Genomic DNA, 122,772 nt, shown 5'->3' with positions numbered 1-122,772 from the left:
TGCCCCTCATGAAGTGCCTCTGCCGGGTATAAAGCCAACAGGGTGAAATAAATATCCAGCAGCATTAAATGCTGACCTGGGGCAGCAGCTCCACCCCGAGCAGGAGCTCCAGAGCTTTTGATTTCAGACAAAAAAACCCCCAGGCAGGCGGAATTTGGTTCCAAAGGCAGGTGTGTGTGTGATTTCCAGGGCTGGATGTCTCAGTGCTGAACCTCCCCGTGCCCCTCCAGCCCTGGGACGTGCAGGGGTGACAAGTGCTGCCCTCAGAATCCGTGTCCCCGCTGCTTCCCCGGGATAACCAGGGGTTCTCCTGATGGATGATCCAACCCCTGCTCTCCTCCAGCCTCAGCCCATCCCAGCCACAGCAGCACAACCCTCCTGGCACTGGCTGTGCTCTGCTGCCTTCCCACGTCATTCCCGAGCTTCGGCTGGATCCAGGTGGGACAGGGACACTTTGGTGTCCCCCAGCTGTGGGATTTGTCTCCCTGCCAGTTACCCAGGAGAGCTGGGGCTGCTCCATCCCCCCCCTGAGCCAGCCTTGCTCTCCTCCCCACCACACCTGGCTGGGGGAGCCGGTGCTTCAGGAATCTGGGACTGTGCTGGGAAGAGCTCAGCTGTGTCCCGGGAAGGGTCCTTCTGCCCCGCCCTGAGACACCGACACAAAACATCCCAAGGGCAGCTTGGACTGCAGAGAATTCCAAGTGTTGGAAATCTCTGTGACCGTGGAAAACGGGGCTGGAGTGACCTGAGGGGCTCATCCATTCCCTTCCCTGCTCCCAGACAACCTCAGCTCTGCTTCCATCTCTGAAGGGACGGAGCTGACCCACTCCCCAGAGTTTTCTGGAAAGGGAATGCCGTGACCTTCCCCAGAGGTTCCAGAGTTCAGCTCTCACATCCCTCCTCCAATGGCACCTCTCTCCCATTCCCAGTGGATGTGCTGGGCAGGATTTTCCCTTTCCCTCTGGAACAGAGAGAGCTCTTCAGCTGCTGCTTTCCCTGGCACTGCTGGGGGCACCTCAGCTCTGCCCGGGAGCTTTGGGCTGATCCAACATTCCCGTTGTATCCAGCCCCTCCAGTCCCAGGGAGAGAGAAAGGAGGGAATTTTAAGCTTTTCTCCCTGGAATCACAGAGACTGGAGTATCATTCCAGCTCCTGATCCAGCACTGATTCCGTTCTGATCTTTGCTGCTGTCGGAGCTCAGGGGCTCCAAGCTTTCCCTGGGAGCTCTTCCCTCTCCCTAAAATCCCAGGACCGTCTCACAGAGGAGGAAACTCGTCATGTTTTGTTCTCACTTTCCCTGTTACACCTTTCCAGAGCAGAAATCCCAAACATGAGGTTGTTTCCCTCAGACCCTGATCCCACAGCCCGTGCCCAGCTCTCCCCTCCCTTCCCAGGGCTCCGTCGGGGCTCCCGTGTGGAATCTTGTGGCTCTCACACGGCAAAGGGAAGGGAATGATCCCGAGTGCCAGGACTCTGCCAGGGAAAAGCAACACAGAGAGAGCAGCTCTGGCTCCAGTTGAAGGCAGGGAGGGTTTGCCCAGCTCCTCATCCCATTCCCTGTGCTCATCCCATTCCCTGTGCTCATCCCAGCCCAGTATTCCCACTGAGCTGCGCTGGGGACACAAGTGATGCCCGGAGGGATTTCCAGGGATCTTTGGAGCTCCAGGCAGCACTTCCACCACTTCATCCTCCCTCCTGGGTTCAGACCTGCTTCCCCCTCCGGTGCTGGTGGGAATGGAACAGGTTTTTTCCCGATGGCAACACCCCAGACATGTTTTTAAATGCCAGTCCATCCTTTTTAACTCCAAACAATCCCGAGGGCCTTTTAAAGCTCCAGTGGTTGTTCTCCAGGAATTCAGCTCACTGGGGTGGATGTCTCGGAGCCTTCCTGGTTTCCAGTCCTTTGGGGAGGAAAAAAAAACCCCACAACAACTAAAAATGGGAACCAGAAAACATTGGGAATATGAAATTCCCCTCGCTGCACACTCTGCTTGTTTGGTTTTCCCCAAATCTTTGTTGTTCCCCCGGGATCAGGGACCTGCAGGAACAGAAACACACACCCGGTGCCCACCTGCCTTTGGAGCTGAATTCCACCCCTCTGGGGCTTTTTGTTTGAAACATCCACAGGGGGAAGGTTTATTTGGACCATGGGGCTGCGTCCAAAGGTCCCACAACCACAACTTCCAGCTCTGCTGTCGCTGCTTCCAGAGGCTGGAGAGACGATCCAGGTTTGCTCCAGCACTAAAACCACCTGTGCTCTGCGGGCTTCACCTCGTGGCAGCTGTTTGAGTGGGGGAAAACATCCTTTCTTGTGCCTGGGAGCAGAGGCAGAGGCAGAGCCGAGCAGCTGGAGGGGCAGGAGCTGCAGGGAACAATCAGCTCCTGCTCCATCCCGAGCTGCAGCAGCCCAAGTGGCTGGGTCAGTAACCTGGAATTATTTCCATCTCGTGCCCTTTCTGCTCTCCAACGTCCCTTTTCTGGCAGCACCAGGGGTTTGGGTCAAGGTTGGCATTGTGAAGTGACCTACGTGTTTTTTAAGGTGACCCACAACAGAAAGTGCTGCTGTGGAGTTTCCCACCCCCCCCCCGGGACACACTTGTTTTGGGTAGGGAGAATTAGGGAGAAAGGCAGTGGAAGGAGTGGCTGAGCTTTCCCTCACCTCCTGCTCTGGGGAGCTGGAGAAGTGGAGGGATGGAAGCAGAACCCGCCGCTCTCGGGGGGATTTAAGCTCGGGATTGTAGGGCCCCCAAATTCCTCCTTGGTGAGCACAGACCTGAGATAAACCCATTTATTCCCAGCTGAAGGGACTCTGGTAAAAACACCCCCATCAGCTGGGAGGAAAACGTTTAATCTGGGCTCTGGAAGTGCTGCAAATGTTTGGAGGGGGGTTCAAAGGAGCGGCTCCGACTGGAAACAAGGTCAGGGGGAGTTCAGCAACGGCAGGATCCATCCCCCACGAGGCTTCCCCAGCTCTGCTGCTTCAGTTTATCGTCCCACCAAGACCAAACCTTTCCCCCCTCTGCCCCAGCCATCTGTAGGAGAAATGGCAGCTCCAGCTGCTCCTGGGGGGGGGGTTGAGGAGGAAAAACCAAACTGACAGGTTTGGAAAGGTCCTTCCTGAGCAGCAGTGGCATCTTCATCTGAGGGGGAAATTCAGAATGGGAGGGATTATCTCAACAACAACTTTTCAGGGCTCCTCCTGATAAGGAATTTCCTTTCCTCACGTTCAGACTTTACCACTCACACAAAGAAAACCACTGGAAAACCACTGGAAAACAACCCCCACCCTCCCCATTTCCATTGTGTGCGGAGGGGGGGGGGGGGGAATAAACGTGTTCCAAGCAGCTTTGTTTGGTTGCAGTTTGAACATTTCTCTGCGTGTTCCCAACCCCCCCACCGGGGAATTGGTGCTCCAGGAGGTCTGGGAGCAGGTCTGGGAGCAGGTCTGGGAGCAGGTCTGGGAGGCAGCCCCAGCCCCGGAGCTGGGGGGGCTCAGCTCCCTGCCCTGCCCTGCCCTGGTGGGACCCAGAGCGGAAAAGCAGCGGCTGGAGAGGAGAAGCCAAGGGTGGCTGGGCTGTGGTTTTCTGTTGGGTTTGCCTGGAAGGGGTTCCAGGTTTTTGGGGGCAGCAGTGGGGGGTTTCTGGGGTGGGAGCTGGCTGTGGAGGCAGAGCTGAGGGCAGTGTTTGCTTTGTTTTCCAGCGGAGCACTGAAATGTTTGGGGAAGGGGCAGCTCCTGAGCCAGTTCCAGGTTTAACCATTTCCACCTTCCCTCCTCCTGCTCGACTTCCCAGCCCTCGGGGAGCCAAAGGGCTCTTCCCGTGGCTCAGCCCCTTCCCCGGGGCTGGGGATGCTCCAGAGCTCCAGCAGGACAGCATTCCAGCGCCAGGGGGATGTTCCAGAGCCAGGGAGAACCAGGAGACTCCCAAGGATCCACCTCGAGCCCTAATTTTGTTTTAAAGCAAACCCAGGTGAGTTTTGCCCCTTGACAGATTTATCAACTCGGGGTTTGACAAACTGGATCTCGGATCTGAGCTGCTTTTTCCAGTCAGGAATATTTTCCACGTCGTAAAAACCGAACAAAAGGTGGTTTAAACTGGGATTCCACTTAAGGAAAGGGAAATATTTCCCAACTGTGACCCTGACTCTTTTTACCCTGTTGAGTTCTCACCTGTGTTTTTAAGGACAGCTTTGCTGCATATTCAGATTATTTCTGCTTGTTGAGGTTTGATTGAAACAGGTTCTGTGCGAAGAAAATCCTTATTTTTGTTTTCCCTTGTGACCTGGGTATTTTACTGAAAACTTTCAGCCCTTATTTATTGGGAAACAATTAATAAATATTTTCAAATTTCCAGAAATGAAGATTTTTTTACCCCAAAGTTTCTGAGGTTTCTGAGTGCATCTTTAATATTGTCCAAATTAAAACCTGGGGGTATCACCAGAGAGTAAAAAATAATCACCTCCTCCCCCTCAAAAAAAATCAAATTAAAGAAAGATTTAAGTGATGACTGGGAGAAAAATAAGAGAATATAATCTGTTCTTGTTTGCAGCTAATCTGTCATAAAAAAATAGTTTCTGTCTTAGATATATTTTTAGATAAATTCTGCCTCAACCACACTTCAGCAGCCTGCAGGGATTACAGATTTTTGTATCAAATCCCCATTTTGGGGAAATCTCAGCTTCACTTTTCACCACCCAGTTTCAACCTTCCCCCTCAAGAAATTCCCCCCAACTCCCAAGTGGCAACAAACCCCTCTCTGAACCTGCAGATAAATTGTGAGAACCCATCAGGACCATTTCTGGCTGACTCAGAGATTTCAACCTCTTTAAAAAAAAATAAATAAATCCCACTTTCCCCCAAATCGGTTCTGATGTGTTGAGCCGTCAGCAGCTTTGTGCTGGTGGGAGAACGGGGCACTCAAACCTCAGCACGTTTCTGAACCCACGCAAAAATCAACTTTTCCGGGGGGTTTTAACCCCTAAACCCCCCAAGCCCGCCCGGAGAAGCTGCAGGGGGAGGAAAAGGCCCCGGGGGGCTCTCCCGGTGACAGTGCCCGGGGGCAAACTTGTTGCTCAGGCTCCAGAAATCCCCCTGGAATTCTGTTGCAGTGGCTGGAAGGGTTGGGATCGGCCAGGAGGGAAGCGTTTCCTTTGGGATGGGGAGGGGGGAGCGGGGCAGGGGCACTCCGGGGGGGGGGTCGGGGGCAGCCCCCGAGCCCCAGCGCTGCCCCCTCGGCAGATCAATGATTTGGCCCCCGCCGTTTGCATTCCCTGAATGCCTCCCATCTGCAATCTGGAATGCTGGCCAGGGGCAGGGGGGGACTGATCGCCCTGCTCGGCTCTCGGCTAAATTGAAGACTTCCCTCTTTGTTTGCACTTTTTTTCCCCCCCCTTTTTTTTTTTCCCTTTTTTTTTTTTTTGTTGTTGTTTCCTTCGTTTCATCCCCGCCCGGGGTTGTGTCACATGGGGAAGGTACCGAGCAAACCAATAAAAGCAACAACAAAAGATTCCTGCTCGGGGTTAGGGATGGATCCGAAGCAGAGAGGGGATCATTTATTTCAGCTCTGGGTTTTTTTTGGGAGGGGGGGCACAGCAGGAAGGTCCCTGCTCAGGTTTTCACTCAGGGAGGGCTTGGAAAACGCACTTTTCTGAGCTGCAGGAAATTCATTTCTCCACTTTCGTCGTTCTCCTCTTTTCACCTGCGAGTTTGGAGCTTGGGTTACACCCTGGAAGCCTCGGGAACACGCCCGTGGAAGCAGCAGAGCCCCTGCAAAGGCTGAGCCGCTTTGGTACCTCCAGGACAGCCGAGCAGCTGGAAGGGATGGAAAGGATGGGAACCAAACTTTCCCTGGTGAGCAGCAGCCACGGGCTTTGAAGGCAAAAATCCCGGGATCAGAGAACGAGCCGGCTACAGGAGGGAAAGCTGAAGGCTTTTTTTCTGCTTTAAATAACCATTTCCCAGGATTTTTATCATTCCTTTTGATGAGTTTCCGAGGAGGGGGCTGGAGCACAGAGCACACACACACACACACAGCTTGGGTTTTTTTTTTTCCTCCAGGTTTTCCAACACTTCGGATCCGCGAGTCCCATCAAATTTATTTACTAACAAATTCCCCACGTGGCTCTTCCTCGAAAATAAAAAATAGATAAATAAAAAAAACCGAAACCCATGCAAATAAATAAATATTTGGCCGAGAATAAAAACAAGAAACTGCCCCAGGAACCCGGCACATCCCATCTGCGCCGCACCGAGGGAACGACCGGACCTGTGGGGTGTGCGGGGGGTCGCGGCCGCCCCCCCTTCCCCCCGAGAGCCGCCCGGATGCGGGGGGGGGCGCGGACCCGACTGGTCCCTCCGCGGGCAAAAAAAAAATTAAAAAAAAATAAAAAATTAAAAATAATCGTCTCTTTGGGAATTTTAAAAAACGTTGGACAATTTTTTCGGTGGCGGGCCGGGGGAGGGGGCGAGCGGAGCCCGCGGGCGGCTGCGAGTTTTCCTCGTTAAGAGTTAATTGCGGCGCGGAGGGGCCGCTCCTGCCTCTACTTGCAGCGCGGAGGGAGGGGAGGAGGGTGTGGGGGGAGCCGCGGCCGCCCCCGGCCCTTCCCCGGCCCTTCCCCGGCCCGTAGCATCCCGGCCCGGACCCCCGGGGACAGCGGGGACCCTCCGGACCCTCCGGACCCCCGGGGACCCTCCGGCCGCCCCGTCGGGGTGGGGGGAAGGCGGGGGGGGGCGGGCGATGGTGGCAGGGGGGGATCGCTGCTATTTTCGACCCATCGCGAGCCTAAAAATAAAAGTCTCCAGAAAAGGCAGGCGGGGAGGGAAAGAAAAAAGGGGGTGGGGTGGGGTGGGATGGAGGGAGTGGGGGGCAGCGCTGCTACGACCCCGTCGGGGAAGGAGCCGACCCTCCTCCAGCGCGGGGCCCTTTTGTCCGGGAGGAGCCCCCCGCCCCCTCCGGCCCGGGGGCTGCACACGAGGGGCTTAAAACAATGCCGGGGACGATCCCCCCTCCCCGGGCCGGGGGGGTCCCGCAGCCGCCCCGCCGGGCCGGGCCGACCCCCGGGGAAGGGAGGGGGGGCCGGGCGGGCCCTTCCCCACCCCGACCCCCCCCCCGGCTCCCCCGTCCCCGATCCCCTGGCGCCAGGGGACCTCCCGGCCCCTTTGATGCCGAAGTTTTTTACACCCAGAAAAATCCCATTGAGGCACCGGGGGAAAGGGGGTGGGGGAGGGGCGCGGTGGGGGGAGGGGCGCGGTGGGGGCGGGGGGCTGCAGCAGATGGGAAAGTGCCTCCGACGGGACGGGGCCGGGCGGGGGGGGGAAGCCCCGGGCGGGCCGGGGGGGGACGCGCCCCCCGCTCGGGGAAAGGGCAGGGAGGCGCGGGGGGGGGGGCGTGCGAGGAGGTAAATAACGTAGTATTTAAATTAAAATAAATAAATAAGTGGCGGCCGCCCCCTCCCCCCCGGCCCCTCCCCCCGGGGGCCGGGCCCTCCCGCATCACCACGTGGCTTCCTCCGGCAAACATTTTCACTCATTTTCCAGGTCGGTTTTATTTAGAGGCGGTGCCCCGGCTGCCGAGAGGCGTCCGGTGACACTCCAGTGCCACCCCGCCGACTTGGGGGCCCCCGCAGCCGGCGCCACCGCCCTGCCCGCCGCCGCCACCCGCCGGAGCCGCCCCCTCCCCTGGAACCCCCTCCTCCTTCTCCTCCTCCTCCTCCTCCTCCTCCTCCTCCTCCTCCTCCTCCTCCTCCTCCTCCTCCAGCGGCCGCCGCCCCCTCCCCAACGGCACAAAAATCCACTCCGAGGAAAAAGAGAAAAAAAAAAAAAAAGGAGGGGAAGAAAAAAAAAAAAGGAGAGAGAGAGAGAGAAAGGCGAAGCCGAGGGAGCGCGGAGGTGCTGCTGGTGCTGGTGCTGGTGGTGGTGGCGGGGGGTGAAGCGGAGCCGCCCAGCCCAGCCCCCGGCCCGGCCCGGGGCGGCAGAGCGCGGCCGGAGCCCGACGGCGCGGGCGACACGGCGGAGCCCCCCCGGCCCCGAGCCCCGGCACCGCCGCCCCCCACCCCCGGCCCGGCCGCCACCCCCTCGCCGCCACCATGAACAAGCTCTACATCGGCAACCTCAACGAGAACGTGACTCCGGCCGACTTGGAGAAAGTCTTCAACGACCACAAGATCTCCTTCAGCGGGCAGTTCCTCGTCAAGTCGGGCTATGCCTTTGTGGACTGCCCCGACGAGCAGTGGGCCATGAAAGCCATCGAAACTTTTTCGGGTGAGCCGCCTTATCTCGCCTTCCTCCCCCCGCCCTCTTCCTCCTCTCCCCCTCCCCGCAGAGCTCGCCTCTCCCCCCCCCTCCCCGCCGTGGCTCCCCCCAAAAATCGGGCGCTCCCCGGTCCCGTCGGGCCCCGCTTTTGGCCCCCTCCAAAAAAAGAGGAAATAACCCCCCAAACCCAAACCGGCGAGCAGCGTGGGGAAAAGGGGGGGGGGGGAGGAAGAGAAAGAGCGGCCCCCGACCCCACGCGCGGCCCCCCCCGCGGGTCCCCTCGCCCTCCCCGCGGGTCGCGGGGGTCCCGTCGCGGCTCGGGAGGGGGGGTCGGGACTTTGGCCATTTTGATTCCGAACTGGGTTTCCTGGGGCATGTGATGTGCGGAGGAGCGCGAAGGTCGCCATGCTGCGAGCAGGGAGAGAGAAAGCTCCCCGGGAAGCGGAGGATTTTTAAAAATATTTGAATTTCGGATATTTCCACACCCCCCCCCTCCCCTCCTTCGCCCCCCCCCGCCCAGGCTCCTCCCGCCGGGCTCTTCCCATCTCCTTCCCCCCCCTCCGAAAAAAAGATTAAAAATCGTTAGAATAACCCGGCAGCGAGGAAACCCACTCCATTTTCCAGGAGAAATCCATTCCTGCCATGGAGTTACGATTTTTGAGCCTTTTAATGGGGGGGGGGGGGCGGCGTGGGGAAGGAAATCTGCTCCGAGGACTTTCTCGTCGGGTTTAAAGAAGGGGGATTTAAACGAAAGAGAAAAATTGGGCTCAGGATGTTATTCCTCGTTTTCTTTCGCTCCGAGCAGGGCGATCTAAGGAATTAAATATTCCTAAGGAACATTGTCCAGGCTCACCACTCCCTCCCACCGCTTCCCACTTGAAGCCAGGCTTACATTTAATAAAACACACTTGTAAAGGAATCGGGAAACGTGTTTGTGCGTAGTTGGTCGTAATTTGGATTAAATTGGGAGCTTTCACGTGACTGCGTGTTATCCAAAGCTTTCTGCCCACTCCACCCAGATTTTCAAAAACAGACACATTTTGTTTTTAGGAAAAGTGGAGCTTCATGGAAAACAGCTAGAGATCGAGCACTCAGTCCCTAAAAAGCAAAGGTAATGCAGCGTTTTAATTTGTTTTTATTATCGTTTTGGGATTTCTGTCGGGGAGGGCGAAAAAAAAAATAATTCACACGATATAATGGAGGCAAAAAAAAAAAAATTATACCTAAACATGTGCATGTAAAATGAAGAGCTGCTGGTGGTGGTTTGGGTTCAGAGACGTCCCCAGCGAGGCGAGAGGCAGTTTTAGGGCTCGATGTTTAATTAATTAATTAATTTAGAAGAAAACTTCCTCTGTTAAGTTTTTTTTATTTAAAAAAAAAAAAAGGTTAAACGATTATCCCCCCCCTTCCCCTCGCTCGCCCAAGGTGATGGATGGATGGCTGGGGCGGTTTGGGTTGGGATTTTCAAACTTGTGGCACTGGAAGAATTTCCCAGCCTCTCTTGGCTCCTGTGCTGTGAAAGGGGTGAAACCTTTTTTGGTTTTTTTGAAGAAGAGAACTGTGAAATTTAAAAAAAAAAAAAAAAAAAAGAGATTTTTTTTTTTTTAATTTAAAAAAAAAAGTGAATTTTGCTGAGGTTGGTTGGGGAGGACTTAAAAGAGAAGAATGAAAACAACATGGGGCTGGGCTCGCCGCGCCGTGCTGGGCAGGGATTTAAAGCCTTGGCGGCGCGGGGAGCTGGCCTGGCTCCCGCCACTTGGGTTTTGGGGTGAGAACTGCCCCTTTTGGGGCTCCCCGTCTACCTGCGGGGCGGCCTCTCCCGGCCCAGCCCAGCCCGGCCCGGCTCTTTGGCCCTTTGTTGTTGCCGGGCGGGACTCGGGGCCCTCCCCGGCCCGGGCTGAGCCTCCGGCGGCCCCCGGGGGTCGGGATGGGGGTTTATCCCAGGAATTCCCCCCATCCCCGTTCCCAGCCCCCCGGAGCCGAGGGCTCCTCATCCCATCCCGACCCGTCCACGCTGGATCAGCCCAAACCCGCGCCACGTGACGGGGCGGCAGCTCCGGTTTGGGGCGCGGGGAGGAGGCGCAGCCCACCCCCCCTTCCCCAAATTCCTGCCCTTCCCCCGAGCCCCCCCGGCCCGAGCCGCCCCCTCCCCATCCCCACAGCCCGTTCTGGGCTCGGCCCCCTCGGCCTCTCTTCCAAACTTGGCACCCCCGCCCCTGCGAGGGGCTGATCCCAAGGGCGACCCCAAATCCGTGGGACCATCCCCGGGCCGATGTTTGATGGGTTTGAGGGTTATTATTTGTTTTTTGGGGGCGCCTCGTGGCCGGGAATCGATTCCTCGTCGCTCCCAATGAATGGGGGGTGTGTTGGGAGGCGAGTCCGCCCTGAAGAGCGACACAAAAACCCAAGGAAAACCCCATATTTTGCTTTTATCCCTCGGTGCCGCCGGAAAAGCGGGAGGTGGTGGGTGGGGGGGAGCGGATTTTTGTCCTCCCGAGAGCACGTGGGGAGAAATTCGCCGAAAACGGGAATATTTCCTCGGGTGCCTCCGGTTCAAAGACGTCCCGGGGCGGGGAAACTTTGCGAGGTTTCGGTGCAATCTTGGATTCTTTTTTTTTTATTTTTCCCTCCTGGAGCTTCCTCAGAAACGCCGTCCTTGAATTCAGCCCGAAAACCCCCTTTTTTGGGGGGTCTGGGGGTTAAAATGACCCCCCCCCCCCCCGTCGGGGGCTGCCCTTAAAGCCGCAGGAGCCGCTTTCGCCTCCCTTCGCCCCGGGGGGGTTTTTGGGGGGTCCGGGGGGGCTCAGGGGGGGGGCTCAGGGGGGTCCCCGCGTCCCTCCGGTCCCACCCTCGGGAGGGGATTTGTGTTTCCCAGCGGCCAAAACGCGACTTTTTGGCAGCTCTGGGTGAACTCGGCAGGTTGGTGGCTCCCGAGGAGTTTTTTGGGGGTAATTCGGGGGATTTTCGCCCCCTCCCGATAAAGGGTTGAGACGTTGCCTTAAAAACGCCTTTTTTGTTTTTGTTTTTTAAATCCTTCTTTTTGGTTTTTTCCTCCCCCCCTCCCCATTTCTGCTCGTTTTCCAGACTGGATTTTCCAGTTTAAAGGCACAGAGAACAGGAAATGGTTAATTAAGGGAGGACAGAATCAGATGGGGTTGGTGGGATCTAAAGCAAACAACCTCCCCCTCCCTCCCCTCCTCAAACCTGACATTAATTTTTTTTTTCCCCCCTTTAAAAATGTGGGAAAACAAGTCAGGAGCAAATGTTGCACTTCCCAGTTAATTTCTATTTAAAAAAAAGCAAACAACAAAAAAAAGTTGGGTTTTTTGTTTGTTTGTTTGTTTTTTTCTTTCTGGTTGAAGGTGTAAAGGGGGATGTGGAGAAAACCTAATTTGGGTGGGTTTAATTAATCAGTGTGTTTAGGAATTAAGTTTTCTAAGGAAATCTTTCCTTTGCCCTCTTTAAAAAAATCTCTCCTGTCCCTAAACCCAGCGTAGAAAAAATAATTAAAAAAAATACTGAACGGGTTAAAATGGCACAAAAAAAAAAAAAAAACGTGTGGCTGCAAAAAGAATAAATTGATTTAGTGGCGTTTAATTACAGTAATTCTTCAAATCACACTCAAAGCTACAGATTATGTTCATGACAAGGGGGGACCGTTTTAGCAAAATACTGTAGAAGTAAAAAAAGATATTGATAAATGCTGAGAAATGTGTGACTTGAGGAACAAACCCGGGTTTTAGGGTTAGTTTGTATCCGTTTGGGACACGCTGTTGCTGCTGGGGAGCTGTTTGTGCTCCGGGTTTGTTGTCAGAAAAACTGGGAGGAACTTTTTTTTTTGAGTTGGAAACCAAAAAGCTTCGAAATCGTTTTGTTTTGTCCTTTGAAAGGTTAAAAAAACCCCAAGAAATCAAAAAAACCAAAAAAACCCCAAAACAACAAAATAAATAAAAAAAAAAAGATTTTTGAAGGGAAAAAGATGATTTGTGGGGGGTTTTTTTGTTTTTTTTTTTTTTTTAAGTTTTGGTTTTGGGGGAGGGGGTTGGAACTGGGAATTCAAGGGGGTCAAAGGAATGAATGAAGGAGGGGAAGGGGGAGGAAGGAGGGGGGGGAAAGGAGTGAATCCATCAAGCAGACATTCCAAATATGAGGAATGTGGAAGTGAGTCGAGCAGGGAGAATGAAACCAGAATGAAACCCGGGGATTTGGGGAGGGGAAAAAAAAAAAAACCCAACAAAAAAGAAAGAATTTGGGCTGAGAAAGACCCAGAGAGTGGGAATTGCAGGGGGGGTTTGAGCAGGGATCCTCCCCCAGCAGCTCGGGGGTTAATATTAATTGTTTTAATTGTCATTAATGTCGTTTAACGCTGTTGGTGACGTTGAGGAGTTGGTGTGGTGCAGAAAAGTGATGGAGGAATTTAAAAGTGGCTTTTTTCCCCCCCCCCGGTTTTTGCTTCAAATCAGTGTTTTCCCAGCGGAAAAACCTCCTTTTTGCCCGGGCAGAACCCTGCAATTAATTGTTCTTAACGAAATACGTTCAGATTTTGGGGGAGGGGGAGGGTGATTTCTTTATTTGTCACTATTAACCCAAAAATGTGCCTTTTTCCCTCGTGGTGCTTGGATTAGCTGGGAAAAGGAACTTTAAAAAAGAAGTGGGAGAGTTCTTTTCCACAGGAGAGAAAAAGTTTTGGGTGTTGGGATAAAATTTGCTTTTAATCAGGTCTAAAAAAATCCCTGTTTTCCCCTTAAAACAAAGTTGGTTTGTGAATTATAATAAGGTTTAAAAAAATAACAACACCCCTGTTTTTAGGGCAGGGCTTGGAAATTGAAATTTTTGGTGAGCAAAAAGGGTCATAAACTCAGAATTCTGATGAGCAAAAAGGGTCATAAACTGAGAATTTTTCGTTGCTTTATTTCCCTGAGCCCCCACTTCCGAGCTGCTCCTGGTTTTACCCCTCTGAGAACTGGAATCCTTTGGAATTCCGTAGGTTTTGATGATTTCCTGTTAAAAAAGTAGAGGGGGGGGGGGAAGAAAAAAAAGTCATTCAATTAGTCATTGGTAATTTGTCAGCAAATTTCATCCACAGAGTTTAAACCTGAGATAATTAAATCGATTTTAGGATCTCTGGGAGAAAGAATAAATTTATCCCTGTACAGCCTGAAGTGAGAAAAATGCCTTTATTTCCCCTTTTTTTCCATGTGGGAAAGATGGCAAATAGGTAGAAAAAGAGCCAAATTTCGCCAAAAACTTTGTAGTTTTGAAGCCACAGGAGGAGGAATTTGATTTTTAAAGGCAGAAAAGGATAAATAATTTAATTTATCGAACCTCAGTGGCAGCTGCAAGGACTGGACCCGCTTCCCCAGTTGAATTTGTTCCGATATTTGCCTTTTTAGGTTAAAAAAAAAGCAAACAGAGACCTGGGGGGAGTTGGGGTTAAAGTTCTCCCTTTGAAAATTGAGACCTGCCAGAATTTAAATAAAAAAAAAATAAAAATAAAATAAAAAGGAGATTTCTGCCCCCTCCAGCTCAAACCCCCCAACTCTGTTAATGTTTTCCAGAGTTTTTGGGAGGGTTTTTATTTTTTTTTTTGGGGGGAGAGTTCAGGCCAAGGTTGGACGAGGGGTTTGCAGCTCCTTTTCCAGCTCTTTTTCCCTGCTGGGATCACCAGTTCCCACCTTTCTGCTGCCCCCTGGGATTGCTGGATTTGGGGACAGAAGGTGCCTCTGATGCAGCAGAAAATGGGGGTTTATTTCTGTTTCTTTTAACTGGTTTCATAGAAGGGTTTTTATGGGGAGAAATGGCAGAATTTGGCAGGTTTTACCTTAAAGCCCAAGGTGGGGGGAAACCCTTCCCAAAAACTGAGCAGGGGAGTCGGAGAAAACAAAGAATCAGGAGCTGGAACCTGGAGATTGCAGGGTTCTGTTGGGGAAAAAAAAGCCTTTTAAAGATGTTTACGGAGACTTTTCTGGTTTGGGGTTTTTTTTGGTTGATTTTTTTTTTTTTGCACCCAAGGGGAGCTTTTGGGTGCAAATCCTCTGGGATTTAGAAACTCAGATGAGGAGTGTGCTCCTAAACCACCCACTCCTGGGCAGTGCTGGCGTGGGGGGGTTTGTGGGTTCCCAGTGGGAGACAGATCCCAAAAAACTGGGGGTGTTGGGAAGGGACTGGGAGGAGAAGGAGTTCCCAAGGTCTGCCCCTTCTCCCTTCCCTGAGTCCTTGTGCACCTGGGAATTCTCATCCTGCCCACCTGGAGACGTGGAAAGGACCTGGGAGGGCTCAGCACTGAGGAGCTGCAGGAGGGGGAACACAATTCCCAGCCAAGTTCAAAAAATCTGGGAAAACGGGTGGGATGGGAGGAGAAGCCCCAGAGAGGGGAGGGGGGTTCTGTCCCGTCCTGCTGCCCCCCGGGGCGGCTTTGGGTGCTCCAGGGACAGGCACAGGGAGGATCTGGGGAGCAATCTGCTCTCCAGGAGGGTTTCTTTCCAGAGGAAAAGCTGTATTTAAGGACGGGAGAAGCCCAGTCCCCTGGGAACGTTATCCCAGCGCCCTCCCAGCCCCTCGGCTCGTTCCCAGGTGGATCCTTCAGGGAACTCAGCTCAGAAACCTTTGCTGGGGTTTGCCCCCAGTTTATCCCGGAGGTTTTGGAGCTGGGGGGCTGCAGGGGGCTTGGCTGGGAGGTTTTCCTTGTCTCTGTGGCAGCTCTGGGGGATGTCCGTGGCTCCGTCCGTGGCTCCGTCCGTGGCTCCGTCCGTGGCTCCGTCTGTGGCTCCGTCCGCGTGTCCGTCCGTCTCCTCTTCCCTGCGTGTTTCCCGGTGGAGCAGGAGATGTTCTCCCAGATCTGTGTCCCTGGGGTGGGAAGGGGCTGGGGGAGCTCTGGGGTTGGCCGGGGTGACCTCGGGAGGTCCTTCCCAGCCCAGGGCAGGTGTCGGGGGCAGAGCAGGAGGTTTCTCTTCCCTCTTCCCTGGGAAGTTCTGGGAAAGGGAATTGGAGATGTTGTTTTAAGCTGGTTTCCTTAAACCCGGTGTGTGTTCCCTGCTTTTGATGGAATGACCCACTGGAGTGGGGTGGGAACCGGTCCCACACTGTTCACATCCAGTGCTGGAGCTGCTCCAGGAGGGGCTGGAAAATCCCCGTGGGTTTGTCTGGAGGTTTATCAGGAAAATGGAGGTTTCACTGGAACCCACTTGGTTTTCTCCTCTGGGCAGTGGATGGGGCTTTCTGGGAAGGGTCTTGGGAGGGTTGGGGTCCTGCAGCCCATTGCTGGATCCTGCCAGCCCTTCCCACAGGGAGCAGTGCCTGCCTCATATCCCCATCCCACAGGGAGCAGTGCCTGTCCCATATCCCCATCCCATAGGGAGCAGTGCCTGTCCCATCTCCCATCCCACAGGAAGCAGTGCCTGCCTCATGTCCCCTTCCTTTGGGGTTTGGCTTTGTTTTGGCAGCCTCTGGAGTGAGCCAAGCTGTGTTTTGGGTGCTGGTTCCTGTTCCAAGGGGCAGCTTTGGGGTACCCGGGTGGTCTGTGTGCGTTGGGAAGTGGTTTTGGGAAACCCTTCCTCATCCCTGGGCTGAGTCCAGTCTGGCTCCAGCTGCCTTTACAGCCCCTGCTTGGGACCTTCCCTAAGGAAACCCATAAAACCTGCGGGGCTGGGAGATGAGGGGTCAGGAGCTGGGAGCTCAGTGGGGAGGGAGCAGGGAACGTCCATGGGGATGGGATGGGAGCAACAGCGGAGTGGGAGCATCCCTCCTGCATTCTCAGCTCCTGGTGTGAGAGAGCAGGAGGGCAGAGGAGCGAGCAGGGGGGCAGAGGAGCGAGCAGGGGGGCAGAGGAGCGAGCAGGAGGGCAGAGGAGCGAGCAGGGGGGCAGAGGAGCGAGCAGGAGGGCAGAGGAGCGAGCAGGGGGGCAGAGGAGCGAGCAGGGGGGCAGAGGAGCGAGCAGGGGGGCAGAGGAGCGAGCAGGGGGGCAGAGGAGCGAGCAGGGGGGCAGAGGAGCGAGCAGGGGGGCAGAGGAGCGAGCAGGGGGGCAGAGGAGCGAGCAGGGGGGCAGAGGAGCGAGCAGGGGGGCAGAGGAGCGAGCAGGGGGGCAGAGGAGCGAGCAGGAGGGCACAGGAGCGAGCAGGAGAGAGCAGGAGAGCATGGGAGTGAATAGGAGTGAGCAGGAGAGCCCAGCCTTCCTCCTGGGGAGGGAAAAAAAATAGGAGAAACTAAACAAAGAGGAAAACTCGGTGGGTCTCGGAGGAGCCCTCGATCCGTCAGGAAATGGGTCATTTATTTTATTGTAACCGACACTCTGAGCCCTGACACGGGCAGGGCTGAAATTTCACACTTTCCCGGCTACTGGAATGGTCTGGTCCGTTGGGAGTTTGGGAAAACACCCCCCAGCCCGTGGGTGTCCCGGCAGAACTCGCTCCATGCGCTGTTTTTCGGGCTGCGGCGCCAGGTGGGGTTTGGGATGCTCCGGACACGCTCCACCTGCCATCGGGCGGGAGCGGCGCCGGAGCTGGCACAGCTCCACGGGCACGGTGGGATCCATCCCGCACGGTCCGGGGGCACGGCCGTGTGTAAACAGCACTTGGGATTCCAGGGAGACGGGCTGGCACAGAAAGGGGGAAGTTTTGACTCCGACCACGAAGGTCCCGCCGCGGTTCCCTTTATTTTTTCCAAGGCTGAGGGAGATCCTGGGGGAGCAGCTTCCCGGATCGGAGCGCGGAGGAGCCGGGGGAACTGTGAGCCAGAGCCAAATCAAAGGGAGCAGCACGGAAAAAACCAACCAAAGAGGCTCCCAGGGCCAGATTTTCACCCCCAGTTGGAGCCGGTTCTTCCCGACTGGGATCGAGGTGTCCAAGCCAAGGCTCCGTTTCCCGACGCGCTGAGCGCTCCTGGAAAACTCCAACTGTCGGGATTCCTGCTGGGTCCTGGAGATTTGGATCTGGCAGCTCACACAGGGGGGTTTCAACTGGTCCTGCTGCCCCAGGGAGGGGGGATGCCAGGGGGGCACAGCCCGGGGGGTCCAGGGCAGTCACTCGTCCCCCACTTTTCCCCTTTGCTGCACCGGGAGTCGTGTTTGGAGCTTGTGACGGGTTTGTCCGACTGTTTGGGGATTTCTGGAGTGCTCAGGGTTGGGAGCTGTGGGTGAGGGGCAGAATGAGGGGCAGGTCGGTGAGGGGGGCACTCAGTGATGCCCGAAATGCTCCGTTCTCCCTTCAGGCTCCACGTTTTCTCTGGAGTTCATCACCTGCAGAGCTCTGGCTTTGCTTCAACTCCCGCACGATCCGAAGGTGTGGGCTCAGAGCTTCTGGCTGTGTTGGTGCAGGGAACTCCCTGCAGTTAAACAACACCTGTGTTGAGGTATCACAGGCTGGGGCAGCACTTACCTGCGAGGGGCTGGGGAACGGGAACGGGCTGGGATGAACTTTGTGGTTCCAGGACTGTCAGTCTCATCCCAATTATTCCGTGGTCATCACTGATCACAGCCAGGCAGACTTGATCACCTGAGTGGGTGGTCATTTGTGTGTATATATATAGATAGATAGATAGATAGATATGTATATATAGATATATATGAGTGTGTATGTTTACTCTGAAGACATTCAGGTGTGTTTTGGGATCTCCTTTTGGGCAGATAAAATCGTCTCCCAGCCGGATCAAAGCAGCACTAAATCACTGCGAGGGAGCCCTGATCCCTCCGAGGGGGAAGAGCCCGTGGCTGCTGCAGGTTCTTACAGGGTTGTTCGGGGTGTAATTTCAGGAGGAGCCAAGAATCTCCCATAAATGTTGTGCTTTCGGGCTGGGATTCCCAAGGATTCCCAAGGATTCCCAAGGATGTGCTGGCGGCACTGGGACCGTCCGTCTGGGGCGAGCGGGGCTGCCTGGCTGCTGCAGTGAGGCATGTGCTGAACTGCAGCCTAAATATACAACTTTATGTGAACTTTATATGGTCCTTGTTTGGTGCTCAGTTACAGCTGAGCCAATAATGCACCACGTCCCCCTGGCATCCTGCAGCCTCCTCTCCTCTCCCGCTCGGGGCTCCGACTTTGATGGGTGACACTTGTGGAGGGAGGGAGGGTGTTCGTGACCCTTTAAAAGCTCTGCCTGGGCTGAAGGGCTTCCCCTGTGTCACTCCTGTGTCACTCCTGTGCACCCCCAACCAGGAGTGTTTGCCTGGTGGAAGTTTCGTGTTTGGTTTCCTCCGATGCTTCGGGAGCTCCTTCGGGAGCTCCTTTCTCTGCCCTCCGTCTGTGCCAGGAAAACTTGGCACTGGGAGGGTCCAGGGAAGGCACAGGGGAGGGAGGGAGGGCACGGCTGAGGGGAATTCCCTGAGGATGGAAAAAAATCGGGATATTCGGGCAGCTTTGGGCTGGATTTCCCTAATGCCGAGCTGAGTTTATTTGGGGTGTGTTGGGGTTGGTTTTCCTGTTCCCCAGGTCAGAGCAGTGGTGGCTTTAAATGCCTTTGCTTCATCCCCACTGGTCGCTGGCAGTGGAGTAGAAAAGCCCCATTTTGGCTGTTTTGCAGCTCCTTCCCTGTCCCACCCGAGCCTCAGCCTTTTTCTTCTCTCATTCCTGCCCCCTTTGCTGAAAAGCCCGACCCCAAACTAACAAAGGGGCTTTTGGGAGACTTTGCACCTCCTTTGCTGCTGGCCCAGCTGCTGTGGGGTGAAGGGGGTTTGACCCCCTCCCAAAGCTGAGCAGAAGCTGAAGGAGGAGCTGTGGGTGTCCTTGGCCAGGCTGTCCAAGGGGGGTTCATTGGCATCTTCCCTCCTGCCCCCCAGGGGTGATTTTTGTGGGCTCAGCGGGAGAAACTTGAATTTCTCGTTTTTCCGTGAAAACGCTCAGTTGGAAGAGTTTTGGAAGAGTTTTGCTTTGCCCTCGTCTCCTCCTGGAGGGGAAATGAAGGAGAGAACAAGTTTGGCTTCCACCAGATTTGGTGGAAGAAGAACTTGGTTTTGCTGTTTAAAATCTGTGCTGGTGTCGCCTGTGACACCAAACCCGCTGCCAGTCTGTGCCCACTCCAGGGGTGGAAAGGGATTTGGGATCCTGGCTGGGATCTGGGCTGGGATTGGTGCCTGAAGCGATGGGGACAAGCATCCTGCTCCCAGCCTGAGCTGCTGGGGGGTCTGATCCCCACCCTGCCACCTCCCCAGCCCCACGGGGAGGACTGGCAGCGGCACCACGGGTTCTAACTTGAGCTTTGGGAAAAGGGTCTCCACCCTGGAATTAAGTTCAGAAGGAGCATAATCAGTGTTGTAACTTCTGGGTTCTCCCTTTATGAGTCTGCTTTTGATGCGGGAGGGTTTGTCTGCCTGTAATCACTGCACTGGTTCAACCTGATCTGGCTCAAAACAGACTTGGTGCCGCTGGTCCTTGTGCATCCCCCTCCTCCTCCTCCTCCTCCCAGCACAGACCTCCCTCAGGAGAACCCTCCAAAGCCACAACCAGTTTTGTTTCCTGTTCCTTGTGCTGGCACCTTGTGCGTGGGAAGCTGTCTGGGGACTTTATCCTGGCAGCTTCCCTTGGATTTAACGATTCCCCCTGAATTTCCCTGCTCCGAGTGCTCCAAACCCACGGGGTTTGTGAGGGACCCCACTGCCCAGGGGGCTGGAAATACAGAATAAAGAGGAGCCTCTGCCCGCTTTCTGCCTGCAGAATCACATGAAATATCTCTGAGTGACACCTGCCAGTCACCCTGATAGTGGTGGTTAATTATTGGGAAATCAGGGCGCTGTAGGACCCACCCAAAGGCGTGTGCTGACGGGGGCTGGGGCTCCACCAGCTCTCTGGGAGCTGCCTGAAGCTCCACTGGCAAAGCCTGGACTTGTCTCAAAGCCACCAGAGCTGCTGGAAACCAGTTAGAAACGTGCCCTGGGCACTGGGGGAGGGTGGAGGTGCCCCCATGGCAGAGAGAAGGGGGTTCGGGGTTCAGGGGTGGCACCTCGTCCCCCTCACCCTGAGGAAGGAGCAGGGGTCTGGGGGGTGGCTGGAGTCGTCCTCTAGGCAAGGGGAGGAGAAAGGTTGTTTGGGAGGTTTCTGGGAGGTTTCTGGGAGGTTTCTGGGAGGTTTCTGGGAGGTTTCTGTGAGATTTCTGTGAGGTTTCTGTGAGGTTTCTGTGAGGTTTCTGTGAGATTCCTGTGAGGTTTCTGGGAGATTTCTGGGAGATTTCTGTGAGATTTCTGTGAGGTTTCTGTGAGGTTTCTGGGAGAATCGTTTGAAGCACCGAGGTGTTGGCTTCTCTCGGGTTGGCACTTTGGGTGGATGTTGTGTGTGCTCCGTGCTGGCTCCATCTCCTCGGGATCAGTGGGGAAAACCAGGAATGGAAAGGGCACAGCAGTTTAAAGGAAGGAGGGAATGTGAGGCAGAACATTTTCCTGGCTTTGAGCATCAGCCTGACCCTTCCCTCTGCCCCTGGGGTGCAGCAGCTCCTCTGAAAGCAGCACTGAGTTCCCCAGGGCTTTCCAGGGGATGTTCACGGGCAAGTCCTTCTTGTGAGTCCTGCACAAACCCTCCTGAGTTCTCAGAGGTGCTGCTCAGAAATGATGCTCAGAGGTGCTGCTCAGTGTGCAGAGCAGTTCTGAGAACGAGCTAATGGGGAGAAACCAATTAGCCAGATTGATTAGCCCCTGATCAGGTTCTGGTTGCCGAGCTGATGGATGGGAAGGATCAATCAGGTCCTGCTGCTTTGCCAGGGACGCCCCAGCCCGGGGGAGCTGCTCTGTCTGAGCCCCCCAGGGATGGGGCTTCTCCAAAATCCCGTGGCCACTTCGCCCCTGTGTCCCTCCAACTGCAAGAATCCCGAGTCTTTGTTGGCTTGTTGCCCTCAGGAGGGGCCTCCTGGCTCCTTTCTCCCCAGACATGAGCCCCTTTCCCCGCTCTCCTTTCTGCTGCTGCTGCTGCTTTAATCTCATCATTACACACATTTGCATATTCTTTTCTCAGCCTCCTCTTCCCTTCCTTCCACGCCCAACCCTCTCTCCCTCTCTCCCATCAGCCACCCTGCAGCTCTGCCTTTGCTGTCACAGGGGCACTGGGACCCTCCAGACCCCCCCAGTGACCCCCCCCCACCGGTGCCGTGGCCGTGGAGCTGTTTCTTTGGGAAGCTTTGGGATACCGTGGAATTCCCGGGATGGTTTGGATCGGGAGGGACCTCAAAGCTCATCTCGTCCCACCTCACACCTTCCACCAGCCCGGGCTGCTCCAAGGCTCCTGTTTGTCCTTGGACAATCCCAGGGATGGGAGCACGGGGTGTTTCCAGCAGGTCTCTGGGGATGGAAGGAAGGAGTTTGGCAGCTCAGAGTAACCCAGGATGCTTTTCCAGGAGCTCGTGGCGCTGGTGACGTTGAGCTCTGGTGCCAAAAGGTGTTTTGGAGGCAGGAAGATGATTTTCTGGGAGACCTTTGCTCTTCCTTTATGGGAGATAAGGAAAAGTCGTGGTTTAACTGGTGTTTCCTGAGCTGGCTCCATTTTCAGGACAAGAAAAAAGGGATGATCCTCTCTTTTTTCCCGTTCCATCCCTCCCGGATCCTTCTCAACTGTGGCATATTTGGGGGCTTTTTGGTGTTTTTTTTTTTTTTTCATTTTTTTCTTGCTCCCTGGGACCTGCCCCCCATGTCACAGCCCGGTTTTTAGCCCAAATTACCTCAATCAGCAGCTTCAGGGGTGAAAACAGGGGTACCAGAGGGATGTGGGGCTGAGGTGGTCGGACTGGTGATGGGGAGCATGGCCAGGAGAAGGCAGAAAATCCAGTGCTCTTAAAATGCCCTTAATTTAGGGCTCAGCCCCTGACCTGCAGAAAATTTAAGGCCAGGTCTGCATTTTTTAACTTATGTTTAAACTGAATATTCCTGGTGCTCGTCCTTGAGGTGTTAAAGCTCGAGACAAGACAGCTCCAAACCTCAGAGCTCTGCTTTCGAGCCCTTTGCAGGCTCAGGGGAAGACTCTTCCACAGCTTCTCCCCATTCCCTCATGGAGGTTTTTCTTCCAGACCACAAAGGCTCTGGAAGTTCAGCCTGGAGCTCGTGAGGAGCTGAGCCAGGAGCTCTGGATTCAGGGGGGAAAAAAATCAGATATTTAAGTATTTCTCTCTGCTTTGGTGTGACTCAAACTTTGGTAACCAGGAGGTAATTTGAGGAGGGAATTCGGATCCTTGCTCGAGCATCGTCTGGTGGATTTGGAATGTGGAGGGTGTTTTTCCTGCCTTGATGTTGTGTGAGTGTTTCCAGCAAGGACCTTGTTGGGAATTCTGTGTGTTGGGGGGTTTAACAGCACAAAAGTGATGGCAGGGGGGGGAAGCCAAGGGATGTGTTGGCTCAGAGGGCAAGGAAAAGGTGGCAAGTCATGGATGAAGTGGCAGAGCAGATCCTGTCCGAGTGGGGATCCCGTCCTGGGATCTGGTGACATCCCAGCAGGCACCTCCTCCCTTGTGCTGTTGTTTCCTTGTCAGTGAGGGGAGTTCAGGGATAATATTCCCACCAGCAAATGGAAAGCCTATGAAATTATGAGGGAAAAGCAAGTAATTCCCTGCTACAAGTTTCCTCCGAGTCCCCCTGGCAACGTTTGTGTCTTAGCAACCGCCTTTTCCCATTTAAAAATGTTTGAAACATTAAAAAACAACAACAAAACAACAACAACAAGGCATTAAGCACAGGATTAAGTGCTTTTCCTGAATCAAAGCCTAACTAGATAAATGAAATGCTGTTAATTGAATCAGGGATGCTCTGTGTTTCCAGCCCCCCAATTTGCATCCCATTTGCATGTGATTGCAGAGCCATCCTTGATGCTCAGTGGGGGAAGGTCCCCCCCTCCCCCTGTCCCTGGTTTTGGGTTGGGGGATGAGTTTGGGGAGAGCCCAGGGCTTGGCTCTGCTTGGTCCCTCAGCACCTCGGTGCCTTTGGTCACCTCTGAAACGTGGAGAGGGTGGAGAAGGTCCAGGAGGGGTTGGATAAATGGGAAATGCCAGAGCCAACATCCCACGGGCTGTGCTGGGGGGGTGAGGCTCTGGAGCTGTTCCTGACGCCCCAGTGCAGAGCCACGGGGGGCAGAGGAGCAGCAGCTCCCCCTGGGATTCTTTCCCTGTCAGGCATTCCCTAAATCAGCTCCTGGCTGAAGAAAAATCCAGTTATCCCAGTAAAACAGGGGCTGGTGTGGGAAGAGGAAGGCAACCTGCAGGGCTACCTGCTGGGACAGCCACCCACGGGGATTGGGCTCCTGGGGTCAGTTGGGGGTTGTTGTTGCTCCCTAAATATGGGCCTTGTGGAGCCCCGTGTGTGGGGAGTGCAGGGGGGGTGGATATTCCCTGTGGATCACAGGGAATTTTGTCTGGGGCTGAAAGCTCCAAAGGCAATAGTTGGGGTGAGCTGAGCACCCCAAACCCTCCACCCTGATCCTCCTCCACCCTGGTCCTCCTCTACCCTGATCCTCCTCCCCCCTGATCCTTCTCCACCCTGATCCTCCTCCCCCCTGATCCTTCTCCACCCTGATCCTCCTCCACCCTGATCCTTCCAGCTGCCTCTGTGATGCCGGTGCTGGTGATGCTCCGGGTCAAATCCCACAGGGAAAACAACCCCAATCCCTCAGGGATCCCCTGCCTGCTCCCTGAGGTACATCCACAGGGTGTGATGGAGAGGCACAGGTTTTATCCTGACCCTGCCAGTGGCATCCAGCTCCTCTCTCCAGATTTCCAGGCTGGGCAGAGCAGCTCCTGCCTCGGCCGGGATGTGCGGCCAAAGCTTTGTTGGGAAGAGACGATGGGAATTCCCCTGGAGCTCCTCACCGGAGCCAGGGATGTGGGATGGATGAGGGTGGGTGAGGGTGGGCTCTGTCCCCACGAAGTGTCACCCCAGGAATGCCCCGTGGGGCTGGAGCAGAGGGAAGGGAACCCTCCTGTGGGTTCGGGATGTGCCGGTGCCGCTTTTCCGTCGGCTCCGGCTCCCGGCGGCCGATCCCGGCCTCCCGCTGGATCCCGGCCAGGCTCCTGCTCCTGGCGGGCTGGTGCCCCTTTCTTGGGTCCCTGCCACCACCACCGCCGTGCCAGGCCACTCCAGGGAATTACCAGCGGATTCTTAATTAAGTGGGAGGCTCCGGCCACCCTCTGGAGGGCGATCCCTGCGGATGCGCCCAGGGCCGAGGGAAGGGGGATCCCGAGGGCTGAATCCTGGCTTGGATGTCTCCCAGAGGGACTGAAAAATCAAAATCTGAACCAAAACGAGCCCCCAGACCCGATTTGGGGTGTTCCTGGTGGTTCTGCCTCCCTGGTGATCGGGGTTTCCGTGGAGGTTCCTGTTTGTTGGTCCTGATGTGAGGAGGGTGCTCAGCTCCAGGGATGAGGGCTGGGAGGGCTCTGGGAGCCTCAGGGACATTCCAGCTGCTCCAGGGCTGTCAGACACCAGCAGTGGGAATTCCCTGAACCCACAAACCTCTCCTTTGCTGTCTCTTCCCGTTGCACCTCGGTGTCTCCCTTCTGGAAAGGGGGCTCTTCCTCATCCTCCCTGGGTTTGATCCACATGGCACCAACAGGCACATCCTCGAGGGAGGGGAATCTCCGCAGTTCCCGGGATCTGCAGGATCCTTGGCTGCTCTCCTGGGTTCTCCCTGTTGCTCCAAGTCACTTCACTCTGTCTCTCTTGGCTTTCCCCACAGTGAGGTTTAACCCGGGGGTGTGTGGAGCTCTTTGAAGAGCTGGCTGGAGGGAAACCCGAGGAAAGCCTTGGATGGAGCACATCCTGCTGCTCCCAGAGCTCGGGGATAACGAGGGACTGACCCGAGGGCTCGTCCGTGTGCGGCTCCATGAATGGGAACTGTTGCAGCCTCCTGTTCTCCGGGTGCAGCGGGATGGGGGGGTTTTCCCCCTCAGAGAGCCCAGTCCAGGGCCAGGGAGGGTTTATGGAGTTCCAGGAGATTCCAAAGGTCTCATTTTGCCTCCCGGTCCTGCAGGAGATCCACTCGGGGCCGCTGGGTGTGCGGGCAGGTTTTCCAGGCTGAGGGATGGAGGCAGTGGGGTGTTGAAGGGCTGTTGAAGGGCTGTTATCCCAAACAGCACCGTCAGTGCGGAGCAGGAGGACGGTGACCCCGGGATCCATCCCCGGGACACACAGTTCCTCTCCCTGTATGTTCCTCCAGCTCTTCACCCTCCCCTTTCCTCCCCCTTTGGTGTTTTTACTCAAAGAGTCGCCGGCACGTGCAGGAACTGCCCACACTGGCAATGGGCAAACAGGCAGTTTGTGCACCCGGGTCGATCCGTCCGTTCTGGCTCATCCCGGGGATCTGGGAGGCTCCTGCCTTTGGTGTGAGGTGAGCGGCACCCAGCAGAGCAGCACCCAGCAGAGCTCCCACCTTCTCCCACGAGCTGGGGCTGCCCCGGAGCCGCTGCCCGTGGGAAGGGCTGCCCGTGGGAAGGGCTGCCCGTGGGAAGGGCTGCCCGTGGGAAGGGCACGGGCCCAGCCCTGGCTGGCAGCCGAGGTCGGGCGAGCGGAGTTCAGCGGGAGGGAGGAGCTCCCGCCGTTGGCACCTCGTGAATAGAAACCCCGGGAATAAAAACCCCGGGAATGGCCGTGGCACGGAGTTATTTACTCGGGGAGCGGCGTTCCAAGGCGGCAGGACCCGCTCCTGGCAGAGCAGAGAGCGGAGTTCATTTATTCATGACTTCCTCTGTCATTCCCACCACGGCCGCTCCGGTGGAGCCGGATCCCAGCTCCGGATCCCACCCTCTGTGGGGCAACTCCAGAGCTCCCCAAAGGGTCCTGGACGTGGCCCCGATCCCGTCCTCCCCGTGGCACGATGGGCGCCGCTGGAGCTGGGTGGGGAGCGTTGTCTCATCCCGGGATTCCGGGGGATCCTGCCCCCTCTGCTCCGCTCACCTCGCCGTGCCGACGACAGACCCGGCTCTCCCTCCGCGGGGATTTAACATCCATCAGCCACGGAGGAGGCAAAGAATCCCGGTGGAGTGGCCGTGATGGGAGGAATTCTGGTTAATTAACATATTAGTGACAGCGCCGAGGCCCCGGCGAGGCACCCCCCCCGGACCCAGGTGATGCTCTTCCCACACCCATTCCTCTCGGAAAGGGAATTCCGCCGCTTCCCTTAATTAATTTGGTTTTTCGGGGGGGGGGGGGGGGAGCTGCCACCAGCAGAACCGGGGAGGGGGGGATTGGCGAGGCCGTAAATGGCTCTTTTCTCTCCATGGCCCGTTGGATTCCGGTCACGTCCGTGCCGAGCACGTGCGCTGCCCAGGCAGATGCTCCCAGCAATCCGGAGAAGTTTCCGTGGCAGGGGTGGGCGGTGGGGAGACCTCCGGGGCTTCCTCTGTCACTTCCAATCCCTTTGACCCTCCCTGGGCTCCGACATTCCTCGCATTCTGAATTTCTTAATCTCTCTCTCTCTCTGGTGGGGTTTGGGATGGGGATTAGCCTGGAAAGGAGGGATCTGGTTTCAGAGCCTCCTATTCCCCCTTTCCTTCCTGCAGTTCCCTCCCCCCAGCCCCGGACATGCTGGGATTTGGAGGGCTGGGTTGGTTTCTTTTTCCTCATCCACCTGGTTTGCATCTGTAGCAACGACAAAATTGGTGTTTCAGAGCCTCCCCTGTGGCTGAGCTGGAAAATCTCATTTATTTTTTTTTGAGCTTTGTTTTGAATTTTAGAGGGGAGAACCCCCCCAAATCCAGCCCTTCCCTCCCTCTGGTCTGAACCTTCAGGAAATCTTCGTTGTCTTGGGGAAATGTCACTTCTGGTTTTGTTGGAAACCAACTGGCCAGGCCTTTTTTGGGGTTTTGATGTGTGAGGGGGTGCTGGAGGCAGCTGCTTTCACCTCAGAGGGTGAGGGGGATGAGGAGGAATCCTTATCCTAAATCACAGGGGTGGCTTTGGGCCGTTCCATGCTGGATGATTTCTCCTCATGGACAGGCGAGCTGAAGTTGTGTGATTAGAAAATAATGACCCAGAACCTCATTTTATCCCTTTTCTTTGGATTATTTCCCGTGTTTGTTCACCCTTTGGATTCAAAACTGGGTCTGTGTTGGGGTCTGGGGGTGTTTACCCCACATGGAGCTGCCTGCCATGGCTGTGACATTTATCTTCCTTTCCTTTAGGCATCTGAAAAACCAGGAGTTTTGGCTATTCCCCCAAAAAAGAAAAGAGGCCAGGGAGGGGTAGCAGCCACCCCTGGGGGGCTGGCACTGTTGGCAGCACAAAGCTGCACCTGTGGGCACCTAAAGGAGGGATTTTGGGGGGAATTTGGGGTGTCCAGCGGCACGGCGGGCGCGGGTGCCATGGGATGATCCCACGGGATGGTCCCACGGGATGATCCCAGGGCTGCTCTCAGCTGTCTCCAGCAGCTGCTCCGAGGAGGGTCAGGGGGGAAACGACACCCCCGGGGCAAACCTGGCACCGGGATTATAAAAAGAGTTTCTATTTTGGGAAAAGGGAGGTTGGGAAGAGCCGAAAATGTGAGTGGAGGAGCAACTCGAGCCCATCCCAGGGGAAGGAGCCGGGTTGTCCATGCCCTGGTTCCCCTCGGAGCCCATCCAGCCCCTCAGCCGGGTTTTGGGATGTGGGAGGGATGCTCCCGTTATCCCAGGGCTCATCCCTCTGCTGAGGGAAGGCACAGCTCCCTGTTTGCTTTCTAATCTTTCTGTTCAATCTGGGAACAGCCTCTGCCTTTCCAGCCACTGGGGCTCTTCCCAGTGCCAAAGGTTTGGGGGGGGATAGTTGGGAATTTTCTCCTGGGAGAACCTCCAGCACAAACCCATCCCCGGCCGGGCTGGGTGTGACCAGCCCGGAGCCACCAGAACCCCTGGGAACGCAGGGAGACACAAAGCTCGGTCAGATCCACCAGGATGGACACACTTGGGCCCCTAAACCCGCTTTTTAATCACTTCTCCTTCGTTCCAGGAGCCGGAAAATCCAAATCCGGAACATCCCCCCCCAGCTGCGATGGGAGGTAAGAGGGGCGAGCGGGCAGGACCGGATCAGATTTAGGGCCTAATTCCCCCCCTCCAGGTTTCTGTACTTGGGATTAAAGTCAGTGTTCCCTTTCCTTTGTCATTAATTGGGTCTAATTATAGAAGCCCGTTGCTTGTTTCTCTCCCATTACAGGAGTAAAACCGAGGGATAGAAGCGACGTAAGCGACACCACCAAAAATCCCCATTAATACCCGGGTTTTATGATTTATCTATTGTACAGGGAACAAAATGGATCCTTTCTTCCCGCTGCCTGCTGGGACTTTTCCCTGACTCTCTTTTCCCCCCCCGCTGGCTCCGAGGCCCCTTGGTCCAGCATCCCGGGGCAGGCAGGAGCTTCCCTCATCTAATTGCTTGTGAAATCTTAATGACCAGACAGCTGCCTCGTGGGGATGGGCTGCGTCCCCCTGATCAGCCCTGACAATCCCGGGGTAAAGCGGGTTTGTTTTCCCCCCTCTGCCCCCCGCAGGTTCTGGATGGTTTGCTGGCCCAGTACGGCACCGTGGAGAACTGCGAGCAAGGTGAGGCTGCAGCAGGAAAAGCTGAGTTTGGGGGGTTAATTTTTTACCCCGGATCTTTTTCTTTTTTTTTTGGGGGGGAGGGAGAGGATGGACACGTGGTTTTCCCTTTGTCAGCAGGCTGAGGATGTCAAGAGGTCTCAGCCTGGTGGCTGAGGCATTTTTTTGTGTGTGTGTTCCCTGTTTTCCCAAAGATGAGTCTGTGGGGTGGGTTTGGGGGCAGCACAAGTGGCTGTTCCCGCACCGGGCGCTGGGTCAGCGCCATTCCCGGCGCTCTGGGAAGGTGCCGGATGCTCTCCCGAGGCACTGGGGGCTCTCTGGCTCTTCTCAGCAGATTTTATCTCAGCCTCTGCTGCTGAGCACTCCAGGGAAGAGGTTTAATGTCGCCCCCGGGATGTTTAATGGGAATAGAGTTACCACAACCCGCTTGGAAACGGAAAGGGGGGCTCGGAGGAGCTCCTGGGATTGTCCCCAGGGCTCCAGAGAGGGCTGGGGTGGAGTTGGTTTGGTGGCTTTGCCACAGAGCACAGGGGTGGGTCAGCACCCTCTGAACAGCCAGGAGGGTCTGCAGTGCCCAGGGTGGGTCTGAGCCTCTGGATGCAACAGCCAGGAGGGTCTGCAGTGCCCAGGGTGGGTCTGAGCCTCTGGATACAACAACCAGGAGGGTCCGCAGTGCCCAGGGTGGGTCTGAGCCTCGGGATACAACAGCCAGGAGGGTCTGCGGTGCCCAGGGTGGGTCTGAGCCTCGGGATACAACAGCCAGGAGGGTCTGCGGTGCCCAGGGTGGGTCTGAGCCTCGGGATACAACAGCCAGGAGGGTCTGCGGTGCCCAGGGTGGGTCAGCATCCTCTGAACAACCAGGAGGGTCTGCAGTGCCCAGGGTGGGTCTGAGCCTCGGGATACAACAGCCAGGAGGGTCTGCGGTGCCCAGGGTGGGTCTGAGCCTCGGGATACAACAGCCAGGAGGGTCTGCGGTGCCCAGGGTGGGTCTGAGCCTCGGGATACAACAGCCAGGAGGGTCTGCGGTGCCCAGGGTGGGTCAGCATCCTCTGAACAACCAGGAGGGTCTGCAGTGCCCAGGGTGGGTCTGAGCCTCGGGATGCTCCTCTCCCCCCAGGGAAAAAACTGTTGGCAAATCCCCCCGAGGGGATTTATCCAAGCAGGGGCTCGTCTGAGGGGTCTCTGGGCTTTTTTGGGAGGGCTCTGGTCCTTGGCTTTGTGCTGCCTCTGCAGCCCCTGCCCCTCTCGCCCGCAGTGAACACGGACAGTGAGACCGCCGTGGTCAACGTCACCTACGCCAACCGGGAGCAGACCAGGCAGTGAGTGCCCCCATCCCTCGGGAATTCTGCCCTCCCTGCCACAGCTCTGCCCCCTTCCCTGCTTGCAGAAAACCGGACTTCCCGTGCTGTGAGCCAGGTTACCCCCAGAGTCCTAAATTCTGGCTGAAAATGATTTGCCATCTTAGCGGACCCCCCTGTGCTCTGGTTTATTTTCCTTCAGATGGATTTCCAAGTTTTCGGGCTTCTCTTGGAGGTCCAGAGTGTAAAACTGTAACTTTTTGCTCGAGCAAAAGCGGAGATTTCCTTGGGCTTCTGTGATTTCAGGAGTTGTGTCCCCAGAAAAGGCAGTGATGAGACCAAACATCAGATCAGAGACCTGGCAGCACACGTGTTCTCTCTGTCAAAGGGAGGCTCGCATCTCCCTTCCCTGCTTTTTCCTCCCCCAGGGATGCACGGGCTTCATCCAGTGTCTTTCCCTGGTTCCTTCATGCCCTGCAGGGAAAAATCTCAGTTCAGCAAGTTTTAGGGGTTTTTTTGTTGTTGTTGGGTTTTGGTTTTTTTTTCCGGTTAATTTGGGGTGTTTTTTGCAAGAGTTGTGAGTCCCCGACCGCGCTGTGGAGCCGGGGAGGTTTCCCGGAGTTGCGGGAGAGCCGTGACCAAACCAACCCCCGGCCTTGCTCTTGCTGCCAGCCCCATCTACCGACAGCTTTCGGCCCCTGCACCCCCGAATTCCTGCCGGGAGAGGGATGCGAGGCACCGGGCAAGACCCACAACGTGCAGGGGACGCGGGAATCGCTCCTGGCACAGCCCTGTTCTTGCCTCCTTCACCTGGGGGGGTTTCCCTCGGGATATTTGGGCTCATCCAAAGTCCCTCTGGGTGCCAGGTCCTCCCAGCACTGAGGGTATTCCCGGTGTTCCCGCACCAGGGAAGGTTTGGTTTGGGGTTGAGCTCATCCTGGGAGGGACCTGCAGCCCAGGAGGGACCCACACCCCACCCCTTCCTCCCTTGCCAGGGCCATCATGAAGCTGAACGGGCACCAGCTGGAGAACCACGCGCTCAAGGTCTCCTACATCCCGGACGAGCAGTCGGTGCCGGGGCCGGAGAACGGGCGCCGGGGGGGCTTTGGGGCCCGAGGGGCCCCCCGACAGGGCTCCCCCGTCTCCGCGGGGGCCCCGGTGAAGCAGCAGCCCGTGGACATCCCCCTGCGGCTGCTGGTGCCCACCCAGTACGTGGGGGCCATCATCGGCAAGGAAGGGGCCACCATCAGGAACATCACCAAGCAGACGCAGTCCAAGTGAGTCCCCTCTCCCACCCGTGCTGCTCTCACAGGGATTGAGATGCTGGTTTGGGTTTTTTTTTGGGGAAATGGGTTGTTCGGGGCCCAGGGCTGTGTGTCCAGGAGCCACCTCCCTGCTCCCTGCCCCAGCCAGGCTCTCTGGCTGTTCTCCCCTCGGAATCTCCCTCTGCCAGGGCTGGGATGGGGCCCAGCCAGGCTCGTTTAATGGGATTTGTTGAGCTCTCCCCCTGTGCTCGAGGGTTTGGCCCCTGAGCTCGTGTTGGCCACGGCTCTGGTCCCCCAAGGAAGGCCTTATCTGGGATGTGGGGTGATGGACAGCCCACCCCGTCCCCAGGCACGTGTCTGTTCACCCCTTAATCGCTCCTGTGGCTTGAAATAAATAGATGCTGGTGCCTTATTTGGAGTGGGGGGATTGGAGCCTCTGAGCTCTGCACCCACGGGGGATGTCGAGCCAGGATTTGCCCCTCCTGCCTTCCCTGGGTGCAGATGTAACCCCAGAGCGGGGTGTGAGCCCCGGGCTCGCAGGGGGAGCGGAGCAGCCGGTGCTCCTGGCCTCGGGAAGCCGCGGAGCCGCTTCCCAGCTCCCACCCCGCCCTCCCAGGATCGACGTGCACCGGAAAGAAAACGCGGGGGCCGCAGAGAAAGCCATCAGCATCCACTCCACCCCCGAGGGCTGCTCTGCTGCCTGCAAGATGATCCTGGAGATCATGCAGAAGGAGGCGAAGGACACCAAGACGTAAGGATTTCCCACGGGTGTCCCACCCGGGGCCCTTCCCTGGGCTCTGTGCTGCTCCCACAGGGGCAGGAGCTTTGTCCTGGGGGACTCCAGGCAGTGGGATTCCAGCTTCCCTCATCCCTCTGCACCAAACAAACCCCTCCTCCTCTGGCTGCCCTGGTCCTTCACGTTGGGTTTTCCCCCCCGTTCCTCTCCCAAGGGCTGATGAAGTGCCTCTGAAAATCCTGGCCCACAACAACTTCGTGGGGCGCCTGATCGGCAAAGAGGGGCGGAACCTGAAGAAGGTGGAGCAGGACACGGAGACCAAAATCACCATCTCATCGTAAGGCTCCTGTTCCCTTGGGGGGGGAACCAGGGTAGAACTTCCACAGCCTGGGGCAGGATGGGGAGGACGAGGAGGAGGCGGGGGATGAGTGGGCAGAGATGCTTTAGTGCCCAGAGCTCTCTGGAAAAACCTCGGTGTTATATTTTCTGTATTCCCCTCCCCATCCCTCCGGTGTCCCCTCTGGTGTCCCCTCTCCATCCCTTCAGTGTCCCCTCTGGTGTCCCCTCTGGTGTCCCCTCTCCATCCCTTCAGTGTCCCCTCTGGTGTCCCCTCTCCATCCCTTCAGTGTCCCCTCTCCATCCCTTCAGTGTCTCCTCCCACCCCTTCAGGGCTGTAGAGCTCAGCCCAGGACTGGAGTTTTACTCTTAAATCCCGTTTTTGGGGAAGGCAGAGTGGCCTTCCCAGTGCAAACGGCGATGCTGGGCCCTGCTCTGAGCGTGGCAGTGGCTCCCCCTGTCCCCAGCACCTTGGTGGGACCCCTTGGAAGGGCTGGAGGTCCTGATGGAGCAGGGTCTGGGTGCTGACACTCCTTCCCACCAGCTTGCAGGACCTGACCCTGTACAACCCCGAGAGGACCATCACGGTGAAGGGCTCCATCGAGAACTGCTGCAAGGCAGAGCAGGAGATCATGAAGAAAGTGAGGGAAGCCTACGAGAACGACGTGGCTGCCATGAGTGTGAGTGGGCTCCCTCCTCCCCCGGCCGCCAGGAGCCCTCTGGGCTGATGCCCTGACAAAAGCAACGCCCTCTTCTCTCCTCAGTTACAGTCCCACCTCATCCCCGGCCTTAACCTGGCTGCTGTCGGCCTCTTCCCTGCCTCCTCCAACGCGGTGCCTCCACCTCCCAGCAGCGTCTCGGGGGCCGCCCCGTACAGCTCCTTCATGGTAGGTGATCCCTGGGCAGCTCCAGCCGCTCCTGCTTCCAGCTCGGGGCTGGCTCCCGCATGGAGCAGAGCTGGGGGATGGCCAGCGAGCCTTCAGCACTCCCTGCTGCCGCAGCTCGGGGCTGTCTCCCACATGGAGCAGAGCCGGGGGATGGCCAGCGAGCCTTCAGCACTCCCTGCTGCCGCAGCTCCGGCGTGGGAGCGGGCTCCGGGCCCTTCATCCCTTGAGAAGGCGCTTGGCCCCCACGGGGTCTGCTGGTGGCTCAGCCAGCCCTGCACCCTTGGGAGTGCTGTGGGTGTCACTGGGGCTCAAAGGGTGACACTGAGCCCTGGGTGGTGACCCTGAGCCCCGGGTGGTGACACCGAGCCCTGGGTGGTGACACCGAGCCCCGGGTGGTGACACTGAGCCCTCCCTGCCATCCCTGCAGCCCCCGGAGCAGGAGACAGTGCACGTGTTCATCCCCGCCCAGGCGGTCGGGGCCATCATCGGCAAGAAGGGCCAGCACATCAAGCAGCTCTCCCGGTTCGCAAGTGCCTCCATCAAGGTAGGGCTGCCCTGGGGGGGACCTGCCCTCCGCCACCACCTCCCCAAGAGAGGGAGCGTTTCTCCCCGGAAACCCACCCAAAACCCCTCGGCGGGGCCGGGGCGGGCGCTGCGATGTCACCCCGTGTCTGTCCCTCCCCAGATCGCCCCTCCGGAGACGCCGGACTCCAAAGTGCGCATGGTCGTCATCACGGGCCCTCCGGAAGCCCAGTTCAAGGTTCTCCCCGTGCTGCCAACGCCCCGGGGGATCTGGGGGGTCCCTCTGTGCCGCCCCGGGCAGCTGGGAAGGGAGGAGCAGGGTGGTGACCCCGATGTCGAGCCCCCCCGGTGTGCAGCCGGGTAAACCCGGGATCAGCTCTCCCGGGGGCTGAGCTGGCTGGAAGCTCCAAGGAACTGGGATTCTGTGGGATCCCAGCCCGGGTCCCGGGGATGGAGCTCGCTGAGCTGGGGGGGACAGGCAGGGGTGGGACATTTTTGGGTGGTGCCTGACTCGGTGCTCCACCCCTTCCCCAGGCACAGGGCAGGATTTACGGGAAGCTGAAGGAGGAGAACTTCTTCGGGCCGAAGGAGGAGGTGAAGCTGGAGACGCACATCCGCGTGCCCGCCTCGGCCGCGGGAAGGGTCATCGGCAAAGGCGGCAAGACCGTGAGCTGGGCTGGGGCACGGGATTCCTGGGGGCATGGCTGGGATCTCACGGAAGGGCTCATCCCTTTTCTTTTACCCCTTCCCCGCAGGTCAACGAGCTGCAGAACCTGACGGCAGCCGAGGTGGTGGTGCCGCGGGACCAGACCCCTGACGAGAACGAGCAGGTCATCGTGAAGATCATCGGGCACTTCTACGCCAGCCAGGTACGGCCCCAGAGCCCCGGGCACGGCCCCAGAGCCCCAGAGAGGCTGAGGGAGCTGGGGGGGCTCAACCTGGAGAAGAGGAGGCTCAGGGGAGACCTCCTCACTCTCTGCAACTCCCTGACAGGAGGGGGGAGCCGGGGGGGGTTGGTCTCTTTTCCCATCAGCAAGACAAGAGGGCTGGGTCTTCAGCTGTGCCAGGGGAGGGTTAGGTTGGACATTGGGAAGAATTTCTTTGCAGAGAGGGTGCTCAGCCATTGGAATGGGCTGCCCAGGGTGGATTCTCCATCCCTGGAGGTGTTTAAGGACAGACTGGATGTGGCATCAGTGCCATGGGCTGGGAACCACGGCGGGGTTGGATCAGGGGTTGGACTGGGTGATCTGGGAGGTCCCTTCCAGCCCGGCTGACCCTGTGACTGCCACGGTTGTCGTTCCCAGATGGCCCAGCGCAAGATCCGGGACATCCTGGCGCAGGTGAAGCAGCAGCACCAGAAGGGCCAGAGCGGGCAGACGCAGGCGCGCAGGAAATAGGAGCGGCGGGAGCGGCAGGAGCGGGGCCGGGGCTGAGAGTGGCTGGAATCAGTTACCGAGCACAGACAGGACCTTTTCACTAATCGGGCAGCGCTAAAGGCAGTTGGACTGATTGATTGATTGATTGATTGATTGGCTTCCAAGGCAGAGGGGCAGGGGACGGACCAGCGGAGCCCTTTGGAGCTCCACAGCTGCTTAAATGGGTGTGAGGGGCTGAGGGGACACAGAGGGGCCGTGCTGGGGACACAGAGGGGCCAGAGGGTGGCCAGCGTGGCCACCATGTCCCCCTGTGGGCCATCGGGTCCCCTCTGGTGGGAGCAGCACTTGCCCCCTCATTTAAGTAGCCTCTGGAGGTCCTGTCCCAGCCGAGCCCTCCCTCCCTCCTTCCCCGGGGCTGGTGGGTGTTCCCAGAGCAGCAGAGACCCTTTGGAGCATTTCTTTTGGATTAGGGTTTTTTTTTTTTCCTGGCTTATTTTTTTGCCTATTTTTGGTCGTTTTCTTATTTTGGTTTTTTTTCCCCCAATTTTTTTTTTAAATTTTTATTCCCCTTTTTTAATTCCCTATTTTTTATTTTTATTCCCTATTTTTTTATTCCCTATTTTTGAAATTTTTATTCCCTATCTTTTTTATTCTCTTTTTGAATTTTTTATTTTTATTCCCTATTTTTTTATTCCCTATTTTTGAATTTTTTATTCCCTATTTTTTATTTTTATTCCCTATTTTTTATTTTTTAATTTCTATTCCCTATTTTTTATTTTTATTCTCTATTTTTTATTTTTATTTCTTATTTTTTTATTTTTAATCCCTAATTTTTTATATTTTTATTCCCTATTTTTTATTTTTATTCCCTATTTTTTATTTTTCTCTTTTTTTATTTTCCCCCTATTTCCTAATTTCCCCTACTTTTTTTTTTATTTATTTCCCCCATTTTACATTTCTCTCTTTTTTTTTTATATTTTCCCCTATTTTTATTCCCCCCCATTTTTTTATTTGCCCCCCCCATTTTTTTGTTTTCTCCCTATTTTTTTTAATCTTCTTCCCGTTTAAATTTTTTATTTCTCAAAGAGAAAAAATCCCACTGGACTTTTACCAGCCCACCCTGGTAACGAGATCCACTGTGGACAAAAGCCACCAAAAGCCCCCAAAGGACTGTGATCCCTCGGGAGCTCTGCACCATTCCAGCCTCATTCCCAGTGGGATGGCAGGATCAGTGGATTATTCCTCCACAGTGCCTTGGAAAGCCTTCCAAGCCAGGAGAACACCTCCATTTTCTGGGATTTTTGTTTTTTCCTGAATGTTTCTTTTCAGTTTAGGTTAGTCGAAAGGATTTGTATTTTTTTTTTAAATTTTTGGAGTTTTTTTGAAGCCTATGAAATAATGGCAGAAATGGGACACGGGACAATTTTCCTCCTTTTCCTCTTTTTTTTTTCCCTGTGGAGGTGAGAACCTGTCCCAGGGACGAGGCCCGGGAAGGGAAGGGCTGAGGGAATGGCTTTGGCTTTTCCCTCCTCCCTTCAGGAACAGGAAGAAACCACCACCAAAAAAAAGAAAAAAAAAAAGAAAAAAGAAAAAAAAAAGGCCAAAAAAGTCCCTTTTTGGTAGGAAACCTGGGATTAATCCTCATCTCCTGAGTAATCAGACAATGGGAACTCCATGCAGAATGGTCTGGGGGGCCAGGGGGGGCAGAATTCCCCAGGGAATGTTTAAGGAGCAACTCACCTGAACGTCCCTGGGGTTATTTATGTCTTCTGCCCCCCTCCCCTCCAAATCTCTCCAGGTGGGGTGGAAAAAAAACCCCTCTTCCTGAAATTGGGCACATTTTTTTAATGAGCTGATAAAGATATATATTTTTTCTTCACTATTTAATGATGGTAAATCCCCCCCCCACACACACACCCCTCCCTTCTGCAGGAAAAGCTGTTCTCACGAGACAAACCCAAACCCAAAAGGAATGTCGGATGGTCACTGATTCCCGCCACTCTTACCGCGGATTTCACACCTTAGGGAGGTTTTTAAGGGTCTGCTCTGGGTTGTGGAGCAGTTTGGGGAGGGTCAGGACCTGCTGCCCCCCCTCTCCCGGGCAGGGAAGGTCTCGTCTCCAGCTCCAGCTCCGGGTTTTCTGCGGCAAATCCAGCCAAAAACAGGGATTTTTCCCTCCCCCCAGATCGGAGCAGGAGGGTGGGAAAGCAAAACACAAAATATTCGGGATGATTTTGAGGGAGGGGGGACGCTGGATCCGTGGGATCAACCCCCCTGGGCAGGGGGGAGCCAACTCCAGGCTAAAAAGAGGGAATTTGGGACAAAACTGGCACTGATGCTTTCGCTGTTGGTTCAGAGGAGACCAGCCCTTCCCAGCAGATTCCCTGGGAGCATCCCTAAAAAATAACAAAATCAGGAAAGCAGGGGTGGGGAAGGAGAGGTGGCAGCAGGTCCTGTCCCGGGGGAGCTGCGGGAGGGGGGCAGAGCCAGGGATTGCTGTGCTGTGAGAGATGAGAGAGAGAGAGAGAAAAAAAAACCATAAAAAACAAAGAAAGGAAAAAAAAAACCACAAAAAAAAAGAGGAGAAAAGAAAAAAAAAAAAAGCTACCTCAAGGTATGAAGTTACCTCAGCAATTGATTATTTTTTTGTTTTTTTGTTTTGGTTTGGTTTTGTTTTTGTTTTTTATTTTTTGGTTTGTTTCGTTTTTTTTTTTTTTTTTTTCGGGGGGCTTGCTGATATTTTATATAAAAACTGATAGTCTTGAATATTTTATTTTTTTAATGAAAAGAGAAGTTAAGTTTCATAATTTCTTGTGAGCCAGGAGTTATGTGCAGGTAACCAAGTGTTATGAGCTCTCTATGGAGAACGACAGGAATTCCAGACATAGTGGAAAAGATGGCAGCAGCTTCTATATTTGGATATTTTTTGGTTTTGGCCTTTTCAAGCCAGCTGATGAATTCCACCACACCACAAGAGCTGTCAGATGTCGCGACTCTTCGAGACCTCGGGCAAATTGGAGAACCCACCAGTTGGAAAAACTTAATTTCTTTCCTTTTTTTTTTTTTTCTCATTTTTTTTTTTCCTTTTTTTCTTTTTTTTTTTTTTTTTTTTTTGGTGTAATTTAAATTGGGAGGGGTGGGAAGAGAAAAAAACAAAAAACCACAAAAAAAACCAAAACCCACCAAACCAAATCCTGCCGCTGGCTGAAAGGCTTTTCTCAAATCCATCTCCAGCGAGAAATCCACGGATTCCAGAGCTCTGGGAATCAGAAATCTTCCACTCCCGGGATGTGAGGGCAGCATTGACTATGCAAAGTGGGGTTACAGGGGTTTTGCTGGTATTTAAACCACACCAGCTCAGGCGATTTATTTTCAAGCTACTCGGAAGCCATATATATATATATGTATTTATATATATATATATATTTCTATATTTATATATATCCCAGAACCCAAACGATCCGACCTCCCGTGGTTGCCACGGGGGCGGCGTCGAACCATCTTCTCCACTATGATGCTGTGAAAATATTTTACAAAGAGATTTTTGCCTCCGTTTTACCGAGGGAAGAAAGAAAAAAAGATAAAAAAAAAAAAAACAAAAAGAAAAAAAAAAACAAAACACAAAAAGAAAAAAAAAAACACAAAAAGAAAAAAAAAAGACGATTTAAATAATTTAAAAAAAAAAAGAAAAAATCCTTTTAAAAAAAAAAAAAGAAAAAAAAAGTGAGAAGGAGAAAGAGAGAGAGAAATTAATGCATTAGTGGGAGCCAATTTTTTTTTTTATATAAACGCACATCAAGGGGAGGGAGAGAGAGAGAGAGAGAGGGCAAATCCCACCCTGAGGATCGAGGGGGATGAGCCTCTCCCTGCTCCCAAATGTTCACAGGGTGTTTTTTGGTTTTTTTTTCTGTAAAAAAATCCCATTTGCTATTTTTTTTTTCGCTGTACCTGCAGGAAAATTCGATTGCTCCAATGCTGGCGGGGGGGGAAAAGAAAAAAAAATCCAAAATTCCGTGGTGACAAAGGGAATTTGGTGCTGCTGTTCCCATCCCACCGCCCCTCAGCTCCTCCCCTCCGGAATATTTGGGATGGGAGGAGCGTGGAATCCCCCCGGGGGAAGCACCGGCCCTTTATTCCCCTCAGTTTGGGGTGAAAGGAGCGGGAATTGGGGCCTGGCAGCTCCCGCCCCTCGGGGCGGTGGGAGAGGAGCTTCCGTGGGTTTTCCTCCATTTCCTTGGATTTTTTTTTAATTTTTTTTTTTAGGAAGACTGGCATTTGTCCTAGGGAAAAAACAAACAAACAAGTGGTGTAATACTTGAACCTCTGGCTCTCTCCTCGTTCTGTTCCCAGCCTCGCTCGGGGCGGCGCCTTCGGCCAGCGGCCATTTGGGAATTCGGGGCTTTTCCCACAAAAGCAGCTTTTTTTTTGGGGACCGAGGGACAAAACACAGCGAAACAAAAGTCCCCCCAGCTCCCAGAGCGATCCCGTGGGATCTGGTCGCTGCAGGGACCCGAAATCTTTGGTTCAGGGAAACCTTTGGTGCTTTCCCCCGCCCTCGGGCCGGTCCCTGCCGCCGGAATTCGGGAGCGAGCGGCCGGTGCTGTTTGGTTTTTTTGGGGGGGGAATCCCGTTGGTTTCCCGAGGGAAGTTATTTATCTGTAAAGTGGTTTGCAGTAAGGAAGAAGCCCCCGAGCATCTCCCGTCCTTCTCTGGAGCCACAGCGAGCTGGGAAGAGCGAGAGGAGGGAGGAAGTGGGATCCCGGGTGGCAAGAGATGGGAGCGAGGTGGATCCATCCCTGGGAAAAATTCCCTAGGGAGCCCCAAAAGCAGCAGGAAGGATCCCCAGCCCTGCAGCAGCTCCTCTGTCCTCTCTCTGTGCCAACAGAAGGTAATTTAGGGGAGCCCAGAATTCCGGGATGAGCGGCGCCGCCGGCTCCTTGGTTTTCTCCCGGCAGGAATTATTCGGGTTTATTTTTTGCCTTGGAATTTTTCCCCCCCCGTGAACCAGGAGCAGCCCCAGCCCTGCCCCGTCCCGGGGGGTCTGTGGGGTGAGGAAGGACGTGGAGCTCTCAGTTTGGGGCAGGGGTTGTGAGGAGGCTCCGGGCAGGAGCGGGAACAGCGCCCGGAATTCCTACTGGGTGCTGGGAGGAGCTGGAGGCAGAGCTGGAGCTCCTGCCACGGGGCAGAAAGGAAAGCAAAGCACTTCGTGCCTCGGTTTCCCCCTTTTCTGGGAAGGACGCTGCTCTCCTAACTCCCAGGGCTGGGATGAGGATGAAGGAATTCCCACCTTGGAAGCGCTCGGTGCCGTATCCCGGGAGAGCCTTGGATTTGGGGTTCACCTCGGAGTCTCCTCGTGCCATCCAGCTGGAGAAAAAGGAAAGAAAAGGATCCCAAATCCCAGCTGACGTTTCTTCTCTTCCAAGCTCTGCCACTTCCCCGGGCCCTGAGAACATCCCTGGATTCAGCAGCGGGATCCTGCTCCCTCCCCTCCCTGGATCCCGGCCGAGAAGCGTGGAATGGTTTTCTGGAATCAAACTAGAGGGAAACCCCTTGTAAATATTGCAAAGAAAACTGCCTCCGAGTCACAGCTGGTGTTTCCTGGGCATTACTCGGGTTTGGGTTTGGGTTTATTTTTAATTTTTTTTTTTTTAGCGCTTAAAAAAACCAGAAAGGACAAAAAAAAAAAAGGCAAAAAAAAAAAAAAGAAAAGCAGTAAAAGTAGTTAATCAGTGCCAGAAAAAAACCCTCTTTTTTTTTTTTTTTTTTTTAATTTCTAGCTCCAACTTCGAGTGTTTTTGTTTTTAGACTCCAGGAGAATCCGTCAGAAACGCAGACTTGCTCTAAGACACTTGAAGACATTTCCTTAATTTAATTCCTTTCGGTCTTCCCTCCCTGTCCCTGCTGCTCCACACAACGCAGGCTTTTGGATGTTTTTGGAATTTTCTTATTTTCAGAGGAGGTTGTGGATTTGGTTGTTTTTTTTTTTCCTGGGGAGGGGGGTCTCTGATTTATTTTCTTCAGGTTTTTTTAATTCCTTTTGGTTTCTGTTTGGCTGGACTGGGTGTGATCCTGTGAAACGCGTTTCCTCCCGGGAGGGCACGGGGGGATTGGAGCATCCTCGGGCTGTGCCCTGAGCACAGCTGGGATTTTTCCCAGGATTTGGCTGTGGATTTGCTCTGGGAGCAGCGAAGGGGCAGCAGGAACGAGCGGTGCTTGAGCTTGGGAGGCTTCGGGTGTTGCTTGGTTGGAGCCGGAGCCTGGAATCGGCCTCGGAGCCTGGAATTGGCCTTGGAGCAGCCCTTGGGAATCACTGGGCGAGGCTGGAATTACCTTGGGATGACCATCAGTGGCTCCACATCAGCGTGGGGAGGAGGGATCCTCCCCCTTCGGTCCAGTCAGCCTTTCCTCACGTTCTGGTTTTAACCTTGTCCCGTGTTTCGCTCCTCGGGGACCGCGGAGGAGATTCCAGAGCGGAGCGAGACCGGCCGGAGGCTCCTAAATCCGGAATTTTCTCCTGGAGACCGCGCAGGTGCTGCCAGCTGGACACACCCCCGTGCAAAGCACAGACTACCTCAGAGCTGCCGGGGGGGATGGCCGGGGGTCCCTCCTCGCCCCCCGCTCCGCAGGGATCCTTCCCGGGCAGGGGGGAAGAATTCCGGCATCCCGGCTTTGGGAATCGCTGCCCGGTGCTGGGAGAGGAGGAGGAGGAGAGCTGAGGAAGGCTCTGCAGGATGCCAGGAGGGCAGCAGGGTGGGAGAGTGCCCGAGTTGGACCCCTGGAAAAGTCAGCGCGGGGCTGGCTCCGGGGTGTGTTTGATCCCAGCTTCCTGGGCGTGGCGGAATCCCTGCAGTTCGTTGTTGGAAGGTGGAATTCCTCGGAGGAGGAGCAGGGTGTGGCAGTGGGATCGTCCACCAGACAGTGCCGGGATGCTCTGCTGGACCATGGCAGGATGTTCTGCCAAAGTCATGGCAGTGGGATGCTTCGGTGGACCGTGGTGGTGGGATATTCCCTCAGACCGTGGTGGTGGGATATTCCCTCGGACCGTGGTGGTGGGATATTCCCTCGGACCGTGGTGGTGGGATATTCCATGGGATCATGATAATGGGATATTCCCTCAGACCATGGTGGTGGGATATTCCCTCAGACCATGGTGGTGGGATATTCCCTCAGACCATGGTGGTGGGATATTCCATTGGCTCATGGTGGTGGGATATTCCATTGGCTCATGACGATGGTGGGATGCTGTGCCCTCCTCTGCCAGACTGGCGGGCTGTTCTGCGGGATGGTGGAGGAGGGAAGCTCTGCCATTCCATCCTGGAATGCTCGTCCAGACCAGGGCAGTGAGGTTCTCCGCTGGTGGGATGTTCCACCCATGGGATGTTCCGGCAGACCACGGCACTGGGATGCTCCCCTGGCCCCCGGCACATCCCGTCCCCTGCGGGATCCGAGTGCGGGGTCACGAACCACGGGCAGGATTTGGGTGCTGTGGACCAGCACGAGCCAGCTCCCGAAGGGATATTTTCCTTAAAACCGGAATGAATTACAGAATTAACTAATTGCAGAATTAGCTTGAGCCCTGGGAGTCGGGATGTGCGACAGCTGAGGCATTTTTTTGGAGCAGTTTGGGAAATGGTCTCTGTGAATCGACCCCGGGTCCGGCAGGAAGGAGATTCCCGCTGTTCTGGGGCAGGGAAGGGCTGACCTGGAGCACGGCCCCAGCTCTCCCATCGCTCGGCGCATCATCCCGGGAGATCGTTGGGATGGACTGGAAGCAGGGCAGGAAGGAATCCCTAAAATGTCCACCCTGCTCCCGGCTCGGCGGGTCGGGTCGGTGGAAGCACCTCCGGACCCACCTCGGGATGGAATTCCTGGGCTCCAGGAGGAAATCTGGCCTTAAACCACGACCCCTCCCTGTGGCTCCAGAGGAGGGAAACCCGCCGGGAATCCCGGGATGTCCCCAGGGCCCGGAATGTCCTCGGGCTCCTGTCCCGGGCCACGACCTTCTATATAACCAAGTCAGTTTTGTTTATCTACCTCTTAGCCAATAGGGGAACTCTAGGTAGTGGCAACTCCACAGGCTGTAGTTTAGGGGAAAATTAAAAAAAAAAAACCTAAAAAAAAAAAAAAGAAAAGAAAAATTGCTCTCTTTTTCCAAAGAAAAATGTTCTTTAAAAATAGAATTTATGGGCTTTCTTTTCACTTTAAAGTGGTCGTTAGTTGGTAAAGCTCCAGACCTCACCAGTCCCAAATTTTTGGGTTGTGACTGAGTTTATGATCTGCATTTTTTTTTTTTAATACTCGATCTTCCATGATATTTTTTTTTTTTTTGTCGTTGTCCTTTAGAACTTGGAGATTTCCTCCTTCCCTCTCCAATCCACCTCCATCCTCCTCGCTTTTCCCACCTCCCTGCTTTGGGCTGGGGGGGGGAATTGTGGTTGATCATTTTGTCGAGGGTTTATTTTTCCAGTGGGGTTTTATTTTTTTGGGGGGGGTGAGGGGGCTTTTTTTGGGGTGATGGGAGGGCGTGGGGGGGTGATGGAGCTGAATTTGGGGTGCTGCATCATCAGCTTGGGGACACCCAGCACCACGTGGGTGCACCCAAGGGTGCTGCTTCTCCAAGACAATTTCAGGCTGTTTAGGTAAAAAAAAATAAATAAAATGAAATTGTACTTTCTGTGATATTGTTTTTCCTCTTTTCCACTGATTTTTGCCTTTTCCCCCCTCCTTCCCCTCTTGCCTCTTCTAATCCGTGTTCTTTCCGTGTTCCCCTGGCAGGAGGGATGTGGAGTTGGGATTGTGGGTACATCTGGGCTCTGTTTCTTTTCCAACGAGGATGGTTTTGGGTTTTTTCTTTCTTTTTTTCTTTTTTTTTTTTCTTTTTTTTTTTTTTTTGCCACAAACCGCTTTATTTCCACTGTTTCGTTTTTAAAAATAAAGAGAAAAAACAGACAGAGAAACAAGCAAAAAAAAAAAAAATGAAGTGTTTGTGTGGTTTTATGGGGCCTGGGGGGAGGAAAAAGGAGAAAAAGAAAGGGAGGGAATAGAGGAAAATGGAGAAATTAAAGGGAAAACAAAGGGGGGAATTGAGGAAAAATTGAGGGGGAAAGAGAAATAAAGGGGGAAGGGGAATAGAGGGGAAAAAAGGGGAAAGGGGAACAGAAAAAATGATAGAGGGGGAAATAAAGGGGTGGATTGATGGGGAAGTAGGGAAATAAAGGGAAAAGGGAGGGAAAATAAATCAAGGGGGAAAGAAATAAAGGGAATAAAGGAAAAATAGGGAAAGAGGGGAAGAGAAAGGTGAATAGAGGGGAAGGAAATGGGGGAATAAAGGAAAAAGGAATAAATAAAGGGAACTGGAGGGGGAAATAAAGTGGTGAAATAGAGGGGAAAATAAAGGGGAAAAGAAATAATGGCGATAATAGAGGGAAAGTTGATTAAAAAGGGGAATAGGAGGGAATAGAGGGGGGAAAGAAATACAAAGGGGAAATAGAGGAAAATAAGGGGGGAAAATTGGAGAGAAAAAAAATGGGGGGAAGAGGAAAAAACAAATGGGGGAGGAAAAATCGGTGAAATAGAAGAGAAAACTGGGGAGTAGCAGGGGAAAAAAGAAATAAAGGGGTTGAGCAGGAAAAGGGAGAAATAGAGGACAAATGGAGAAATAAAGGGGAACTAGAGGAGAAAAAGTAAAGGGGAGAATAGGGGGAATAGAGGGGAAAACGAATAAAAAGGGGGAGGTAGGGGAGTTAAATCGAATAGAGGGAAAAATAGAGAAATAAAGAGGAAATAGAGGAAAAATAGACTAAGGGGGAAATAAGCAGAAAAAAAATAGATAAAGGGGAAATAGAAGGAAAAGGTGAACTAAAGGGGGAAATAGAGAAGAAATAGAAGGGGGAAAGAAACAAAGGGGGAATAGAGAAAAATGGATAAATAAATGGAAAATAAGAGTGGAAAATAAAGTAAGAAATAAGAGGAAAATAGGGAAAAGGAGAAATAAACGGGTACATAGAGAAAGGGAAAATAGAGGAGAAATATAGAGGGGAAAAGAGAAATAAGGGGGAAACAGAGGAAAAATGGATAAATATGTGGAAAAATAGAGTGGAAAATAAATAAATAGAAACAGAGGAATAGAAATAGAAATAGAAATAGAAACAGAGGAAAATAGAGACACAAGGAGGGGAAAGAAGGAAAAAAGAGAGGAGCGAAGCAGGAAATGGGGTGGGAAGAAATAAAGACAGAGATGGGCTCTGAGCGCTGGGGCCGAGGAGCGCGGGGGTAGCTCGGGGGCCCCCCCGGGACCCCCCCGGGACCCCCCCCGGGGATGCTGCGGCGCGTCCCGGGCCGGGCCCGCGGGTTTGGGTGTTCCGGCCCCCCCCAGGCCCGGGCGGAGCGATGGAGAGGGCGCGCGGAGCCTCCCGGTACACCCAGCGGTCCCATGGTGTAATGGTTAGCACTCTGGACTTTGAATCCAGCGATCCGAGTTCAAATCTCGGTGGGACCTCGCGTTGTTTTTTCTTTATTTTGGGTTTTTTTGGGAGGGGGGGTGTGAACCTTTCTTTCTCTTTTCTCCCCTCCCGGTGGCGCGGCGGGAGCGGTGCCTGAGGGGCGGCGGGGGCGGCTCCGGGAGCGCGGCTCCCGCACGGGCCCCGCCACGCTCCATTTTGTTCCTGAGCGCCCGGCGCCTCCTTGCGCAGTGCATTGCGCAGGAGCTCCGCAGTTTCCCGCCTCTGATTGGCTGCGTTGGCTGTCACTCATGTAGACCCCACGTTTCTATTGGTTGATGAGCCCTTCGCCCCGCCTCCCACCTCGGCAGCCAGGAGCCTTCTGGGGCGTTCGTGCCCTCCGTTTCTTATCGCTGATTGGCTAAGAGAGATGTCATTCTAGTAATTATGCGTTTGGGAGCGCGCCTCGCCCCGCCTCTCCCCCCCAGCAGCCCTCTTAGTGGGTTCGAGCCTTCAGCGCGCTCTTGTTTTCCTATCGCTGATTGGCTGATACGCATGTCACTCTAGTAATCCTTTGTTTTTATTGGCTGAGAGCGCGCCTCACCCCGCCTCCCCTCAGCAGCTCGGAGCGTTTGTTGTGGGTTCGAGCCGTCACGGGGGGAGTCGCACTCTTCCTTTTTCATCTCTGGCTGAACGAGCTGTCACTCTCGCAATCCCGTGCTGCTATTGGCTGAGAGCGCGCTTCGCCCCGCCTCCCACTTCAGTCGCCCGTAGCTCTCATGACGGCTCGAGACCTCACGGGGTGGGGCTGTCGCGCTTTTTTTATCGCTGATTGGCTGCGCGGGCTGTCACTCTGGAAATCCTGCGTTCCTATTGGCAGGAAGCGCGCTTCGCCCCGCCTTCCCCCCCTCAGCCCCCCCAAGCCGTCGTGGCTGGTTCGAGCCCTCAGGGCGCGTCGCGATCGCTCGTGGGCGCTGAGAGGCCCCTCCTGCTCGTCCTTTAAGCCGCTGCTGCTCCAGTAGCGTCCCGAATCCCTTCAGCAGCGGCTTAGCCGGCTCTGACGCAGGTTTCCAGCCGTTTAGCGTCGATTAACGGGTCAATCCCCTCCGGCCGCGGCCCCATTATCGCCCTGGATTAGGGGCAGCTCAGGCCCCGCTGGATCCGGCCACCTCAGGGCCGTGACAGGAAAGTGCCATTCTCGTACCTGAATAGACTGAAATTGTCTTGGAGCTGCGGCTGGGGGAAGCAGCACCCAAGGGCGCTCCCCAAGTTAATGATGCCGCACCCCAAATTTAGCTTCATCACTCCCCTCATGTCGCTGCTGTCCTGCCAGCCCCAAAAAACCCGACAGAAACATTAATTCCATCAACAGACAGGTTCTGCCACCCCTGAGAAAACCCCAGGGAAACCATCAAAAACCAGGATTCTGCCATCCCTCCCCACCCACCCCCCAAAAACTAAAACCATCAACTCCATCAAAAAAACAGGATTCTTCGACCTCTCAAAAAAAAAAAAACCAACAAAAAAACCCAAAAAAACCAAAAAAACCCATAAACTCCATCAAAAAAACAGAATTCTACCACCCCCCAAAAAACCCCAACAAACCCATCAAAAAATAGAATTCTGCCACCTCAAAAAAACCACAAAAAAAAAATCAAAAAATGTGATTTTTCCACCCCTCCAATAAAAAAAAGAAATCAATAAACGTAATAAAATCCAGGATTCTTTCACATCCCCCCCCAATAAAGCCATCAACGCCATCTAAAAGCAGGATTCTACATCCCAAAAAAAACTCAATAAAAATTGTCAAAACCCAGGATTCTGCCAGACCCCCCAAAACTCAGTAAAACCACCAAAAAACAGGATTCTGCCACCCCCAAAAATCTCCAAGAGAACCATCAAATCCATCAAAACTCGGGATTCCACCCCGCTGCATCGGGGAAGTGAGGAGGATGGAGGTGGAATGCTGAGGGAAGAAGGAAATATCCAGGTTTTAAAGGGAAAAAAAAAAAAAAAAAGCCATGGAAGATGGAGCATTAAAAAAACACAACTCATCAGTCACAACCCAGCATTTGGGTCCCGATTTAAAGTGAAAAGAAAGCCCATCAATTCTCTTTGTAAAGAGTATCTCCTGCTCGTCGGTGCTGCAAGAAGAGACAGAGGCTGTGCTCAGCGGGAGGGTTTATTGAGCGTCTGCAGGAGAATGAACCCACCTTGATTTCGGTGGGGTTTTGGCTGGGAGGGGCGGGGTGGGGCTGTTCTGGCTGCAGGGGAGAGGGGGGAACCCCCTGCCTGAGGAAAATCCGCTTCCTTGTGTCTGTTCTCTGCAGGGACCCCCCTTTTGGGGTGGCTGAAGTGCTGAGGGACCCCCCGTGCAGGCAGGAAAACGCTGCTCCCAGTGGGATCCAGAGGTGTTTCCTCGCAGGTGAACCAGTCCCAGGTCCATCTCCGTGCTCTCCTGGAGCCCCAGCAGCAGCTCCCACCTTCCAGCAGACCCACACCCTCCCAAAGAGGCAGCAGTGACTCCTGCCCCGTCAGCCCTTCCCAAGGAAAAGGAGTGGGAGAGCTTTGCTCCTCTGGCAGGAACGGTCAGCACGAAGCAGGAGCGGGATGGGGACGACCCCGGCAGGGACAGGAGCTGAGGGACTCGGAGATGGAAAGAGCTGCTGCTTCTGTTCTGGGGTTGAGGGTCTGGGGAAGATTTGGGGAGTTTTCCCCAAAGATTAAATGTAGCTGTAATGGATTTTAAAAATAAATAAATAAAACAAACCCAAAACAATCCCGAACAACAAATCCCACAAACCTTCCCTGCTGAAGGACTCAGCTCTGCCCCAGCGTTTTCCTGTCAAGCAGGGGGTGAAATTTGTCCTGTAAAAATTTGGGAGCAGGAGGGTCCAGGCCTGGCATTGCTGTCTCAGGGCTGGAGAATCAATCCTGCCTTGCTCCAGGCAGTCCCACCGGCTCCAGGTCAATCCCAGCTGCTGATGGGACACGGTGGGATGAGACAGGGAGCGGGGTGGAGGTGACACGGTGACACCGGGGCAGCGCTCGGAGCCCCCAGGGTCACAAACCTGTTTTCCCACGGGTGCCAGGGGGGTTTTCCAGAGGAGGAAGCGAGACTGGGAGGTGGAGGTGGCACCTCACTCCTTCCCGTGCCCGATCCCACAGGGATCTCCAGCCCCCGGCTCTCGATGGAAGGTGCACGGGGGGCACGAGGGGGCTGAGGAGGGGTGGGCACCGGCTGGGGGATCCTGAGGGATAAACAGGATAAAGCTCCAGACCCCTGGAAGCCTCGGGATGGGCTGAGGCAGCCGGGAGGCTCCTCTGGAGCCAGCGGGGCTCAGCTCCGGGCTCGGGGGGGTCGGAACCGTGTGAGAGCAGCCCCAGCTCGGCGGTTCCATCTCCCCCCTTTGCTCTGGAAATGCAGAAGTTGTGCTCGTGGGAAACCAGAGCTCAGCCGTGGGAGCGCGGACGGCGCCGAACCTCGGCCCCGGCGGCAGCGGGGGGGCGAGGGGGGAGGGTTTTTTTGGGGGTTTTTTGTCTCTTTTTTTATCTTCTTTTTTTTCCTCTTGCTGTCCTTTAGCTGCACTACGCTGTGGTTCTGGGCTCCTCCTCGGTGCCGAGGGCGGACTACGGGGCAAGCAGGTTTCTGACAGTCCTGGGTGGCACACGGGAACACCCCCGTGCCCGGCGGTGCCAGCGGGGCCGGGGGGGGTCAGCTTATTATACAGCCCCCCTTCTCCTTGAAGGGGTTCTTGTCCTCGGGGACCCCTTTGAGCAGCGGGTCCTCGCCCGCCATGGACTCGATGTACTCCTTGAGCTCTTTGCCGGTCTTGGAGACCTGCCGAGGAAGGAGATGTTCTGTGTCTGGGGTGGGATGGGATGGGATGGGATGGGATGGGATGGGATGGGATCCTCCCTGCCGAGCCGCCCACGGACCCATTGGTGCAGTGGGAACAGGGGACTGTGGCCAGGAATGTCCCACCCGGCACGGGGTGTCCCCAGAAGGATTCCCAGGGTGGTATGGACACCCTGTGAGGTGGGAGAAGGGGACAATGGCCAAACATCCCACAAAATGTGAGTGTCCCAAAAGCATCCCCAGGGTGCACTTGCCAGGTGCAGTGGGAGAAGGGAATTGTGGCCAAGGACATCCCACACAATGTGAGAGTGTCCCAGGAGCATTCCCAGGGTGTTGTGGACACCTTGCCAGGTGCAGTGGGAGACGGGAATTGTGGCCAAGGACATCCCACACAATGTGAGAGTGTCCCAGGAGCATTCCCAGGGTGGTATGGACACCTTGCCAGGTGTGGGGTGGGATCTGGGATGTGGGGCTAAGAGGGAATGTTCTCCTGGAGGGGAGAGGTGGAGTGCAGGTGCTTCTGCTGTGTTTGGGGGTTAATTTTAGGGCTTGTGGACCTTTCCTTTGCAGCAGGAAAGGAAGTCACCAGCAGGTCAGAGCATTTTGGGTGGGAAACTCACCATTTGCCTCTCGTTCTTCACCTCCTTCTTCAGCTGATCCAGCTCCATCTTCAGCAGCTCCTTCTCTGTCATGTCCTGAGCCATTTTGCCCTGGAACTGCAGGGAAATGGCTCATTATTGGGATTATTGCTTTGTCCCCACAGTATTGCAAATCCCCCCCAGTGTCCCACAGCAAAAGGAAACCGAGGCAGGAGCCACCTCTCAGTCCCCTTCCTGCCACATCTGCTGTTCCCAGATTTTCCTTTGCTCCTTCCCAGCAGGCACGTGGAGCGAGAGATGCAGCCTGAGGGCAGGGGAGGAGGATCCAGCCTGGTTTTTAAGGAGTTCTTTGCCACCACAGAGGCTGGTGGAGGAGAGAGTGAGCCTGGATGGTCCTGGAGAGGAACCTCTGCCTCGGGGCTGTGGGAGAACCTGGATGCCCAGGTCTGCCAACTGCACCTCCCTGATGGGTGTCCTGTGCCCGGGCAACAACATCTTTGGGGGTTTCCTAAGGAACTAAATGGATTTCACTTTTTGTTTCCTCCCTGTGCCTTTCCCCCAGGGATCTATAACCTGGATTGTGGCTCCTTCATTGCTCTGAACTTGGCTGGTTTTATGCACTTGCTGCCACTGCAGGTTTTTGGGGGTTGTGTGGGTTGGAGAAGCCCAACCCTTTTCCCACAAAAGCCCATCCAGGGGTTATGTGAGACACCCCCAGAGCTGACCTGCACTGTGAGATCTATTTCCATGTCCAAACTTGGGTTTTAAAGCCTGGGCAGGACCTCTTCAATCAACCCAGAGGAGCTGAGGCTGAGCTGTGCCCTGGCCCTGCTCGGAAGGTGTCGAGCCCCAGCGTTGCTGTGCGGCCGCTCCCGTGGCAAATGCACCTCGTATCCCCCTTCCCTCCCATCCCTCGGGACACAGCCAGCCCTGGGAGCTGCACCAGGAGCCCAGGGTGGCACAGCCCCCGGGGAAAGTGGCTCCCAAAGCGGGTGGGACCCACCTGGAGCAGCAAAGGCACCTACCTGGGGGGGCAGGGGGGCTGCCCCGCGGCGCGGTGGAGACGCTCAGAGCCCCATCCGAGGGGAGATGCCGCTCTCCTGCTCGGAGCTGGAAGACTCCTCCAGCTCTCTGGGAGGGCAGTGGGAAGCAGATGTCTTTGGCCCTTAAGCTGATAATGGACTCAGGAGAATAAGCTGGTCAGGTGTTGGGAATTAGCCTCAAAGTCCAGGGTAAGCAGCGGGGCTGTGGGGAGGGTGAGGATGGGCAGGAAGGGTGGGTGGGTGACTGGGACACCTGGGAAGTCCTTGAGTCCCTGCCATGGGTGTCTGAGCCTGTGGAGTGTCCAGATCCTGATTTGGGGTGGCAGGACTGACCCCTGGGGGGATCAGGGCAGCTTCCACCCAGTTTAGGAGGGGAACTGGGGTGAGGGGGCTGCCACGGCCTCGTCGGGGCTGGGAGCGGCTCGGGAGGCTCTTGGTCCTTCAGGGTGTGAGGAGCTGGGCCGGGGCCGGAGGAAATCCATCATTTCCCTCGTCCTTGTGCCGGAGGAGCCGCGGGCTCAGGAAGGGCCAGGCCCTAACGAGGGGTGTCTCTCCTGCCTGGCTGGTGCAGAGTCTCTGGGGCTGAGGATGGGCCCGGGTGGCCCCAAGGAAGCACCTGCGGGTGGAGGAGGAGGAGGAGGAACCCGAGAGGCCCCAAGGAAGGACCTGTGGGGTGGAGGAGGAGGAGCCCAAGAGGCCCCAAGGAAGGACCTGTGGGGTGGAGGAGAGGGTGGAGGGGGATTTCCAAGCACGGGGAAGTGGGAATTTCCTGCAGCCTCACCCCATGGGGATGTGAAACGTCCTCAGCAAAGTGCTGAGCAGGACACGCTGTCCCGGGCAGGGAAAGGACGGGCGGCTCGTGGGGTCACTTGGCACATCCCGCTGTGCCCCGAGCACAGCCAGGCCCGGGTGACCTGTGTGGGATGCACGGGGGCTTTTCCAGGGAGGGGGACCTGGCAGTGGAACCGCTGCCCTTGGCTGGACCCCGCGCCTGGCCCATAAAGGCGAAGGGAAGGAAATGTTCCTGATGTTCCTTGGATCCCTGGATGTGCTCGTGCCTGGCTCAGCCCCAGCCTGGAGGGCAGCAGTGGCTCGAGGACGGCGGGCACAGGTGGCAGAGATGGGGGTTGGGATCGTTTTGGGGCTCATTTCGGGTCACTCCCCCCACCCTGCAGGTTCCCCCCGTGACTCACATCCTTCCCCTCTCCCACCCCTGCCCCGGGCAGGGCAGCCCCCCCAGCCCCCCATCACTCGTGGGGCCGGAGCCACGCCGGCTTCCTCCCCCCCCGCCGGGGTGTCCCTCGGGGGGACGGGGACACGGCGGCGCCCGCGGGCCCTGCGTCAGCACCAGCACCGCCGGCGGCTCCCAAAAGCGGCGGCGGGGCGGCCCGGGGGAAGTGCGAGCGCAGCCCGGCAGCGATGTCGGAGCTGGAGCGGCTGCGGCAGCGGGACATCCCCGCGGGCCGGCGGGGCCTGCGGGAGCAGCACGGCAACCTGCACAGGGTGGCCGAGTACTGCGAGAGCAACTACCTGCAGGTGGGCACGGGGGGCACGGCGCGGGACGAGCCGCGGGCCGGGGCTGCGGGGGATGCTGCGACCACCGGGAGCCCCGGGGCGGCGGGATGGGGGTCCTGGAGGGGTGGTGGAGGGTGGTGGTGAGAGCTGTGCCCTCAGAGCTGCGCCCTCAGAGCCGGGACCCTCCACTCGGGAGCCTCCACTCACCAGTTCAGGCTTCCACCCGAGCATCTCCTCGGGCTCATTTTCCCCCTGCCTCAGTTTCCCCTCTTGTTCCACAGCTGCTCTCGCGGTGGGTTTGGGATGAAGGGAGAGCTCCCCAGGGGTTTGGTGCCTCTGGGAGAGGACCAGGGACACCGGGCTGTCCCCAGGGTGTCCGAGGTGTCTCCTGGAGGGCAGAGCTGGGTGCCTGCAGAGAAAGAGTGAAGCTGAAGCTCTGCTGCCATCCTCCTCCTCCTCCTCCTCCTCCTTGTCCTCCCTGCCCGGCCCTCCCTGAGGGAAGTGGGACAGGAGCTTTTGGGATGAAATAGGGATAAAAAGGCTTCTTCTGGTCCTCTTTGCTGCGGGAGGGAGGGGTGTCTCTGCTGGAGGGATCTTTGCCAAACCTGGCTGTGGCCTTGCTGGCTCGGGCCAGACCCCGAGGCTGCTCCCAGGGGGCTGGAGCCGCCGGAGCAGAACTGAAGGGGAAATGTGAGGAACAGTTTAGAGAACTGAGAGACCGTCCCCAGCACAGCTGGGGCCCAGCCAGGTGTCCACGTGTGGCCTCCTGTGGCATGGCCAGCTGTCCCCAGGGGTGGCAGGAGGCTGAGCCGGGCACTCGGCTCCAGCACCTGCCAAAAACATCCCGGGGAGGATTCCCAGAGGATCCCCAGTGCCGGGATCCACCCCCCTGCCGCGTGTCCGTGTGTCCGGCCGGTGGAGCCGGAGGAAGTTTGATGCATTTGGAAAGCAGAAGAGGCATCTCTGCCAACGTGTGACTGCAGCGTGGAGGGTGGCAGTGCCATGTGGGGTGGCAGTGCCATGTGGGGTGGGCTCCAGGCTGGTTTCCCCCCTCCAGGCTGGTTTCCCCCCCTCCAGGCCAGCGACAAGCGGAAGGCGCTGGAGGAGACGATGGCCCTGAGCACCCAGTCCCTGGCCAGTGTCACCTACCAGGTCAGCAGCCTGGCCACTGCCTTCCTGAGGCTGCTGGACCTGCAGGCGGCCCAGCTGCGCCAGGTGGAGGCCGATGTCACCTGTGTGGCCCAGGTGGGACCGTCCCCCATGAGGGCTTTGGGGTGGGCTCTGGGAAGGGGGGTCCGGGCAGCTCCCGGGGGTTGAAGCCCCGCTGGCCCTGCAGGGCTCGGGCTCAGTCCTGGCCCTCCGGGGCACCCCCTCCCTCCCAGGCAGGGACAGGGGGCTGGGAAGGGTCCTGGGACTCGGAGGGGGCAGTGGGGGGTGGGAGAGGCCGGGGTGGATGGAGGGCACGGTGTCCCCTCCGCAGAGGGTGGACATCCACAAGGAGAAGGTGTCCCGCCGGGAGATCGGCTCGCTGACCGTCACCAAGAGGTTCCCGCCCTACCAGAAGATCGTGGGCCCCCCCAGCCCCCCCAGCCTGGAGCCCTATTACAGGAAACCCCTCAACTTCAGCGTCCTGGACGACATCGGCCATGGCATAAAGGTCAGCTGGGGCAGGAGGGGGTCCCACAGGGCTGGGGGGGGACTCGGGTGGGGGGCCCTGATGTCCCCAGCGCTGCACTGACGGGGGCAAGGGTGGGCTCAGAGCCCTCCTTGGGGAAGAATTGGGGTCTGGCCATGCCCTGCAACCCCCCTGGGGACTCATCCTGCTGGGACTCAGTGCTCCCAGCCTGGGGAGGGGGACACAGGCCATGCACAAAGGACACTGGGGCACACAGGGGGACACACTGGGGCACACAGAGGGACCCTGGGGCACACGGGGGGACACACTGGGGCACACAGAGGGACCCTGGGGCACATGGAGGGACACACTGGGGCAGACAAAGAGACACTGGGGCACACAAAGGGACACACTGGGGCACACAGGAGGACACACTGGGGCACACAGAGGGACCCTGGGGCACACAGAGGGGGACCCTGGGGCACACAGTGCTCAGCAAAGCCCACCTGGGGACAGTCCTTTTCCAACCCAGGAGGGGGTTTGGAGCCCTCCAACCCCCACGGAGCCTTTCCCAGCCCCGGAAGGCGCCCACGGGAGGGTGTTCAGAGGCCTCTGAGGCACGAAGGGAAGTGGTGACACCGGGCCCGCCGTTCCCACGGTGGCTGGTGCCGCGTGGCCGCCCCCGCAGCGCCGGCTCCTTCCGCGGGGCCGCTCCCACGGGGGGCCAGCAGGGACCTGGGGGGGCCAGCAGGGGCTTGGGGGGCCAGCAGGGACCTGGGGGAGCCAGCAGGGACCTGGGGGAGCCAGCAGGGACCTGGGGGAGCCAGCAGGGGCTTGGGGGGCCAGCAGGGGCTTGGGGGGCCAGCAGGGACCTGGGGGAGCCAGCAGGGGCTTGGGGGGGGCAGCAGGGACATGGGGGAGCCAGCAGGGGCTTGGGGGGCCAGCAGGGACCTGGGGGGGCCAGCAGGGTCTCAGGGGGGGCTGCCATCCCCTGTCACATCTCCTCGTGTCCCCACAGGACCTCAGCACGCAGCTCTCCCGCACCGGCACCCTGGCTCGCAAGGGCACCAAGTCCTCGGCGCAGGCCATGGGCACCCTGGGGTGAGGATGGGTGTGGGATGGGGGGTGGGCTCGGCCTGCCCGTGTCCCCCAGCGGTGTGGCACGGCCAGGACCCCCGTGCCGAGCTGCCAGCCGGACGCTGTGCCAGCCGGACCTGTGCCCGCAGGAGAAGTGCCCGCGTGCCCGAGCCCATCCAGCCGCCCGTGGTGCCCGAGGGGAAGCTCTCGGCAGCCTCCTCCACCTCCTCGCTGGCCTCCGTCAGGTACCGGCGCTCTTGGAGTGTCTGGGGAGAGCTGGGAGCTCGGGAGAGCCCCGGGGCAGCCCCTGTCCTGCTGCTGCTGCTGGGGGAGGCTCTGCCTCGGGGTGAAAGATCGGGGGCTTGGGAGATCCGCTCCCCTGGCAGGGCTTTGTCTCTAGGGCGAAAATACCCTCTCCTGGAGAGGGTCCCTGCTGGGGAAACTGAGGCACGGGGTGGGTGGGAAGGGGTTTGCACCCACAGCCAGGGCCGCCCTGCCCTGGCCTGGGGTGAAGTGTCTGTGCCCAGAGCGGGGGCAGAGCCGGCTCCCCACCCTCGCCCCGCTGTTCCTCCGTCCCCAGCTCCAGCGGGACCCCGGCAGCTCCTGCTGAAGGAATCCCGGCCCCGCCACCACTGCCCTCCCTGCCGGGACCACCCGCTCCGGGACCACCCCCCCCAGGACCACCCCCACCAGGGCCACCCCCCCTCCCTGGCGCTGCCATCCCCCCGCCGCCCCCCCTCCCCGGGGCTCTGCTCCCGCCGCCCCCCCCGGAGGACTCGGCCGTGCCCCCCCCGGACCTGCCGCCCCCAGGTGAGTGCTCGGGGCTCAGGGGGTTCAGGGGGGCTGCGTGTGACCCCTGCCCCCCCCGAGCCCTTCACCCCTCGTCCCTCTGGGGGGTTTTTGCAGCCCCCGAGGACCTGGAGCCGCTGCCCCCACCATCGGCTCTGCCCGACTTGGAGGACTTGGCCCCGCCACCGCCACCCCCCCCCCTCGGAGGAGCCTTCCTGGGTCCCAGAGAACTACCTGGAGAAAGGTACTGTGGGCCCCCAGATCCCCTGGATCGATTGGGGCTGATTCCTTGTCCGCAGGCACAGCCCTGAGGGCACAGCCCTGCCCCACCCATGATGCCCTGGCTGCTCACATCCCCAATTCCACCCTTCCCAGCCGTGCCCTGTCCCTCACATCCCCCATCCTGCCCTTCCCAGCCGTGCCCTACCCCTCATATCCCCCATCCTGCCCTTCCCAATCCCACCCTTCCCAGCTGTGCCCTATCCCTCGTATCCCCCATCCCACCCTTCCCAGCCGTGCCCTGTCCCCGCGGTGCCCTTGCCAGGCTCCAGGTGCCCTCTGTCCCCGCAGTGGTGGCCCTGTATCCCTACACTCGGCAGAAGGACAACGAGCTGTCCCTCCAGCCCGGCGCCCTCCTCTTCGTCAGGCGCCGCTACTCGGACGGCTGGTGCGAGGGTGTGCTGGGGCAGGAGGAGGGGTTCTTCCCTGGCAATTACGTGGAGCCCTGCTGAGCCCCCGGCCGGGCAGCCCCTCCCCGGACCGGCCCCGTCCCGCCCTGCTCGGCCGCGCTCCTCCCTGGAATTCTGGCTTTGCCCGGCCGGGAAGGGGCTCGGGGAGCAGAGGGTGGCACCGCTGGCACTGCTGAGCCCTGGCAGGGCTGCAGCCCCCTCTCCCACATCCCTTGGGCACCGGGACACTGAGCTGTCCCACATGGAAGCACAGCAGGTCCCGCGGCTGATCCCAGAGCTGCTCCCAACCCTGGGAAGAGCGAGGCCAGCACAGGATGAGATCCCAGGAACGGGAGACTGGGCTGAGCACCCCAAGGATGAGGGGGAGAGTGGCTCCAGGAAACCTGCCTGCTGCCCCCTTTGGCTTGAGCCACAGCAGGGATGCCCCAGACCCCCACCCAGACCCCCATCCAGAGGGATTCCCTGCTGGCATTCCCATTCCCTGACTTCCAGCAGCCCAAGGAAGAGAAACAACATTTCGGTGCAACTCAGAGCTGTTTCACACCCAGGTTTATGTCCTGGATACAACCAACTTTGTGTCTGCAATATAGAGGTCTGTCTCTGTACATATACATGTAGCTTTAATTCCATGGCTTTGAGTTCCACACAGTCGAACGGGGTCCGGAGGAGGAAGAACAAAGAGGAGGGGATGAAATAAGAGGAGGAACAACTCAGGGCTGCTTTGGTTATTTCCTTACTGCTGGGGTTTGCTGTCAGGGATCCCAGGGTTTGGAGGAGTCACGAGCCACCCTCGGGGGCCGGTAAGGCTGTGGATAAATCCAGGAGAAGCCAACACCGGAGAGCAGCGGATCCTGGAGGTCCCCCCTGCAGAGTGCAATTAGAAGGGGTAATTAATACTGCAGTGGGGGGGGGGGGGGGACACAGGAAAGGGGGGGGTTTGGCCTCTGGGGACCCGGTGCCAGAAGTGCCACAGCACCACGAAACCTCCCCTGGGGAGGTTGGGCACCTCTCCACCAGGTCAGGAGGGGAATTGGCCCCTCCCTGGGGGAAGAGGGGAGTCACACGATCCAGCAAGCACAGGGACACGACTGGAAACGGCTCAGGGCAAGGAGGAACCTGTCAGGGACACAGGGACACTCCACCCTGGGAGCAGGAGCAGAGGATGGAGGTGGAAGGCAAGGACAGCTCCTCCTCCCCTGGGCAGGGAGCGGGGCCGGGCTGGGGAGGTTCCTTCCAAGCTGCCACCTCTCCAAAAGCTTTCCTGGTCCTCGTGTCATGTTTTTCTCAGAGAATAAAGTCCCGAGGGACAATTAACCCCATCCCAAGGCTCAGCAGCTGGGCCTGGAGCTGCCCTGCCTGGATGGGACGTGGAGGAGCCAGGGAGCACGAATTTCCTGGATTACATTCCCAGCGGGCTCACAAGGAGGGAAGGAGCCCTCGAGCAGGAGCAGGCAGCTCCTCGTGTGGCCGGGAGGGGGAGGATGGCAGGAGGAAGGATGTTCCCAGCCTGCAGGGAACTGGCTTCTGGATTTTCAGGAATCCCCTCGTGAAGCCAAAAGGGAAAAGAAAAAAAAGCAACACGACCCAAACCAATCCCCAACAACGTTGGCAAAGGCCCCCGGGGGGCCCAGGAGTCCGAGCTGCGGGGACGGCTCCATCTCACCATGGCAGGGGCGGGACAGGGGCCTGGAGAAAGTGCTTTATTCACCGGGGAGGGAGCTCGGGAAGGCAGGAGAACCCCCCGGGAGCGGGGACAGACAGGGGCACAGGGCGTGACCACCCCAGGCTTCTCTTTTTCCCGGCCACTGGCAGGACACTCCGGAGCCTCCCTCAGCATTTCCTCTTGAGGAGCTCCTGGAGGTACCGGGCGACCTCCGCGGCCGATTCCCACGGGACAATGGTGGCCTGGAAGGCCCCGGGCTGCTTCTGCTCCATCTCCTGGGTCATCCTGTGCATGGGGAAGCCCTTCCGTGGGAAAGCCACGTCCGCCGAAGTCAAAGCCACGGAAGGGCAGAAATCGTTGGCGCCGTCTCCCACGTAGAAGACCCGCTCGAACTCCACCTCCTCCTGCGCCCTCTCCGCCAGGTATTCCGTCAGGATCTTCCTCTTGCACATGTTGGCCGGGCAGTCAAGGCACTTGTGGCTGTGGTAGGGCCCCAGGGTGAGGTAGCCCCTCTTGTCGAAGCTGGACGGGTTGCTGAAGATCTTCCTGAAGAGCGCGTGGACGCCGGCCGCCCTCAGCTTGGCCTCGATGCCGAACATGTTGGCGTCGGAGATGAGGATGAGCTCGAAGAGCTCGTGGTTCTTGGAGAGGAACTGGAAGAGCTCCGGCATGCCCGGGCTCAGCGGGATGTTCTCGTAGAGGGCCTTGAAGTCTGCGGGGCGCACGCCCTGGTCGCCCAGGAAGGCGAGGACGCGCCGCATGTACTCGTTGTAGGAGCCCTGGCGCTGGCTCTGCCGCAGCGGCTCCGGCAGCGCCTGCCCCGGCGCCAGGCGCAGCACCGAGTCGTCGCTGTTCTCCGCCACGATGGTCTCGTCGAAGTCGAACACCAGCAGGAACCGGGGGGGCCGGGGGGTGGCCATGCCCACGCCCTGCAACGAGCACAACGAGCACAACGCCCGGGGTGTGGCGGCGGCGGCGCCGAGCACGGCACTGGGCAACCGTGCAGCACCCCTGGGCCATCCCCCCTGGGCCACCTCCCCTGGGCCACCTCCCCTAAATCACCTCCCCTGGGCCGCCTCGGGGGTTAATCCCCGCTGACACCCCCTCTGACATCCCTAAGGGGGTTATCCTGCCCCTGAAGGGATCATTCTGTCACTGCTAATCCCGCTGTTCCTGCCCTCGAGGAGGTCACTGTGTCACACCCCGGACGCCCCCCCCGGGGGGCCTCATTAGATCAGGGAGTTAATAGGGCTGGAAAAAGTCTCTGAGAGCGCTGACCATTAACCCAGGACACCTCTAACCCAGGACACCTCGGGGTGTGTCGCTGGATCAGGGAATTATCAGGGCTGGAAAAGGTCTCTGAGATGGTCGAGCCCAGCCCCTGACCCAGCACAGCTCGGCCTCGTGCAGGGGGGGCCCTGGGCTGGGGGGTCACTCCCCAGCCTGCTCCTGTCCCACCCCTGGCACAGGGATTTGTGTCCCTGCAGATGGCCAGGACGGGTCTGGCTCTTCCCAACATCCTGCAGGCTGGTTTTTGCTCCATCACCCCTCGTAGTTCCCCCCCCCGGGTTGGGCTCTGCAGCCACCCCAGGGAGAAGAGCAGGGACAGGACCCAGGGAAGGGCTGGAGCTGTGCCAGGGGAGGGTTGGGTTGGATTTTGGGAAAGGTTCTTCCCCCAGAGGGTGGTTGGCACTGACCAGGCTCCCCAGGGCAGTGGGCACGGCCCCAAGGCTGCCAGAGCTCCAGGAGGGTTTGGAAAACGCTCTGAGGGACAGGGGGGGATTGTTGGGGTGTCTGTGCAGGGCCAGGGGTTGGGCTGGATGGTCCTGGTGTGTCCCTTCCCACTCAGGCTATTCCATGAACTCAGAGCTGCCTCCTGCCCTGCTCTAAACCCAAAATTAACCCCCTCTGCCCACCCGGGGCAGAGCTGGTGCCCCCCAGCCCGGCCTCCCCAGTCCCCCCTCTCCCCTTGGCTCTCCCCTCGGCTCTCCAGGGTGGGGGTTTGCAGGGTGGGGACCCAGTTCCTGCTCTCCCCGAGCAAAGGAGGGAGCGGGCAGGGGACAGCGGCACTGACCTTAAACAGGCATGGCAGCCCCACGCCCTGGCAGCACCTTCTCATGGTGGGACCATCCCGGGGCGCCAGCGGGGGCTGCAAAGCACAGAAAACAGGAGCTGGTGAGCAATTTGGGCTCCCCCGGCTGCCACCTTCACCCCCCGCACGGCCGGGCTCGTGTCCCGCCGCGACCTCCCGAGCCCGGGCACCTTTTGTACCGGAGGGGGAATTAAGGCAGAGCAGCCGGAGCCTGTTTAATGCCTCTGATCCCTCCTAATTCCCGCCGGGCGCACGTGAAGGCAGCCGGGGGAGCAGCCAGAGCCCCCGGCAACGCGTGCCCTGCTCCCAAATTACCCCGATTTCCTCGCCGCGTAATTAGCTCGGGTGTTCCTCGGGCGGAGCGGGAGGCAGAGCCAAGGCAGAGCCCGGCTTCTCCCATCCCTCCCATCCCCGGAATTCTGCCGACCTCTGGTGGCCCGAAGCGGTGGGAAACCTCCAAAAATCGGCCAAAACCCGGCTGCAAATTCAGGGATGACCCAGCGGGTTGCTTTAACCGGGCACCGGGAGCTCGGCTGAGCCGGGGCAGGGAGGGTTCCAGCGATTTGTCAGCGGCACGACAACGGAAGAGTTTTGCAGCTGAAGGTGATTTGTGGGGGATTTGGCTGGATTGAAGCCCAGCATCCAACTATTTTGGGCACAAACACGATTCATGACTCTGCTGAAATAATAAACCACGGCTGCACCTCGGTGCTGGTGCCCAAAAATGAAACCTTGGCTTGGAATCTTGTAAAAGCCACTTTTTTTTTTTGTTTTGTTTTTTTTTTTTGGTGGCACCTTGGACCAAACCCTGGTTGTTTCTTTGCAGGAATCAAAACTTCATGTTTATTCACAGGCATGGTCTGAAGCCCAATAATGCCAGAGCCAGGCTGGCAGTGGGAGCAGCCACTGTGGTTTTCAGGTCCAAACCAAGACAGAGAGGGGAAAAAAAAAAAGGGATTAAACATGAAAGAGGAATTGTAATTTTAGCCCCTGTGTTCTAAAGAGCTGCCAGCAGTGACAAAATAATTTGGGGCTAAGCCTTAAGGAGGCTTTGTGGTGCCCAGGGAAAGAGCCCTGGAATGGCTGGGGAAGGCTGGGAGCAGCACCATCCGCCTGGATCTCACATTATTCCCCTCAGCAGAGCTCCCTGCAGCTCTTCCCACCTCCCTGGGCACTTGGGACAAATCCAGCTGCTCCAAAGTGCTGGAAAACAAAACCTGTTGCTGTCTGAGTCTCCCTGTCCCCGTGTCTCTGAGCTCCCCCTGCTCAGGGGGGGAGAGGCCACCGGGCTGTTTTCTGTGGAATTTCTGAGGAAAATGACAATCCACGAAGTCAGCTGGGACAATTCCAGCCCCATCTGCCCCCTGGGGACTGGAGAATCCCTGGGATGCTGCTGCAGGAGCTGCTTCTGCTCCCAGGCGGCCCCAAACCCGAGATTAATTGTGTCAAAATGCGCATTAAAATCCGAGCCAGCGTTATTTAGGGAATAGAGGTCCTGGATGGGATTTCCTACTGCCGACCTCTGAGGGCTCTGGGGCAAAGCACATCCAACAAAATCCACATCGAGTGCTGTTTTCCCCTCGGGATAGAGCAGTGGGAGATCCCAGTGCAGGAATGGCTCAGTAATGCAGAGCTAAACCAGCCCAGCTGAGGAGGGGCCGAGCTGTGGGGTCTGGAGTTCCCTCCTCCAACCCTGATCCTGCTCCCACAGGAGGGGAGGGATGGGAAAAATACCTCGGAAGTGTCCCAGCCCTGAACCACCCCGTTAAACCCAGGCAGGAGCTGGTGGTGCCCACGGACACATCACTGGGGGGGTGGGATGGACCCGTGCGGGGCAGCGAGAGCTGAAATCCCAGCGGGATCCCAGCAAATCCAGCAGGGAATGGAGTCTGTCCGTCCACTTTCCACAAAAAAAAGGGGCTCCCTCACAAGGCAAAGCAAAGCAAAGCGTCCCCGTCCCCCGGTAATGCCCAGCCCGAGTGTCGGGACAGGAACCGGGCGGGAGCGGTTTGGGGGATCCAGGCGCGGTTTGGGGGATCCAGGCGCGGTTTGGGGGACCCAGGCGCGGGTCCCGCATCCAGAGCTGGACCCAGAGCGGCGGCACCGGGACGGCTCCGCAGCCGGTCCCGGCACAGCCCGTGGCGGGTCCCGCCGGGGCCGCAGCGGGGCTGAATCATGCCCGGAGCGTTCCGGCACCTCCGGGGGTCCCTCCCGGTGGGGACCCCCCGGTACCGGCACCATCCACCCCGGCACCTGCAGGACCCTACGGGATCGGCGTCCCCGGTACCGGCAGCGTCCCCGCCGGTATCAGCGGGGTCCGGAGACCCTCTGGCACCGGCACCGGCACCGTCCTCCCGGAACCCGCAGGGTCCTGCAGGACCAGCATCTCCCGGTCCCGGCAGGGTCCCACGGGATCAGCATCCCCGGTACCGGCTGCAGCCGCGGCGGATCAGAACCTCCGGTACCGGCACCACCCGCCCCGCTCCCCGCGGGGTCCCAGCGGCTCCGCACCCCCGGGACCGACACCTCCCCGCGGCGGCCGCCGGACGCGTCCTTACCGGGCGGGGCCGTGCCGGGAGCGCCGCCGGGGCCGGAGCCGGGGCCGGAGCCCGAGCCGGTGTCCGAGCCGGTGGCGGGGCCGGTGCCGCGGCCGCCGCGAGCGCGGCCCCTTTAAGGCGACGCCACCGGGGCCGCGCGGAGCCGCCGCAGTGCGCTGACGTCACCGCCCGCGCAGCCAATGGCGGCGCCGTCTGGGCGCCGCGGAGGGGCGGGGCCACCCTTGACCACGCCCCTTTCCCGAGGGGAGGGGGGAGGAGGCGCCGCGCAGGTCCCGCCGCCCGCCCGCCCCCGCGCCGAGCCCCAAAGTTGCCAAATCGGGAAAAAAACCAACAAATCCCCCTTTCCCTCCCACGCCCCTCGGTAATAACCCACTGGGCCGCGTTGGGATTGAGCCGTTCGGGGAGGATTTTGCCCCAGAACAATCCGCAAAGCTCAGGAAGGCACTGGCTGAGGAAAGCGTAGGAATTGTCCCCAAAATACACCCGGGGGGGGGGAGTCGGGACCTCCCGCACTGCGGGGCCACCGTGCCCCCCCCGCCCCGTGGGGAGGGCGGTCCCCCGGCTAATTCTGGGGTCCCCGGGTTAATTTTGGGAGCTGGCGCAGCCCCGCAGCCCCAATTGCAGGGTGACCCTGCCAGGGCTGTGCCCGCACCCCAAAATACCCGCCCGGGCTCCAGGGCGGGGCTCCCGCGGTATCTCTGGCTCTGCAGGAGCCCTGGAGGCGCCGGCGATAAAAATACAAGGGCAGCTTGTCCAAAGGGAGCGGCTCGGCCCTGAAAGCACATCGGGAGACCATCGGAGGCTGTTCCGTCCTGCTCTTTAATTAAAAGTGTCCAAGAGTGGAAGGGCACAAACAGAGCTCAGAAGCTCTGCAAAACCCACAGTTTGTGCTGGGCTGGGCCAGGGCGGCTGCCCCGGCAATGCCACGTTGTCCTGGTGCTCTAAACTGTCCTTATTTTGGCACAGTTGTGTCCCAGAGCAGAGCTCAGGGTACTGCTGAGACCTTCCTGAGCAGCCCTTGTTCCCCAGAGCCAAAGGAACCGACCCTTCCCCCCTGAGGGCACCCGGAGCCACCTGGGAAGAGCCTCAGGGTCAGGGAAAGGTTGGGTATGTTTTTATCAGCTCTTCAGTCCGAGCCCTTTGGGCTCTTTGCTGCAGGGCACACCCTGTTTCCTTGGCACAGCCCGGCCTTTGCTGTCCCTCCTCTGGCATTTCCCCCCCCTCTGGAGCTGCACCAGCTCCCCCTCAGGCCGTGGGGACAAGTGGGAGACTCCAAAGGGCAAATTGTGCCTCCTTCCCTCTGCAAGGCAGTGGGGCAAAGATCATTCCAGAGACATCCCGGCCGGAGGACTTTGGCAGGGGGTGATCCTGGATCCCAGTGATTTTCCGCTGCTGGAAAACCCCGGGGAGCAAGTGAGGACAGTGCCCTGGGCTGACAGTCCTGGCAGCCCCTGAATAGCCAAGGCAACCTCTTCCCAACACATGGATTCACATGGATTCCCCACAATGGGTGGAACATCCTCGTGCTCCATGGTCCTGTCCAAGTTTGTCCTGGTTTTTCACCGAGGAGGGGAATTGCATCAGCCCAGAGCAGCCCCAAGGCCACGGTGGCCACGTCGCCACCTCTGCCTGTCCCTCCCTCGCCGCTTTTCCACCCCAAAGAATCCCAAAGAATCCCAAAGTTTGGGTAAGACCAGCTCAGCAGCCCCCGGGAGCTCAGCCTGTGGCAGACAGACGTATTTTGGGGGAGTTCTTGAGTAAAACTGAGGCTTCCCTTTCCTGCCCAGGGGAGCTGATCCCTCCCTACAGCTCAGTTTTCCAGGCACATGGATGAGGAAACTCCAACTGCAGCCGCTCATCTCCTGCCTCCACACAAACAGCAGCTCCAGCAAACAGGATTTCCTTCACAGCAAGACATTTTTGGGGGCTGAATAACATTTAGATGGTCAAATCAGGGAAAACCCCCTCAAAAAGTAACAAACAGCAAGAGAGCAAACCCCATTGCTGCATCTTCCCTGTGGGATGAAGTTCCCAGGTGTTTATTCCCGGGAGTCTCCCCCAGGGCAGCAGTGGGGACGTGGCAAAGGGGCCAGCTCTGCTCAGGGGGGGGAGCTGAGTCCTCCCCACATTTCCCCCTGGACACGGGGTTCAGTTTGGCTTTAATGCCAAAAGGCACCAAGGAAGGAACAAGAGGGGAGGGGAAATCCCAGCCCATCAGGAGTCACGGGATCAGCCAGAATCACGGAAAGGTTTGGGCTGGAAGGGACCTTAAAGCCCATCCAGTTCCATGCAGGGACACCTTCCACCAGCCCAGGGTGCTCCAGCCTGGCCCCGGACACTGCCAGGGATGGGGCAGCCACAGCTCCTCTGGGAAATCCAGCCCAGCCCCTCCCCACCCTCGAAGGGGGAATTTCTCCCCAGTCCCTCAAAGTTCCCTGGGGGTGGCACTGGAAGGGCTTTAAGGTCCCTTCCCGCCCAACCCATCCCGGGGGTCTGTAATTAACAATTAATGAGGAACAGGTTCCAACAGGGATCCCTCGGAGCCGCCTCCCTCCATCCCCTCCATCCCCTCCATCCCAGCAGGACGAGCTCCACTGCCACCTCCTGGCTCAGCCTCCCCAAACCCTCCCCGGGTTAAGTCCCAGCCCCTGGGAAGGATTTCTCTGCAGGGTGGGAAAAGCCACGAGCTGTGACAGCCCCAGATCCCAGGTCACATCTGCTGGAATTCACTCGAACCACCGGCTCATCTGCTGGGACAATCCCACGGTATTCCTGGAGGTTTTTTTTCCCTGAACAGCAGGCAGTGGATGGATTATGGAACGTGCTTCAAGTGAGTCAATTAAAATCCACGAGCATCATAAAATCCTGTTGTTTTCTGGGAGCAACAAAGGGCTTCAGTTTTCACGGAGCACAACACAAGCTTTCGGGCCAAGTGGGAATTTTCCTATGGACTAGCAACTCTTAGATTCCCAAACATTTGCTTCCTAAGAGCAAGGGGCACTCAGGGTGCCCTGGTGTGTTCTGCCACACTCCCAGGTTTCCTTTGGGAATCGTTTCCCAGCACAAACCTGCGCCTGGAAGGGGCAGTTCCACACCCCCAACGCGCTTCCCGGGCACTCCCTCTTCCCAAGGCTCGGGATCTCCTCTCCCCTGGCCCCTGGGAACGGGGTCAGGGTGCAGCTCATCCCAAATCCGGCCTCCCTGGGCTGCCACTGGAGCGTTTTCCTCCCTCCAGGTGCTGCGGGAAAGGGCACAGAGGGACCTTCCCCCGAGGAGTCCCAGGGACACAAGGTCCAGGTTTGGAGACCTTTGCACTATTAATGACACCCAAGGCTCAGGAGAAATCTGACCCCTCCGTGCCTGGGCTGCCTCGGGGGGAGTCCTTTTTCAGGCTGAACTAATTTTGTGTCTCAGGATCCCGGGATACCTCCAGGGCAACTCTGTCCACGCCGTCCCCTGCGCGGCTGAAACCGCCGGGAACGCGCCGGGACAGGAGGGAAGGTTTCCCAAGGGATATTTGTGGAAGATTTCCCAAGGGATATTTGTGGAAGATTTCCCAAGGGATATTTGTGGAATTCCCTGCTTTTTGTAGCTTCAGCTGAACCACAAGGAGGTGCCTGATTCTCATCTCCTTTATTGGAATATTTGCCATCCACTGACTGAAAAACCTCGGGGAGGAAATTGGGCAGAAAATGTAAAAGGAAGTGAAAAGGGAATTGATGATCCTGGATCGGGAATGACCCGGAGCTCCCTTCCACAATTCCAGGCAGGGCTCTCAGTTCCACACCTGCAGAACAAGGATATTTACTGACCTGACCATAATACACTGAATTTAATCACAGGGCAGCTCAAGGAACCACCACTGGAAAGCCTTTAAAGAGCGAGTTCTCCTTCACAACAGCCCTTTTCTAACAAATCTCCTGCTCTATCCCAGTTGTTTACCTGGTAATTAAGGCATGAAATAATTCTCCCAGGCTGCAGGAGAGGTTTAAACAGGGAGATGAAAACATTCCAGTGTTTTCCTTTATAGGGAAAGTCCACAAACACTTCAATTCACGGCCCTGCTTCGGGTCGCTCGGGGAAAAGGCTCCTTTGAGTTGAGCTTTTCCTCTGGAAAAGCAAAAACTTGGGAAGTGTTTTGCAATCTGTTGTCTCAGCCTCTGGTTTTGCAAGCCCTGAGCTGTGCCAGTGCCCAGCCCTGGGACTGTTCTGCAAGGCACAAACACATCCCAGAGTTTTTAACTCCCAGTTTCCCCTGGAACCTGCAGGACAAACGAGGACAAAGTGAGCTCCCAAAGGAGCTGCCCCTGGACTGCCCTTCCCAGGCAATCCGAAGGGAAAATTGCAAACTGAGGCAGTGAACAGCAGCAAACCCCACTTTTGCCCAGGTCAAAGCAGCAGAAAGTGCCACAAAAGCCAGGACTGCAGCTCCTCACCAGTTCCCAGCTCAGGGTCACGGGGGGGTGGCACAGTCTGGCTGCTCGGGGGGTCCCTCTGTCCATTCCTTGGATTTCTGGCTGCACCAGCCCTCAGGAGAAAGGAATTTAAAAAAGCAGAAAGTGGGAAAACGTGAGCTCCCCCCTCATTGCCCACCCTTCCCCTTCTCCTGATGAAAATCCAGCCCAACTTTGCCTGCAGGATGATTTTTAGGAGTGAAAAAACCAGGGGCAATTCAGTCCCACTTCCCAGAACATCCAACCCAACCCCAAAGCTGGTGGGGTTTCTCTTTGCTCTTCTCCAAAGCAGCATTTTAGTGACAAAGCCCAGCCCTTTAAGTCACTGAATCCTGCAAAGCTGCCCCAAACCACCCCCTTTGGTTTGCCAGCCCGGGCAGGGAGGAGGGAACACGTTCCTGAGCACATTCCTTGGCGGTGCCCAAGGTGTGCAAGGATGCAAATTTGGGAATGAAGAAGCCACAGCAAATCCCAGCCTGGAATTCCCTGCCTTTCCTAGCACCCATTTTCCTTTCCTTGCTGGAATATGTCCCTTAGGAGAGACCACACTGCACAATCCCAGCTTTCAGGGGGGTCCCAGAGGACCAGGAGGAGCTGCTGCCATCGTGTCACATCGGGCCAGACTGGGAAGAGGCTTGGACAGTTTAATCTTCTGCCACAGAAAAGAAGTTCATAATTCTCAGAAGGAAAAAAAAAAACAAACAACAAAACCCAAGTTATATCATGACCATGGACTGAAGAATAGAAAACAAACTGTCCCAGATGTTAGAATTCTGAATAGCAGCCTAATACTGTAAATTTATTGAGAAGAAAATCATTTTGCAAAACTGGAATACAATTGATTTACCAAGATTTTTTTTGTTTGTTTGTTTTGTTTTGTTTTTTTTTTAAGCATTTAAAAATCATTTAATAACAGGCCTGACCATAAAATAGTGGCACAACAGAAATGCAGGTTGCAAATGTGATGTGGAATGCACAGAACCCCCAGGGTGGACCAGGCACAGGAAACACAACAGTTTAAATCAGCAGTGGAAATTCAAAACTCACTCTCATAATTGGCTTTTTCTTCTAGAAGGTAAGAGGGGTGGGTATAAATATTATAGAGAAAACGTTTAAAAAGCATTGTTTCATTATTCTTTTCCTTTCAGAAATGCTGGGAGGGGTTTCAGCTCAGTCAAAAATGAGTTGGTTGGGCCAAAACTGCCCTTCCTGGTTCCTGAAGTTTCCTATGTCATGGAAAACCCAACGTGAGTGGCAGAAAATGGTGAAAACCCATCAACTGAGGAGCTGTTTCTCAGCAGAGGATTCGGTGTCTCAAACCCAGTCCCTGGGGAGGAATTCCACCATCCCTGCTCTCCTGGAGAACAATCCCCTCAGGCACAGCCCCGAGGTTGTCCCTCCCCCTCTGCCCAAGAGGATCTCTGGGTGTGGAGTCGGGTGGGACTGGATGGAAAAGCAGCACAAAGAGGGGGAATTTCAAGGAAAAGGGGATTTACAGTACAGTGCTTGGGCCTGAGGGAGCAGCCCCTGGACTGCAGGGATGAGCTCCCTGGATGGCAGAAATGGCAGGGATGAGCTACACTTGGGTCTGGCTGGGGAGGAACCCAGAGCTGGGGAGCAGCAGCTGCCCCCTGGGCCTGGCACCCTTCCCACTCCTGTCCTCCCAGGGTTATCAAACAGGGATCCAGTTCCCAACCCTAAAACTCAACATTTGCCAAAAACGTGCCTTTGACCCTCAGGGACCGTCCTGGTTTTCCTGCAGGTGAGGAGGGGAGGGAGGATGGAGGGAGGATGGGAGGGAGGATGGGAGGGAGGATGGGAGGGAGGATGGGAGGGAGGATGGAGGGAGGATGGGAGGGAGGATGGAGGGAGGATGGAGGGAGGATGGGATGGAGGATGGAGGGAGGATGGGAGGGAGGATGGGAGGGAGGATGGAGGGAGGATGGAGGGAGGATGGAGGGAGGATGGGAGGGAGGATGGAGGGAGGATGGAGGGAGGATGGAGGGAGGATGGGATGGAGGATGGAGGGAGGATGGGAGGGAGGATGGGAGGGAGGATGGGAGGGAGGATGGAGGGAGGATGGAGGGAGGATGGGAGGGAGGATGGAGGGAGGATGGGAGGGAGGATGGGAGGGAGGATGGAGGGAGGATGGGAGGGAGGATGGGATGGAGCTTGGGTGCAGCACCATCCTCTCACCCCAACTCCTGCTCTCCCTCTCCCCCCACCCCGGCAGGAACAGGGCTGTGATCCCACCTCGCTCCCCTCTCCTGGCACTCCAGGAATTCCACAAGCCCCTTGTCTGCAGAGCAGCATTTGATGTGATCCCCAGCTTGACTCAGCCCATGGAAAGCCCCTGACTCCGGCTCTGGCTCACCTGAGGGACTCCATCTCCTCCCTGCTGCCACATCCCTCACTTTGGTGACTTCCTATTCCCAAATTAACAGGTCCCTCCGTGCCAGGATCCCCCTTCCCAACCCACCTCACACACCTCACTCCAACCCAGCTAAAGCAAACCTGTGGAGCAGGAATGTTGTATCCCAACATCCTCATCCCAGCAGCTTGAGGGAAAACAAGGTTAAAAAAACCCCAACAACAACAACGACAGAAAAAAAAAAAAAGCCCTGTTAAAATAAATTACGTAAAGTTCTGAAATCAAACATCATTTTTCGAGGCAACTTTTCCAGAGACCTCTTGGTTTCCTTTCTTCTCTGAAGCACCTTTAAGTCGTGTGGTTGTAAGAATAACTTTAACTATAGAAGCTATAAGCATCTTTTTTTTTTTTTAAGAATCACATTTTTCGATGATTATAAAAATTTATCTATTATACAACATAGGTCCAGCTACACTGAAAAAATTACACCGCTTATTGAAATACAATTTTCGTTTTTAGAAACAGACTACTAAATAGGTCTATACAAAAAACTCTAAAATAATTTCTGTAGTAAAATAAAGAGTGTGTTAGGAGAGCTACACAAAACAAGGAGGGTTTGTTTTTTTTTTGCCTTTCTTTATAATGCTCCAATATACCGTGATACCAGAAGCTGAAAGGAATCCGTTACATACACAGTGATACAATTAATGCTCTGTATTAATCTCACAGCCTTTCCGATTAGTACAAAGAAAACCAGGCCTGTCTCCTCTTTGAGGAGAAGTCCGGGATATAAAAGCAAGCATACCTCATCAGCTGATATGAAATTATAAAATCCCACGAGTCTCAGTGTCTGAAATTCATAAAAGTCACCGGGAGGAGGAGGGGGGGGGGAAAAGAAACCACGACCCAAGGGGGGGTTTTTTCCTCGGTCCTGTCGGTCCCCGGGTTTGAAATCGGGGTGTTCTGTTTGTCCTTGTTGAGTGATTCCGGGGAACAGGGGGAGCCAAGGCAGACCCCCCGTGCCCCCCGTGCCGCCGGGGCCGTCAGTGGTGCTGGGCCGGGCTGTTCTTCTCGGCCAGGTGCCGCAGGAAGGGCTCCTCGCCCTGCCCGCGGTGGTTCAGGGGCTCGCTCTTGAACAGGGCCGGGGGGGGAGGCAGGTGGGGCACGGGGGGCACGGGCAGGTGGTGGGGGTGGTGGGCGTGGGGGTGCAGGTGGAGGTGCGAGTAGGGGTGCGGGACGGGCCGGGGGGGAGCGGCGCCCACGGGGCTCAGGGGCACGGGCGGGGCGGGGGCCGAGGGGGGCCCGGGCACGGCGGGCACGGCGGGGGAGGAGGAGGAGGAGGAGGAGAGCAGGATGGGCACGGCGGCGGGCACGGTGACGGGGCTGGTGACGCGGAAACACTTCTCCTTGTGCGCCTTGAGCATGTTGGAGAAGCGGAAGCGCTGCCCGCACACGTCGCACGGGTACGGCTTCTCCCCCGTGTGCGTCCGCCGGTGCCGCTTCATGTTGGGCCGGCTGGTGAAGCTCTTCCCGCAGATCTCGCAGATGAAGGGCTTCTCTCCTGCCCCACACACACACACGTGGGTCAGCCACGGCCTGGGCACCCCCCAGAGCCACTGCACACCCTCCAAAATCACTGCACACACCCCCAAAATCACTGCACACCCCCAGAGCCACTGCACACCCCCAAAATCACTGCACACCCCCAGAGCCACTGCACACCCCCAAAATCACTGCACACCCAGTCACTGCACACCCAGTCACTGCACACCCTGTCACTGCACACCCTGCACACCTCCAGAGTCACTGCACACACTGGACCCCCCTGAAAATCACTGCACACCCCCAAAATCACTGCACACCCCCCTGAAAATCACTGCACACCCCCAAAATCACTGCACACCCCGCCTGGGCACCCCCAAAATCACTGCACACCCACCTTGAACACCCCCAGAATCACTGCACACCCAGCCTGGACAGCCCCAAAATCACTGCACACCCCCAAAATCACTGCACACCCCACAAACTGACTGAACGGGGAATTTCTCAGATTGTGGGAATTCCTCAGACTTTGGGAATTCCCCCCTCACTTCTGCAAATGAAGGGGCTCCACAGAAGCCTCAGACTTTGGGAATTCCTCAGACTTTGGGAATTCCTCAGACTGTGGGAATTCCTCCCTCGCCTTGGGATTTTGATGCCTGAAACAATCCTTTGTAAGGGCATTGGCAAGGGGCTCCTTCAGGCCAAAATCCCAGGTCTGACCTCTCCCTTTCCTCACAGTGAGTCCCAGCCCTATAGATTTCACCTTTAAGGGGGTGCATTAACCTCTCCTGTCTGATTTTCCAGTCGGATAACCCCAAATCCCAAGGGAGGGAAGTGTTCTGCCAAGGTACTTGTGGTTTCTCCTTCGACAAGCTCTTACCAGTGTGTGTTTTCATGTGCTCATCAAAGTACTGCTTCATGTTGAAGTCTTTGCCACACCACTGGCACATGAACTGCTTGTGCCCAATGTGGATGCTCATGTGGGAGCGCAGCTGGTACTTGTACTGGAACCTCTCATCACAGTTCTGCAAGAGAAAGAACAGCAGCAGTGGGATCCAGGCACAGGAGACACTGCAGGGGACTGTGGGGAGGAGTGAAGGACACCTGGGCCAGGACACACAAACTGCAGAATTCGAATTATTTAGTGGGAATTTCCTGAGCAGGATTTGGGCTGTGCTGAAGGTCTGCTGGCACAGGAGCTCTGGAAGGGTCAGAACGTTCAGCTGGCACTGCAGTCCTGGCAGAGACTGGGTTATTCCAGCACTGCTGGTGGCTCCAGGCATCCCAGGGAGGGTTTGCAGCCACTAGAGGACTCTGCTCCACACCAAACAGCACAGCTCCACACGGGCCTTTCCCAGCTGCTTTTTATTGGTATGAGGTGATTTATTTCCCTACAAGTCTTATCCCCGAGCTGTTCTACCACCATTCCTACTCCATGTCCCCTGTGGGAACAGGAAGGGCTCTGCATCCCCTCTGTCCCCGTCCTTTGACCCCCCCAAACACCCCCAGCAGTGACTGAGGCGTTCCCTGCTCCACACACACCACTGCAAGTCTGTCCCACGCCATCCCCTGCCCGAGGCAGGCAGGAAATCCCAACCCCAAACTCCTGGGAGTGTGGCAGGGAGATCCTCTGCCCCATCCCACCACACACACACTGATTAATGAACCCAAACTCAGAGCAGTGGCTCAGATCTGCAGGAGGAACTGTTTGGAGCACAATCATTTATCCCACACGTGAAAATCAAGCAGTAATTTGATTATTTCCACTGTGGCCACTTCTATCTGTTCCAGGTTACTGGGTAAGACAGGGAGGATTCCTGGAGTTTGAATTAGGCTTTGCTATGAAGGGAAAACTGGGATTCAAATCCTGCCCCAGTGTGATTAAAAACACAGCCAACCACACCCAGCTCTGGGTCACCCCCAGGTGCTCCCACCGTGCTCCCCACGGGGAGAAGAACTTCCCCAAAACTTTCATGAACCTGCCCCTCATTTCTAGGTGAACTCAGCCCCCCTGGCACTGCCCCTGGCACTGCCAAGCCCTGCTCTCTGCACCCTGAGCAGGAGCTCTCTCACCTCACAGCGGAAGGGTTTCTCCCCCGAGTGCTGCAGGGAATGGACCTTGAGGGACATGCTGCGCTTGAAGGACTTTCCACAGGTTTCACATGTAAATGGCATGTCCTTGGTGTGTGCTGCAACACAACAGGCCGTGAGAGGGGGCAGGGGAACACAAACCTTTCCATTCTGAGCAGGAAGGGGATCCCAGCTGGCAGCTCCCAGACACTCTGTGCAAACATTCCCATCCTCCTGCTGCCCAGCCCCACAGGTCTGATCTCTGTGCTGAGCACAAAGCTCAGACAACTCAGTTTGTCTTGTTTTCAGGGAATCACAGAATGGTTTGGGGTGGAAGGACCTGAAAACTCATCCAGTTCCACCCCCTGTGCCACGGGCAGGGACACCTTCCACCAGCCCAGGCTGCTCCAAGTTCCAGCCTGGCCTTGGACACTCCCAGGGATCCAGGGGCAGCCCCAGCTTCTCTGGGAAATCCATCCCAGCCCCTCCCCACCCTCACAGGGAGGGATTCCTTCCCAATATCCCATCTCACCCTGCCCTCTGGCAGTGGGAAGCCACTCCCTGTGTCCTGTCCCTCCATCCCTTGTCCCCAGTCCCTCTCCAGCTCTCCTGGAGCCCCTTTGGGACTGGAAGGGGCTATCAGGTCCCCCTGGAGATTCTCTCCTCCAGGTGATCACCCCCAGCTCTCCCAGCCTTATTATTTTTCTTTTGCCTTATTATTTTTCTTTCCAGAACGAGCCAAGACCCACAAGGAGACCCCCCAGGACCCCCTGGAGGCTCCACCACCAACTCACCAACCATGTGTTTCCGCACGTGGGCCATGGTGTAGAACTTCTTCTCACAGATCTCACAGGAGAACTTCTTCTCTGCATATCCATGGACAATCTTGATGTGTTCATGGAGGGACCAGAGCTTCTTGAAGGATTTGTTACAGGAAACACACTGGGGTGGGACAGAGAAGGAAGTGGGAATTAGGGGGGTTCGGCGATTCCAGCCGGTGCAGTTAAGCCACAAAACAAAGCCCAGAACAAGTCAAAATGCTGCCTCAGACTGCACATTCCTTGGGTTAACACCTGAAACAACTACTCTAAGAAAAGCCAGATCAAGCAGGAGGAGAGAGGATGTCAAAACAAGCACTTTGGTGCCACCTGAAGAGAACTTAGAATTCCAAAACTCAACACAGGAGCTAAACCAGAGACAACTTCACAGGCACTGATGCTGCTGGTGAGGGGAGAATCCAAACCCTTGGTGTGGGGAGAATCCAAACCCTTGGTGAGGGGAGAATCCAAACCCTTGGTGTGGGGAGAATCCAAACCCTTGGTGAGGGGAGAATCCAAACCCTTGGTGAGGGGAGAATCCAAACCCTTGGTGTGGGGAGAATCCAAACCCTTGGTGTGAGGGGAGAATCCAAACCCTTGGTGTGAGGAGAATCCAAACCCTTGGTGAGGGTAGAATCCAAACCCTTGGTGAGGGTAGAATCCAAACCCTTGGTGAGGGTAGAATCCAAACCCTTGGTGTGAGGAGAATCCAACAGAGGTGGAAGAGACCAATCCCACCAAGTTGCCTTGAATCCATGTGCACATCCAGCCCTTTGGAAGCAGCACTGTGACCCCACCCAAATCCCAGGTTTAATTAGCCAAAACTCTCTGATCCTTCTGGTTCTCCAGGGAAAGCAGCTCCCATGCTGCAGCTCTGGACGTGGATTCTGGGACTCAGAGAGCAAAGCAAGGTGTCCCCTCCATCCCTTGTGTTCTGGTTCTTCATTTGTTGAAGGTCTCAGCAGCTCTGCAGGTCCCAGAAGTGACAACAGGCAAGAAATGTGTGAGTTCCTTCCCCCAGCTCCCGGGAAATGTCCATGAAATCAGTGACAGGCAGGACACTCATGGACTTTCAAACACCTCTTTCTTTTCCCAAGTTAGTTCTTCCTAAAGACTTGACCAAGAGATCCTTGTAGAATTTTAAACATTCCAGAATATCTGTAAAACTTGCTGGCAGACACGTGAGGAAACCAAGACATGTCCATCTCTGGAGTGAGGAGGAAGGAATTGTGGCTCATTTCTGGTGGTTGTTGGGGTTTCTGGGGCATCCCCATTTTCTGCCTCTCAATCACCCCCTTCCCTCCCAGTGAGAAGGGCTGGGTGCTGTTCAATCAGCAAATATTGATGAATTCTGCCAGGCTGGGGTGGTTCTTCTCTGCATAGACAAGTTCTGCTGCTCCCACAGCGTTTGGATCTCTGCAGGCTTGGGAATTCTGGTCCATTCCCTGAGGAAACACCTCCAAAACACCTCCCTGGAGGCACGTGGGGAACAAACTGCAGCCCTTGAGGGGAAAAAACCCACCCTAAAGAGCAAAGCAGTGATGTGAAATGATCATAAACACTGTGATATAAAGTTAAGCCAGGCCTTGAAGAGGTCAGACTACAACTTAATTAGATTAGAACACCAATACTGAGAGTGAGTACACAGAGTTTCAGGAACTGCTGATCTGGAAAGGAGGAAAATCAGAAATCACCTGGAAAAACAGACATATCCCATCACTTGGATGAAAAATAGAGAGGAGCCCACTGTGTTTTATCAGTTCAATTACCACTCATACATTAAACCATCCCTTTTCCTACACAAAGCTCCATATCCCCCTTGACATATCCAACCCTGAAGCACAATTTTTGCCAGGTGGAATAAAAACACATTAGCAGGAAGCTGTAAAACACATTCCAAGGGTCAGCACAGAGGAATAACTGCTGGATGTACGCTCAGATATTGAGAATTTGAAGATGACTTGCAGTGCTTCTGGCACTGGAAATATCTGGGGGAGCTTCTGGATATAAAACATAATTTGGACAATTTTATTTCTTTTCCTACCCACTTTTTGGACATAGGAATTTATCCCCTCAGAAGCACACACTTCCTTATTCTATACCATGTGTTTAAACTATTCATGAATTCCTGTTCAAAGTGAAAAGGTTTAATGCTGTGAAAGAGCCACCTGGATGCTGGGACATTCCTTAAATTTACATTTCAATGTTCTCTGCTGCACTGAACTTTTGAAGTATTTCTTTCAAAAGCTGCAAGGACACACTGAAATGTTTCTGTATTTTATTAACTAAGCTCAAGACTCATTATCTTATTTTATAGTCCTTCCTTCAGTCTTCCTCCTATGAGTTGAAACACAAGGAAAAACAGCACAGAGTTACCCAGAGCTGCACGTCAGGCTTAGGACAGAGAAACTGCAATGAATTATTTCATGTCTCCCACACAGTGGGGACTGAATTCCAACTCAGTTCAGCGTTTAAACAAGAAAACAAACAAACAAAAAGCCATTAAATCACCCTGGTGAAACCCTGGCTGGGCAGACAGGAAACCTGCTGCCCCACAAACCCCAAACCCTTCAGCTGCCCCGAGCTGCTCAGCAATGGGGTCACTGCCCAGGGAGGGGGTTTAACGAGGCAGGAAAGGCAGGGCTGAGCTGCCACATAAACCAGCTCCATGAGAACAGAGCTGCCCACGAGCAAAGCCCAAACCACACGTGAATCACAAACTCTGGAGCTCCTTCCACGACCTCGAGCTTGCAAAGGGTTCTGTTCCAGCACAGCCTCCCACTGCTGGGGACAGAGCAGAGCTGCACAGCTGCTGGTGAGAAAGGGCAGAGGTTTCTGTGTCATCAGGGGGATTTACTGGGCTTTTGGCACTGGGAAAAGGGCAGGTTCATGGTCTAGGCACTGAATTCATGACACTTTTACCCCCATCTGGGAGCACTTACTGTAAATCTGGATCATCATCCCAGCAGGATTTTTAAACTCCGCTTTAACCCAAGTTCAAATCCTGACTCCACTGGTGTCTTTCTCACCTGCTTGCCTCTCTGGGATTGCCCAAATTTCTGATTCCAGTACCAGCCAAGTCCTGCAGTGAGACCTCCCCTGGAACCACTCTGTGCCCATCTGGACACCGAACACCAGCGAGAGCTGCCGGGCTCAGCACCGAGGGAGGAGGGCTCCTCCCGTCCAAGAGCTTCACTGCAAACTGTTCTCAGCCCAGTCTGACACTGTCAGAGTGGCTCTGTGTGCTCCCCAACTCGTAGTTTACTACCAGAGTAACTGCCAGAGCAGCTGGACACTCCTCTCCCAGCAATCCTGGAAGGCACCGAAGTGTCGCTGCGCAGAGACAAGGCCTCGGTCAGAACCTGGGCTCTGCAAAAGATTTCCCCCTCTGAAGTGTCCACCACTGTATCCAGGGCACGACAGAAGGTGTGGAAATCTGGCAAGCAGGTGAGCAAACCTACCTGGATATTTTTTTCACAGTCAGTTTGCTGGTGAAGGGACAGCTCACTTTCTAGCACAAATTTCTTCCCACATTTGTCGCAGATCTGCATTCGCCTGTGAGTGACGTTCATGTGCTTCTCCAGGTACCAGCGTGTGTTAAACACCCTGGGGCACTTCTCACAGGTTAAAGTCTCCTTCTCTTCACACTTTGATTTCTGCACAGGTGCCTTGGGCTCCTTTGCAGTTTTCTTCTTACGCTTGGGGGGCTCCACACTCTTTCTACGACCCCTTGTAGTTCTGGGTGGTGGGGAGGTGGTGGCTGCTGCAGCAGAGGCAGCTCTCCTCGTTCTCCTTTGTGCAACACTAACTTTTTCCACTCTTTTCTCTTTTTTCTTCTGCCTCTCATTTTCCTCATAATCATTACTGTCTTCAGTGGCCTCTTCCCCACTGTCACCCTCCTCTTCCTCACTGCTGGTCTTAAGAACAGCAGTCTCTTTGGACTGGGAGGGGACACCCTTCTCCCCTTTTGATACATTTAAGGTTTGGTTGTTAAGGTTTACCTCTACTATAATCTGCTCCCTTTTGTAAGTCACTTCATCTTCCTCCTCCTCTTCCTCCTCAGAGTCGTCAGAGTTTTCTCTGTCTTCTTTCACAGCCCGGACCTCTCCTACCGCTCTGTTCTCCCTGAAATAAGGCTGCTCCTCTCTCTCGTGGAGGTGGGGTTTGCTCATTTTGCTGTCCACCAGCACCGAGTAGGGGCTCCCTGACTCCCTCTTGTACACCTTGGTGGACAGGTCGAGCTCCTGGCTGGCCCCGTGGTAGAAGGTGGGTGGCACTTGCCCGCGGCGACCGTCCTCCTGTGCCATCCCCGCCACGGGCGCCGGGCAGTTCTCAACCAGCTGCTGGCAGGAATTGGCCGTTTGACTCATTTGGGGGGCCCTGGTTCATGGAGCACCTTCAATCCCAGAGAAACCAAGGCAGCAGCAGCAGCTTGAGGTGGGGGGGGGTCCTCCAGCCCGGCGCCTGGTCCATGGACACGGGGCGACACACGGGGCTGAGGGGAGGGCACGGGATTCCAGGGTTATGGCAAGAGCAGGGCTGGGATTGTTCTTCTGGGGAAAGGTGCCAACGAACCCTTGAACATTTTATCTAGAAGAGACAACAGAGAGAACAAAGTCAATTAAAAGAACAGCAAACCACCTCAAATTAGTAAAATCGCAGCAAATTCCTCTGGGTTTGTCCAGCTGGAGGGAAGCACAGGGCTGGTCAGCTCTGGGCTGCTGGGGGTGTCTCAAGGAAAACCACAGGGAGTTACAAACACCCTCTGGGGGGTAGGAGATTCCTAAGGTATGGAAATCAAGGCAATGAATATTCCCCATCCACCAAAGATCAGCTCCAGGGACGCAGAGCTGTGTCTCTCCTGGACTTTGGGGAGCACTGATGGCCCCAAAACTGCTCTGCCCCCACACCCCTACCCAAAATTCCCTCTGCCTCTCCTGTACCTCCCAAAGGGAGCCCATCCTCATCCAGGGGATGTTTCACATAGACCCACACTAATGGAGACGTGGATGAAGAATTCCAAGGGAGGCATTTCCGACCTGCAGCCCCAAACCAGCCTGAGAACACCCCAGTTCCACCTCACACATCCCTCCCACAGCCCCTCAACTACTCCTTTGTCTCATCATCCCTTCCCCCCAGCTATTTAATCCTCAAAGCAGAAGCCAAACAATGTCACATTTGCCCATCCACATTTCCCTCGCAGTCATTCCAAGCTGGAATTTGACCAGGACACTGCTACTTCCTCTTGCAAAAAATAAATAAATAAATAAAAAGCCACGTGATCCCTCCTGAATACAAGTAATCAATCCTTCCCATCTCTCTTTCAGCAGGACAGTCAACATTTGGGTAGCACAGGGTTGCAGCAGCAAGCCAGGATTTTTGGAATGGGAAACACTCTGGAAGCCCCGAGCAAAGGGGACTCCTGGAGCTACATCTGGGACCAGAGAGGGCAGGAAAGGAGAATTCAGGACTGAGACATCCCAGGATGAGAGGGCAGAGAAGGACCCAACAGAATGGATGGACTGAGCAGTTAAATGGGAAGAGAACTGGGATCTCCACTCTTGGAATGTGAGAATTCCCTGGAGGGAACTGCTCCCACCAGCAGTTTCTCCCCCTCTGAAGTGAGTTTAATTAACAGGAGAGGAACCCACCAATGCCTGAATCCTAAAGACTGAAGAGCCCTCTCGTGTTGGGGAAGTGCCACCCTGGGGACAGGCCAGGCCACTGATGAGTCTGATCATCAGTTTAATTAAAACAGATCCCTGAACGCTTCTCCAGGATTTCCATCGGCTCCAAGAGGGCCTCCAAGGTGCCTGGCACTGCCCTGCAGACTCAGCACCACCACAGCAGGGTCCATTCCTGCTGCTCTGCCTTCCCAGCTCCAAAGGAAATCAGGAAGGAGAGCACCAAGCCCTGGCTGGGCCAGGAAATCCCTGGGGATGGGCTGTGAGCACTGGCTTGGGGTCACAACCCACATCCAGTTGGAAAAGCCAGTACATTATAGCATAAACTGGTTGGGACTGCAGCCAAAATTAACATCCCTACACCCAGGAAGGCCCTTGGAAAGCCCTGGGAAGGATGGAACCCAGTTTGGCTTCTCCTTTCCCTCAGTTCAGTGAATATTCAGAAGCTCAGAAAAACCCCTGTGTCAGGTATAAAACCATCCCTGACTATTTCCAAGGCGACATCAAGCATCTCCAGCAGGAGGGAACCAGGAAGGCCACTGGGATGTTGCTGCTGGAGAGCCAGGAAAGCACAAAACTGGTCAGGAAAAGGAAGGTTCACCTTCCCCCCCTCCCCTTTTACTGAACATCCAAACACTGGTGCCATCACTGAGGGGACCTTCTGCCCAACAAACCCCTTCACACCCCCACGGAGCCACTTCAAACAAGCACAACAAAAGGGGGGTTACTCTGAGTTATCAAGAGTCAGTTGGTGTTAAAACCACCTCGCTCTGCAGCCTCAGCAACCCGATTTCACTCTGAACCCACCCCTGGCACCCCCAGCTTTGGAACAACGTCACTGAGCAGCCAAAGAGCTGCCCAAGGTCCCCTCGGACCTTCATCACCAGCAAACTGCTGATTTCAGAGCCCCAAACACGCCCAGAGAACGTTTGCATTTCCCCCTCTAAGTTTTCTAACCCCAAACACACCGAAGCAGCATCGGGGTGGTTTGAGCTTCGTCCCCCTTGAAAGGTGAGTTCACTTTTATCAAAAGAACCCCAAGCTTTTCACAGAATGAGTTGCAGATCCGGGCTCTGATTAAGAAGTAAAGAGGAAACGGGGGTTTCAAAGCAGTTTTTGAAGATGCTTATCAGGACACAGAGCAAAGCCACGAGGTGCCTGCACCAGGGCAACCAGAGATCAGGCAAGGTTTGCAAGTCTGCAAACATTAAAAAGCTCAAACCCAGAAAAGAAAAGGGCAACTGGCAGCCCAAGGTGTGGGTGGAGGAAGCAACCCCTCACCCCCCCACCGGGGCTTTCACTGCTTCGGAAGCAAACCCACATTCCTGCCCCTTCTCCACTAAAACAGAGAGATTTGGGATCCCGGGGCTCAGGGGGTGCTGTCACTGACCTGCCCCGGGTTTGCCCCCAGAGGGACCAGCCTGGCACCTCTTGCTGGTGCAGGGAATGGGATCTGGCTCCTGGCAGGGACCCAGCAGCAGCAAACATGCTGGCAGGGACAACAGGGCTGCTGCCAGCTCCGTGCCAAGGGAAGGCAGCACAGCCTGCACCCCAAACTTCCTGGATCCTGAACCTCCTGGGATCCCAAATAGCTGGAGCCCATCCAGGAAGGCAGCACAGCCTGCACCCCAAACTTCCCTGGATCCCAAACCTCCTGGGATCCCAAACAGCCAGAGCCCATCCAGGAAGGCAGCACAGCCTGCACCCCAAAATTCCTGGATCCCGAACCTCCTGGGATCCCAAACAGCCCAGGGCCCATCCAGGAAGGCAGCACAGCCTGCACCCCAAACTTCCTGGATCCTGAACCTCCTGGGATCCCAAACAGCCAGAGCCCAGCCAGGAAGGCAGCACAGCCTGCACCCCAAACTTCCCTGGATCCCAAACCTCCTGGGATCCCAAACAGCCCAGGGCCCATCCAGGAAGGCAGCACAGCCTGCACCCCAAACTTCCCTGGATCCTGAACCTCCTGGGATCCCAAACAGCCCAGAGCCCATCCAGGATTTCCACGTTCCCTTTACGACACAGGACCTGTCACTTCCCCCAGTCAATCCCCAAAACTTCATTTTCTCAGCAAATCTCAGCTTAGCAGCAGCTTTTCAATGGCTGCAATCAAGAGGCACTGCAAGGAGGGAACAGGTTTATTTAGGGATAAATCAATATGGATCTCATGCTCATCAGGGATGATGACCCCTGCTCACAGACCCAGGGCCAGGAGAAAGTCTGAGCACCCTGAAAACTGATTTTTTTTTTTAATAGAAAACAAGACTTTTCTCAAAACACAGCTCAGAAAAAAAAAAACAACCAACCAACCAAACAATTCTACCCGTGTTACAATTAAAGGCAAAGCCATTTTGCATCCTCGTTAACGACCTGAGGCTTTGAAGGGGGTTGGAAGCACCGATCCAGCGGCTCCAGTAAGTCCTGGGGCAACCAGATTTGCAGCCAGTGGTGGAACAACCACAGAGCATAAATAAATAATCTGCATTAGTTAAGATAATGCACCGATTTCAAACCAGCTGAGTGGCTGCTGAAGGAGTCAGGCACTGGTTGGAGCTTGGGGGATTCATTAAAACTGCTCCAACATTCCACCAGACAAACAGAATTCCAATATTCCACCAAACCTGGGACAGGCTTTAACCTGGTTCCCACCCAAATTTCTAACCCAAACTGGAGCTTCTCTGCTTCCTCTTAACTCATTTCTAGCACAGGTAAAACCCCATGTGAACTCAACCCTTAATAAACACCCAGTGTCATTTTAAGTTAAACACTTTCATACTGAATAAATCACATTATTTGGCTCCAGGAGAATCAGAACCATGATACAACTGGCACGTGTTTATTTCTGAAGGGTGGCAAAAACCCGCAAGATTCAGGTAAATATAAATATATTCATATATAAATATATATATTTATAAATACATATATATATTTACAAATACATATATATATTTATATATATTTATTGCTTCATGTGCAAAAACCCCTGAAATCTGCTCTGAGGCGGGTCAGGTTTCTCTGCAGACACATCCCACTGCTCCTGCATTCCTGGGGAAGTGCTCAAGCTGCCCGTGCCCATGGAAATGCAAACTGAAGAGCCTGAGTGCTGCTAACGACCTGTTCCCAAACACCCACCCATTCCCAAACACCCACCCATTCCCAAACACCCACCCATTCCCAAACACCCACCCATTCCCAGACACCCACCCATTCCCAAACACCCACCCATTCCCAAACACCCACCTGTTCCCAAACACCCACCTGTTCCCAAACACCCACCCATTCCCAAACTCCTGACACCAGTTCGTGTCCTGGGGTAATTAAAGCCACACATTCGGGCACCTCTGTCTCAGGATTAGTCTGGGGACAACCAAACAAACCCAGCACGCACGTCCCAAAATGCAGCACGTCCCAAATCCAGCACATCCCAAAGTCCAGCACATCCCAAAATGCAGCACGTCCCAAAATGCAGCACGTCCCAAATCCAGCACATCCCAAATCCAGCACATCCCAAAGTCCAGCACATCCCAAAATGCAGCACGTCCCAAAATGCAGCACGTCCCAAAATGCAGCACGTCCCAAATCCAGCACATCCCAAAATGCAGGATGTCCCAAAATGCAGCAGATCCCAAAATCCAGCACATCCCAAAATGCAGCACATCCCAAAATGCAGCACATCCCAAAATCCAGCACATCCCAAAATGCAGCACGTCCCAAAATGCAGCACGTCCCAAAATGCAGCACGTCCCAAAATGCAGCACGTCCCAAAATGCAGCACGTCCCAAAATGTAGCACGTCCCAAAATCCAGCACATCCCAAATCCAGCACATCCCAAAATGCAGCACATCCCAAAATGCAGCCAGGCCGGCAGGGACCCCAGAGTGGGGCGGGGGAGCCCGGGCAGGGCCCCAGGAGCCTGGGGAAGGGATAAATCCTGTCCCACTCTGGGATTCCAGCGCTGGGCTGGCCCAGGACAGCCCGGAGGGGCAGCATCCCACCAGCCCGTCCCTATCCCAGGGGTTTTGGGACCATTCCTGGAATCAGCAGCGATGGGATTTTGCTGACTCAGCAGTTCCCCTGGCTGGACTTGGCCACTTGCCTGTGACTGTTGAACAGGCTGGTGGAAAACGAGGCAGAACCTATTCCCAGTTCCAGAAGAACCCTTCTGTACCACCCTGCCACTGACACAAACCAACCCCATCCCAAACCTTCAGGCCTTTTCCGTCTCTCCAGCCGAGTTATCCCGGCTGGATCCAGAAACCCGGGCTGGGACACAAAGGCTGTCAAACCAGGGATTGCCAGCGCCGGGAATCTGGACTGTGTTCAAGCATTATCTCCCCAGAAAACAGCTCCAGAGGTTGCCATTTCGGAATTCCACAGCATTGTAATCCCTCAGCTTTTGCAGAGCCGAAGGGTTTCCACTGCCTGGGAAGGAATTCTGGATCCAACAGCCACAAACCTCAACATTCTTCTCCAAGTAGGCAAAACCACCTCGAAACAAGTTCTAATGCACCAGGATCCACACTCAGACTAAACCCACACCCTCCCTGCTGCCTCCAATAATCAAAATGAGGCACCTGAGAGCGAATTAGGAACTTCCTTACATTCAGGCCTCTCGCTGTGTCTCATTTCCCACCCCACAGCAGCACCTCTGCCATTCACCTTTTACTTTGATTACTTTTCTGCCACTGTTTGACGACTTGGAGACACAAATGAAGCCAAGACAAGCTTTATATGACCACAGGAACAGGTATCTGACCCTTGCCACCTGTAAACTCATCAGAAGAGGTGCCAAAACCCCAAACCTCCCACGCTAAAGGCGACTGTGTCACCCACCAGAGCCCAATTCTTTGTTCCAAATCCCTTTGGAGTGCCTGGCTGTCCTCTGGTTCACTGCTAAGATTCCTTTTTGCCTTCAAAACTCTTCATCCCATATCTTCAAAACTGCACTTTTAGGGATTTTAACCCCCCCTTTGTTTTCTCACACCCCAGGGATGACACTTATCGAGCCCCACAATTACTCTGAGCTCCCCAGTGGTGGCTTTAAGTCACTCACAAAGGCACAGGAACACTAAAAGGAAATCTGTCATCAAGGTCTGCTTCCCAAAATTAGCATTTCCCCCTCCCAGAGGGGCCCAGAGGCCCTGGATGTCGATCTGTGCCTCTGAATATGCAGGTGGGAGCTGGGAGGTGTAAACTGGGTGTAAATGGGTCTGTCCCAGGGGAAAGCCCCAGGTACAAATCCCACCTGGACATTTATTCCCGGGAAAGGTGTTCTGCCTCCCTGCTGACAGCACTGACTTGGCAAGAAACAATAAACTTGAACCCCCGGGACGAATCTGCCTCCTGAAGGACACCTTGGAAACCTGCAGGATGGACACAGTGACCAAATTCTGTGGTTTTCACACTGATTTGGTTCAGCTTTTTGCACAGCCTGTGCTCCACACCCCTGCACCTCCCGTGCCCCTGGACCACTTCTGCTTTCCAACAACAAACCGTTTAAAACAATCCCAGCCGGGCTGACAGCACGTTCCACACACACTTGGGAGTCTCTCAGTCAGTTTAAGGGAGTTTCTAAAAACCGTTTGGACTCATTTCCAGTCTACCAGTTTATCTTAAAACCCTGCTGAATGTTTTGGAACGTTGCTGAGAGTGGTATGTAGCAGGGGGAAAAAAAAAAAAAAAAAGAAGATTTAAACAGCAAAATCTTCTTTGGCTTCACCAAAGTGTGAATTCGATCCCTCCAAAATAAAGTTTGTTCTTCTCACATCATTGGAATGTGCTTAGGGGATGAGTTTAAAATCCTCTCCATTTTTCACCCAGAGCTCTTTACACACTAAATAATTTTGATTTTGGAGTTTGTCAAAGCCTCCATAGCAACACAGAGGCTGGAGGCAGCTGCCCTGGGCAGTGGCAGATGCTCCTGTTGGGAGTGACTCACCACTCCTGGAAAATGCTGGGGGAAAGAATGAGCACCAGAGTTCAGCCTTCCCTTCTCCCTCACCTGGGCTTCTCTTCCCACCTCCCCCTTTCCCACAGAAACACCTGCAGAGGTTCAGTTTTATACCCAAAGTGGTGTTTTAGCTGCTGGGTCCCCCAACACCCCTCGGTGCTGACAGTGAGCACCAGAGCTCACCTCTCCCTTCTCCTCCTTACCTGGACCTTTCTCACCATCTCCCCCTTTGAAACCACCCACAAACCCCACCTGCAGAGCTGCAGTTTCACAGCTGACTGTGGTGCTGGAACTGCTGGGTCCCCAAACACTCCTCAGTGCTGATGGAGAATTAGCACCAGGGGCTTTCCTTCCTTTCCTGAGCTGGGCTTCTCTTGGGATCTCCTTCAACCCCCCCCCAAACCCACCTGCAGAGCTGCAGTGTCATAAATCCCATTTGATTTGTTATTTGTTATAAATCCCAGTGGCATTTGAACTGCTGGAGCCCCAAACCCCCCCGTGGGTCACACAGGGATGGTTTGGGGTCCCCACCAACCCTCCCTGTGCCAGCCCCAACCCCAGCTCTCTGTGCCCTGTGCCCTGTGTGCCCAGGCTCCTGTGGGCCCTGCAGACCCTCTGGGCTGGGCATCTCCCCCAGCTCCTGCCTGCCTTTGGGGCACTGCATCTCCTGAGCCACCTCCACCCCCTTTGTTTTGGGTGCACAACGTAAACTTTGGGGAAAACAGCCTGCCTGGCTTCCAAATATTGACATAATTTAGCCCAGCCCGAGGAACACCACACACACACACTTATCAGCCAGCCAGGGGATGATCCCTCAACAAAACTCCTCTCCTGCACACGTCTGACCTCTGAGAGCAGGAGCCACATTCCTGCTCTCCCTGGAGCTGGACATGGGGACACAAAACTCTCTGGCAGGTCCATGAGTGACCAAAACCAACCTGCCCAGGCATGAATCCTCTTCCCACTGATACACTGGGAAAATAGGATTTTACTTAGTTTATTCTTATTTATTTTATTCCCCTTCCTCCCCCCCCTTTAATTCCTTATGGAGCCATGGACACCTTACCCCACTTTGTATTTAAATTTCCTCCTGGGGACAATTATCAGTTAAAGCCAAAGTTACTTGTTTGTTTTAATCTGATCTAAGTGGGTTTGGCAGCCAAAAGGAGGTAAGGCATTCCTTCCCTATTTATATGCCAACACTGGCATTCTTCTGGTGGCAAGGTGAGATGCCTTGGGAAATGGGTCTGCCTGGAAAAGAACCATTCCCTGGGATGAATTTCCAGCCTCTGGATCAGTTCTCTGGACCAGCCCAATGTGCAGCTTCCTCTGACCAGTACAAGGTGTTGCTTCCTGAAATAATCAGTATTTTCAGAATGTCACAGTGACAATACTTTCAGGTGTCACAGTGACTTGAACACCCCCATAAATCCCTCAAAGTGACACAAAGTTCAAACAAGGGAAAGCCAAGCACAGCCAGTGTCACTTCACAGGGGATGTGGAGAATTTACCACGGGGAGAAAGCACCAAAACCACTGAGGAATGTGTGAGCAACACCTCAAATCTGCTAACCTGAGATAGGAAAAGAAAAGGAATTGCTGGAATTAAAAAGCTCCCATCACTGCAGAAAGTTTGTTGGGATGGATGAAAGCAGAAAACCCCCACAAATACAAGCAAGGAGAGCTGCTCCTTTAAAACCTGCGTGGCAGAAAACACCTGCCTTGATCAGAAAACACGAATCCTCCTGGTCAGCAAAGTCCCCAAATGCTCCAGGGACACACAGCTGGCTGCCAGGACACACTCCAGGGACACACAGCTGGCTCCCAGGACACACAGCTGGCTCCCAGGACACACTCCAGGGACACACAGCTGGCTCCCAGGACACACAGCTGGCTCCCAGGACACGGGACACTGGGAGCAATCAGACTCTGAATTAGGAATAATCAGCCTTCTGCCACTAAACCCCCAGCTGTCCCCCTGTGTGAGCTGCCTGCAGACTGGCAGGGCACCTTCCACAGTTCCCTCTCCATCCCAGGAGCCAAAAGGGCTTCAAACAAGCCCGACCTGCAGCAATGGGGCAGCTCAGAGCAGGGTTTCACTGCCTTCCCCAGGAGCAGCAAAGCCCTGCACCTGCAAGGTTCCCCTGGGCTTTAGCTCAGAGGTTTGCAGCTCTCTGTGTGCAGCATTCCCCAGGAAAGGAGGGAATGGGGATCAATGGGCACTTGCCTGGAAGTTTTCAACTCCCTAACTCTCTGCTCGTAGGAAAAAAAAGGAAAGAAAATGTAATTTCTACTTATTCCCACTGGATTTCTGCAGTGGGACCACGAATACTGCTCCTTGGGAGGGGAGGGATGGCCTGGAATCCCTGGAAGTGCTCAAGGTCAGGTTGGATTGGAGCAGCCTGGGATAGTGGAAGGTGTCCCATGGAAAAGCTTTATGGTCCCTTCCAATCCAGGCCGCTCTCCAATCCCACATCCCTCCAAAATTCCAGCTGGAAACCTTCTGCTCACTTGTATTTACATTCACTACCTGGGGCAGGCTGAGCTGGAAAACAAAGCACTGGATTTTGCCTCAGACTGAGCAGGATCCCAGCTCAGCACACCCTCACTGCCTTTCCCACGACACTCCTCAAAACCAAAAACCCCTTCCCACCGACGGGATCCAAGCTCCCCAAGCTCCACACACAGAGGGCAGAGCAGGCCAGCAGAAGGTGCTGGCAGTTGTTTTTGGCAGGGCTGAACAGTCCCTCTGGAGAGCAAACTCCTCATCTGAAACCTCCTGGGGGAAGGGTGTCGGACAGGGCCGGGGAGAGCTCCTCGTGCTCGTGAGTGTGAGCTGCTGGCACCGGGGCTCTGCCAGAGCTTCACTCCCTGGGCAATTGTTTGGCAGGAGGGAGGAGCCACCTAAAAACCAAAAAAAAAATATTAAAAAATCAATCTCCAGTTTGAGATGGCTTGGAAAAATCCAGGTGGTTTGGCAGCTGGAGTTTGGGGGAGGAGGGAATTCCGCTCCCGGCTCCCGAAAGTGAGGGTCCTGCAGAGCACCAGGGTGGGACTGACTGAACTCCTTCCTGGGTTTGAACAGTTGGCAACTCGAAGGAGGAATTCTCTCTTCAGGAAAACGTTCTTTAAAGGCACAAACCCCATCATTTCTACACAAGCAGTGCCTTTGTGTCCCTTTTTATCAGCAGGTTACTCCAGTTCTGCCGCAGTTTGGACGATTCCAGGACAATTTGGATGGTTCCAGGAGTCACAAATCCAAGGTAAGCTGGTCTTGGATTTACAGTGGGAGCAGCTGGAAGTTGGGAATTTGGATGCACAGAAAGGACAGGTTCAAACCACCACATTCCTGTTGGGAAACACTGTCTGCTCATGGGCTGCATTAATATTTAAAGGGCACAATTTCAGGAGAATAAAATGCCCTCTGCATAAAAAAATTGTATTTTTACATTCCAAGATTCTGGCAAAGAGAATAAAAGCAGAATATCCCAGTTTAGAGGGGGGGGGGGAAAAACCCAACTTTTGGAATGATGAGATTCTGAAAAGACAAGCAGCACATATTTAGCAAAATGTAAACTAGAATTGTTTGAAAAGGTAAAATCATCTTTTTTAAAGTTTCTTTCACCTCCCATTTAGAAGCCAAGGGCTGGATCCTGCAGGGAGAGAACTGATCCCAGCTGAAGACACCGAGCTGTTCTGTGCTGGAGGAACTGAACCCAGGGCATGGGCAGAAAATATTTTAATGCAATAATTACCCACGGAATCAGGTGGTCAGAGAACATATCAATCTCCTTAATTGGTTGGTGCTTCCTTCCAATTATCTCTCTCTCTCTTTTTTTTTTGGTGGGGTCAGAAATAACTTTCTTCTGCGATCAGGCACATTTTGTGACACAGAAATAGGTCACTGATGACACGGGAGTTTTGTAACCACCTTAAATATACCTGTGCCTATCTCAGAGATTGGCACATCCCTCCTCCAGCAGGCACTGATGGCATCTTGTTTACTGAAAAGGTCTGTTCCATGCAGCTGGAGGAGCTCAGAGGAGTTTTCCCAAGCCATTCCTGCACGGACACCTCACACTGCAGGTGCTCTGACCCACAAGCAATTCCTTGTACACAGAAAGACTTCCAACCTTTGGATGAAATTGCTCCTCTCAGCCTGAAATTTCCACCTTCCAAGGTTCTGCCAGAGGGAATAAATTCAGAACATCCCAATAGTTTGCACTTATAAAAACCCCCTGACAAACTACTTTTATAATTTATTTTTAGAATTTATAATTTAGCCCCTCTGTGGACTAACCCCTAACCCTTCATCCAGAATTGCTGAAGAATTAACTCTCCAGAAACCATCAGTGAAAGGCTTCCTGCATCACTACTAAACAAGAAACAGTGACACAGTCAATGAAGTCCTTTAAAACAAACTCACAATAGTTTAAAATGCCAAATACAGGTATTTGAAAGGCATTTTTACAAATACACAATATAAGCCACAGATCATTTAGTGGTGGTCCCAAACCTCAATTACTGCAACTACAGATACAAGTCACCACACAGCAGATAAAATTATAAATAAAACCTTAACTCTCTGGCAGCCTATTAAATGCAATTGCTTAGTCAGAAAAATAAAAAGCCTTCATGATTTTGCACTTTTCTTTCAAACACACCCTCCTCTGGCAGAGCCCTCAGAATTTCTGTCCCTCCACTGCACATTTGCACGGCAAGTTTAGATCACAACTTTTATTATCACACCTGAATTTAAGGGGCAGGGAGGGGGCTCTTCATTCATCCAGCACCACCAGACTGCAAGTGCCTGATTAACCTCTACAAAGCAGGGGAGGGGGAAAAATGCACCTTGCACACAGGTAAGAAGAGATAAAGGGGTTTCAAACAGCAGAGTAAAGTAAATTATCAGACACCACAAACACCAGCCCCTTTTAAATTGACATTTTGCGACTCTACAGCCCTTTCAACACCCCCGGAAAAGGCGCGTTGTTCCCACACAGCAGAGACACCGCGAACACAACCCCAAAGGGGAACGATCCCGGATCCAAAGGGGAACGATCCCGGGTCCTGCCCAAAGCAGGGCTCGCACATCCCCTCCGGCCCCTCCCGAGCCCCCGCTGCCACCCCCACAACCCCCCGGGCCGGGCCAGCCCCCGAGAGCGCCCCAAAAACGCACATTCCTCAAAATCGCGCATCCCTCGCACCCCTCGCTCCTTCCACGGCTCTGCCCCAAAGCCACTTCCACGCGCGGGGTGCCAGAACTCAGCTGTGATTAAAGGTACTTATGTAAGGCTGGTAAGCCCAGGGAGATGCCCGGTTCCTCCTCCTCCTCCTCCTCCTCCTCCTCGCCGGTTTCTCTCCCAACAATTCCCGCGCCGGGACACCCCCGAGCTGAACGGGAGGCGGCCCAAAAAATCAACCCCCCCGGGGCGAACGCGCAGCACGGCCCGTCCCGGGAGCGAAGGGAAGGGGGAAACACCCCCAGGGAAAGGGCCGAGGATGAGAGAAGGCACCTGATTCTCCACCCGAACCCGCGGCCGCGCCAGGTGACACGTTTCAGTCCCTTCGCCTCTTCACCGACGGCCCCCGTCCCAAAGAGCCGGCGGGGTGACAGGGCCGGCGGTGCCCCCGGGACCCCCGGGACCCCCGGAGCAGCGGGGGCGGAGGGTCCGGCACGGGGAATCCTTCAGGAACGGGAGCGTGTTCCCTGCCCTGCCCTGCCCTGCCCGGGCAGGTGGCACCGCGCCGGGGTCGGGCAGGGACCCCGCGGCCCTCGGGGCACCGCGCCGGTGCCGGGGCAGCCCCCGAGCCCGGGCAGAGCCTGGACGGGGGGCAGCCCCGATCGGGGGGAGCCCCCGCGCCATCCCCGGCCCTCCTCCCGCACGGGGGTCCCCCCGCGTGTCCCCGCGCCCGGGGGGTGCCCTGCCCGCCCCCCGTCCCCTCCCGGCCGGGCCCCGCCGTCCCTCCGCCGCCCACCCCCAGGCCGGGCCTAGCGCGGCTCGGCCCCGCCGCCAGGCCCGGCCAGGACGGTGGAACGGCCGCGAGCTCTGCCCTGCCCTCCCCGCCCCGCACGCCCCCGGCCCGCACTCACCCAGGCCGGTGCCCCCGGGGCCGCCCCCGCCGCCGTCCATGCCGGGCGGCCGCGGGGAGGGGGCGCGGGCGCGGCGGAGGGCGGAGGGCAGGGCGGCCGGGGGGCCCTCCCTCCCTCGCTCCCTCCCCCGCTCCGCTCCGCTCCCGCTCGGCCCCCGCGCTCCGAGCGGCCGCCTCGGGGGCCGGGGCCCGGCGCTCGGGCCCAGGCGCTGCCGCCGCGGCCCCCGAGCTCCCCCCTCCTCCTCCTCCTCCTCCTCCTCCTCCTCCCCGGCCGGGGCCGCCGCCGCCGCCGCAGCGCTACGTGGCCGCAGCCGCCGCCGGTCTCGCGGGGGCGCGCGCGCGCGCTCGCTCCCGGTGGCGGGGACGCGCTCGCTCGCTCGTACCGGTGTTTTCCCGGGGGGGGGGCGAGGGGGGAAGCGCGGCGGGAGCGCGCGCGGGGAGGCGGTTGCCACGGGGGGGGGATAGAGGCGGGCGCGCGCCCGTGCGGGGACGCGCGCGCGCGCAGGGCCGGCGGGGCCGAGGGGGCCGGTGAAGGGGGAAATCTGCGAGTGCGCGTGTGCGGGAGCGCGCGCGGGGCGGGGAGAGACGGAGCGAGCTGGGGTGGGGGGACGCGGGGGAAAGGACGAAACAGACAGACAGACACTCGTGACACCCCCTCCTAGGGCTGAGGGCAGCGGGCGGGCGCCCGTGGCGGCGTCGGCGCGAGGGTGAGTGTCCACGGGCGGGGACGCGGGGGACACGCGCGCGGGCCGGGCGCGGGCTGAGGGGAGCGGGAGCGCGCACGGGGGGGGGTCACACACACACACACGGGAGCCGGGGGCGGCGCTGTGCGCATGCGCCGCCGGGGGCCGTTACGGCGCTCCCGCCCCTTTTCCCGCCGCGGCTTCACCTGCGGGGCGCAGGTGAGGCGGGGGAGCGCAGTGCGCATGCGCGGGGGCGTGAGGGGGGCGAGAGGGGGGCCCTTACCCCGCGCGAGTAATTAGCGAGCGCACCCTAATTATGGCGCTCGGGTGAGCCGGGGGGGTGTGAGGTGAGGGGTATGAGGGTGTGAGGTGGCGGGGGGGGCGTCGACTCCCCTCAGCGCGGCCGCCCGCCCGTTACTCCGCGCAGGTAATTAGCGAGCCCGCCTAATTACCTGAGTCAGGTGAGCCGGGCAGGCTGCGGCCGCGCTGCGGTAACCCCGGCCCACGCCTCGCCGGGCTGCGGGGAGGGGCCGGGCCGCTGCCCTCAGGGACGGCCCTTGGCTCGGGGTGCCCTGTGGGGTCCCGGCGCTGCCCCTCGGGGCCCGGGTCAGACCCTGAAGGCTCCTGCCGAGCCCCGTCTGACCCGCGGCAGCCACGGGAGTCTGTCCCAGCTGTTCCTGTGCCAAACCCCAGCTCCCGCTCCTTCAAACCTCCCTCTCGCCTCTAAAACACCAATAACTGTTTAACACCAGCCTGTGGTTTCGTGACTGCGCCCTGATGGATGAGGGAGATGTGACCAGAAGGAACAGCCCCTGCAGCCGGCCGGTGACCGCTGTGGGGCTCGGGGCGTGGGGGGGATTTGGGACTGCTGCTCCCCGGGCTGGCACAGCCCTTCCCAGCCGTGCCCCCTCTCCTTTCCCGGCCGTGCCCCCTCTCCTTTCCCAGCCGTGCCCCCTCTCCTTTCCCTGCCGTGCCCCCTCTCCTTTCCCAGCCGTGCCCCCTCTCCTTTCCCAGCCGTGCCCCCTCTCCTTTCCCTGCCGTGCCCCCTCTCCTTTCCCAGCCGTGCCCCTTCTCCTTTCCCAGCCGTGCCCCCTCTCCTTTCCCAGCCGTGCCCCCTCTCCTTTCCCAGCCGTGCCCCCTCTCCTTTCCCTGCCGTGCCCCCTCTCCTTTCCCAGCCGTGCCCCCTCTCCTTTCCCAGCCGTGCCCCCTCTCCTTTCCCAGCCGTGCTCCTTTCCCAGCCGTGCCACCTCTCCCGGGAGGCTGCAGAGCCCCGTCCCCAGCCCCAAAACCGCTGTGTAGGAGGGGACAGCGCTGCTGTGGTTTGGGTTTGGCAGCGGTAAAAGGAATTAGTGAGAGCAGCACGAACGGGGAGAGGGGGAAGGGCACCGGCCCCTTTGGCTGTGTTGCTGTTTCCCAGGGACTGAGGGATCCCTCTGGCCGCTCAGGTTTGTGTTCCTGCTCTAGTCTCCTCTTCTAAATCCTTTAGTCCACAATCTCTTCTCTACATGTGGTTTGCTTCCTTGCCTGCTGCAAATGCCCTCCCTCCCCAGCAGTGTAGGGCACTTGATTTGAGGTTCTGCCAAAAAATCTCTGTGCCCTCACTCCCCTGCAGTTCAACATTACACACCAGAGTGTTTTATTTACTCTGGATTATTGAGCATAAACCTCAGATTTGAGCTCCCATGGGAGCTGTTACTGCCTGACCTGGCTCAGAGCAGGCCCCAGGCTGTCCCAGTCTCTGCTGGGACCTGGGAAGAGCTTGGGCTTGGAGTGCACGGACACTGCTCCATCCTTACCCAACACCTTTGAGCAGTGCAGCTTCTTCAGGAAAAACAGGGAGGGAATTTCAGGAGATGGGTGGTGCTGCTCTTGGATAACTGTGGATGTGAAGGATGCCCTGTAGTACAATTTCCTGCCTTGGAAAGAAAAGGAAGAAGAGTGAGGGGGACCTTTTTCTTGGAAGGTGAATGTACAAGTCAGCAGTGACAGACCCCTCTTCCAAACGTGGGGTTCCAGCAGAGGGACCTGGGAAGCAGCAGGTGCTCGTGTACAAAGGAGCACAGATGAGGAATAAACTGTTCAACAGCCACAAAGGCAGCCACAGACAAATATCCTTGGACTCCTGGCATGGGGAAACCAAACTGGTCCTGCCATCCCTGCCTGTGTCCCAGCAGTGTCCATGGTGGCCCAGGGAAGGGACAGCTGGAGGAGAGGGGACTGGTTTGGCTGCCCCGGGCCCCCAGCAGGGCACCCAGCAGGGCACCCTTTCCTCCCTGGCTGGGGTGCTAATGGGGTGACAGCTCCTCGTGCTGTTCCCAGGGAGGGATCCAGCTGTGCTGCTCAGCCCTGTTCCCACAGGGAAGCCTGTTCCAGCTCCTTCCAGCCCTCCCTTTGATCTGGGTTTGACGTGAGGAGACATGTCAGGCAGGTAGAGGGAAGCAAACACAAAGCTGGCACAGGAGCTCTGAGCAGGGCTCTGAGCACACACCTGCCTCGAGCCACAGATCCTTATCAGCCCCCATTTCCTTTCTCTCCACGCTGCTCTGGAGCTGCTCTGGAGCTTCTCGAGGCAGCTCTGCAGCTCCTGCCCTGCTCAGCCACGTGCTGTGCTGCCGTGCCCCTCTCCCTGGCATTTCCCTTCTCTCCAGGCAGCACCAGGCTGGGAAATGCCCTCCTGTGCCCCGGGGCCAGGGGATGCAGAGCTGCAGTTCCCCCCTGAGCTGCTGCAGCGTCCCAGCTGTTTGCAGGAGCAGCAGCAGTGGGTGACAGGGTCCCTCCCTCAGAACCAGGGGCTTTTGGCCGAGCAGCTTAGGAGCTTTGAGGGTGAAAAGCACAGCAAAAGTGGGAGAATGTACTGGGCCAGGGCAGCAGACGCAGCAGAACAGGGTGTCACCCACCTGTGGGTGTTGGAGAGCACTGGATGTTCTGGACCTGCTGAGGGAGCAAATGTAACAAGAGCATTGTTGAGATGCAGCGAGCTCTGTCCCGGGGGTCACCTCTGCACCAGCTGCAGGATGGTGGGGAGGAGAAAACCAAGCAGGTGAACTCCTGCCTTTGGCAGCTGTTGGTGGTCCTGTGCTGTGGGCAGGCTCCTGGGGTTTTCCCAGCTGGTGTTCCTGGGCCCTCTGCTCTGGTTGTTTTACAGGGCTCTCAGGGCTGGAATCTCTGGTGGGACAGACCCTGCCCAGCCCTGCAGCCCCCGGGAGCTGTGCTGCTGGGATGGGGCCCGGGTTACAGAGCTCTTGGCTTTGCCCAGGCACTGATGGATGTGCTTCATCCGGACTCCTGCTGGGAGGATTCCTGGGAAGCTCGTCAGCCCTCCCAGCCCTCTGTCTTCCACAGCCACCGGGAGACAGGGCTGCCCTCCTGCTGTCCCACCTGCCTGCTCTGTGCTGGGAGGTGACTCGTGGTGTGCCAGGGCTGCCCTGGGGAGCAGCACTCACCCTTCCCCCGTGCCTGGGGCTGTGCTGAGGCCTCCACCTCGTGACACTTGTGCTTTAGGGACAGCCTGGGCCAGGCCCGACGTGGCACTTGTGGAAATGCAGCTGGGACAATTTCTTCTTCCCCGAGGGAGCTCGGGGTGCTGCTCAAGGGCCCTGGAGAGAGCAGGCCCTGCCCTGCTGGGAAGACAGTCCAAGGGTGGCAGAGGAAGCGAGGCACAGACGGGGTGCTGGCACCTCCCTGCTGGGGCTGGACCCCACTCTCAGACTGACACTTTATCTTTTAGATATCCTGCTCTGTCCTGCAGGGTTCAGGATCCTCTGAAGCAATGGGAAAGGAAGCAAAAGGAAAACAAAGGGGTTTTCCTGCTAGCTTTGGTCACAGGAAGCCCTGTGCTGTGTGAGGGAACCACCAGCCCCGAGAGCTGGGCTCTGAGGCTGGCTCAGAGCAAAGCAGAAGTTCAGGCAGAGGAAATTCCCATTCCCATTCTCCTCCTAAAGCCACAATTAAAGATTAATTGCCCCCAAGTAACATAGCAGAGCTCACACCCACCAGCATCTCCTTGTGCCCGAGATCAGACCTCTGGAGCAGCTCCCTGTGGGGGTTATTAACTGCCTTTGGGGTCCTGGGGGAGCATGACTGTGCTGTGAGAACCATCAGCCTCTGCACAAAAACCATGCCACCAAAAAAAAATAAACCTTCTCTTTGGGTGGCCTTGGTTTTGTGCTTTTTGGTTTTTTAAAAAAGGAAGATACAGACTGTGGGATCCAGCAGTTGGCCAAGAGCGGGATGGGAGTGAGGGAGGCTCAGAGAACCAGGGGATTTTACTCTTGGTTGTTTGTTTAATCAGCTTTGGTGGTGTGCTGTAATCTCTCAGGTGTCACATAAAGGAAGTTCTAGAGTTTGTGCTGGAGTCATTATTCACTGGAGATGTCCCCAGAGGAGGCTGTTGGACATTTCTGTTCCTGGGTTAAAGACACCTCTGCTCCCCTCACCATCACCCTGGCAAAGCAGTGCAAGAAGGGTCCCTGTACCTTTGCTGGGGAGGAACAAACTGGTTTGACTGGAGTCCTTCCCGTGCACACCTGGGCTTCCAGCTGCCTCTGAGCCTCCCACTGGCTCAGGCAGGACGTGCTGGGCTGGACTCAGTCAGGCCTGATGGAAAACAGGCCCACGAGGAACGGCCCAGCCCCAGTGCCAGGCGAGGAACAGTGAAACCAAATTTGGCCCTGAGGATTGCTGCCCTTCTCCAGCTGAGCTGAGCTCCAGCCTGGCTGGGGACATTATTTCCTCCTCACTTCTCCGAGTGCTTCCTCCCCCCACCCCCTCTGTTTTTCAGGACAGGCATTTTCTGCTGGATCCCCTCGGACATGAACAGCACCACGGAAGCAGTGAGGGAACTCCTCCCCACCTCTTGCTCTGCCCACTCCAGACACGCTGCCAGTTTGCTGCCAGTTTGCTGCAGGGCACGAGTGACCCCAGCCTGGGGACTCCCTTACCTGGGAGGGCTCGGCCCAGGGGCTGCAGGAGTGCCAGGTGCCTGTTCCAGAGCCCAGCCCAGCTGCACATCCCGGCTGCTCCATCCATGGGGGGCTTTCCACAGCCTCTTCCCGAGGCAGGTAGGCTGGTTGTCTGTTAAACAGGGAAAGAGCAGGCTCAGGAGAGGGGGAACACAGAGGAAATGAGGCAGTTTCCTGTTTGTTTATCCTGACCAAAAGCCTGTTGGGCTGCTCTGGCCCAGCTGCTGCAGAGCTCTCTCTGCCACTGGTGTGAAAAGAAGAAGGAAGGAAAAGTCTCCCAGGAAGTAAAAAAACAGTCAGTGCTGCCATCAATCACTCTGAAGCCACAAGACTCCAGGGCTTTAGGTTAAAAACTGCCAGGCTTTTACCAACACTGGGCCCTCCAGCATGGATTTATCACAGTAATGTCCTGGACCCAAAAATTCAGGGCTGTCTTAACACCAAGCTAAACCAATTCACACCTCTGAGGCCATTCCCACACATTCCCGCTGTTCCTGTGCCCCCTGGAGCAGCACCAAAAACACAGGGATGGTGGGAAAGGAGGAATGAATGCTCTGGGGGCTGCACAGCTGAGCCACCCTGGGAGCAGGGTTAGGGAGGGACAGGCATTTGCACCTTTCCATGTGCTGCCTTGGGCTGGAGGGGCTAAAACCTGGAGCTGGAGGGTGGAAAGGGCACCAGAGGTTTACTGGACAGGCTGGCACAGGGACTGAACCCTCAGTGACACTGCCAGGCAGCTCTTGTGCCAGCCTAGGCTCTTCCTTCCTCACCTGGAGCCTGGGTTTGCCCTTGTCCCTGTCCTTGTCCCTGTCCTCTGCCCTGCCCGGGGTGACCTCCAGCTCTGCTGTCCCCAGGGGAGCCCGAGGGACACTTTTGGTCCCCGTGACCCTCCCCAGGCAGATTTGCTGCTGCCACCTGGTGGGAACCAGCAGGGAAAGGCCTTGCTGCTCCTCTGCTTGGGTGACCTCTGGAAAGGGGGACCTCTGCAAAAGGGGACCTTTCCTGTCCTTCCTCCTGCCACCGTGAGCAGCACAGCCCCAGCCTCCATCACTCAGCCACACAACACCCCCCAGTCTGGTGCTAAATGTGACAATCTGTTGGAAAATCACGGAATCCCAGGAAAGTTCAGGCTGGAGGGAAGCTCTGGAGATCATCCAGGCAGGGTCACCTACAAACCAGGTGGGAAAGGGGAAGGTCCAAGAGTACCTGGGTGAGGGATTAAAAGTTGTCAAATACACTAAATTCAAAGTGTTTTGTGCAAACAGGTGACAAAAATGAAGAAACACTGAGCAGAGAAAACATTGCCCTCCCCAGAGCAAAACCTGTAGTGTGGCTGCAGTCCCTGAGGAGCCCCCACACAGCAGAGAACCAGTAAAACCGCCCAAAACAAGACATTCTTCCATGCAGACAGTGGGAATCCAGCTGGGACAGCCAGGCCAGGGGCCACTGGCTTTTCTGGTCACAGGTTTCTCCACCTCCCCTCAGGGGGCACCATTTGGGACAACTCTCTGTCCCGGTGTCCTGAGCAGGGCCAGGAGTTGGACTCTGATCCTCACGAGTCTCTCCCGGCTCAGGATATTCCACGATTCCCATCTGGAGCCAGGTCTCTGAGCACCAATAAACACAATATAAACAAGGGGTTCATTGAACACACTCCAAACCAGGCCTAACACACCCCAAACAGCCCCAGTTCAGGAGCAGCTTTGAAGTGGGATGAGTTTGTGGCAGCTTTAGGCATTAAGGGAGGCAGGGACAGGGTCAAGGAGCAGCTTGACACACAGGGAACATTTGCAGAAGGAATTACACCCAAAAGCAAAGGAAAGAGTGATTAATCAGACCCAGGGGACACCGACAGAGCCTCAGACACCTCCTCTAGAGAGGCAACAGCAGGAAACACTCCACGCTCCCCTGGAACCTCTGAACTGGAGGGAGAGGGAAGGCAGAGCCCCGGGAGCTGAGCAGGGATTTCAGCCCCACTGCTTGGAGCCCAACACCTGGAGTGTGAAACTAAAGCAGGAAACGCTTTAAAAGGAGCCTTGGGAGAGCAGTGGAAGCTCCCCCAGAAGTGTCTGAAGCAGTAAAGCAGAAGAATAAAGAACAAGAGCACCGGAGGGGGAAGAGATCTGGAAGTTATTTGGGAGTTCCTCGGCTGCCTGAAACACTTTGCAAGCTCAGGCACCTCATCACTGCTGGAGCATTCCCTGCCCAGCAGAAAAGGCAGGAAAGGCTTTCCATGTCACCAGAAGTGAGGGCAACAAGTGCAAGGGGCTGAAAGGAGCCCACCATCCCCAGCAGGTTCCACAGGAACCCCCGGGGCAGCAGTGACACCACCCGAGGCTGTTGCTGAGGGATAACAGATCCAACCTGCAGGATCAACAGGCTGGAACTGTGCAGGGAGAGCAGCAAAAGCCCTCACAGAAACAAGACACTCTTGTTAAAGGTTATTACCTTGTTGCAGGAATTCAGTGTAAGACTCAGTGTTCCAAGCTTCTAATTCCTCAGGATGAAGCCCCATTTACCTGTGCCAGGTGACTCTCATCCCGATAATCCAGCACAAGCAGGACGTGTCTTGCCCCACTGACCCAACCTTCGTTCTCCTGAGACAGCAGAAAATAAAGCAACGACCCACACTGCCACCCTCGGGCCTGTGACATTTATTGAAGGCTGGTTACACAATCTCCCCCATCACATCTCCTCACAACTCGGCCTCCCGAAGTAAAAAACAGCGTCGATGTAACAGAGAATTCTGCCCACCCCCGACTGCCTGAGCCACCGAGTGACCCCTCCCTGTGCCAGGGCTGGCCTGGGAGAGCACCCCACGGGACAGGAGGAACAGAGCAGGGGGCAGCAGCAGGGGGAAGAGAGGTCCTGATTGCAGCAGGATTCCTGCAGAGGAGCCACCTTCCCCTCCGTGCCTGGAATCCATGCACTGCACAGGGGAATCTCCTCACCCAGCACGGAGCTGTGCCCCCAGCTGCCAGGGCTGTGCTTCCCACAGGCACAGCAGAGCCACTGCCCCGAGCTGAGGAGTCCTTTTGCTCTCAGGTGACCCTGGAAAAGGACTGGCTGGCTGGAGGGCGAGCCCTGTCCCACAGTCCAGGCCTGAAGGCACTGAGGCAGCTGAGAGCCCTGATGGATCCGGCACAGGGAGTCACCCGGGCTACCTGCTCGTCCCAGGAGGGAGGAGACGGGAAACTCTGCTCCCGGTGCTCAGACTGCCTGGAAAGGGGCAATTCTCAAACCTCGGGTGGTCGGTGAAGCCACAGCTCTGCCGCCCGCGGGAGGAGACGCAGCTCTGGTGTCAACGCGCTTCGCTTTTATTGGATTACCAATTGGAGAGAGGGGTTGATTTCCGTTTCCTCTGCTTTCACCACCGAGGAAACCGCGATGATTCGGTTGTGGAGAGGGCTGGGCCGGCGGGGCAGGGCCCGCCGGGCTCACTGAGGCAGCTGGAGGAGCACGGACTGTCCGGAGGGCAGGTAGGTGATGTTGCGGGAGCGCGAGAGCTGGTACGCGATGTCCTCGGCCGCCTCCAGCTTGCGCAGCTCGATCAGCCCGTCCCCGGCCGTGGCCAGGGAGTTGGCAATGAGCTCTGCTGCCTTGGAGTCCCCCTCGGCAGAGATCACAGCTGCCTTCTTCTGCTGCTCGGCCTGCAAGCGAAAGGGGAGGGTGAAGGGCTGATTTCCTGCGGAGGAAACCAGCAAACCAAGGGACGGTGCTGTTCCTGTGCTGGAAACCCCAGCCCCACCTCCCCACCCTCCTGTTCTCTCCCTCAGGCAGAAAAGCAAGGTAAGGTCACTTTTTACTGGTTTTCTGCCTACTGTGGGGGGAAAAAAGGCAATTCCAAGATGATTTTCAACCTCAGGAAACATTAATCCACCTGAGGGTGGAAAATTGTCTAGGAGGGATTGGAGAACCTCAGCAAGAGAGTTCAAACCAGGTCAGATCAACTGTTTAAGCACCCTGGCTGGTGACATGCATCTTGCTGCACTCAACAGGCAGAGAACAGCTGAGAACACCTGTATTGAACATGGAATTGTCTCTGCAGGTGCTCCCTGAGATCCTGGGTTGATCCAAGATTACCTGTCAGCAACACTCACAGCACACAGGTCCCTGTGTATCCAACAGGGTATCAAACACCCTGCAAAGCTCTGACCACCCTCTCCAAATTCCACAAACAGCAGGAAACTGGTTGCAAATCTCATCCTTGGACCCCATTTCTAACTGGCTTTTTCCTCCCTCCTCCACACAGGCATTTCCAGGAACACTGACTGGGACAGGATATGAAAAAAGGACCCCCAAACCCACCCTGGGGCTTTACCCAGGGCCATCTCAGCACTGTGACCCTCAGGGACTCTGTCCTTCACCTGCCCAGGCTCTGAGCAGGTGAGCAAGATGTTCACTGGAAGCTGCAGTGGGAAGGAGACACCAGGAACCAATTCCAAGTTTCTGAGAAGGACAAGTTACCTTTTCCACAATGAATCTGGCTCTCTCTGCTTCCTGCTGGGCCACCTGCTTCATTTCCACCGCCTCTGTGAACTCCTTGCCGAAGGTCAGGTGGGTCTGGAGGGCACAAACCAAGCCAAGTCCACAACACTGACAGTTCTCAGCAGCTCTGCTGTGGCCCTGCCTGTCCCAGGGACACTGGAATGGGGCGGAAAAGCCAGGATCCCAAAAAGAACAGCAACTGGGACAAGGGGACCTCCCCATCCCACAGCCATCCCCACCCTCAGCTCGGGCTGCCTGGACAGCTGAGAGCTCCTGGGATGGGACAGGGGAAAGCTCAGCTTCCCTCAGGAGTGTGCTCAGGGGAAAACCCCAGAAACAAAGTGTCAAAAATGACATTTTGCAGAAACAAAGTCACCTCCCTGCAAACCCTTCCCCTGTGTCCCTTCTCCTGTGTTCTGAGGGAAGCCCCAGGTGGATGCACAGGCCAGACTACAACACATTTCATTTACAGAGGGAGAAACTGAACTAGTGGAGGCAGATGGGAGGGCAGAGCTCCCTCCTCGGATAGGCCTGGAAGAGGAGAACCAGGAGAACACTTAATGCTTTGCAGAAAAAGCTGCTCTCACAGTGGGTGTTTTCACCCCTCCTCATCCCTGGTGCTTCCTTGGGGTGCCTGTGGAACAGCTGCCAAATGCAGAGCCAGGTGCAGCCCAATCCATCCCCCAGGGAAGGATTTGCTCCTCACTGCAGCTACAGAAGCCCTGCACAGAGAGGGCTGTGGACACACCAAGGGCTGCCCAAGGTCAGCAGGACAGAGGAGCTGACAGGAGCTGGGAGCACAACACCCTTCCAGAGGCACAGACACACAGCCAGGCCACACACCCAAACCCCCCACATCCCCCTGACTGCAGAGAGGGCAATGGCAGAGGCAGAACTCCTACCAAGGACACGTCGTCCAGGATGAGCCCGAAGGTCGCCGCTCTCTCGGTGAGGTCCTCGCTCACCTGCCTGGAGACCAGCTCCCTCTGGGTGATCAGCTCTCCAGCATCAAAGCGGGCCTGGAACAGGGAATTCCTTCATGGAGAGGGCGGCCAGGCACTGGGAGGGGCTGCCCAGGGAGGTGGTGGAGGCACATCCCTGCAGGTGTCCAAGGGAGGACTGGATGTGGCACTCAGAGCTCTGGCCTGGGGGACAAGGTGGGTGGACTCGATGCTCTTGGAGGTTTTTTCCAACCTCAAGGATTCTGGGATTCTGTGAAAGCTCCCAGAAGCAGGAGATTTTTTGTGCCCTGCCTGTCTTTGCACCCAGAGCCCCAGAGCTCTCCCCCAGCAAACGTGGAGCTGCCCAGGCAGGTGGAGCAGGAGCAAGACTGAATGACTGGGAGTTTAAGCTGGCAAGGGATTATTTGGCAGTTCCCTGGGGATGCTCCCAAACCCAGAGCTCTTCAGTCAGCTGAAATCTAAGATTACAGGACAATGAAAATCCTGTTCTCCTGCTGGAGACTCCCAGCTGGAAGAGCAGAGCTGGTAATGGAGGAGCCTCTTTCCATCCAGAGATCATCCAGCAAGAATCAAATCAGGCCAAGCAGTTGGAATGACCAAGGAACAAACAATCAGCATTGCTGCAATCAGCTTTGCTGGGTGGCCCACGAGAGCCTGGGGGTGGAAAGAGAAGCCTTATCAGACTGCCAGAGGGCAGGCTTAGGTGGGATTTTAGGGAAAAAATTCCTCCTGTGAGAGTGGTGAGGGGCTGGAATGGATCTCCCAGGGAAGCTGTGGCTGCCCCATCCCTGGAAGTGTCCAAGGCCAGGCTGGATGGGGCTTGGAGCAACCTGGGTTGGAACTGGATGAGCTTTAAGTTTCCCTCCAACCCAAACCGTTCTGGGATTCTACTCCTCCAAAACACGACACATTCCTCGCTCCAGCGGGTCCCTCGTTGGCAGGAGAGGGAAGAGGGAGCCCAGCAGCTCCTGGGCCATCCTTACCACGACAGACTTGAGGATCTCGGTGGTGATGGAGGGCAGGACCCGCTCGTCGTAGTCCTCGCCGATGGAGGTGAAGATGCGCGGCAGCTGCGCCGTCACGGGCCGGAACAGGATCCGCAGCGTGATGTTCACGTTCTGCAGGTCTGGGGACAGCAGCCACCCCTGACTGGGCTGCCCTGCCCAGCCCTCTTGGCTTTGTGCCACAGAATGAGCTGGGTTTCCTGCCCCTCTCAGCCCGGGATCCCAGCCCCCCTCCCGGGAAGCTGCGAGCCTGTTTGTTTGTGGTGCCCCAAGGACAGGCTTTCTGTGCAAAGGGATCGTTTCCATGCAGATGATAAACGTACAAATGTCCCCAAGGGGTGCCAGGGTGGTGCCAGACTCTGCCCAGTGGTGCCCAGGGACAGGACAAGCACAAACTAAAACACCACAAGGGCCACCTCAACTTGAGGAAGAACTTTCTCCACGGATGTGGCAGAGCACTGGGACGGGGGAGGCTCTGCAGTCTCCCTCTCTGCAGACATCCCAAACACACTTGGATGAGCTCCTGTGTCACCTGCTCCAGGTCACCCTGTCCTGGGTGATCTCCACAGGCCCCTCCAACCCCAGCTCTTCTGGGGATTTACGGGACCAAAGGAAGAGCCCTTTGACCTGTTCTTCAGTTAAAGAGTCACATCAAACCAGGCCCGACTGTGCCAACCCGGGACAGGTGGGGTCTGCACAGAATCCCAGAACAGCTGGGGTTGGAAGGAACCTCTGGAGATATCCAGGGCAGGGTCACCTGGAGATGATACAGGTGTGTTTGGGATGTCTCCAGAGAGGGAGACTCCCTGAGTGAGCCTCCCTGCTCCCCTCTCTAGTGCTCTGCCACCACCATGGAAATACTTTCTCCCTCACACCGAGGTGGCACTTGTGGCTCAGTTTATGGCCCCATCTCCACTCCCAGCAGGAGGGACCAGACCCAGGGAAGCCCCAGTGCTGCCGTTCCCCACCCCGGGGCTCACCTTTGCTGCCGGTGATGACGGGGATGTTGCGGGGCCGGGAGCGGCAGTCGAAGATGATGGGCTTCTGCACCCAGGGGATCAGGAAGTGGGTCCCTTCCCCCACCACCACGTCCTGCACCCCTCGGAACCGGTCGAAGATCACGGCCCTGTGTCCTGCATCCACTGGGGAGGGAAACAGCACGTCAGGGAATCCCAAAAACCACCCCTGGGAACGGGCTGGGCTCCCCACGGAGCAGCTCCGTGACAGCTTCTGGAGAAAGGACCTCCCAGCCCTCCTGACTGTGCAATGCTCGAGGTATAAACCAGCCCAGCAAGGCCTGGGGGCTCTTTTTATTTGGCAATAAAAGCCCAAAGAAGCCAAAACATTGACAAAACCATAAAATAAAGTGGCCTGAAGCGCCCAGCTCGTCCCACTCACCGTTGTACAGAGCAGAATTCACGACTCCACCTGCAACAGCCAAGCCCAGGCCGAGCTTCCCGATGCTCTCAAACACCTTCGCAGCCATTTCACCCCTGCAGCTCCAGCCCCCGTTGGAATTCCCTCCTGCAAACATCCCCCGGGACCGTCAAAACCTCACCCAGCAAGGTCGGGGGGGGTGTCCATGGAGCTGGGGAACGACCCCTTCCCAAAACCCCAGCAGCTCCTTCTCCCCCACCCAGACACCTCAATCCTTGGGGTCCCCCCAGCCCCGGGGGGCTCCTCCCCCCGCGACCCCTCCTGGGCTCGGACCCCGCAGCACCCCGGGCACCCCCCAAAGCCCACTCCCCGCTCCCCCCACCCCCTCTTTACCCCCCCACTCCCACCCCGACCCCCCTCCCCGTTCCCTCCTAGGCCGTTCGCCCCCAGGACGAGCACCCCGTGAGTCAAAACCTCGCTCTCTCGCTCCCTCCCGCCCTCAGGGCGCGGCTCGGCTCGCTCTGGGCTCCCCCCCGGCCCCGGCAACCCCCAGGACCCTGCGGGACCCCCGGACCCACCGCCGCCCTCCCGCCCCGCCGCTCCCCTGACCTCCACATGAGGCCGCGGCCGCCCGCCCCCAGCGCGCCTGCGCGCCGCGCCAACACGCCCGCTGCTCATTGGCTCGCGCCTCCCGGGGCATTCTGGGATGTGTAGCTCGAGGCAGCGCTGACGGCCTGGAGTGCCTACAGCTCCCGGCGTGCACCGCGGCACACCGCTGGCTGAGCAAGGCCGCGCGTTATGGGCTGGAGCTGCGCGCAAGGGCTCTCGGGAGGTGTAGTCCCGAGGCGGGAGGGCACGTGGGGGACCCCACCGGGGACAGGGGGGTACGGGGGGGACAGGGGTGAGAGGGACAAGGGTGAGGGGGACAGGGGTACGGGGACAGGGGTGAGGGGGACAAGGGTACGGGGACAGGGGTGAGGGGGACAGGGGTGAGGGGGACAGGGGTGAGGGGGACAGGGGTGAGGGGCACGGAGGGCTGAGGGGACGGGGGAGCGGCCGCAAGGAGCAGGGAAGGTGGGCAGTCTCTCCAGACAGGGAGATATCCCAAACACACCTCTATCATCTCCAGGTGACCCTGCCCTGGATATCTCCAGAGGTTCCTTCCAACCCCAGCTGTTCTGGGATTCTGTGCAGACCCCACCTGTCCCGGGTTGGCCCAGTCGGGACTGGTTTGATGTGACTCTTTAACTGAAGAACAGGTCAAAGGGCTCTTCCTTTGGTCCCGTAAATCCCAGAATCCCAGAAGAGCTGGGGTTGGAGGGGCCTGTGGAGATCACCCAGGACAGGGTGACCTGGAGCAGGTGACACAGGAGCTCATCCAAGTGTGTTTGGGATGTCTGCAGAGAGGGAGACTGCAGAGCCTCCCCCGTCCCAGTGCTCTGCCACCTCCATGGAGAAAGTTCTTCCTCAAGTTGAGGTGGCCCTTGTGGTGTTTTAGTTTGTGCTTGTCCTGTCCCTGGGCACCACTGGGCAGAGTCTGGCACCACCCTGGCACCCCTTGGGAGATATTTCTATGGATTGATGAGATCTCCTCTCAGCCTTCTCCGCTCCAGACTAACCAGGCTCGGCTCCCGCAGTCTCTCTTCATCAGAGAGATGCTCCACACCCCAAATCATCTCAATCATCTCGCCCCTGCAGACAAAGGCCCCTCATTCCCTCTCCCTGGAATCGGCGCCCCCGGTGCCGCTAGAGGGAAGCAGCGCTCTCCCTTCGGAGAAAAAGGGAAAAAAGAGAGGGAAGGAAAAAAGCCACTGACCCTCTGCCCGGAGAGCGTTTCCCTCGGATGCGACACCGCTGGGCACCGGGGACTTTGTTACCCACCCCGGCAGCATTTTGGGATGACAACAGAGCTGGACCCCCTCCTTTGGGGCCCAGAGGATCCCAGGAATTGTCAGGGATTCTCACCCCGTCCCTCCTGTGAGCTCAGAGAGTCCTTCCCCCCACTCTGCTCTGAGGGGTGAGGCTGAGGCTCAGCATTCCAGGGCTGAGCTCCTGTGCTGCCCTGGCAGTGGGGTGACGGGTGGGGACCCCAAAAGCGAGGGCAGGTCCCTGCTGATGCCCCCCGTGCCTCCAACCCCGGGGTGGCCATGCTGGAGCAGCTCCTGCCCGGGAATGTCACCCCCCCTGGGTCCCCTCTGGCACTTGGGGTCCCCCCGGGCCCCCAGCCCAGCTGTGCAGACAGATGTGCACTGGAGCCCCTTTGCAACCCTCCTTGTGAGGCCCCCAAAACTCTTCTGTGCCGCTGGGAAGCGGCTGCTGAGGAAGATGGGGCTGAGGGGAAGGGGTTGGGATGTGGCTGGAGCTGCCAGGGACCCCCCAAAGCCCAGCTGGAATGGGGGGGCCCCAGGGAGCCACGGCCCAGCCCTAAGAGCTGCCCTGAGCAGATCCTGACCCTGCTTGGGATCATCACTCCAACACCCCAAGGGGTTTGGGAGCCAAATCCTGGAGACCCTGGGAGGTGGGAAGGGTGCAGCTGGAATTTGGGTGCTCCCACACCCCAGAGAGACATTTTGGGTGCTCCCACACCCCAGACCCTCCAGGGACACCCCAGGGAGCATCCAGCTCTGCCCCGGCCCAGCTGGCAGGACCAGCCCCCACATCCCACCCCATCCCAGGGGATCCCCTCCAGGGCTTTTCTCCCCGGGATGACTTTGCCCCGGGAGGTTTTTATCTCCTTGCCTCTGATCCAATAAAAACATCCTAATTGGTGACAAAGCCACAGCCACGGACGCCCAGGGATTTATTCCCTTTCTGACCCCCAACTCAGCTGTTAAATTTGGGATTTAGGGAGCTGGGGGACAGGGATTTGCCCGGCACCACCCTGTGCTTCTGCATCTCCCTCGCTGCCAGGTCTGTGCAGCCCCTTCCCTTCCCCTTTCCATGGAAAATGAGAGGTTCCCATTCATGCAGAACAGGGAAAAAGGCTCGTGGCAATGGGGATTTTTGGTCCAGGGCCCAGGTTTTGGGATGGGAGCTGTGGGAGCCGCCGGGTCGGAGCCGGTGCCACCCTCACCAGGGAGAGGGAGGAAAATGGGGCCTTTGTGCTGGGAATGTCTGGAGGGTGATTCAGCCCGGGGTGACGCTGCTGACACGGGCGGGGGGGGCCTGGGGGGTCCCACTGTGGCCCCCCGACACCCAGAGAGCCCATCCCGGGCCTTGTGGGCTGGGGGATGTGGCCCAAGGGCTCGTGACCTGTGGGGTTTGGGATGGAGACGAGGGGCTGGAGCGGCCAGGAGTGTCCTGGGCCCTTGGGAAGGGGCTGAGGGGGGCCATGGAGGGGCACCCCAAAACAGGGCTGGGCTGGGACCCCACTGTCAGTGAGGGTGGACCCCAAAACAGGGCTGAGCCCCCACTCCTGGTTATGGCAGGGGCTGAATCCTGAAATAGTGCTGGGCCCCCCTGTCAGCGATGGCTGTGGAGCTGCACCCCAAAATAGCACTGGGACCCCATCTTTGGTGAGGGTAGTGAAGGTGACCCCCAAACCAGCACTGGGACCCCACTGGTGGCAGTGGCAGGAGCTGCACCCCTCCCTTGCCTCTCTCCCCGAGGCTGCCCCCCGTTTTTGGGGGACGTTTTGGGGGACATTCCTGCCCGGGGCCAGGAACCGCAGCAAGAAGCGGCTCATTGTGCTCGGCCAGCCCTGCCCGGCCGAACAAAAACCCTCCTCTTCTCCCTCCTCGGGCCCGCCAGCGCTGCCCCCGGACAGTCCCCGGCCCCGAATCGCCAAGTGCGGAGCAGCCGAGCCCGGCCCCAGCCCGCGCTGAAAGGGGGTTTTTCCACCCAAAAAGCCGTGCGGTGGGTTCCCCGTTCCCACCCAGCCGGCCCTGCCCGGGGGTCCCGGCCCTGCCCCCGGCCCCAAACCCAGTTAAGCCTCAACGAGCGTCCCAATTGAATTAGTTAAACTGCATTAAAGCCCTGCGAGGACACGGTTCAGAGTGGAAACGGCCCTAATGTGATTTCAGCCCAGTTCCCTGCCGCGATTTGCAAGTCAGAGAAATCGAATTAGGGGCTGTTTTCATTCTGAACTCTGTCCACACAGGCCAGTAATGCAGCTTAATTAATCTGCTTTAAAATTGAGCCTGTCTTTCATTCTGGCTTCACCTGACTCACCCCCGAGGAGCAAACACCCACCGGCAAGGAGGGCTGGGACCTCTGGGTTTAGATTTGGGGATGGAAAGCCCTGGAGGGTCTAGAGAAAACCAGGATTATCCCTAATCCCATCAGGGAATAACCTGGGGTGGAGCCCCGAGCTGCAGCTCCGGCTCTGGGGCTCCCCAGTGCCCTCGGAGCTGGAACTGGAGCATCCTGGCTGCTTCCCGGCTGCTTCCCGGCTGCTTCCCGGCGTTCCAGCGGCTCCGCGGGCTCCAGGGCGGGGGTTTCCCGCTTCCCCTCGGTGGTTATCACCCCTTAACAGCGTTCCCTCCTCCGTGGAAGCGAGCGGGCAGCTGGAACCGGCTGCATTGAGGCCCGGGAAGGCTGGGGGGGCTGGGAATTGTCATCCAGCAGCTCCAAGGAAGCCGGGGCTGGGCCAGGGAAAACCTCAGTCCCCCCAAAACCCACTGGCCCTTTATGTCCCACACACCCTCTTGGCTGCTCCCCATCCTCTTCCCAGGTCCCTTTTTCCCATTTCCTTCCCTCTTCCCTTTTGCCCATCCCAAATTTGCAGAGGGAAGGGGCTGGGGGGGGGTCTGGGCATCAAAACACGACCCCTGGGGGGATCTGGGGACACCTCCAAGAGGGGGGGGGTCTCTCCCACCCTCCCAACGCTCCTGTTTTCTCCGCACAGGTAAAACGGCATCGCCATAACGGGGCTGCAATTAAAAGGCAGTTAATGACTTAATGAATCATCACAAATTAACACGCGACCCGCTGACCCGCTCTGGCTGTGGCCACCGCCTTTGGAATTGCGGATCCTTTCATTTCCCTCCGGCAAATTGGCTGCTCGTTTGGTGTCTGTAGGAGGGCGGGGGGGAGGAGAAAAGGGGGGGCTGCAGGGCAGGAAAAGCCCCGCCCGGAGGGGGTGACCCCCCCCAATCCCTCCCAATCCCCCCCTTCCCCCAGCGCTGACCCGCAGCCCGAGCCCCGGCACGGCCAGAAACTGCCCCGTCAGCTCCTCCTCGGCCGAGGATCTGCAGCGCTGCAGAAAATTCAGCCTTAAATTAATTTACGACAAATTAAATTACCATTTTTCGGGGCGCCGGGAGCTGAGCACGTGCCCGAGGTTTGTGCGCCGGTGAAGCATCTCCATCGCCCCCCGCCCGTCCCAGAACCCCTGCGAGCGTCCGGGGGGCTGATGGGGCCGGACTGTCCCCTCATTAACTCATTAACGCTCATTAACTGCCCCTCGTGGGCTCTCCCTGCCCCACGCCCCGGCCGTGCCCACCCAGGGACCCCCGTGGCTGAATTCTCTGCCGAGCCCCTCCTCACCCCCGGCTCTGGGGGGGGTCCTGCCGTCCCCAAAATCGGCCCACCCTGCCCTTCCCCGGCCGTTCCCCCCTCCCCTGTTCTTGGCCCGGGCCCCCCAGACCCCCCCGAGGGCGGTGGGTGCTCCGGGGTGGGCGCTGAGCCGGGGATCGATGTCTCCATGTGCTGGTGACGTTGGATCCATGTCTGGCTGCTCCAGCCCCGCTCCCCCCGTGCCCGGGGGGCTCTAAAAGCATTTCCATGCGGCGGCTGCGTTCCAGGAAGCTCTGGAAGGAGCCCAGCCTGTGCCGGAACGGTGGCACGGCCTGGAAAGGGGGGAATTCACCCTGGAATGGTGGAGTTTGGGGGGAAGAACCCTCTTGGGGGGTGGGTCTGGGGGGTGCACCAGCCGAGGCCACCACAGCCCCCCAGCCCCGAGCTGGGATCAGCCCAGGGGAACGTTCCCGGCTCTGTGTGTGCTGCATCCCACTCCCGGGATAAATCCTGTCCTGTCCCGGGATAAATCCTGTCCTCTCCCGAGATAAATCCTGTCCTGTCCCGGGATAAATCCTGTCCTCTCCCGAGATAAATCCTGTCCTCTCCCGGGATAAATCCTGTCCTCTCCCGGGATAAATCCTGCCCGGCCCCGGACAATGGCACCTCAGTGTCCCCTCGCCGCCAGCAGCTGCCCCAGTGGCCACAGCCCGAGGCCCCGCGGCCCTTCCGCCGCCGGGGGGGCTCCGCTGTCCCCCCATCCCGCCGGGAACAGCCGGGAGCATCCCCGTTTCCAGGGGAACCGCGAGCGGGTCAGGGAGAGGTCTGGGATGTTTTAGCCTTCCTGTAAGGGCCGTAATTGCTCATTTATTTCGTGCAATTAGTCCCAGGTGCTCGTTCACGTCTGGGTGACCCCGGCGGGTCCCCCCCCAGCCCGTTCCAAGCCGTGGGATCGATATCGGCTCCTGGCGAAGCACCGAGTCCCCTCCGGCGCTGGGCACGTTCCATCCCTTGACCTTGGCCCTGTCCCTGTCCCTGCCCGGCTCATCCCGAATATGGGATGGGGTGGGGGCCCCCGAAACGCGGCCCCTCAGAGGAGCAGAACCATCCTCATCCCAAACCCAGGGACAGTCCGGGCTGAGCGATGCCATCCCTGGAAAAGCCTCCCCCCACTTCCCAGGGTCTGGGAGGGGGGCAGGGGAGGGGGCAGGAGCGCGGCCGGAGCCGGGGGGAACAATCCAGGGCTTTGTGGGAAGGGACCGTCCCGAACGCCGGCGGGGTCAGGCCCTGCTGCCTTTTGTCCCCGGGCAGAGCCCTCGGGGGGGGGGACACGGACTGAGGGGTCCCTGCGCTGGGAACAGCGGCGGGAATCGGCAGCTGGAGGAGGGAACGGGGGGAGGAGGGGGCACAGGAATGGGGGGGGTCACAGGGATTGGGGGGGTTCGCTGGCATTGGGGCATCACAGGGATTGGGGGGTCCCCAGGAGTTTGGAGGATTCCCAGGAATTGGGGGGTTCCCAGGCACTGGGAGGGGGTCACTGACATTGGGGGGTTCCCAGGAATTGGGGGGTTCCCAGGCGTGGGGGGGCTCACGGGTATTGGGGGAGTTCACAGACACTGGGGGTATCCCAGGAATTGGGGGGAGTTCCCAAGCATAGAGGGGTTCTCAGGATCACAGGGGGTTACCCAGCCCTTTCTTTTTGCCCTCCAGCACAACCTGTCCCCCCTCTGGCTTTAGGAGCCCGTCCAGGTGGCCCGGGGGGGGGTTTGGTGGCCCGGGGGGGGGTGGTTTGGTTGTCCCTCAGGGGGGTTTAGGAGCCCCCCCATCCTGTCTGATCGCCCCACGGCCCCCAGCCCTCCCCTTTAACTCGTGCAGAGTCTGAAAGGCCGGGGGCTGCCTGTGCCAAATGCATCTCCAGGGCTCCCCAGGCACCACTTCCCTCATGGCTCCCTCCCAGAGTTTTCATTCCCTGGCACCGGGACCATCCCGGGTTTAAACCTTTCTGCTGCCTCCTTCTCCCTCCCCCCCATTTCAGAGCACTTCAACTGCCTGAATTCCCAGCTGGCACTGGAGTGTTCACTCAGGGGGAGTGGGAAGGAGGCAGGAGGGATCCATCCTGAACTCAGGGCACGGAGAATGGAGGGGAAGGTGCTGAGGGAGCCACTCTGGGGGCTGGGGGCTGGCTGGGGGGTCCCCTGGGGCACCCCCGGGGCTCAGCAGCACCCAGGGGGGACCTTCCCTCCATCCTTACACCCCCCCAGCTCTTCCCAGCCCATCACTCCCAGGGATGCGGCCTGGGAGCAGCAGGATTCCATCCCAGCCGGGGTGGAGCGGCTGGAGGAGATGCCCAGGGAAGGATTCCCTGGAGGGGAACGTGCCTGAGCTGCTCCAGGAGATGTGGGGGAGTCAGGGGAGACCTTTCCTGTGGGATCCGGGATCGTGCAGAGGGTGGGGAGAGACCAGGGCTGGGCCCTCCCTGCTCCAACCCCCACGGCTCCAGGAGGGGCTGATCCAGGTGGGAACACCGACATCCAGGGGCTGATCCACGAGGGAACACCCACAGCCACTGGAGCCGAGGGAGCCCTGTCCCTCCTTACACAGTGACAGGATTCCAACAAAAGCTGCTAAATAACCAATAAAACCCCCCCCAAAAAACCAGTGCAGGGAATTTCTGCCCTCACAGGACCTTCCCCCTCCCTCCCCCAGCTCCCCCCCCAAGCTTCTCCCGAGCCTCCCTGCCGGGGGGTCGTTTCCCTGGATGGTGCCTCGGAAGTCTGAGCTGCTCCGGGTTTGCTCCCCGGGGCCCTGGGATGGAGCTTTTAGGAGGGATAATAAACGTGGAGGGTGGGGCTGCTCCATTTGCTGTTTCCCAGCGGAGCACCCCGTTATCCCGCTGGGATCCCAGGGACTGGGGGTGGAGGAGCCTGGGGGAGCCCCATGCCAGGCCCCAGCCCTCCCAACACCATCCCAAAACCATCCCAACACCATCCCAAAACCATCCCAACACCATCCCAGCTCCCCTGCCAACACCTCCTGCTCCCTGGAGCCGTTGGGCTGCCGCTGATGCCCCGTGGGATGGGCAGAGGAAGGAAGTGGGATGCTCTGTAATTAGATCCCTGATGCTCCAGCTGCCCCATCCGTGTATTTTTCACGGTGCCCACTCGGAGCAGGGCAGGCTGGCACCCGGCTCACCCCGTTCCCGGGAGGAGCAGCCCCAAAGAGCTCCCCGTGGTTTCTTTTCGGAGCCAAATGTCAGCACTGAGGGACCTCCAGGGCGAAAACCACCCCCGGAGCTCAACCTGGAGAGCTGCTCCCTCTGGGAGCACCCAGCTGGAGCCTCCAGGGGCTGGGAATGCCCTGCACCCCCAGAGGGACACTCGGGAACCTTCCCCAGGCAAAACAAGTGTGGGAGGAGCTGCTTTTCCCCAGGATCCTTCCTTTTTCCTCGGGGAAACCACTCATGGAAGAGCTGGGGTGTGGGGCTCCAGCTCCTCAGGTGTGGGGCTCCAGCTCCCCGAGGGGTTTGCTGTGGGTTGGGCAGCAAAGGGCAGGGTTTGGGCACCCTCTGTGCCCAAAAAGACCCGGCTCAGGCAGGGGAGGGAAGGTGGGGGAGGGCACAGCCACATCCTCCCCTTGAGTGCCCGGAGCACTCGTCTGCCTTTGGATCCCCGGGAAGGGATGGAGATGCCACTCTGTCCCTGGGCAGTGATTCAGCCCTTCTGAGGCATAAATTGTCCCCAGAAGGTTCCTGTCCCTCTGCATTGACTGGAAGGAGAGCAGAGCAGCTCCATTATTCATAAAAGCATCTCAGGCTGCCCCGGGCTCGGCTGCAGCTCACAGGGAGCACCCTCAGCTCACACAGAGCTCACACAGAGCACCCTCACTGCAGCTTCCAGCCCTGAAAGGCCACCCAGAGACACCAAATCCGGGTCCACCTCCCTGCACGACCTGGATCGGGTCCTTCCCGGCCCCTCCCTGCATTCCCAGCCCCCTCCCTGCATTCCCAGCCCCCTCCCTGCATTCCCAGCCCCTCTGGGGATCCAGTCCCCCCACAGCTCCCCTGGAACTGCAGGCAGTGGGATCGGGGGGAGCTCATCCCCTGCACACAGATTGAACAGGGGAAGGCTCCAGCAACCAGGATATGCAAGGAAAACTCCATCCCAAATTTCCTGGAAGGCTCCAGGTCTCTCCCAAAGCCTCCCTTGGCAGGAGACACAGGAGGGATGAATGAGCAGAGGGTGAATGAGGCTCCTGGCAGAGGAGCTGCTCCGTGCCTCCAGCCCTGGCTCTGCTGGTCAGGGCTGGTTGAAGGACTGCAGAGCATCTCCCAGCACTGGAGAGAGAACAGTGATCCCACCCTGCTCCCCAAGTGCCTCTGGAGCAGGTTGCACATGGAGAGAGAAGGGAGAAGGGAGAAGGGAGACAGGCAGCGCTGCTCCAGGCCATAAATTACCCTCCAGGTTTCCTAATGGGACCCTGATTTATCTCCTGCCTCTGTCTGAACTAATTGAGTTCATTCCACTCGGTGATTCATGCCATGGAAATGGGTTCCAGAGAAAATGGGACCTCAAGCGGCTTCAGCAAATCCCTCAGTTATTGGCCAGGGAGCCAGAATGCTTTTAAAGCAGCAGCTCTGCAGGAGCAGGAGCCACCCCCAGCCATCAGTCACTGCCAGGGCCAGGGTTCGGCTTTCAGCAGGGCTGCACATCCAGCTGGGGCTGCTGGATCCATCCCTATCCCAACTGGGGCTGCTGGATCCATCCCTATCCCAACTGGGGCTGCTGGATCCATCCCTTCCCCAACTGGGGCTGCTGGATCCATCCCTTCCCCAACTGGGGCTGCTGGATCCATCCCTATCCCAACTGGGGCTGCTGGATCCATCCCTTCCCCAACTGGGGCTGCTGGATCCATCCCTATCCCAACTGGGGCTGCTGGATCCATCCCTTCCCCAGCTGGGGCTCCAAATCCATCCCTTCCCCTACTGGGGCTCCAAATCCATCCCTTTCCCAACTGGGGCTCCAGATCCATCCCTTCCCCAGCCAGGGCTCCCAGGAGGACCCAGAGGGCACAGTCAGGGGTTTGCAGCCTGGGGTTGGGCCTGGTTTGTGGCTGGGGGTGGATGGAGGTGATTTGGGGCTCAGCACCCCAGGACAGTGGCAGTGGGTCTGTCCTTCACATCCCGGGGGAGGGGGGTGGGTGAGGGAAAAGCCCCCACGAGCTGCTCTTTCCACCCTCTGATCAGCACGAGAGGGGAATCGGGAGTTCAGCTCCCAAATCCCACCCATCTCAGCCAAAATCCCCTTCCCTGGGCTCATCCCTGCCCTGGGAGCTGCCATCACACCCTCCTCCTCCTCCTCCTCCTCCTCCTCCTCTCCATCCTGCCGCTTTCAGGGCATCTCCCCAAACCTCCCTGTTTTCCCACACTCCACTTGGCCAATTCCAGCAGAAATCCAGTGAGGGGGCAGTGGCCCCCCGGCCCTTCCCCTCGCCCCCGGCGACACGAACGGCCCGATAATGGTTTGTTTGCTTTCAGGTTTGTTTGCTTTCAGGTTTGTTTGCTTTCAGCTCGTCTCGGGTGTCCCCGGGGAGTCTGAGGGCTCGGCCCCTGCTCCTGCTCCTGCATCCCACCCCTGCTCCTCTGACGGGGCTCTGCAGCTCTTGGAGACCTTGGAGCAAAGCTCCTGTGGATTATAAACTCCTTAAAGCCTCCTGCACCCGCATTTCCACACCCTGTGGGGCTGGCAGAGCATCCCCTGGGGCTGGCAGAGCTCCCCAGCCCAGCATGGGACCCCTCCAAGTCAGCAGACCTTGGGGATCCATCTGCACGTCCATCCAGAGCTGTGACCCCTCTAAATCACCCCCAGACTCTCCAGGTCACCAGCCCTGTGCTCACACCTTGAGGGACCCACCTCCATGTGCATCCCGAGCTGGGACCCCTCTGAAATCATCCCAGGAATTTCCAGGTCACCAAACCTGGGAGATCCCAGGATCTCTGGGTCACCAGCCCTGTGCTCACACCTTGAGGGGTTGAAAGGATCCACCCCAGGCCCACTCCGAGCCGTGTCCATCCCCTTTTAACCCCCACCCCCGAGCCCAGGGGATGCTGATCCCAGAGCCGGCCCTGCCCTCCCGGCTGGATTTGCTGCTCCCCCTCTCCTGCAAACAGCAGCTGCCTTTCCACATCCCTGGCGTGTTCTGGACCTCGTTACAAACCCTTCTGGAAGGCAGAATAAAATTGCTTTTCCCAGTTTCCTCCCCGTGCTTGTCCTTGTTTACTGACTGAGGGGAGAATTCCAGCAGGTCTGGGAGGCGCAGGGACAGCTGCTCATCCCGATCTGATTATCCTGATCCAATTGATCTTCCTCTCCCCGGCCTTTGGGAAACTCTCACCCGATTTTCAAAGCAGAGGGTTTGCAGTGAACCCTCCCCATCCTTAGCTCTGCTCTGTATGGGCAGGTGACTTCCCAAAAAACCCACCAAACCTCCCATTTCCCGCCGTGTTTCCCACTGGGAAACAGTTAATTTACCCCCCTCCCCATAAGTATAAATAGATATGATTGAATAAGGCAGTACAATTATAAATAAATATAAGCTATGGAAAAGAATATAAATAAATATAAATAAAATACTATCTTTGTAAAAGACGGTAATGTAATTATAAAAATAACTATAATTGGATTTATTAACTGTAATTTGATTCATTATGGTAATGGTTTGATTGAAGTGCAGGGGCAGGAGCTGGGTTGGATCAGCCAGGGAAGGAGTGTGGGAGTCACACACATGGATACCTGTGGATGTCGTATGGATGCACCAGCCAGGGAATGATCCCAGCAGCTCCCAGCGGGAATGGGAGGGCAGGGCAGCTCCCAGCTCCGCTCCCAGCCCGCTCCTGCAGATGCTCCGGGCTTTGTTCCGAGGGCCGGTGGCTGATTTGCATAAGGAACGAAGGCAGTAATTAGTTCCCTCATCATCTCAGCGCGCTGGGAAATGAGCTCCCTCCCGAGCCAGGCACGGGGGCTGGGAAGAGGCTCTGGAGACGCGGGGGGAGGTGAAAAATCCCACCCAGGGGAGGTGAAAATCCCACGGCCCCGCTCCAGAGGCACCATCCCAGTCTGCCCAGTCCACACCAGTGCCCCGCTCTCCCTGCTGCAGCAGAGCCTCATTCCAGTGATCCTCCTGGAAGATTTATTCCCTGCAGGAGTATTAACGAGCCTGGAGGGCAGGGAGAAGCCCCTCTCCCGTTATTCCCGGGAGTCTGACCCCGCTGAGCGCTGTGGGGTGATGGATGGAAATGCACCTCTCCCAACCACATCCATCCAGCTGAGCTCCGGGAAGGACCCAGCAGGCTCCGAGCTCCAGCCTTCCCACCTTCCCCGGGGCAGAGCCAGGAGCCTCGGGGGTCTCTGGACCTGGAACAGCTCTGGGGTTCCTCTGGGGTGCCCTCCCAGAGGGATGGGATGGGATGGGATGGGATGGGATGGATGGGATGGGATGGATGGGATGGATGGAATGGGATGGGCCATTTCATCCTTTCTGAGCCCCCTCAGGGGAAGATTTCCCGGGAGCAAACCCGAACTGGGCACGTGGGGGCTGCCTGGGGAGGCGGGAATTAAAGGGGCTGGAGCAGCCACCTGGCACATCCCACCCTGCACATCCCACCTGGCACGTCCTGCCTGGCACATCCCACCCTGCACATCCCACCCTGCACATCCCACCTGGCACATCCCACCCTGCACATCCCAGCAGCTTCCAGCCATCCCCCTCCCCGGCGCTGCTGGAGCTGCTCCCGCCTGGATCAGCCTCCCAGAAATCCCGGCACGCTCCAGGAAGGGGCCGGGACCCCCCCCCCACCCCTGCCGGCGCTGCCGGGAAGGGGAAATGAGGGTGATTTAAAGCCCCCCGAGCCTCGGGGGGAGGTGGGGGAGGTCACATCCATGGGGGAGGTCACATCCATGGATCTTGCTGTCGGAAAAGGGCCGGGATGGGGCCGGGCCGTGGGAAGCAGCCGGTGCAAAGGGCAGGTGGGGCAGCAGCTGATGCTCCCGACCCTGGGGGGCTTTGGGAGCCAAGAGAACTTCCCGCCGTGATCCCTGGGGGACCCTCCCGGCTCAGGATATTCCCTGATTTATCCTGGTGTCTCCGAGCACTCGGCGAATAAACACCTTGTTTTCCCAGGTACTGGGGAATTATTTCCAGGTGTTACAGGGATCAGCTGCCCTGCTCACACAGGGGGAAACTGAGGCCCAGCAGGTGGAATTTCCAGCACAGCCACCGACAACGTCCCTGCTTGGTGTGGCCCAGACGCTGGGAAAAGGGAAAAAGGAGCCAAAAAATCCCATTGGGTCTTGTCTGGGCTACACACACTCCAAACCTCTTGGAAAAATATCCCACAGTGGGATTAGATGGTTGTTTTATGTCCCTTCCAACTGAACGAGTCTGTTATTTTCTATTTGTCTCTATTACATTCTGTCTTATTCTGTTCTATTTATCTCAATTCTATTGTATTCTGTTTATCCCTGTCTTATTCTATCAGCTCCTTTTATCTTATTTTATCCTGCCTAAGCACTGGAGCAATTAAAATAAATCTCCACCCCTGAATTAAAACCAAAAACCAGCAAAAAGCCAAGGGAGAAGAATCCTCTCCTCCCCCAGTGCTGCTTCCCCCCCAGCCCCTGCCCTGCTCCTGCCACGGCAGGTTTGACATTCATTTCCTCCCAGCAGCAGAATTCTTGATCCATCAGCAACAAAACCGAATCAATCACTTCCCAAAAGCCAGGCTGGTGAGAAGAAAGCCGGCCCTGCCCCTGGCGTGTGGAATCAATCGATACCCTAAGCAGGAAAATATTGATAATGCTGCTGCCGCCGACATATTTATGTCCTTTATGATCTGGGCCACGAGGAGGGGGTTTTCTCTCCCCCTTCCCCTGCCTGGCCCTGCCAGGGTTGTTTCAGACTGTTCAAAACCTGGCTCCTCTCTCGGGGGGGGCAGCGGGGGCTGGTTCTGCCGCCTCCATCCCGAGGAGGGATCGAGTTTCCCGGACAGCGCCGGAGGTTCCTCCGCTCGCTCGGTCCTTATAAGGACCCGGGGCTCGGTCCGTGAATCCCCCCGGCGCAGGCAGGGTGAGCAGGCAGGGTGATGGAGCTGCTGGAAGAAAGGGGAGAGGGAAGGGAAGAGGGAAGGGAAGAGGGAAGGGAAGAGGGAAGGGAGGGCCGGCGGGGCTGTCGGGCTGGAGATCAGCAGGGGAAGGGGAGGGGGATGGAGGGAGGCGTCGGGAGGAATCAGGCGTGGAAATCAAGGAGTGTAATCCAAAGCAGATCAGGACGCTCTGGTAGGAGTGGAAATCAGGGGGGTTTTGTGAGGCTGGGGAGTGCTGGCTCCTTCCTACCCTGGAGCTGTGCTTTGGGGAGCTTTGAGTCTCCCCCAGCAGCGATTTCGGGCCATGGCCAAGTGACATCTGTGCTCAGGAGCCCCCAGACAGCACTGGGATGGCCCAAACCCACGTGTCCCATGTGTCCCATGTGTCCCACGTGTCCCTGAGCCCTGCAGTCCCCCCCCACTGGGATTCATCCTGCCCTGATCCACCTGCAGTGCCAGCACCAGCCGTTGTGTCCATCCGGGTGTGTCCAAAGGGCTGGAGATGCCAGTGTGGGAATGGGGTCATCTCCCACCCCTAGCCAGGAGGGAAACACCTGAACCACCTGGTTTGGATGCTGTGCTCCAGCTGAGCCCCATTCCCATGGGAATAACTGAGCCCCATCCCTGCGGGAATAACTGAGTCCCATCCCTGCAGGAATAACTGAACCCCATCCCTGCAGGAATAACTGAACCCCATCCCTGCAGGAATAACTGAGCCTCATCCCTGTGGGAATAACTGAGCCCCATCCCTGTGGGAATAACTGAACCCCATCCCCACGGGAATAACTGAACCCCAATCCCTGCAGGAATAACCCCTCGATTTTCCCCAGCACCCCCGTTTCCCTCGGGCTGCATCCCAGGCCCAGCCGGGATGAGCGGGCACAGGGGGAAGGGAGGAGTGGGAGGGGTCAGGGACGGTCCCTCCCTGCGGGAATCCAGGGAACAGTTTTCCCTGAATGGTAAAACTCCTCCGTGGGCGGCCGGGCCGGACTCTGCCGGCGTTGGTTCCCCTCCAGCCGGGGAGGATTTCCAGCAGCTCCAGGAGCAGCTGATCTTCCCATCCCTCTGGAACTGCAGCTCCAGGAGCAGCTGATCTTCCCACCCCTCCATCCCGGGTTTGGAGCTGGCAGGGACACGGAGCAGGGGTGGGAGCACAGGACGTGCCCCTTGCCTGGCCTCGCCCTCCAGCCTGACAGGCTTTAAGTGCCTGAATCCCATCGATCCCAAGGAGAACCCCAAGAGGACTGGGGACCACGGGAACCCTCAATTCCTGCTCTCCAGACACGGGCTGGGCTCTTGCCCAGTGGCCCAAGGTGCAGATTTCCTGGCCAAGCTGGGCTGGAGAGTTCAAACCAAATGATTTTTCCTCTTCCTTTTTTTTCCCCCCCTTGAAAAGATATTATGGATTATCCAAAAGGTGCCTTCTTGCCACGAATCCCTCTGCATCCCACAGAGACTGTGCCACACTCCAGTGGCTCCCAGTGAAGTGAGATAACCCAGAGCCTGATTCCCACCCTGAATTTCCTCCCTTTCCCCCTCAGAAGGGATTTTTCCCCCCAAGACCAGGGCAGTGCAGGGTCCCCTTCCCCTGGAGCAGACGGGGATCAGGACCCATCCCCTGCTCCCAGGGCCCTTCTGCTCCCCCCGGGCCCTTCTCTGTGCTCCCAGCCCTGGCTGTGAAGAGCAGGAGGACAATTTCCCACCGTGTATTATTTATTCATCGTTATTTATAACTTCCCATTACTGGTCTGTCTCTCTGTCGGGAAGGTAATTACCTCTGCTTTGGAGTAAAAGCAGTAAAAACTTGGAGCTGGCCCCGAGTGTTTAACTCCTGCTCTGTCTGGGGGTGGCAGGAGCGGGGAGAGGCATCACCTGGCTTTGCCTGGACACCTCTGGAAGTGGTTGTGGGAAGGCCTGGATGAGCCTGGAGGAGGATAACGAGGGGGTGAGAGTCATCCCGAGGATGCTGCTCTGGAGAGGGACGTGGCCCAGGATTTCACCGAGCTGCAAAGGGGGTTTTGCTCATTAAACCTGCCCTGTTCGGGGCACAGCCGGCTCCATCCCAGGCAGCTCAGCAGCTGGGAGCCTCTCCAGTGGGGGAACCCCTCCATGCATGACCCCCCCAGCCCGGAGGGAGGTCGGGAGCCAACAACAACAAAAAAAATCAATGGAAGCTTCTTTTTGTTCTTACGAGCACAAACCCTCTCCCTGACCCGCTCTCGGCTCTGCCAGTGCCTGTGGATCATCCCACCGTGGCACAGTGGCAATGGCAGCATCACTGGGACCCAATTTTGGGCCACCTTGATGGCCACGAGCCCCCCTGGGGGCGTGAGCGGCCCCGCTCCGGAGCCAAGGGCAGGTGGAGGCAGTTTTTGGGGGCTCCCAGGAATTGCAGCACTCCGAGAGCTTCATCCCCCCCCCCCAGCAGCCCGGAGGATGCTCCCCCAGCAAATAAACCCCTGGAGCCTTTGGTCTGAATTCCAAGCAGACTTTTAATGGGCTCTTTGTCGCCTCGTGGAGCCGGGGAAGGGCCACAGCCTTTTTTGGGAAGGGGGGAAGTGCCGGGTGTGATTTGACGGGGAGCCCCCTCAGCAAAGGAGCCGCGGGGGGGCCGGGGGTGGGAGCAGAAGTTTTCACTTACCTTGGCTGGCTGCCGG

General features: G+C 57.0%; 6 protein-coding genes and 1 non-coding gene across 14 annotated transcripts; 3 read left to right on the top strand and 4 right to left on the bottom strand.

Moving 5' to 3' along the window:
- The first annotated feature begins 7,819 nt into the window (after positions 1 to 7,819).
- IGF2BP1 (insulin like growth factor 2 mRNA binding protein 1) lies at positions 7,820 to 35,149 on the top strand. 3 transcript variants are annotated; one of them, XM_051803619.1, is made up of 15 exons: positions 7,820 to 8,257; positions 9,299 to 9,359; positions 28,122 to 28,170; positions 28,660 to 28,711; positions 29,964 to 30,027; positions 31,002 to 31,283; positions 31,888 to 32,022; positions 32,222 to 32,344; positions 32,888 to 33,023; positions 33,108 to 33,230; positions 33,658 to 33,774; positions 33,916 to 33,990; positions 34,287 to 34,418; positions 34,508 to 34,621; positions 35,057 to 35,149. In XM_051803619.1, the coding sequence occupies exons 1-15, from the start codon at positions 8,083 to 8,085 to the stop codon at positions 35,147 to 35,149; spliced, it is 1,731 nt and encodes a 576-aa protein (XP_051659579.1). In that variant the 5' UTR covers positions 7,820 to 8,082. The 3 variants fall into 3 exon arrangements, with proteins under 3 accessions (XP_051659579.1, XP_051659578.1, XP_051659580.1); XM_051803618.1 differs by having other exon boundaries at positions 8,083 to 8,257; positions 33,637 to 33,774; XM_051803620.1 differs by lacking the exons at positions 31,002 to 31,283; positions 31,888 to 32,022 and having other exon boundaries at positions 8,083 to 8,257; positions 33,637 to 33,774.
- A 10,405-nt stretch (positions 35,150 to 45,554) lies between these two features.
- On the top strand, positions 45,555 to 45,626 carry TRNAQ-UUG (transfer RNA glutamine (anticodon UUG)). The gene has a single exon. It is a non-coding gene; the product is annotated as a tRNA-Gln (tRNA).
- Positions 45,627 to 47,942: 2,316 nt separating this feature from the next.
- Positions 47,943 to 51,769, bottom strand: GNGT2 (G protein subunit gamma transducin 2). The gene is made up of 3 exons (XM_051803633.1): positions 51,051 to 51,769; positions 50,047 to 50,142; positions 47,943 to 49,408 (listed from the first exon to the last, which is right to left on the bottom strand). The coding sequence occupies exons 2-3, from the start codon at positions 50,128 to 50,130 to the stop codon at positions 49,283 to 49,285; spliced, it is 210 nt and encodes a 69-aa protein (XP_051659593.1). The 5' UTR covers positions 50,131 to 50,142; positions 51,051 to 51,769; the 3' UTR covers positions 47,943 to 49,282.
- A 69-nt stretch (positions 51,770 to 51,838) lies between these two features.
- Positions 51,839 to 56,926, top strand: ABI3 (ABI family member 3). The gene is given in 9 exon segments (XM_051803623.1): positions 51,839 to 52,604; positions 53,661 to 53,828; positions 54,064 to 54,240; positions 55,217 to 55,299; positions 55,425 to 55,520; positions 55,856 to 56,085; positions 56,182 to 56,254; positions 56,256 to 56,308; positions 56,635 to 56,926. Coding segments are annotated over 9 exon segments (1,158 nt in total). The 5' UTR covers positions 51,839 to 52,487; the 3' UTR covers positions 56,796 to 56,926.
- A 342-nt stretch (positions 56,927 to 57,268) lies between these two features.
- On the bottom strand, positions 57,269 to 63,459 carry PHOSPHO1 (phosphoethanolamine/phosphocholine phosphatase 1). Of its 3 annotated transcripts, none has more exons than XM_051803628.1 (4): positions 63,440 to 63,459; positions 60,491 to 60,565; positions 58,417 to 59,345; positions 57,269 to 57,617 (listed from the first exon to the last, which is right to left on the bottom strand). In XM_051803628.1, exons 2-3 carry the CDS (start codon positions 60,533 to 60,535, stop codon positions 58,584 to 58,586), a joined length of 807 nt encoding a protein of 268 aa, XP_051659588.1. In that variant the 5' UTR covers positions 60,536 to 60,565; positions 63,440 to 63,459; the 3' UTR covers positions 57,269 to 57,617; positions 58,417 to 58,583. The 3 variants fall into 3 exon arrangements, with proteins under 3 accessions (XP_051659588.1, XP_051659586.1, XP_051659587.1); XM_051803626.1 differs by lacking the exon at positions 63,440 to 63,459 and adding an exon at positions 63,067 to 63,232; XM_051803627.1 differs by lacking the exon at positions 63,440 to 63,459 and adding an exon at positions 63,067 to 63,232 and having other exon boundaries at positions 58,462 to 59,345.
- Positions 63,460 to 68,285: 4,826 nt separating this feature from the next.
- On the bottom strand, positions 68,286 to 92,294 carry ZNF652 (zinc finger protein 652). 3 transcript variants are annotated; one of them, XR_007907146.1, is made up of 7 exons: positions 92,049 to 92,294; positions 77,783 to 78,911; positions 74,298 to 74,445; positions 73,507 to 73,622; positions 72,314 to 72,458; positions 69,101 to 71,452; positions 68,286 to 69,069 (listed from the first exon to the last, which is right to left on the bottom strand). XR_007907146.1 is itself a non-coding variant. In XM_051803615.1 (6 exons), the coding sequence occupies exons 2-6, from the start codon at positions 78,689 to 78,691 to the stop codon at positions 70,935 to 70,937; spliced, it is 1,836 nt and encodes a 611-aa protein (XP_051659575.1). In that variant the 5' UTR covers positions 78,692 to 78,911; positions 92,049 to 92,294; the 3' UTR covers positions 68,286 to 70,934. The 3 variants fall into 3 exon arrangements, 2 of the variants coding, with proteins under 2 accessions (XP_051659575.1, XP_051659576.1); XM_051803615.1 differs by having other exon boundaries at positions 68,286 to 71,452; XM_051803616.1 differs by lacking the exon at positions 92,049 to 92,294 and adding an exon at positions 80,974 to 81,512 and having other exon boundaries at positions 68,286 to 71,452.
- An 8,035-nt stretch (positions 92,295 to 100,329) lies between these two features.
- Positions 100,330 to 106,221, bottom strand: PHB1 (prohibitin 1). Of its 2 annotated transcripts, none has more exons than XM_051803624.1 (7): positions 106,132 to 106,221; positions 105,544 to 105,669; positions 105,126 to 105,287; positions 104,125 to 104,267; positions 103,082 to 103,198; positions 102,159 to 102,254; positions 100,330 to 101,341 (listed from the first exon to the last, which is right to left on the bottom strand). In XM_051803624.1, exons 2-7 carry the CDS (start codon positions 105,629 to 105,631, stop codon positions 101,129 to 101,131), a joined length of 819 nt encoding a protein of 272 aa, XP_051659584.1. In that variant the 5' UTR covers positions 105,632 to 105,669; positions 106,132 to 106,221; the 3' UTR covers positions 100,330 to 101,128. The 2 variants fall into 2 exon arrangements, with proteins under 2 accessions (XP_051659584.1, XP_051659585.1); XM_051803625.1 differs by lacking the exon at positions 106,132 to 106,221 and adding an exon at positions 106,101 to 106,119.
- Between the last annotated feature and the right edge of the window lie 16,551 nt (positions 106,222 to 122,772).

Source organism: Manacus candei, unplaced genomic scaffold (assembly GCF_025592945.1).
Source record: "Manacus candei isolate 608988 ecotype Guabito, Panama unplaced genomic scaffold, ASM2559294v1 h1tg000058l, whole genome shotgun sequence".
Lineage (NCBI taxonomy): Eukaryota > Metazoa > Chordata > Aves > Passeriformes > Pipridae > Manacus > Manacus candei.
This window is presented reverse-complemented; position numbering and strand designations above follow the sequence as displayed.

What these genes read in the sequence shown, in the direction of transcription:
- PHOSPHO1 (XM_051803628.1), bottom strand. Translation starts at nt 60,535, where the DNA reads ATGAGAAGGTGCTGCCAGGGCGTGGGGCTGCCATGCCTGTTTAAG. An exon ending in GGCTGCCATGCCTGTTTAAG is followed by an intron (nt 59,346 to 60,490) that starts GTCAGTGCCGCT and finishes TGCTCGTTGCAG; the next exon opens with GGCGTGGGCATGGCCACCCC.
- PHB1 (XM_051803624.1), bottom strand. Translation starts at nt 105,631, where the DNA reads ATGGCTGCGAAGGTGTTTGAGAGCATCGGGAAGCTCGGCCTGGGCTTG. An exon ending in CGTCATCACCGGCAGCAAAG is followed by an intron (nt 104,268 to 105,125) that starts GTGAGCCCCGGG and finishes TGCTGTCCCCAG; the next exon opens with ACCTGCAGAACGTGAACATC. An exon ending in TCCTGGACGACGTGTCCTTG is followed by an intron (nt 102,255 to 103,081) that starts GTAGGAGTTCTG and finishes TGTGCCCTCCAG; the next exon opens with ACCCACCTGACCTTCGGCAA.
- IGF2BP1 (XM_051803618.1), top strand. Translation starts at nt 8,083, where the DNA reads ATGAACAAGCTCTACATCGGCAACCTCAACGAGAACGTGACTCCGGCC. An exon ending in ACCAAAATCACCATCTCATC is followed by an intron (nt 32,345 to 32,887) that starts GTAAGGCTCCTG and finishes CCTTCCCACCAG; the next exon opens with CTTGCAGGACCTGACCCTGT. An exon ending in TCGCAAGTGCCTCCATCAAG is followed by an intron (nt 33,775 to 33,915) that starts GTAGGGCTGCCC and finishes GTCCCTCCCCAG; the next exon opens with ATCGCCCCTCCGGAGACGCC.
- ZNF652 (XM_051803615.1), bottom strand. Translation starts at nt 78,691, where the DNA reads ATGAGTCAAACGGCCAATTCCTGCCAGCAGCTGGTTGAGAACTGCCCG. An exon ending in CGTGCGGAAACACATGGTTG is followed by an intron (nt 73,623 to 74,297) that starts GTGAGTTGGTGG and finishes GTTGTGTTGCAG; the next exon opens with CACACACCAAGGACATGCCA. An exon ending in GCACATGAAAACACACACTG is followed by an intron (nt 71,453 to 72,313) that starts GTAAGAGCTTGT and finishes TGTGTGGGGCAG; the next exon opens with GAGAGAAGCCCTTCATCTGC.
- GNGT2 (XM_051803633.1), bottom strand. Translation starts at nt 50,130, where the DNA reads ATGGCTCAGGACATGACAGAGAAGGAGCTGCTGAAGATGGAGCTGGAT. An exon ending in TGAAGAACGAGAGGCAAATG is followed by an intron (nt 49,409 to 50,046) that starts GTGAGTTTCCCA and finishes CTTCCTCGGCAG; the next exon opens with GTCTCCAAGACCGGCAAAGA.